Here is a 122,054-nt window from a genome sequence, read left to right on the forward strand (position 1 = left end):
TCCTGTTGCGGACTCTCCCGCGCAGCTCTCACCACCACTGCTTTGTCCTGTTGCGGACTCTCCTGAACAGCTCTCACCACCGCTGCTTTGTCCTGTTGTGGACTCTCCTGTGCAGTTCATACCATCACTGCTTTGTCCTGTTGTGGACTCTCCTGAACAGATCTCACCACCACTGCTTTGTCCTGTTGCGGACTCTCCTGCGCAGCTCTCACCACCACTGCTTTGTCCTGTTGCGGACTCTCCTGAACAGCTCTCACCACCACTGCTTTGTCCTGTTGCGGACTCTCCTGAACAGCTCTCACCACCACTGCTTTGTCCTGTTGTGGACTCTCCTGGCCACTCTCTCCAGCAGGTTGAGTTCTGAGATCCTGGCCTGTTTGTGTCTCTGGACCTCTCTTCCTTATTACAAAACAATCCACTAAAAACATTTCAGTCCTGTTGCTTGTTTGGTGCTAACAAAATGGAGGATTCACCATCGCGCCCAGAGCACGTGACGTCAGTGTTCGAGGCGCGTGACCTGCTCTCTGCCTTGCTTCAGGCAAGAAGACTGATTGAATTGCGTGCTGACGTCAGGAGGAGATGGGCCCTGGGCATATGCACTGATGAGCGGGCATGCATGCGCAGCGCGCCCACATTCTGAAAGCCTGTTGTGGCCGTCATTTTTAAAACCGCTCGCAGCCCACATTTAAAAAAAATAAATTTAGAGTACCCAATTCATATTTTTTTTCAGTTAAGGGCCAATCTATCTGCCCTGCACATCTTTTGGGTTTGTGGGGGTGAAACCCACGCAAACACGGGGAGAATGTGCAAACTCCACACGGGCCGGGATCGAACCTGGGACCCCGGCGCCGTGAGGCAGCAGTGCTAACCACTGCGCCACCTTGCTGCCCTTGCCGACATTTTTCAAAGCCGGCTGCTGGGGCCGTTGCGCGTTAATTCCTGTGATCAGGAACGAAGCGACGGATGGCTCCCCGACACCCAACCGCGAACCACCCACTGTTCAAGACCCCGACTTTGAAAATGACTGGTCTAGGTCCTGCTTTCATGGGCTGTTTCTTTGCGGAAGGAGTCGAGAATGGATATAAACAAGAATAATTAAAGAATAATCCTACCTCCTGACTCCTGGCAGAGGAATGATGAAGTGGTTTAAGACGGTTATCCAAAAAGGAATCTCTGAATTCCTGCAGTGTTGAGCTACAATGAGTGGTATTCACAAACCACAAACAATATTGCTAGTGTCAAGGGGTTTCCCCCTGACTATTAATGACCCCAGGTTTTGCTGCAACTGCTATTATACTTTTGGAAAATAAGTTGGGGTACCCAATTTCCCCCCCCCCCCCCCCCCCCCAATTAATGGGCAATTTAGCGTTGGCCAATCCACCTACCCTGCACATATTTGAGTTGTGGGGGTGAGACTCATGCAGACACGGGGAGAATGTGCAAACTCCACACAGACAGTGACCCCCGGGGCCTGATGGAACCTGGGACCTTGGTGCGTTCGGCACAAGTACTAATCACTGCGCCACCCTAACTGCTATTATACTTGTCCAAATGCTGCCTTGATTGAATTAACTGAATAAATCGATAGATCTAATTAGTTGCCTTGATACCATAAATGTATTTTTTCTTCAATAATAAATAGCATTATTAAATCAATACGCGTCTCCACGTGCTCACCCACACAAGATGTCTGTCTGACATCATCCAATTTTCATGGATATTTTACATTTTTGTAATGAGAGTTTTGAGATGTACATTGGCTCATATTGACTCTGCACCATTCCACCAATTCTTGAACGGCACGGTAGCACAGTGGTTAGCACTGTTGCTTCACAGCGCCAGGGTCCAGGGTTCGATTCCCGGCTTGGGTCACTGTCTGTGCGACGTCTGCACGTTCTCCCCGTGTCTGCGTGGGTTTCCTCCGGGTGCTCCGGTTTCCTCCCAGAAGCCCTGAAAGACGTGCTAGTTAGGTGGATTGGACATTCTGAATTCTCCCTCAGTGTACCCGAACAGGTGCCGGAATGTAGCGACTAGGGGATTTTCACAGTAAGTTCATTGCAGTGTTAATGTAAGCCTACTTGTGACACTAATAAAGATTATTATTAATGTTATGGGTAGCAGGATTGAGGGGACCAAAATGGAATTCATAGCTACTTCTAAACAAAAGACCTTTTTTACTGTTGCAAGTTTCAATCCCTGTACTCTGGAATAGGGCAGGCAGTGCAGACTTAGTTTCCATTGCTTTAATTAATTGGTTCACTCAAACATTGAAATGCCAGGTTTTGAAAAAGCAAAAAAAAAAGCCCATCGATTTAGCAAATGTTGTCCTTTTGAGCGGAGCTTTGATGGAAGGAGGAGGTAGTTACTTATTCAGCATTGCGAATAAAATGGTTGAATACTGCAGCAAGCTCAGGTCAGTCTGTTCTCGACTGCAGACCTGGTATTTTGACATTTTTGACAGCTCAATTTGAATGGAGTATATTGGTTGAGCGAGACGAGGGAAATAGGACCAGGACTATTAATTTTTATTTTTGCAGGGATTGGTGTTTTTGTTTTGTGCCTTGAATTTGATTTGAGCAGAAACTACACTTCTGCACCACAGGAGTTTTCAGAGTTGAGTCTTTGCTCTCTGGCAACATTCCAAGACAAATGAACTGCTTTTACAGGAAAAGCAAACCTTGGCTACGAAGTCTGCACAGTGGGTGCAACTTAGAAGTACTGCGATGTAGTCTCATTTTGGAGCTAACTTCACTAAATTAAACACTCTCTTTAGCACTGGAGCACTGAAGTTATTAGTTGGGTAGGTTGAGGGGGAAAAAACTACCTTCCAAAGAGCATGTTTTGTGCATGATCTATGTGGGAGGTGCAAAGGTTTATGTAAAATAACTCCCATCACCGTTCGAAGATTTTTAAGCATGGTTTTTCTGAAAACTTGTGTATTGTCCGGTCAGGCCGAGTGCAGTTAGGTTTCGAGTGAAAATTATTGAACCTCGTTAATGATGTTCTTCAACCCTGACTGGTGTGGAGCTCTATATATTGTACCGGTGTGATGTTTTTCCGTTTGTAACACCCCTGACTGCAGTTAATTTTGCCCACGCCTGCTAGGAACGGGATTAAGTCTGAATTGAGTGCCAAAGTTATTTCCATGATGTGGAGATGCCGGCGTTGGACAAGTTATTTCCATACAGGACCTGACAAGACAACAAGAGGAAACTTTAAAAAAAATAAATTTAGAGTACCCAATTATTTGTTTGCAATTAAGGAGCAATTTAGCGTGGTTAATCCACCTAACCAGCACATCTTTGGGTTGCGGGGGTGAAACCCACGCAGACACGGGGAGAATGTGCAAACTCCACACTGACAGTGAGCCAGGAGAGGAAACTTTTACCCCCTCATCTGTCAGCTCAGTTGGTAGCACTCTTGCCTTTCAGTCACGAAGATTCTCGGTTCAAGTCCCATTCCAGGGTCATTATCACCCTTGCGGGATCTTGCTGTGCACACATTAGCTATTGCATTTCCTACATTACAGCAGTGACTGCACTTCAAAAAGTGCTTCATTGACTTTGAGTGCTTCAAAATGTCTGGTAATCATGGAATGCACTCGACAAACACGGGTCTTTCTTTATGAGTATGAAAGGTATGTAGATTCCAGTTCCAGCGGTGAAAGATGTCTTCTAGCCCACTGCGCCATCCTGTCCCCGACTGATCTTTTTAAGGCTCGCTCAGATATTCTTGAGGTACCACTAAAGCAGCTTTGTACTAGTGCAATGTGCAGAGGTATGAAGGTGGGGGGTGTTTTAAAACAGGCAGTAATGGTGAAACGGGTTACGGTCGCACCAAAAGGTAGACTTTCCTCGGCTCGAGAATGAAAAACATTAAGAAATCACTATCGGGGGGGGGGGGGGAGGGATTATGCTGCATGGGAAACGGGTCCTTAACTTTGCAAACTTCAGCGCAGAAAAACAAAGTTTGTCTACTGTGACCCGCGCCCCCTCAAACTTGCCAAAATGTTTAATTTTTTAGGAATTCTAGTTAGTAGTGTATAAAATCATGGAATGGTTGTAACACTGAAGGAGGGCATTCAGCCAGTCATGCCCATGCTACCTCTTTGGAAGAGCAGTTGAGCTAGCCCTGTTTCCCTCCTCTCTCCTCCCAGCCCTGCTCTCCCCTCCCCCAGCCAATCCCCTTTTTTTCCCCAGATGCTTATCTAATTCCCTTTTGAAAGCCACGATTTAATGCACCTTTCCCCATCCCAGTTTCATACACTGCATTCCAGCTCGTAACCGCTCCCCGCGTAAAACAGGTTTTCATCCATAGAGTCCCTACAATGCAGAGGGAGGCCATTTGGCTCATTGAGTCTGGGCCTCCCTCTGAAAGAGAACCCTACTTCGGCCCACTCCCCCGCCCTATCCCTGTATCCACCCCCCCACCTAACCTGCACATCTTTGGACTGTGGGAAGAAACGGGAGCACCCGGAGGAAACCCACGCAGACACAGGGAGAACGTGCAAACCCCACACAGGACAGTGACCCAAGGTTGGAATTGAACCCGGGTCCCAGGCACTGAGGCAGCAGTGCTAACCACTGTGCTGCCCCACATCTATTTCATTTGGTACGGGGGGGTGACAAAATCGATAAGAAAGACAGAAATACGTATAAGGAGAAGAAGCCTATTTCCTTATTTAAACCAAATGCAGGATAATTTTTCCCAGCCAGTTGATTCCCCCGTGGCCCTTGCTGTTTCCTGTCTAGCACCTTTGCAACCGTCTCACATTTTCCCATTGAATTGAGAACTTTGAACCAAAGACATCTCTCGGCCCTCAGTCCTCCAAACGCTGGGTGCATTAGAGGTTGTGTTTTATGGTTACAAATATAGCTACAAAATCTGGCCGCTTTGAGGAGGAAGAAAAGGGAATGTAATCAAGGGGGTTGGGGGTGGAGAGCAGGAAATGAAGCTCACACCACAGTCATGTCCTATGTTAAGTGTGAAATTTTAATAGCTGTGCTGGCTGTACTGTTTGGACCTTTGGTAAAAATAGATACGTGTGAAATGTACCCATATTTTCAGGCAAGCATATCAAACCGACAATTATGAGCGGAACAAAACTAATCCGTATGCAAGATATCTTGGTGCATTTTAAAGGCTTGCGAAGGATACGCTATGAGGTGATAACAGACTGTCCAGATGGTAATTTTGAAAGCTGAAAACACCATTCTCCTCCTCCTCTTCACTGCTGATGGCGTTAGATTCTCAAAACTTTGATTTTTGGCTGATCTCTCTGGCTTGCCTGAAACTTTGAAGCGTTGTAAAATATGAAGATAAACTGTGTGGCACGATATAATTCAAAGGATGTGTCACTGGCAAAGTGGTTTCTTGCGATAAAGCGATTCTTTAACTTGCTGTAACACTGTCCAACAGAATAATTCACCTGATGTTACTCCTCCCGCCGCCCCCCCCCCCACCCCGACGCGAGAATTTGTGAGCTCCTTGCCTGTTTCCCGATCAAATTAACACACTTGCGATACTTCAGTTTGCTGGTGTATTCAACAAAACAGTCGAGACCTGTCGAAGCACGACCCGTACTCCAAAACTGACGATAAGAGTTCTGATGCGTCAGGCAGCTCTCCCTGCTGCCGGGTTGGTGGTGCAGGTCTACCATTTTGACTCGTCGATCAGCCCCTAATGTCGGTGGCAGGGGAACCCGGAGATAATAATTGGCGGCACAGTAGCACAGTGGTAAGCACAGTTGCTTCACAGCTCCAGGGTCCCAAGTTCGATTCCCGGCTTGGGACACTGTCTGTACGGAGTCTGCACATTCTCCCCATGTCTGCGTGGGTTTCCTCCGGGCGCTCCCACAAGTCCAAAGATGTGCGGGTTAGGTGGATTGGCCATGCTAAATTGCCCCTTAGAGTCTAAAAGTTAGATGAGGTTGCTGGGTTACGGGGATAGGGTGGAGGTGTGGGCTTGGGTGCGGTGCTCTTTCAGGGGCCGGAGGTAGACTCGATGGGCTGAATAGCCTCCTTCAGCACTGTAAATTCTTGATTCTATGAGCAAATAAATGAAAGACAGCTCAGATTTGTTTTCAGAGAAACAAGTGTTTGTCTAATGATTGAGTTCTTTGAAGTAACGGAAAGGATTGGTGGTAGTACCGTTGATGTGTGTGCCTGTGGGATTTTTTTTGTGCGGGGCAAGACGGTGGCGAGGTTGAGAAGGCTTGTCTTGCTTGCTCAGATGGGATCTTTAGTTTTATGAATGGAGGAATGGCGAACAAGTACAAAGAAACTGCAGCAAAACCTTTTGAAGCCTTGGGGGATAGTGTTCAGTTCTGAGCTTCGCACTTTAGGAAGGATGTCCAGTCCTTGGAGAGGGTGCCGAGGAGATTGACTGGAATGGCACCGGGGACAAGGGAACGTGGAGAACTGCAGAGAAGCTGACAGAAGATTTAATACAGGTGGTTAGAACCTTGAAAAGTATAAATGAGAAGCCATTTTCAGCAACCAGAGGTCACAGATTTCAGGAAACTTGACAGAAATACCAGGGGTTGCATGGGCAAACTTTAGATTCCCAGCTTGGGTCACTGTCTGTGTGGAGTTTGCACTTTCTCCCCGTGTCTGTGTGGGTTTCCTCCGGGCGCTCCAGTCTCCTCCTGCAGTCCAAAGATGTGCAGATTAGGTGGATTGGCCATGATAAATTGCCACTTAGTGTCCAGGGTTATGGGGATAGGGGCGGAGTGGATGGGGGAGTGGACATGTGCCTGGACCCTTTCGAAGGGTCAGTACAGACTCGATGGGTGGAATGGCCTCCTTCACTGTAGGGATTCTGCGATTCTGTCCATTTTTACTTCTGTATCTATGCTTTCGCCTCCATCACTGCCTTTGATAGTGAGTTCCACGCTCTCCAGTGAAGAGGTTTTCCTGAATTCCCTATTAGATTTGAGTATTGTATTTATGACCTCTGGCTTTTGTCTTTCCCCCATAAATGGAAACCTCTTTCTGCTTGTGCTTAGCATTCTAAAGTTACGATGAAATTCCATTAATTCACGTCTTAGCATTCTATTTTCTGACGATTTTTTCATGTGTCTGTCTTTTTTTTTACTCTGCACATTTGTTTTCTGTATACAAATCTGTTCTGGAAGTTATCTACCAGCCTCTGTCCTGTACCATTTTGCTTCTTCGCTTTCACACATTCTGACCCATCCCTAATTGCCCTTGAGAAAATGGCGGCGAGCCGCTTACAGGGGCCACTCCAGCCCGTGGTACATAGGCATCCCCATGGTGCTGTTAGATAGAGAGTCATTATAGAGATTCACAGCGGTTTGATACAACTGAGTGGATCGCTAGACCATTTCAAAGTGCAGTTAAAGAGTGGGCCTGGAGTCATCAGGTGGGATGTGGATGGCCGATTCCCTTCCCTAAAGGACATTAGTCAACCAGATGGGTGTTTGCAACAATTTGCTAGTTTTGTGGTCACCATTACTGATACCAGCTTTTTACCCAAGTTTATTCAATGAATTGAATCTAAAACCTCCAGCTGCCGTATTGGGATTCAAACTAAGTTCTCCAGATCACTAGTGCGGGTCTCTGGACTAACAAAGCAACAGAATGACCATTATACCATTGTACCCCATGTTTAAGAAAATGGAGAAGAAATGTCTCATTTATGGAAATTCTTTTTACACACGCTTATTATCGATGCCAGTGTTCATCGGTGTTCCTCATTTGTTAGTCTTCAGTTTGTACAGTTGATTCGTTGAAGACTTTGAATTTAGTCGGTTCCCCCTCCGCACGAGGGTAGATTTCCTAAGGCGGCCGCATTTGTTGTCTGAACTGCGCTACGTGGGAAAAGGTCAAACAAACACATTGTCAAGCGAAGCATTGTGCTGGGCAGCCTTAGCGAAATGTGGAATCCCAACCACAGTGCCGGAGTTCAAATTCCAGCCTTGACTGACATCCCCCCCACAAAGAAAGCGAGCCTTCTGCCAGTTTCCCGGCCGGGTGATTTAAATGGCACTTATTATTGCAGAAAGCCGTTCAGCTCCCTCCGTTTGGGAGTAGGGAGGCTGGAGGAGGGATAAAGCTGGCATGACCAGGCACATCTCTGCCATTTTCGATCGTACACAGCAGCATGGGTGTTTGCGAAAGCTCCACCACGCGCTCTCCACTTGTGAAACTAGAGGAACAGTGGCAGAAGGCAGCAGTCAAATTTAAACCAGTGATACAGGAGAAAATACATTTTAAAACTCATTCTCTCCTATTGCAGGACAAAAACATTCGCGTTTATTATTTTGGGCCACTGCCCACATTTGGTACCGATGAATAAATTATGATTTCAACACTGTTGCCTAAGTACCAAAATCAAATGACTGTTACTTCAGGCTAATTAGTATTGTAGATTGCAAACTTTTATTTTTATTTACATGCAGATGGGTCTATTCCAATGCTTATCCAATAGAATCTAGATAATCTGATGCTAGCTTGGAATTCTAACAATACATTCCTGTTTTACTGTCACTCCTTCCAAGCGTAACATTTCTTTAGCAAATTGATTATGCAGTTGTAAGATGCAGCTTAATTGACAAGATTATAAAACTTTTCATACTAAAATCATTTTGTGCAATTTGCAATCGGGACATTGACTGGGGATATTAAAAATTGTAATCGGTGTGCAAAATGAGCCTTTCTTTGCTAAATTGTGCTATTATTGTTAATAGTTTCTAACCATGCATAACCTCCACAGACTATTATATGTGTTGGGGTTTTAAAGGATGAATGAATAGAGCTGTATTGGAAGATTGAGTGCTTTGAAGTTCCATTTGTTCAACTTGGCTTCAGCGATCATATGTCAACTACAAAGCTTTAACTCTGGCCCTATTTCCTGCTGCCTTTGAATGCTTGCACAAGAGTATGTCTAAAGCCTCAAGCAAGGCTAAAATTAAAACAGAAATACCTTCTTGAACCTGTTGCCAGATTAACATTTGATGAACATTATACATCAATATAATCAAATTAATGGTAGTTACTTTTAACAGGAGAGGACTCCATTATTGTGCCTGTTTACAACTCCATAATATTGCCTGGCTTTGTCCCTGTCTTAGTTCATCTGCCGCTGAGGCACTCATCATTGTCTTTGATACCTCTAGATTTGATTATTCCGATGCACTCCTGGCTGCTCTGCCACCATGTAAACTCGACCTCCGCCTAAACTTTATTGCCCATGTCCAAGCCTCGCACTTAGGGGCGGCACGGTCACACAGTGGTAGCACTGTTGCTTCACAGCTCCAGGGTCCCAGGTTCGATTCCCGGCTTGGGTCACTGTCTGTGCAGAGTCTGTACGTTCTCCCTGTGTCTGCGTGGGTTTCCTCCGGGTGCTCCGGTTTCCTCCCACAAGTCTCGAAAGACGTGCTTGTTAGGTAATTTGGACATTCTGAATTCTCCCTCTGTGTACCCGAACTTTAACGAAAAAAACTGACACGACTGGTTGTTTAAACGAACCTGTGTTTTCTTAAAGATGATCTAATCTTGACATGCAGGGATATGGTTCTCGTGGTTTGATCTCTCTCCAAGCCCCCAATTCCTTCAGTGTGAGGGTTACTGAAAGCCATTGCACCTGACATTTGAAATTTGGCTTGGGTGAGTGGGGTGAGACAACGCGCACAAGAACAAAATACTTTTGGAAGTGAGCAATCCTTTGTAATCCCCAAGGAGCAACGTGGCCGTATGCACCAGCCTCACTGGCAGAACAAATCCCTTTTGTGCCCCAAGTGTTTAATTACATGGTCGTTAAGAGTGCATTGTTCCCCCCCCCCCCCCTTCTCAGAAAGAGATATTGGGTTGTCATCTGAAAACCAAAACAAAGCTTCCCCTGTTGAAGAAAGGGCAGAGGAGAATAAAGAACTCTATCACGATACGAAAGTAATGTTATAAAAATTACACTTTATGACGTTATTCTATTTATTATCAATGATACATTCCGGCTCTGGTGGTGGCAGTGACCTGCGGTGTTTTACCTTGAGGTGGTTTGATCTTGCTTTTGCGCAAATGTAATCTTTTTTTAAAAATCTGTCACCATTTAAACAACCACCTTTTATATGAAAAGAAATCATGTATGGTTTGAAATGTCTAGACAGGCTTGCATGGGTAGTCACTATTCACAAAGCTCTCTGCATATTTGCTATGATTCTTGTGGTGAATCACTACGGTGACTACGGTGAAAATCATTCCCTGTAGTTAGCCACAACATTGTGTTCCTGTTTTGTCACAATTCTGCTTTTTTGGAAATCTCCATGTACAAGTATTATTTTGATTGATTGAGAAAACATTTCATGCAAGATTCAACGTTTTCTTTACCCACCATTGGAGGTGTGCTGTAACGCCTTGGAATTCGATCAGGCCCTAATCTTCTTTTGGCGCTGGACAAGGTCAACACTGCTCAAAATCAATACCAGCAGAATGTCAAAAGTGTTAAATTGGCCGAGATTTCATGGTTGCGATCAAGATTTAGCAATCTCCGTGGCGTGGATTTCCCCTTGTCCAACATCAGCTGAAACCCGGTGCCAAGTCGAGGGCATCTGTTATCAAGCAGGTTAGGCAGCCAATTGCATTGAAGCATTCTCATAGACATTAAACCAGGAAGTAAGGTGCACTTCAAATTGAAAATTTTCAGGGAGCGAAATAAATGATTGGGGCATACATGTGGGATTATAGTTGAAGCTGAATGTCGTGGACCTTTAACAAAAGAAAGGTTATATTCAAAATAGTCATTGTTTTATCATTATTGAGAAAGCTGACATTTAGTTTTTTTGTACAGTCAGTTGAGGCTGTTGAGTAATTATGAAGTTAGAACAGTTACACTATTCACTCCATAAGGTGTAACGGTTCACATTTTGGTTCAGCAAGGCTAGCAAATAAAAGGTCACGTTTTGTTTGATTTACGGGATGTGAGCGTCGCTGGCTAGGTCAGCATTTATTTTCCTAGTTGCCCATGAGAAGGTGGTGAGCTACCTTGTACCACTGCAGTCCCTGGGGCTTGGGTATATACGTTCTTGCCAGTTCTGTGATTTTGTTTTTTTACTCGATTGCAGTTCGGGAGCAATACCAAAGTCCCCCTAGTTGAGAAGCCTCGAATCACTGGCAGCATATGGGCGGCACAGTAGCACAGTGGTTAGCACTGTTGCTTCACAGCGCCGGGGACCCGGGTTCGATTCCCGGCTTGGGTCACTGTCTGTACGGAGTCTGCATGCTCTCCCCGTGTCTGCGTGGATTTCCTCCGGGTGCTCCGGTTTCCTCCCACAAGTCCCGAAAGACGTGCTTGTTAGGTGAATTGGACATCCTGAATTCTGTGTACCCGAACAGGCGCCGGAATGTGGCGACTGGGGGATTTTCACAGTAACTTCGTTGCAGAGTTAATGTAAACCTACTTGTGACACTAATGAAGATTATTATAGATTATTATTATATTCTGGATTTCTGCATTTTTAACTGTATATGTGGATTCCAGTTGTTAGTTTCACAGGAATAATAGTGCTGAGAGTTTCATTGTCACTATTACTACAGAATCTTGGGTCAAAGTCGGTTCATGTTTGCTAAACGTCTTATGGACTGCACGAGCTATAAACCGCGCGGCTTGGGGCTGAACGTTTATAAACGTTTTTGTAGATGAATATTTGAGGCAGAAAGAACAAGAATGTTTACATGACGAGGCAAGTTTCTCTGAATCGACGGCCACAGTATAAGCATGCGAATGTGTTGCATTTGGTTGAATATCAATATATGGATACGCATAGGATTTTCATTCACATCTCTGCCAAGGCCAGCATTTATTGCCCTCAAGAAGATGGTGGTGAAACGCATTGATTTGTTGCCATCTGTGTGGTGTAGATACATCCACAGTGCTGTTAGAGAGGGAGCTCCAGAATTTTGAGCTAGCGACAGTAAAGAAATAGCGATGTAGTTCTAAGTTAGGAACTTGAAATTGATCAGGTAAACACTATAAATTAAACACTATTAACTTTCTGTGAGCAATTTATACTTTAAACTGCCAAACAGAATTTGCCCGTTCCTGCTTTCAATGATAGCCAAAAGCCCTAATACTGTTACATTAATAGGTTCTTTAAGTAGCAGTTCCCAAGGGTTTACTTCTCTTCTTTTCCTTTCCCAATACTGTCTCCCACATTGCGAGTTTTCCCTGAGAATTCTCACTCAAACTACATGTAGCTTAACCCTCCAACCTTGCTTTTAACTCCTCACAAATGTGGTCTTCAAACTGCATGCGAGCTCCCACCCACCCACCTTCCAAATGGTGAACGATAGAGCCAGCATTTTCTCTGGCCTGGGGGGGGGGGGGGCACACACATTCACGTTCATCCTTTTACTCCCCGACCACCAGCCGGCTGCAGTGTGCAAAGACCAAAAACTGCAACTTGCCCGTCTGTGATATCCCTGGGTTTACAGTAAAGCGTGCAACCTGATCTCCGGATGGTTCCCTCTGCCCTCCTCTCCATGGCAACGGGAAACACACTAGCCTTGTATCCAAGTAGAAATGTTAATCAACTATCTCTGAACGCCACAGCTCTCCAGACCAGAAACAAAAGGTTCCAGTCCAGTTGTTTACACCCTGAGCCCGGTGACACCTTGCGTGTGTTTTTTGTGTGTGGAGACTTTGGGTCTTCTCATGGTGGATTTAGAAGCAGCTGTCATTGTCCCCAGGTGTTAACATTTGGCACCTCCCTTTCAATAACACAATGTGACTCTCCTTTTGATCTAACCATCAGCTCGCCCAGGTTTACTGTCAGACAGATTTCTAGCTCGAGTCGCACGACTCCTTTCGTCAACCTACATTTAAAGATACAGCCTCCGATTATAACACTTACAAACCGAAAGTGACAGTCCTAAAACATCGTAACCCTACAAACCTCACACTTGTAACAGGACACAATCCGAAAAGCAACCCCTTTTTGAACTCAAGACTGAAAAGTAGCAGAATAGGTTAGTCTTTTGAGCAATGTTCATCTGTAAGCTATCTTTTTTGATTTGCAACTGGACTGTGTCTCTACGGAGTTAGAATTTTGTTTTAAAAATGGTTGGTTTTGTACACGTCTTGGCAGGGAACCAACCTTAAGGCTTTTTGTTGTCAATCAGTGTCAGTATTTGTCACTTAATAGTCATCTTTGCAAGCCTTGACCTGACTAGTGGATTTTTTTCGTGGTTCATTTAATTTTGGCTGCAAGTCTCACTGTATAGTGTATCTAATCCTGCCATTCTAGTCCAAAGTATTCCATTCAAGTAGGTAAAGATGGTTTTTGTCATGTTAGATTTAGGCTTCCTTCCACTCCTAAGGTTAGGAATTAATGGTCCTTGACAAACTAAATAATGTATAAATAAAGGATAAAGTTGTACTCTAAATCCAGCGTTGGGCAGAAGTTTAAAGGCACCGAATCTGAGCTAGTTGTGAGTAAACCTATTTGCAATTTTAGTGGCCAATATTTGAAATTTTTGCACTTTGGCAATATTTCAGAATATGGATTTCCTTAAGTCTAAGAACCGTAACTTCTGGTTATTGCTGTGCACGTTGAAACCTAAATGTGCTTGTTCAATGATTGCTTTTTGACATTTGTGTTTTTCCGAATTGAATGTTTCTCGCCCAAGTTCAGGTTGCTGATCTTTTGTTTTTAAATGGTGCAAATGAAATTTTCATTGTAAAACTGTGTGAGTTAGATGCCTCGGCGAAATTTCTTTTAAAAATTATTTTTCGTATCTTTTTGATTCTGTCTCAAAATGGGGATGTATAGAATTGATTTACATGATTTTGCAGTAGGTGATTCTCGAGTACGTAGGTGATTCTCGAGTACGTTGCATGTTTTGGCATCTGCGAAACAGCTATGTACTGTAGTTGCTTTATTCTTTGACAATTTGGGCGGCACGATGGCACAGTGGTTAGCACTGCTGCCTCACAGCGCCAGGGACTCGGCCTTGGGTCACTGTCTGTGTGGAGTCTGCACATTCTCCCCGTGTCTGCGTGGGTTTCCTCCAGGTGCTCCGGTTTCCTCCCACAGTCCAAAGATGTGCAGGTTAGGTGGACTGGCCATGATAAATTGTCCCTTAGTATCCAAAAGGATGTGTAGGTTAGATTAAGGAGTTGATGGGATAGGGTGGGGGAGTGAGCTTGGGTGAAGTGCTCTTTCAAGAGGACCGGTGCTGACTCTATGGGCCGAATGGCCTCCTGCACTGTAGGGATTTTATGATTCTACCAATATCTGCCCTACTTACCAGTTACCAAGAACACCCACTGCAGCAGCCTGTATTGGTGTAGCTTCTTTCAGGTAATGAAATGCCTCCAGACGCTTTGAAGGCCTTTTTTTTAAAGTTGACTCCGGGCTCAAAGCATTATAGGAAAAGTGGGACAAAGGACTTGGGAGCAGGAGTAGGCCATTCGGCCCTTTGAACCTGGTGGCAGGGGAGATCATGGAGGAATTTGGAAGCCAGGGTAACAACTTTAACATGGAGGCCTTGCTTAACCAAGAGCCCGTGTAGGTTAGCAAGAACAGAGTTGAGCTGGAAGTGATATGGGTTGGGGCAATGGGCAGCAGAAGTTTGGATAACATCCAGTTTGCACAAGGTAGAACATTCACGGTCAATCGGAGGTGGAAGTGTGCAAGGGTGTCACTAAGATTTCAGTTAAACATAACAGTGAGCAATGTTGCCATTTGAGATACTTCCTTTGTTTCCTTATCCTCACATCTATATGTAAAACAACTGTTTTATTATAAAGGTTGTTTTTGTTTAATCAGTGTCACCCGTGGTTTACTGGCTACCACTCTCTTGCCTATGAGTCAGAAAGTTGTGAGTTTGTTTCGGGGCTTGAAGATATGTCAACACTGAAACTCTTAAATGTGCTGCACTGAGGGAGATGCCTCCTTTCCGATGAGACTTTGGAGTGTCCTCTTGGGTGGATGCAAAAGATGGTGATGTAGTGGTAATGTCGCTGGGCGGCACGTTAGCACAAGTGGCTAGCACTGTGGCTTCACAGCACCAGGATCCCAGGTTCGATTCCCCGCTGGGTCACTCTCTGTGCGGAGTCTGCACATTCTTCCCTTGGCTGCGTGGGTTTCCTCCGGGTGCTCCGGTTTCCTCCCACAGTCCAAAGCCGTGCAGGTTAGGTGAATTGGCCACGCTAAATTGCCCTTAGTGACCATAAAAGGTTAGGTGGGGTTATTGGATAACTGGGATAGGGTGGAAGTGAGGGCTTAACTGGTTCGGTGCAGACTCGATGGGCCGAATCGCCGCCTCCTGCATGTTCTATGTAATCCAGAGGCCCAGGCTAATGCTCGAGACATGGCTTCAAATCCCACCACGGGAGCTGGTGGGCTTTAAATTCAGTTAATAAAACCTGAAATAATAAAGATAATCTCAATAATGGCGACCATGAAACTATCATCGACAGTTGTGGAAAAAAAAAAGCCACCTGCTTCACGAACCTGCTGTCCTTACCTGGTCTGGGCCTACCTGTGATTCCAGACCAACGGCAATGCTGAGATGGTCGAACAAGCCACTCCATTCAAGGACAATTCGTGATGGGCAGCAGATGCTTGCTCTGCCGCCACATCCCATGAAAGAATTAATTTGGATAAAAAAGGATCCAATGGCACTATTTTGAAGAAGGGCCGGGGAGTTCTCTCCGGTGTCACCAAAATCACATTGCTGTTTGTGGGATCTTGCTGCGCAGAAATTGGCTGTCAAGGATCCTGCATTATAACACTTCAAAAGTGCTTGAAGGTTATTTGGGACGCGCGGAGTTCATGAAAGCTGCTACAGAGCATAGGTACATGCAAACAAGGAGCAGGAGTAAACCATTCATCTCCTCGAGTCTGCCCCACCATTCAATAAGATCACGACTAATCCGATAGTAACCTCAAATCTGCAACCTGCCCCCTCCTGATAACCTTTCACACCCCCTTACCAGGAACCTATCTATCTCCGCCTTAGAAAATGGTCAAAGACTCAAACTCAGTTCCTGGAAAGGTGGTGGAAGCAAAGACCCTTGACCTCTTGACCCTCTGACGGAAAAGATTTTGCCTCGTCTCCATTGCAAGTGTTCCTTTTTTTTTAAACAAACAATTTTATTGAGGTATTTTTTGGCATTGTAAACAGTTACAGATTACAGAAATATGCAAACATCAACGGAAAACCAACACTTCAACCAAACCATAATGCACATACCCGCTCCTCTCCCATGGATACTACCCGCCTATTTATCCCTCCTACTCTACTTGAATCTCCCCCTCCCCCCTTGCTGACGTTCACTCTCCCGCGAAGAAGTCGATGAATGGTGCCACCTTCGGGTGAACCCCAGTACAGATCCCCTCAAGGCGAACTTGATTTTTTTCCATACCCAGAAAACTTGACATGTCCGAAAGCCATAGTTCGGTCTTCGGGGGTTTTGAGTCCCTCCAGGCCAGCAGTATTCGCTGCCAGGCTATTAGGGAAGCAAAGGCCAGAACATCTGCCTCTTTCTCCCCCTGGACTCCCGGGTCTTCCAAAACCCCGAAAATTCCCACCTCTGGACTCATCACCACCCCTCTTGTTTTCAGCACCCGGGACATGATCCCCGCAAATTCCTCCCAGTACCCCCATGCTTAGGACATGCCCAAAACATGTGAACGTGGTTCGCTGGGCCTCCCGCGCATCTCGCGCACTTGTCCTCTACCCCAAAGAATTTGCTCATCCGAGCCACCCTCATGTGGGCCCGGTGAACGACCTTAAACTGAATCAGGCTGAGCCTGGCACATGTTGCGGTTGAGTTTACCCTACTCAGAGCTTCCGCCCACAGCCCGTCCTCCATCTCCCCGCCGAGCTCCTCCTCCCATTTGAGTTTCAGTTCCTCCTCTGGGACTCTTCCCCCTTCATGAGCACCTTGTAGATATCCGAGTCTCTACCCTCTCCTCCTTCTCCTCTAGAGACTATTCTGTCCTGGATCCCTATTGGCGGGAGGGGTGGGAAGGATGGGATCTGTCTGCATACAAAGCCCCGCACCTGTAAGTACCTAAAGTCATTTCCCCTTTCCAGCCCAGCTTTCTCCTCCAACTCCCTCAAACTCGCAAAGCTCCCCTCCAGGAACATATCGCCCACCCTCCTCACCCCCGCCAACGCCATGTTCGAAACCCTCCATCCATGTTCCCGGGGCGAATCGATGGTTATCACAAATTGGAGCCCAGACCAACGCACCCACCTCCACTGGCCCCAAATCCGCAGGGCCGCCCCCACTACCGGGTTGGTGGAGTACCTGGCCGGCGACAGCGGTAGGGGAGCCGTGACCAGGGCTGCCAAACTGGTGCCCCTGCAGGAAGCCGCCTCCACCCGCTCCCAGAGAGACCCCGTACCCACCATCCACTTCCTTATCATGGGAGATTGGCCTCTATGACCCTCAGGATTCCGGGTCCTTGTCCCGCTTTAATATCAGCGAGATGGTGGCTTGCGATGTCGTCGGAGGCAGGGTCCCTCTGTCCCTCGCCTCATTAAAAATCCTAGTCAGGACCGGTCCCATTATCTCCGAGAACTTCTTGTAAAACTCTACTGGGTATCCATCCGGTCCCGGGACTTTCCCCGACTGCATGGCCTTTAGATCCCCCAGTACCTACTCCGCTCTAATCGGGGCCCCCAGCCCGTCAACTAGTCCCCCGCCTACTTTTGGGAAGGTTAGTCTATCCAGGAACCATTTCATCTCCTCTGGCTCTTCCGGGGGTTCTGAAGTGTACAGCTCACTATCGAAGTCCCGAAATACCTTATTCAGTCCTGCCGGGTCCTCCACTCTGCTCTCCTCCCCATCAACCACTCTACTTATTTCCCTGGCCGCCTCCCTCTTCCTGAGTTGCTGCGCTAGCAATCTGCTGGCCTTCTCCCCATGCTCATACACCACTTCCCTCGCCTTCCTAAGTTGTTCCACGGCCCTACTCGTGGATAGCACCCCCAGTTCCGCCTGCAATCTCCGTCTCTCCCTGAGTAGGTCCTCCCCCGGGGACCCCGCATGCTCCTCGTCTATCCGGTGAATCTCCTTAACCAACCTATCCATTTCTGCTCTGTCCGCCCTGACCCTGTGAACCCGAATTGAGATCAGCTCCCCCCTCACTACTGCCTTCAGCGCCTCCCACAGGGTCGCTGCTGAAACCTCCCCCGTATCGTTCACCTGCAAGTAATTTTGCGTACACCTCCGAAGTCTCTCACATATCCCCTCCTCCGACAACAGTCTTACGTCTAACCTCCGTTGCGGGCGTTGGTAATTCGCCCCCCCCCCCCCCCGACCTGCAGGTCCACCCAGTGCGGGGCATGGTCCGAGATAGTGATTGCCGACTATTCCGTATCTTTTCCTTCCCTACACAGTCCCTGCTCAAGATAAAGAAATCAATCCTAGAGTATACTTTATGAACATACTAGTAGCCCCTTCCCGTTGGCTGTCTGGCTCTCCATGGGGCCACTGCCCCCATTTGCTCCATGAACCCTGTCAGCTCCCTTGCTATTGCTGGGAGCCTACCCGTTCTGGGACATGACCGGTCTAGCCCCTGGTCGAGGACCGTATTAATGTGCCCCCCCCCCGGTCCCCCCATCATCAACTTGCGTGAGTCTAGGTCTGGGATCTTCTCCAGCACTCTTCTAATAAAGTCAGCGTTGTCCCAGTTCGGCGCATATATGTTCACCAGCACCACTCTCCTCCCCTTCGGCTTGCCCCTTACCATAAGGAATTTGCCCCCGCCGTCTGCGATTACGCCCTCCGCCTCAAATTTATCCCGCTTATTGATCATAATTGCTACCCCCCTGGACGTCCAAGCCCGTGGGGAAGACCTGGCTGATCCAGCCCTTCCTTAGCCTAGTCTGGTCAGACACTTTCAGATGTGTCGCCTGCAACATAATTACGTCCGCCTTCAGAGCCCGTAAGTGCGCAAACACGCGTGCCCTTTTGACTGGCCCATTTAGTCCTCTGACATTCCAGGTGATCAGCCTGGTTGGGCCCCCCCCCCCCCAAACACCGGTCAGCCATAACCTCTCTTGGGCCCGCCCCCGGCCCATGCACCGCTCTTGGCCGCCTCCACCACCGACCTCCTCTCCATTACCTACTTCAGACCCCTCCCATTCAGCAGAATAACTCACTCTCCCCTCCCCCCCCCCCCCCCCCCCCTCCCCAGCAACATCCCCCGATAGCCCCACCCCTGCCATCTACTGGCTGTATCCCCCCCCCCCCCCACCTGACTCCCTTGACTAGCCAATCTGCTAGCCCGGTGACCCCTCCGACCCCCACTTGTCTCACTCCCATTGTTTCCCCGACCTCATGTCCCCACTCCCCAGAACACCATCCCCCACTCCGACCCACTGGAGCAGTCTCATTAAAATGGGAAAGATCAAACAAGATGGGAACATCAAACAGCAACGCGAGGCTGCTCCAGGTACAAGACAGTCCCAGCTGTGATTGCAAGTGTTTCTTTTTGATAGCTTTTTCTCGCCCCCCCCCCCTCTTAATTCCTTTCCTCTCTTCAGCTCACATTCACGATTATTTTTATTAATCATAATCTTTATTATTGTCACAAGTAGGTTTACGTTAACACTGCAATGAAGTTACTGTGAAAAGCCCCTAGTCGCCACATTCCGGCGCCTGTTCGGGTACACTGAGGGCGAATTCAGAATGTCCAATTCACCTAACAGCACGTCATTCGGGACTTGTGGGAGGAAACCGGAGCACCCGGAGGAAACCCACGCAGACACGAGGAGAACGTGCAGACTCCGCACAGACAGTGACCCAAGCTGGGAATCGAACCTGGGACCCTGGCACTGTGAAGCAACAGCGCTAACCACTGTGCTACCGTGCCACCTTTTCCATGCTGATCATATTCATGCACCCATTATCGATCTTCCTGTTACTGCTAGGTGACGCTTTAATTAACCTGGAGTGCAGGCTGTTGAGTGTACGGGACTCTTAAGATTCAACTGTTTCCAGTACTGTGTTGGCTGGTGTGGAGACGGGACGTTTTTAGAAACCTGATATTCGCAAATGAAGATGTTTCACAGTTTATTTAATCCCACCAGCCTTTCCTTTGAACTTTTCAACAGGTCTTCTCTCTCCTCTTCCTGACCCAACGTTATTTACCCCTTGCTGGGGCATCATTGAATCATAGAGTGGTTACAGCATTAAAGGAGGCCATTTCCCATTGTGTCTGTGCTAACTGCCTGCAAGAGCAAGTTGACGAGTCCCTCTTCCCCCCTGCACTTTTTCCATAATTCTTCAAATGTTTGCGCTTCAGATAATCATCCAATTTCCCGTTGAAAGTAACAATTGAGTCGGCCTCGATTGCGCCCTTGGGCAGTGCCTTCCGGATCGAAACCACTCACTGCGTTTTTAAAAAGATGATTTCCCTCATTTCGCCCGTGGCACCTTTAAATCAGCGCTTTCTGTTTCCATTGACGAAAGAGTCGGGACCCCCCCCCCCCCTCCTGCCAGGCTATCTGCAGTGCTTCTGCCACACATTTTCATTTAGTTTGTCCTGGGGCCAGAGGAAACCCAGGGCCTACTTTGGGCCGAGCCTTTATGGCCCACCATTACCTATTGAAGCCATCGAGGAAGCTCACCAATTTTATTTTCCCCCTTCACCTCCAGTCCTAACGACGTGGGGCTGGGTTTCACAGTCGGTGACGAAGGATTGCAACTCGCCGCTGACTTCGAACAAAGGTTCCCGCGAGGATCTTGCAATCTCTGTGGCCTGAGTTTCTCAACTTCATGGTTTGGATTTGAATCTGGCGCCCAGGCCGAGGGGATCTCCAGGCATGTATCAGCAGTGACGTCATCAAACAGGGTAAGCAGCTAATCACATTGAAGTATTCTCACAGACTGCAAACCTGAAATTTAAAACCACTGATTATCCTGTCACATTTTCAGAGAACGAAATAAATAATTGTGATTGGATTAAGATAGAAGCTAAAATATCATAAACAAAATCTCAGCACGGTGGCGCAGTGGTTAGCACTGCTGCCTCACGGCGCCGAGGTTCCTGGTTAAATCCCGACCCTGGGTCACTGTACATGTGGAGTTTGCACATTCTCCCCGTGTTTGCGTGGGTTTCGCCCCCACAACCCAAAGGTGTGCAGGGTAGGTGGATTGGCCACGCTAAATTGCCCCTTAGTTGGCAAAAATGAATTGGGTACTCTAAATTGATTTTTAAGAAAATATCATAAACTATAATATATACTTTAAAACTGGTATTTTAAGGGCGGCACGGTGGCACAATAGCTAGCACTGCTGCCTCACGGCACTGGGGACCTGGGTTTGATCCTGGCCCCGTGTCACTGTCCACGTGCAGTTTGCACATTCTCCCCGTGTCTGTGTAGGTCTTACCCCTGCAACACAAATATGTGCAGGGTAGGTGGATTGGCCACATTAAATTGCCCCTTAATTGGAAATTTGTAAAAAATTATATATATTTTTATTTCTAATCCAGAAATTTCCCATTGCATAAATATAATTTAGGGCCAGTTTCGCTGCAATTATTAACAACAATTTATATTACGGGGGAAAAAAGGTGCTGATTGTTGGCAAGTTGACTCTCTGGCATTGCCATGAAGAAAGCAACAGGGAACTATAGGCTGCTCAAGCTCCTGGGTAATTCACAAAAAAGGCACAAGGCTTGGAAATTTTTTGTTGTTGCATAGAATGGATCTCTGCCTATCAATGTATTACACTTCTAGCAACTGTAAATTAGCCATGTCATGAGTTGTAGAAATTTGTTGTTCGTGTAGCGATTCGCTCACTCAGGATCGTTCAGCAAGTGCTGCCCATCAAATTCTGTTTCCATTACATGGAATTTTCTGAATGATTTCAAGCGTTTTGGATATTGTATTCAATGATTCCATCCATTGTCCTGGTTAATATGTCACCGTGGTCATAATGGGATCGGTGTATAATGTTCAATTATAAATTAGTTGATTATGTGGAAGAGCCTTGTAGGTTATTGAAATTTGTATTACGAGCCTTGCAAAAATTATTTGGGAGCGTGCTTGATTTATTTTCATTTCATGCATTTCATAAGAAATAGGAGCAAGAGTAGACCATTCGGCCCATCAAGCCTACTCTTTCATTCAATATGATCATGGCTTATCTGGCTGTGGCCTTAGCACCAGTTTCTGGCCTGTTCCCCATAGCCCTCGACTCCCTTGTCAATCGAAAACCTGTCTAACTCAGCCTGGAATAAATTTAATAAACCAGCCTCCACTGTCCTGAGGAAGAGAATTGCAAAGAAAAAAATCCACCTCGCCTTTATCGTAAATGGGAGGCCTCTTTATCTTTAAACTATGGCTTGTGTGTGAGTTTGAGAATCATTTCCCTCCGATCTTGGAGTCGGTTTGCTTAGCTTAAGAGCTGATGAGGGTATTGAGGTATATGCTTCGGTCCATATTCTGAAGGTTACAGGGTGAAACCAACTGGCTAAGAGCTGTTTGTCAACACATTTTCTCTTTCTTAAATCCATCCTGTGGAAGGGGATCCCCAGTAACTGCATCGTTGTCCCCGGTTGGGAGAGTAAGAGCAATAAAGCTCATTCATATGAGCGTTGAGAATTTTATATATTGTACAATGGATATTGCCATCCACCATCGTTTTCACTTGGAATGGATAACAATTTACTCACTGGAGATAAAAACACTTCTGAAATAAGAGACCAGGACAGCAATCTAGGAAGGCAAATTGAATGTTGTCATTTTCTGCAATGGGAAAGGAATATAAAGCAGGGATGTTTTGCTACAGCTGTACAGGGTATTATTGCTGAGACTGCATCTGGAGTTGAGTTATGGTTTCCTTATTTAAGAGGTATAATAATAATGTTTATTATGGGTGACACGGTAACACTGTGGCTGTTAGCACTGTGGCTTCACAGCACCAGGGTCCCAGGTTCGATTCCCGGCTTGGGTCACTCTCTGTGCGGAGTCTGCACGTTCTCCCCGTGTCTGCGTGCGTTTCCTCCGGGTGCTCCGGTTTCCTCCAACAAGTCCCGAAAGACGTGCTTGTTAGGTGAATTGGACATTCTGAATTCCCCCTCAGACCCGAACCGGCGCCAGAGTGTGGCGACTAGGGGCTTTTCACAGTAACTTCATTGCAGTGTTGATGTGAGCCTACTTGTCACACCAATAATAATGATTATTATTATTATTAGTTTAATAGTATTAGAAAATCAAACCTGGGCCTCTGGCATTGTGAAGCAATGGTGCTAGCCACTATGCAACGTACCGCCCATTTAAGAGGGTATAATTGCATTAGAAGCAGTTCGGAGGGTCGCTGTCTGTGTGGAGTTTACACATTCTCCCCGTGTCTGTGTGAGTCTCGCCCCCACAACCCAAAGTTGTGCAGGTTATGTGGATTGGCCAACGCTAAATTGCCCCTTAATTGGAAAAAAAAGTAATTGGGTACTTTAAACTTTTATTTTTAAAAGAAGCAATCCGGCGAAGGTTCACTTGACTGATGCCAGGGTTTGGGGAGGGGGTGCTATTGTATGAGGAAAGATTGGACAGGTTGAGCCTGTATCCATTGGAGTTCAGAAGATTGAGAGGCGATCTTATTGAAACACAAGATTCTGAGGGGACTTGACGGAGTGGAAACAGACAGGATGTTTCCCCTTTAGGTCACAGTGTAAAAATAAACGGTCTCCCATTCAAGACGGAAATGAGGAGAACTTTCTTCTGAGGATCTCAAAGTCTGTGGAACTCTCTCTTTGTCAGAGAGCAGTGCAGACTTGTTCAAGGCTGAGATAGGTTCTTGATTGAGAATGGAGTCTTGGGGGTAGGAAGGATGAGAATTGAGCCCACATTCCGATCAGCCATGATCTTATTGAGTAGGCCCGACGAACCAAACGGTGTACACCTGCCTTTGACTCATGTGTTCGTAAGTAGGAGCTCATCACCGAGTAGGAATCTGACAAAAATAACCATCAAAAATTCTAATGCTGGAGGGCAAACATTCGTACTCTTCCAAACTCTAGATTGGCTGTGCTTTTCAACTTCGCAAATCTACAAATAAATTATTGCCTGCTGTTAGTTGAGTGGAATCAGCCAGCCTTGTTGAGAATATCGCAATGTGTAACGTCTATAACAGGCGACACATTTCCGTGTTCATAGAATTTCATAGGATTTACAGTGCAGCAGGAGACCATTCGGCCCATCGAGTCGGCACCAGCCCCTGGAAAGAGCACCCCACTTAGGCCCACGCCCTCCACCCTATCCCCGTAACCCAACCCAACCTTTTTTTATCACTAAGGGTAATTTATCATGGCCAATCCACCTAACCTGCACATCTTTGGACTGTGGGAGAAAACCGGAGGAAACCCACGCAGACAGTGGGAGAACGTTCTAGAATCATAGAATTTAGTGCTGAAGGAGGCCATTCAGCTCATCGAGTCTGCATCTTCCTTGGAAAGAGCACCCCACTTAAGCCCACTCCATCCCCGTCACCCCACCTAACCTTTTTGGACACTTAGGGCAATTTATCATGGCCAATCCACCTAGCCTGCACATGAAAATGAAAAATGAAATGAAAATCGCTTATTGTCACAAGTAGGCTTCAAATGAAGTTACTGTGAAAAGCCCCTAGTCGCCACATTCCGGCGCCTGTTCGGGGAGGCTGGTATGGGAATTGCTGGCCTGCCTTGGTCTGCTTTCAAAGCCAGCGATTTAGCCCTGTGCTAAACAGACCATCTTGGTCCCCACTGTTTGTTTCTATGCATGCAACAGCTGAGCTGCCCATAGCAAGGTCCAGTACGGTGCTGAGGAAGCAGAGTCTGTAGTTCAGCACTCTGGAGTGGAAATCAACCTCATAGCAGATACATCGCTGTGCCAAAGCCTGTGGACCTTGAATGAATGAATAAACCTGGTAAGAGGCATTACACTTGAAAGTCTGGGTTGGCACATTGCAAGTGTTAAGTTATTTTCTGTAATGAGGCAGCAACAGCTTGCATTTACGTAGCACCTTTAACATCGTAAAAGGTCCCAGGATCATCGTCAAATGTAATTTTACGCCGCAACATGCAAGGAGATACTTGCACAAATGACACAACGTTTGGTCAAAGAGGAAGTTTTAAGGAGACGCAGGTGGAGTGAGTTTCGGGAGGGAGACTCGGAGCCTTGGGCCCAGGCAGCTGAAGGCATGGCAAACAATGGTGTAGAGGTTTAAAGCAAATTACTGCGGATGCTGGCATCTGAAACAAAAGCGCAGAATGCTGGACAATCTCAGCTGGTCTCGCAGCATCTGTGGGGGGCGAAGGGAGCTAATGTTTCGAGTCTTGATGGCTCTTTGTCAAAGCTGGGGAGAACTGGAAATAAGGTCAGCTTTGTATTGTTGTGGGGGGAGGGAGTGTGGGGGGGGGGGAGAAAGGGGTGCGGGGGAGGGGGGAAAAGAGGTGAGGGGGTGGGGGGGGGGGGGAAAGGGGTGCTCGATAGAGGGCCAGCGATAGGTGGAGACTGACAAAGATGTTGTGGACAGAAAGACCGGAATGTAAGTGCGGGTGATTAAGGATTTGGATTTTGTTTGTTGTCATGTGTACCAAGGTACAGTGAACAGTATTTTTCTGAGAGTTGCTCAACGGATCATTAAGTGCATGAAAAGACAAGGAAATAAAAGAAATCTGGGTGCTGATAGTAGCACATAAGAAATTAGAATGTGTTGAAGGCGGAACAAAGGTAAGCAGTGTGTCAAACGGCAACTAGGACCAGGGCACAGATGGCCCACGTAAGGGGAAGGGGGGACAATGGTGAGGGGGAAAGCAGATCAGTGGAAGAAATGAAAATAAATTGACAGAAATATAAAATGGGGTGAAGCTGGAGGAGAGAGTTCACAGTCGGAAGTTGGTGAACTCAATGTTAAGTCCGGAAGGCTGTAACGGGCCTAATCGGAAGGTGAGGTGCTGTTTGCGCTGGGCTTCACTGGAACATTGCAGCAGGCCACCTGTTCAACAACTTCAATGATCAGGGGCAGCGCGGTAGTATTGTGGATAGCACAATTGCTTCACAGCTCCAGGGTCCCAGGTTCGATTCCCGGCTTGGGTCACTGTCTGTGCGGAGTCTGCATATCCTCCCCGTGTGTGCGTGGGTTTCCTCCGGGTGCTCCGGTTTCCTCCCACAGTCCAAAGATGTACAGGTTAGGTGGATTGGCCATGCTAAATTGCCCATAGTGTCCAAAATTGCCCTTAGTGTTGGGTTGGGTTACTGGGTTATGGGGATAGGGTGGAAGTGTGGGGTTGGGTAGGGTGCTCTTTCCAAGAGCCGGTGCAGGCTTGATGGGCCGAATGGCCTCCTTCTGCACTGTAAATTCTATGAAATATTCTGTGAAACTTCAGACTGTGAATTCTCTCCTCCATCTACACCAATTTTATATTTCTATCAGTTTATCTCCGTAACTGCTTAAAACTGTCCCAACTGAGGCCCAACATGTTTTGATTCTTTTATGGGATGTGGACACCCCACGTTCTAGACCAGCACTTATTTATTGCTCTAGAGAAGGTGGTAGTGAGCTTGGAACCATGAGGTTTAGGCACAACCCACAGTGCTGTTCGGAAGGGTGTTCCAGGATTTGAACCCAATGACAGTGAAGGAACGCCGATATAATTCCCAAGTCTGGATGATATGTGGCTTGGCGGGGAACTTCCAAGTGGTGGTGGTCCTGTGTATCTGCTGCCCTTGTCCCTTCTAGTTAGTAGAGGGTCTGGATTTAGAAAGTGCTGCTGAAGGACCCTCTTGGGAAGTTGCTGCAGCGCATCTTGTAGATAAATTAATAAATAATCTTTATTGTCACAAGTAGGCTTACATTAACACTGCAATGCAGTTACTGTGAAAATCCCCTAGTCGCCACATTCCGGCGCCTGCTCGGGTACACCGAGGGAGAATTCAGAATTCTCAGCTGGTACAGGAATTGAACCCGCGCTGCTGGCCTTGTTCTGCTTCGTAAACCAGCTGTCTAGCCCACTGGTGCACACTGCTGTCATCGTGCTTCAGTGGTGGAGGGAGCGGATGTAGAAGGTGGCAGATGGGGTGCCAATCAAGCAGGGCTGCTTTGTCCCAGGTGAGCTTCTTGAGTGTTGTTGGAGCTGCGCTCATCCAGGCAAGTGAAGAGTTCCATCACACTCCAGACTTGTGCCTTGTACATGGCGTACAGGCTTTGGGGAGTCAGGGATTGAGTTACTCGCTGCAGCAGTCCCAGCCTCCTGACCTGCTCTTCTTGCCGCAGTATTTACCTGACTCGTCCAGTTCTGGTCATTGATAACCCCCAGGATGTTGATGATGGGGGAATTCAACAATATCATTCGTATTGAAATTGGGAAGAAAATGCCAAACGCTGTTACAGAAGTGGGCAATTTTTATGGTGGACGCGAACATGCCGAATGTTAAATGCAGTTTCTAATTCCCAATTGTTCTCGATGCAGTGTGGAATTACCCCATCACTTTCCACATTTGAGCATCAGTGACAATCAATGTGCCCCGATATGTGTATGTCACAGAACTGATTTGCACAGTGTGAGTAGTTAAGATTTGAAGATGTTTAAGAAAACAATTAGCTTTACAAAATATAATAATCTTTATTGTCACAAGTAGGCTTACATTAACACTGCAAATTACGTTACTGTGAAATTCCCCTGGTCGCCATGTTCCGGTGCCTGTTCGGGTACACACTGAAGCACGATGACAGCCGTGTGCACCAGTGGGCTAGACAGCTGGTTTGTGATGCAGAACAAGGCCAGCAGCGCGGGTTCAATTCCCGTACCAGCTGGGAATTCTGAATTCTCCCTCTGTGTACCCAGACAGGCGCCGGAGGGAGAATTCAGAATGTCCAAATTACCTGACCAGCATGACTTTCGGGAAACCCATGCAGACGCGCGAAGAACCTGCAGACTCCACACTGAACCAAGCCAGGAACCGAACCCGGGCCCCTGGCGATGTGATGCAACGGTGCTAACCACTGTGCTACCATGTGTTGGCATTCTTTCACAGAAGTCCGATCCTGCATGTCTTGCAATCAGGAGGTATCAGGAACATTTGATTATGATTTAAGGTCACCTTTACAAGAACATGTACAGTTAACGATACAGCAATTGGTATTGTAAGTGACTTTATATTTATTTTTTAAAAAAGTAATTTATGCTAGGTCATCTTATTTTGGTTATTTGAAGTAATTTGTTTTCTTCACAACACATTACACTGCCTAATGTCTACTGGCTGCAGTCTCTTATTAACTGGCCTGTATTTACAATATTACTGCAAAGGCTGATGTATATAAAACAAGATGGGAAGCTTAAATTCTTGTAGTTTATTGGATCTTCAATCTGCCGAAGGATTCATGCTGTTGGTTCAGGTTCAAGTTATTAAAGCACAGTCACCAAAGGCATTACAAGCATGCGTACATGTTTAAACCCTGAGCAGCAGTAATTCGTAGTGTAATTCCACAGAGCCCTGCAAGCCACAGAGTATAGTATATTCAGTCGGTGTTACTAGCCATTCATTACTCTTGCATGTTCTATGGGTATTTGCAGTGCACCTTGATTACTAGAAACCCTATGCAGTGTTGCACCCCCGACGGGACGTGGGGCCTGTCTGAGCAAGGCAAGCAACTGTTTGCCTCCTTAACTGATCGGACTGAAGAATGCTCACCGAGCCACACTTGAGTCTAAACTAGGATGTGTAAATTGTAATAGTTAAATTGCACATGGAAATCAAAATAAAGAGTGGGAAAGAAAGATGGGATTAAGGGAGGAACAGAAATAAAGTTATTTTTATTCTTAGAATCTCCAACAATTAAAACATGAAGAAGGCATGAGATTCCACACTTGTCAGTTTATTTTCATTCCCAGAGTAATTGAAGCTTGTCACCCGTCAATTGTTCACTTGAATAGATCAGCCGTATCTTTTTCTGTTGTGTTTGGTGGGTAAATAATACAGTTTCCTACTCTTTTCCGTGTATTTCAATGCCGGGTCTGTCGGTGAGATACCAGTGGAGATCAGTTTCTAGCGAAACCGGACAACTCGGAATGCAGTCTTGATGACCAATGCTGGTCCCACTATGTCGTTATTTTGGAAATTCCAGAATTGAATAATCTTTTATTAGTGTCACAAGTAGGCTTACATTAACACTGCAATGAGGTTACTGTGAAAATCCCCTAGTCGCCACACTCCGGGAATCGAACCTGGAACCCTAACTCTGTGACGCAACAGTGCTACCGTACCGCCCATTTCATCCATCAACGGCGAGGGAATGGGGCCTACGCCCAAGTCAGGATGCTGTGCGACTTGGGGGGGGGGGGGGGGGGGGGGGGGGGGGGTTCAAGTTGATGGTGGTCGCATGATCCTATCGTCCTTTGTAGGTGATAGAGTTAGCTTGGCTGGGAGGTGATTTCGAAGTGAGCTTGATGACTTGCTGGAGTCCATCCTGTAGTTGCTGCACACTGCAACCATGGCGCACTGGTGGTGGAGCAGTCCACATGGAGAGTCGAGTGGGCTGGGTAGACATTAAGTGCAATGTTCTGTTCTTGGAGTGTTACATCTGCACCCCAACCAAGTGAATGATGAGTCTTTAACTGAGAATTGTTAAATGTGCTTATATTGCTGGACTAATCTGGAGACGTCGACTAATGTGTGCTTAACACCAGCATCGACTGCTATGGTGTGCTAAAGCAATCCACAGGAAATTTAGGCATGTGTTTCCCATGACAAGATCCCGTACTATAATCAACATAATATCTGTAGAAGGGTGCAGCAGGTAACTGAAGGACAGGCTAGCTTCGACACAGAACTCGTCCTGTATTATAAGATTAAAAAGGTTTTCCACAATGTTTTTTTATAAACTCCCTCCCGAAGAATTTTTTGTCCAGCGTTTTGGTGATCAACAGAAATAAATCATAGAATGATGCAACACTAAAGGTAGTCATTCGGCCCATCCTGTCCGTGCTAGCTCTTTGGAAGAGTTATCCAATTCATCCCACTCCCCTGCTCCTTCCCATGGTCCTGCAAATGTTTCCTCCTTCAGGATTTGTCCAGTTCCCTATTCAAAGTTCCTATTGAATCTCCTCCGATCACCCTTTCAGACAACGCCTTCCACATACTCGCTCCCTTCCTGAAAATTGGCTTCTGTATCTATGTGTGGATTGTAAGTGATAAATGATTCCCCAGTGTGTGGTTTGTGTCGAGGCAGTTCTTTTGGTTGACTTTGAGTTTAGGGTTCTGTGCTATAGATTCTATTTTGTTAAGTGAACAAACTTTGCTACGTTTGTGACCTATATCCTTCCAGCCACCCACATCTTGGAAAGGGTCTAGAGGAGGTTCACAAGAATGATCCCTGGAATGAAGAGCTTGTTGTTTGAGGAACTGTTGAGGACTCTGGGTCTGTACTCGTTGCAGTTTAGAAGGATGAGGGGGGATCTTATTAAAACTTACAGGATACTGCGAGGCCTGGGTAGAGTGGATGTGGAGAGGATGTTTCCACTTGTAGGGAAAAACTAGAACCAGAGGACACCATCTCAGACTAAAGGGACGATCCTTTAAAACCGAGACGAGGAGGAATTTCTTCAGCCAGAGGGTAGTGAATCTGTGGAACTCTTTGCTGCAGAAGGCTTTGGAGGCCAAATCATTGAGTGTCATTAAGACGGAGATAGATAGGTTCTTGATTAATAAGATCAGAGGGCAGCACGGTGGCGCAGTGGTTAGCACTGCGGCCTCACAGCGCCGAGGTCCCAGGTTGATCCGGCTCTGAGTCACTGTCCGTGTGGAGTTTGCACATTCTCCCCATGTTTGCGTGGGTTTCGCCCCCACAACCAAAGATGTGCAGGGTAGGTGGGTCGGCCACGCTAAAATTGCCCCTTAATCGGGAAAAAAATGAATTGGGCACTCTAAATTTGTTTATTTTTTTTAAATAAGGGGAATCAGGGGTTATGGGGAGAAGGCAGGAGAATGGGCATGAGAAAATTATCAGCCATGATGGAATGGCGGAGCAGACTCGATGGGCCGAGTGGCCTAATTGTGCTCCTACAGCTTTAAGGTCTTCTAACACATGCATCCTCATGAAACCCAAATGATTCTCTAGCTCCACGTTTTTCGATCAACACCCACCCCACCCCCAACCCCGAGGAGGCTGCTGGACATAACTTGGCAGCTCCACACAATACGATTTGAGGGGGGGGGGGGGGGGGGGGGGGGGGGGGGGGGGTTGGCGAAAGGGCAAAGAAAACTGTGTCGCGTGACAGCACCTGTCCTGACCAATTGTGGTTGTTCTAAAGTGCTCCATAACCTGCATCTTTCCTGCGGGGCCTGTTAACTGGTAATGAATTGTCGTGGGGAGCGAAACCTGACTTGACATAAGATGGCGTGACATTGAGGGGTGGAAAAGGTCATTCTGCCTGTTGTTGCTCTGAAGGCCTCGAGCTTTCATTTTCCCAGCGCAAACGGCTGCACATGTCCCGATAATAATTTGCTATGTTAGGATGGCATAACATGCCCTTAACAAGCTTGACCTGACAGGTAGTTGATGGATGTTTAAAATCCAGTACCCATAATAGTAGCATTTTATTGTCTTTCTGGAGTTTTCTTACAGTCAGCCAGTTCTGATTTGGAACAAACTAGTTACCTGCATTAAAAACTCGTTTACCAAATTGATCCAAAAAATGTACAATCTACTCAAATCAAATGGACTCCTAGCAGTTTCTAGCCACAGCCTGTAAGTATGATTCTTTAGAGCCTAAAAGGAGAGAGAGGGTGACCGAATACAAACAAACGCACATGCAAACTATTGGACGGGGTTTGTTATCAAACCATGTGTTGGATGTATCCGTAAAAGCAAATATGTGGGTCTAATTTCAAAAGGTTGACTGCCCAGGACACCATTTACAGAAATTTTAAAATCATTACCTTCAGGTGCTTTGGGAATTTTTTTTTTTTTCTTCTTGATTGTTTAAGGATTGGGATTTAATTGATGGGTTAGTAGAGGGGAAAATCATTTTTAATTGCAGGTGACATAGTGCCAATGTAGGATAAGTGGAGGTCACCTCATCGATCCGCAAATGTAGATTGATGTGAAACGTTATGTCTTGGTCGCAGGAATACAGATCCACCTGAAAATAAGTGTCTAAATGGGGTGAAGGAGCAGGAAGATTTGGATACAGATACACATATCATTGAAAGTTGTACAGAGATGGAATTGAAAAAGTTGCGGAAACTAGCACATAGCTGTGGTTAGACCACGCTAAGAGTATTGTGGACTGTTCTGGTCTCCCATGTTATTTAAAAAAGGATATCGTGAATTAATTTACTAGGGTGATACAAAACTGAGGTGTTATACTTGCCAGGAAAGATTAAACAGGTTGAGCCTTTCTTCTCTAGCAAAGAGCCTGGGCTTGCGAAATCCTGCCAACTGTCCTGACACCTCTTTAACCTGTGATTATCCCTCTATCCAGTTGCACCGCCTGGACCTGTAAATACTTAATTACCTACTAAGACTCTCATTCAAAGTATCATCTTGCATCATTGGCTTTGTCCTACATATGCTGTGTTTGTGTAACCTACCTCTTCACTCACCTGATGAAGGAGCTACGTTCCAAAAGCTAGTGATTCCAATAAGGATTCATGTCTCACTACATTTAACGACATTTTAACCCCCCCCCCCCCCCCCCCCAAATCTGGCCTGGGCGTGCAAAATCCTACCAACTATCCTGGCTTGAGACAATTCACATCTCTTTAACCTGTGATTATCCCCCTCTCCAGATGCACCGTCTGGACCTGTAAAGACTTAATTACCCGCAAAGACTCTCATTCAAAGTATCACGTTGCATCATTGGCTCTGTCTTTCTATGCTGTGTTTGTGTAACCTGCCTCTTCACTCGCCTGATGAAGGAGCTACGTTCCAAAAGCTAGTGATTCCACATAAACGTGTTGGACTTTAGCCTGGTGCTGTAAGAGTCCTTCTGTGCCCACCCCAGTCCAACGCTGGCATCTCCAAATCTCAAGCAAGGAGAAGGTGCAGGGATGACCTGACCGAGGTCTTTAAATTACATAAGTGTTTGTAAGCGGATAGGCAAGAGCGAAAATGTTTATTACAGTGGTGGAGACCAGAACATTATGGCCACAAACATAAGATGATCATCCATAAATCCAGTAGGCAATTCTGAGAAGCTTCCTTCCCCACAGGATGATGGGAATGTGATCGCGCTACCATAGGGAGTATTTGAGGTGAGGTGAGTAGCATTGGTCCACTTAAGGGGAACGTGGAAAAACACACGCGGGGGAAAGGAATGGAAGGAAGGGATAGATGGAAGAGGGGAGGCAGGCGGTTGAATGGCCTCTTTCTGTGCTGTGGGCAGTGGTGATGTCGCTGTTAGTTTTAATCGCACGTTAAGACTTAGATTGGAATTCATTTTGGAAAAGCTGCCTGAAATGTAGCCCACTGCTGCTGGCAATATTACTGACCGCGGATGGTGAACAAAACTTGACTTTTACAAAACCCAAAGAGAAATTTGTCAGCTAACGTTGCCGTCAGAGGTAGGTTCTTTACTCAGAGTAGTACGGGCGTGGAATACCCTGCCTGCAACAATAGTGGACTCGCCAACACTAAGGGCAATTCAAATGGTCATTGGATAGACATATGGACGATAAGGGAATAGTGTAGATGGGCTTTAGAGTGGTTTCACAGGTCGGCGCAACATCGAGGCCGAAGGGCCTGTACTGCGCTGTAATGTTCTGTGTGTCTGCATGGGTTTCCTCCGGGTGCTCCGGTGTCCTCCCACAAGTCCCGAAAGATGTGCTTGTTAGGTAATTTGACATTCTAAAATCTCCTCAGTGTACCCGAACAGGCGCCGGAGTGTGGCGAGTAGGGGATTTTCCACGGTGGCTTCATTGCAGTGTTATGTAAGCCTACTTGTGATAATGAAGATTATTAATAAAGATTATTATTGGATAATGCAGGTTAGGTGGATTGGTCATGATAAATTGCCCTTGGTGTCAAACAAAGGGTTAGGTGGTGTTACTGGGATAGGGTGGAGAACTGGGCTTGGGTGGGGTGCTCTTTCCAAGGGCTGGTGCAGACTCGATGGGCTGAGTGGCCTCCTGGCACTGTGAATTTCTATGATCCTATACAAGCAATAATAAAAATGAATCTCATTCATAAAACTGCAAGAGTTCCAAAGGAAGTAGATGGCCCAATTGGGGGAGGGGGGCCGGGGGGGGTTAAATCCATTTGGAGAGTCAGGAGTTAGTTTCTTGTGTAAGTAGAAATTCTGTACAAAATTTCTGACTTTGCTCAGTCTACGGGAATAGTCAACAAAGGAAAAGAATACGTATGATTAGTGTAGGAGGTGATTGACCTTCGCACTGAACTGGGGCATTTGAAGATACATTGGAGCCTCAATATTTACTGTGGCCAGGAAAAGACCGTCATGGGAGGGTGGGACTGTTGGATATGAAACCTGGCAGTAAAGGTTTTCCTGAAAAGCATGTTTTTCAAACACTTTTCAACATGTTTCCTACTTAAACGGATGGCTGTCAAGCAGAAACCAGCATAATATCATCATCTTTTATTGTCACAAGTAGGCTTACATTAACATTACAATGAAGTTACTGTGAAAAGCCCCTAGTTGCCACATTCCGGCGCCTGTTCGGGTACACTGAGGGAGAATTCAGAATTCTCAGCTGGTACGGAATTGAACCCGCGCTGCTGGCCTTGTCCTGCATCACAACCAGCTGTCTAGCCCCACTGAGCTAAAGCAGACTTATCAGCATGGAGCAGGTGTCAGGTAAGTCCGAAATCTTGGGGGCAAGGAGTGGAGGGCCCGGCATTGCAAACGGAAAGGTGATGTTGGGAAGGGGCTTCTGATAATGCAGGAGTGAATGAGGGGTACAATCGGCCAAGCATGGGGGGTGGGGGGGGGGGGGGTTTACTTGTCGGACCTGGGAGGAGGAAACACACCTCCAGGCCCACAAGCAGTACTGTAAAGGTTCTTGCCTCGTGCATCCTTCTCCTTTTATCTGACCGGACTCCAGGTAAACTGGCTTTTGGAGTTTAAAATGTTGTTCGTGGAAGACACACAGCTGCGTAAAAGCTCTTAATGACTGGTCGCCTCTAAGGGTCAAGGTGGTTACCCCTGCCTCAACCCATCTCTGTAAAGCTAGAAGTGGGCGGGATGGGAATGTTGGAGAATTTAAACAATCTGGCATTTCCAACTGCCCTGTAACTGCGCCTATCTTTGGGAATTTAAGCCCCCCCCTCTCTCTCTCTCTCTCTAACCAGCAGGTATCTTTACATCTGTCTGTACATTTCTTTGAAAAAAATAGAAGGATCTAGACCCGCAACATTAGCGCCTCCTTTGTCTTTGCAGATAAAGGAAGACTTGCATTTCTATAGCGTCTTGATGACTTTGCGCTGTCCCAACACAATGTAGTTGTGTGGGTGGTTATCACCATGTAGTAAAAACAGCAGGTCACAGTGTACAGTGAATTCCTACAAACATCAGTGTGATTAAGACCAGATAATGTGTTTTAGTGATGCTGATTGAATGCCGGGGCTCTGGGAAGGAACTCCCCTGTTGTTTTCACAGTAGTGCTTTGGGACCTTGTACATCCTACCCGTGAGATCTGAAGGAGGCTCGATTTAATGTTTCATTTGATGTGCTGTGTGCCTCCAGTGGTTGCTGTTTTTCACCTGGTGTTTGTATCTTTTGTACTTGATTGATCCCCCATCCCGAATGGTCTCACCCAATTTTTATTTTAAAGGGGTGCTATTGACAACCCAGAGAGCTGCGGATGCACAGTCATTGAGTCGATTCACGACGGAAGTCGAGAGAGTTTTGGGTGTTCAGGGAATTAAGGGGGATGAAGTAGATGTAGAATGTGATGTGATCTTATTGAAATGGGGAACAGCATATTGGTTTCACTGTGAAATGATTGTTTTCTTCTGGCTTTTAGGGATTCTTGCTGAGCATTTGCCCTGCTGTTTTTACACGCTACATCTTCCATTTGTGATAAAGTACAAAAAGAATACAAATGCTTCTGCCGTTAACAAAAGTTGAAGCGGTGAGTTCTTTTTAATTATAGACGTCCAGTATTAAGCCAACTCTTGTTTTTATTAATACATGCAGTGACCACTCTTGCAACAGTCATATGAAAAAATGAAATTCGCTTATTGTCACAAGTAGGCTTCAAATGAAGTTACTATGAAAAGCCCCTAGTCACCACATTCCGGCACCTGTTTGTGGAGGCTGGTACGGGAATTGAACCGTGCTGCTGGCCTGCCTTGGTCTGCTTTAAAAGCCAGCGATTTAGCCCAGTGTGCTAAACCAGCCCCTGGTTTACCATATATCATATCATTCACAAATGGAAACAGACCCGTGCAGTTTTGCAGTGCAGTTGGAGGTCATTCGGCCCACTATTGTTGTGCTAGCCCTTCACTCGTGCAATTTTAAGTTTAAATGCACCAAACTCCCTGCCCTTGGCCCTTATCTTCCTTCCTTTTATTTTGTGGTTAATTTGTTCAAGGGATCTGGGCTTCCCTGGCTAGGCTAGCACGTACTGCCCATCCCTAAATGCCTTTGAAAAAGTGGTGGTGTGCTGCTGCCTTGAGCCGCTGCAGTCCATGTGATGTAGATATACCTACAGTGCTCCTCGGAAGTTCCAGAATTTGACACCAGCGACAGTGAAGGAACACCGATATGTTTCCAAGTCTTGGATGTTGTGAGTCTTTTGGGGAACATGCGGAGGTGCTGGTGTTCCCATGCACCTGCTGCCCTTGTTCCTCTAGATGGTAGAGGTCAAGGGTTTGCAAGGTGCTGTCGAAGGAGCCTTGGTGAGTTGCTGCAGTACATCTTGTAGATGGTGCACACGGCTGCCACAGTGTGTCGGTGGTGGAGGAGGAAGTGGATGTTGAAGGTGGTGGATGGGGTACGGGCCAAATAAACTGTTTTGACCTAGATGGTGTCAAGTGTTGTTGGGGCTTCACTCATCCAGGCAAGGGGAGGGTGTTCCATTACACTCCTGACTTGTGCCTTTATGGTGGACAAGCATTGGGGAGTCGGGAATTGAGTTACCCTCTGCGAATTTCCCAGCCTCTGATCACCTCTTTTGGCTACAGTATTTACTGGCCCGGATTAGATATTTATTGTGAAAAGGAGTGCAAAGCTCTTTGATTCAGCCATGCTCTGGACCAAGACGGTCTCATAGCGAATTTAGGTGTAACCTCTCTACCTGACACTGCCTCAGTGAGTTATTGAGGCAAATAGTATAAATGCATTTCAGGGGAATGAAGGAGAAGGGAATAGAATGATATACTAATAATTATATAAGACAAGAGAGAAGAGGATTCGAGTGGGGTATAAGCAGCAGCATGGATTGGTTGGCCCAAATTGCCTGTTTTTGTGCTGTAAGAGATTTGTATTTTAAAAAGTTTCCATTTTCCAAAAAAATGTGAAACTTTTCCTAACCTCTCCACATTTGGGACCATTTAAAACCAATGCCTCCCGCCATTGGATCCCCAACCAGAGAAAATAAATGGTCCCTCTTCAATCCATATCAAAAATCTTTGTAATTTAAAAAAGTTGTATTAAATCTTCTTGCCTTCTGTATCCCAGCGGTAATAGCCCCTTGTCTCCGGTTTCTCCTTTATGATTCCAGTTACAAGTTGACATTGCAAGTGAAAATATTGTGTGCCTAGGCTGTAATCCGAGACCTGACAGTAATTTGCATGGGACTGATTTCCACCGTTGTTGAGGTGAATCAAGTGATCACTCATCATGCAGACACTATCAGAGAGGGCAACATTAATTCACAGCCATTTCAATTTCTCACAAAGTTTTTCTTTGTGTGAACATCTTGCCTCTCCTGACTCTTGCTGGAACTTCGTTTCGCAGATACCTCTGATGTCTTGCCCCATTGACCCCAGGTGGGTTTTCCATCCACAGAAAGCTGAGGTGATCCAATTCTCCCCTGGCCTCCACACGCTTTCACAGTGGAAGTCCGTGTTAAGCAATCGGGATTAAGAACCTCGCTGTGCACCGTTCTGGTTCCCTTATCCAAGGAACGAGGAACTTGCCTTGAAGGGTTGCAACAAACGTTGACTAGGCTGGTTCCTGTGATGGTTCTGAGGAGAAATTGAGTAGACCGGGTCTATGTTCCCTCGAGTTTAGGAGAATGAGAAGTGGTCTCAATGGAACATATATGCTTGGCGGGGTAGATCCTGGGAAACTTTCCCTTGACCGAGGGACCGAGAACACTGGGTCACAATCGCAGGATGAAGGAGGTTGAACATCAAGACTCCGATGAAGAGCCATTTCTTCACTCGCGGGGGTAGTGAAGATCAGCCAGTTCTTGAATGGTGGAGAAAACTCAAAGGGCTGAATGGCCTTAAACCCCCCCCCCCTCTTTCTTAACGCTGGCGAATTCTTCCTCTTTCCCGGTGTCTTTTCGCTCGGGAATTTGAAGCTAATCATAGACATCTGCTCACGTGGTTAAATTCAACGCAGACCCTGAATGGAATTTCCACTAGTTGGGGATCCAATGGCTGGAGATCATGGGTTTTAAATGGTCACTAATGTGGATCGAGGTTAGGAAAAGTTTCAACGTTTTTGGAAAGCTTGGCTTTTGTACTACGCTGGACCTAGAATAATTCTTAAAATACTTACGGAACGTTCCCTATTTTAGAGACACGACCACTAATGCAAAATGCTACCCCTTTTTTTTTTTTTTAAAAAGCCTTCCGTTATGGAGATCTCGATTTTCAACAGAATTAGTTGAGAGAAATTCAACTCTGCTTTCTGTGATTATATATTTAAAGAAACCAGATTGCTGGTGCAACTGGTCCTGATGGTTTTAAATGCTTTTTTTTTGTTGGATGGGAGGGGGGGGTGAAATTGAACTATCCGATAATTTAAATTATGCGATATAAATTACACAGCAAAGCAGGGATTTACTGCTCCATCGTGGTGTTTAAGTATAATTTGAGTAATTTTTAATAAAGAAGCAAGACTTTTGTGCATCCAGTCTGAAGCTGCTTATTTTGCTTATCTTGTGGTCTGAAAATGTGAGCAGTGCACTTTAATCTAGTCGATACCGTTACCAACTCCCTTCCCTGAGATACTAAATTCAGGGCTGTAAGATTGAGAGGAAAAGCAGCTCCAGATATGTTTCCGCCTTTAAACGCTGCCACTCTAATCCACTATCCGGTAAACACGTCTAAGGGCAAAAGCACGTGGCTTCTTCAATTTATCTCCTTCTCGATTGTCACCACCAATATTGGCATCTTGCAGCTTCCTTCTATTTCGTTTGGCAGTAGCATGAATAATGGTAGTCACTGTGAAACAAAAGCAGAATTGTGCTTGGAGGGACCGTGCTCAGGTTTTTAAAAACAGAGTATTGGGAACATTTTATAAGGTCTGTTGCGAGATGCAGTGGAGCCAATTTTGAGGAGGACACTAAAGAGTGTGCTGTGTATTATTTATGGACGGCGATACAAAATGCAAGCGGAATGATGTTGCTAAATTGATCCAGCTCAGAAAACATTTCAGCAGAAACGCTGATTTACTTGTGGTCATTGGATTGTTGGTACGGCCCGCGTTCATTAACCATTCCTACTTGCCCTTAACTGACTGGCTTGCTAGGCCATTTTAGAGTGCATTTGCGTGTCTGGAGTCCCATATTGGACAGACCGGATTAAGACAGCAAATTTTCTTCCCTAAAGGGCATTAGTGATATTGCGATCTCTATAGAGACCAATATCCTTTAAAAAGTGACTGACTAAAAGAACCATGCAACAAGATTTGGGGTTTTAAGACTTTTACTGCAACAAACAAACTATAAGCAACTGTGACTAAATGCTATTTTGTCAGCAATTTACTCTAAACAAAAGAAAATAATTTCCTCTTTAACTTACAACGTGACTGAAAATCTCCTGCTACGGTTATATGTTAGTGTCCCTTAAGTTGACACTTGATTCTCCAGGAAACTGCCTAAAATTATTCTCGGTTCCCACTGGCTTGCTTCATTTTTCCTTTCCCAGGCAGGTAACCTCTAATCCCAGAACTGACTTTCACTGAGGGTTATTGTGGCAATTGCTTTCCTCTAGCCCAAGCTGGGCAAGTCTTCTAGCCCTTAAATCCCCAAGAAAGTGATCTCGTCATTTTAAACTTGATCCCTCATTTGCACTCTGTGCAGTGACCAAAAGAATCAACATTTTCTCTGCTTAATGTGCAGGACTGGCTGCTTCTATCTCATTATCTGTCTCTCAGCTGCACAGTATCTGTCTCTCAGCTGCAGACAGTTTCTAAGATACCCCTGAAACACTCAAATCCCTGTGATCCAATAACAATATTGGCTGGCTATGGACTCTTCCCTTCCCTTATCTCCATGATAACGTGAATCAAATGAGCCATGTGTGCAGGTGGAAGTGCGATCCCCTAGACCCCCTCCAACTCCATTCTATCTTGGGATTACACAGGCAGTTCAAAGTATAACCATTTATAAAACCTGACCGCTCCCTGCCAGAATTGGAAACTAAGTCTATCCACAGCCAGCACAACTAAGTCTATCCACAGTCAACTGCTACCATTGTCTACGGCGGTAAACATCTTGACCTTCTTCCCAGTAAGATGACATGGGCCCCCTTTAATTGACCTTCATCAACAAAACTGCGGAGGCTTATTGTCGGGTGGAATTTGAAGCAAACTACTTCATTCCTCCATTTTACCGTAAGCTAACAATCTTATAAACTTTATTGCTATGAAAACCAATAGGTATATTTGACAATCTGGTAGTTTTGTGGTCGCCTTTACTGATAGATTTTCATTCATGATTTAGTTCATTAATTGAATTTAAATTTCCCAGCTGCCAAGATGGGGTTTGAGCCCCGTGCTCTCCAGATCATTGGTCCAAACATCTGGGTTACTAGTCCACGAACATAATCAATATCCTAGTGTTTCCCGTCAAGAACAGACGACTGAAGGAGCATTACTCGCTGATTCTGCTAAGCTCACTGATCAAAGTGCTGGCTATAATCCTTTCAATGTTATAGGTTATTGGAAGCTATGATAGCCCCTGTGCTAGTCCATAAAACCCAAATATCTAAATAACCGATTACAATAACACCACTTTTCAAAAGTAGGTTCAATGGCAACCTGATTGGCTCTAAACTTAAATGAAACATGTACAGGACAGTGGAGGAGCGATAACTGTCACAAGCACGATAGCACATATGGGCTTGAATGGTGGCTCCTGTATTTGTATGCATGTTTGAATGGTTCTATGGCGATGAGAGCTCACTAGATCTTGGATGTACCGCATTGCAGTATGGCACTGTCTTGACCAATAGGCTCGGCAATAGGCTTTCAGCTCCAAAGCACCGCAGCCATACTGCAGGAACTTCCATCGAGGAGTCTCCTCTGATGCGACAGTAGCTGTTCAGAGTAGAATTTTCCCTTGAACAAAGTTCTGCTCCAGTGACAGCAGCAGTGTGAAGTAATGCAACCGTCCCATTGTTCCCATTCATGAGATCACAGAAAGCTGACGTTGCAACAAGCAAAGTTCTCTACAAAATGTCTGCCTCTAACCAGCAGCTGTAAGGCTGGAAACGGGGGGAGAAAGATGTAATCTTGGAACATGCTAGTATGTGAACCTATAATCTTTCATGGCTTTCAGAAGTATACTGTGACAGAAGAATAGAAATGGGTTTTGGAAATTAATTTCAATTCATGTATATAAAGTTGCATCTTGTAAGTAAGTTCTCCCTCCAATTAATTGGGATTCTTTCTCTTAGTAATTATGAGTCCTGTCATCTCTTGCTGATAACACGGAACTGGTTCCATCACAGACTTGAGGAGAAGAGCAGATTAAGAGTATGAACAGGTAGGATTTTTTTCTTAGTGTCTAATTGGCCCAATATGGATTACTTTCTTTGTTTAAAGCACTGTTTCTGTTGTAAACATAAAATGGCCACATTCTCCCCGTGTCTGCGTGCGCCTCAACCCACAACCCAAAGATGTGCAGGGTAGGTGGATTGGACCACGCTAAATTGCCCCTTGATTGGGGAAAGAATCATTGAGTACTCTCAATTTTTTTTAAAACCCATAAAATGGCAGACAGCGAGGTGCATGTACACTTTATCTAGCACAGGGAACTTTTTAAATTGTATGTCTTAGAATGACCCCACTATGAGCAAGTGGAGGTCTTGGGGCACAGTGGGTGGTGTCCTTACCTCTTGGGCCAGGAGCTCCAGGTTCAGGTCCCACTTCAGGGCCTGGCGGCGGCAGGAGGCGTGTTAATAACGTGGCCAAACGGGTTCATCGTCGTCCTGTAAATCCTTTAAATCTGCCTGGTGGCAAACGAGAAGAACGACAATTTCCCGGCCAGCCGCACAGCAGGAGGCCGCTGCAGCACTTTGGCAAAGATGATCATGGACCAATCCAGTGTAAAGTCCGGGTTTGTCAACTTACGGGTACGGTAGCTGAAGGAGGCGGGCAATGAGAAAACTGAAGCAATTTTCTTTTTTAAAAAAAAACGTATTTGTATCCTGCTGGGAGCTCAGGTTTTAGTCAACGTCACCAGAGCCGTGACAAGCAGATGCTTTCACAGAAAACCCAAACCCGCCTAAATCGATACAAACATTGTTGATTTCCCCTTGATCACTGGTCCAAATGGTTTTGTGGTTTGACATTGAGCAGGGCAGGCAAAGCCCCCACCCAATAGGAGTGGAGTGGCCACTACTATTTCCCCCATCGCACCTGGCTGGTTCTTCGATTGGGTTCGGGGGGGTGGGGATTGTTTTTTTTTTTTAATAAATATTTTATTGAAAATTTTTGGTCAACCAACACAGTACATTGTGCATCCTTTACACAACATTATAACAATACAGATAATAATGACCTTTTTTATATAAACAAAAAACAACAAATAAATAAATATTAAATAACAAAAATGAAAACTAGCCCTAATTGGCAACTGCCTTGTCACAGGCTATACCCCCCCCACCCACCCCCCACCCACCCCCCCCCCCCCCCATCCCTCCCCCCCCCCCCCCCCCCCCCCCCAAGTCCTGGGCTGCTGCTGCTGCCTTCTTTTTTCCCCCATCTATCTTTCCGCAAGATATTCGACGAACGGTTGCCACCGCCTGGAGAACCCTTGAGCCGACTCCCTTAGGACGAACTTAATCCGCTCTAGCTTTATGAACCCCGCCATATCATTTATCCAGGTCTCCACCCCCGGGGGCTTGGCTTCTTTCCTCATTAGCAATATCCTGCGCCGGGCTACTAGGGACGCAAAGGCCAAAACATCGGCCTCTCTCGCCTCCTGCACTCCCGGCTCTTGTGCAACCCCAAATATAGCCAACCCCCAGCTTGGTTCGACCCGGACTCCTACTACTTTTGAAAGCGCCTTTGTCACCCCCACCCAAAACCCCTGTAGTGCCGGGCATGACCAAAACATATGGGTATGATTCGCTGGGCTTCTCGAGCACCTCGCACACCTATCCTCCACCCCAAAAAATTTACTGAGCCGTGTTCAGTCATATGTGCCCTGTGTAATACCTTAAACTGAATCAGGCTTAGCCTGGCGCACGAGGACGACGAGTTTACCCTGTTTAGGGCATCTGCCCACAGCCCCTCCTCGATCTCCTCCCCTAGCTCTTCTTCCCATTTCCCTTTTAGTTCGTCCACCATAGTCTCCCCTTCGTCCCTCATTTCCCTATATATATCCGACACCTTACCATCCCCCACCCATTTCTTTGAGATGACTCTGTCCTGCACCTCTTGTGTCGGGAGCTGCGGGAATTCCCTTACCTGTTGCCTCGCAAAAGCCCTCAATTGCATGTACCTGAATGCATTCCCTTGGGGCAACCCATATTTCTCGGTCAGCGCTCCCAGACTTGCGAACTTCCCGTCCACAAATAGATCTTTCAGTTGCGTTATTCCTGCTCTTTGCCACATTCCATATCCCCCATCCATTCCCCCCGGGGCAAACCTATGGTTGTTTCTTATCGGGGACCCCCCCAATGCTCCGGTCTTTCCCCTATGTCGTCTCCACTGTCCCCAAATCTTCAGTGTAGCTACCACCACCGGGCTCGTGGTGTAGTTCCTCGGTGAGAACGGCAATGGGGCTGTCACCATAGCCTGCAGGCTGGTCCCCCTACAGGACGCCCTCTCTAATCTCTTCCACGCCGCTCCCTCCTCCTCTCCCATCCACTTACTCACCATTGAAATATTAGCGGCCCAATAATACTCACTTAGGCTCGGTAATGCCAGCCCCCCCCTATCCCTACTACGCTGTAAGAATCCCTTCCTCACTCTCGGAGTCTTCCCGGCCCAAACAAAACCCATGATGCTCTTTTCTATCCTTTTAAAAAAAAAAAAGCCTTCGTGATCACCACCGGGAGGCACTGAAACACAAAGAGGAATCTCGGGAGGACCACCATCTTAACCGCCTGCACCCTCCCTGCCATTGACAGTGCTACCATATCCCATCTCTTGAAATCTTCCTCCATCTGTTCCACCAACCGCGTTAAATTTAGCCTGTGCAATGTGCCCCAATTCTTAGCTATCTGGATCCCCAGGTAACGAAAGTCTCTTGTTACCTTCCTCAACGGTAGGTCTTCTATTTCTCTACTCTGCTCCCCTGGATGCACCACAAACAGCTCACACTTCCCCATGTTCAATTTATACCCTGAAAAATCCCCAAACTCCCCAAGTATCCGCATTATTTCTGGCATCCCCTCCGCCGGATCCGCCACATATAGTAGCAGATCATCCGCATATAAAGATACCCGGTGTTCTTCTCCTCCCCTAAGTGTTCCCCTCCATCTCTTGGAACCTCTCAGCGCTATCGCCAGGGGCTCAATCGCCAGTGCAAACAGTAATGGGGACAGAGGACATCCCTGCCTTGTCCCTCTATGGAGCCGAAAATATGCCGATCCCCGTCCATTCGTGACCACACTCGCCACTGGGGCCCTATACAACAGCTGCACCCATCTAACATACCCCTCTCCAAAACCAAATCTCCTCAACACCTCCCACAGATAATCCCATTCCACTCTATCAAATGCTTTCTCGGCATCCATCGCCACTACTATCTCCGTTTCACCCTCTGGTGGGGCCATCATCATTACCCCTAACAGCCTCCGTATATTCGTGTTCAGCTGTCTCCCCTTCACAAACCCAGTTTGGTCCTCGTGAACCACCCCCGGGACACATTCCTCTATTCTCATTGCCATTACCTTGGCCAGGACCTTGGCATCCACATTTAGGAGGGAAATTGGTCTGTAGGACCCGCATTGTAGCGGATCCTTTTCCTTCTTTAAGAGAAGCGATATCGTTGCTTCAGACATAGTCGGGGGCAGTTGTCCCCTTTCCTTTGCCTCGTTAAAGGTCCTCGTCAGTACCGGGGCGAGCAAGTCCAAATACTTTCTGTAAAATTCAACTGGGAATCCGTCCGGTCCCGGGGCCTTTCCCGTCTGCATGTTCCTAATTCCTTTCACCACTTCTTCTACTGTAATCTGTGCTCCCAGTCCCACCCTTTCCTGCTCTTCCACCTTGGGAATTTCCAGCTGATCCAAAAAATCCATCATTCTCTCCCTCCCATCCGGGGGTTGAGCTTCATACAATTTTTTATAAAATGTCTTGAACACTTCATTCACTCTCTCCGCCCCCCGCTCCATCTCTCCTTCCTCATCCCTCACTCCCCCTATTTCCCTCGCTGCTCCCCTTTTCCTCAATTGGTGTGCCAGCAATCTGCTCGCCTTCTCCCCATATTCATACTGTACACCCTGCGCCTTCCTCCATTGTGCCTCTGCAGTGCCTGTAGTCAGCAAGTCAAATTCCACATGCAACCTTTGCCTTTCCCTGTACAGTCCCTCCTCCGGTGCTTCCGCATATTGTCTGTCCACCCTCAAAAGTTCTTGCAGCAACCGCTCCCGTTCCTTACTCTCCTGCTTCCCTTTATGTGCCCTTATTGATATCAGCTCCCCCCTAACCACCGCCTTCAACGCCTCCCAGACCACTCCCACCTGAACCTCCCCATTGTCATTGAGTTCCAAGTACTTTTCAATACATCCCCTCACCCTTAGGCACACCCCCTCATCCGCCATTAGTCCCCATGTCCATTCTCCAGGGTGGGCGCCCTCCTGTTTCCTCCCCTATCTCCAAGTCTACCCAGTGTGGGGCATGATCCGAAATGGCTATAGCCGTATATTCCGTTCCCCTCACCTTCGGGATCAATGCCCTACCCAACACAAAAAAGTCTATGCGCGAATAGACTTTATGGACATAGGAGAAAAATGAGAACTCCTTACTCCTAGGTCTACTGAATCTCCACGGGTCCACACCTCCCATCTGCTCCATAAAATCCTTAAGCACCTTGGCTGCTGCCGGCCTCCTACCAGTCCTGGACTTCGACCTATCCAGCCTTGGTTCCAACACCGTGTTAAAGTCTCCCCCCATTATCAGCTTTCCCATCTCTAGGTCCGGGATGCGTCCTAGCATTCGCCTCATAAAGTTGGCATCATCCCAGTTCAGGGCATACACGTTTACCAAAACCACCATCTCTCCCTGTAATTTGCCCTCACCATCACGTATCTGCCCCCGTTATCCACCACTATAGTCTTTGCCTCGAACATTACCCGCTTCCCCACTAATATAGCCACCCCCCTGTTTTTCGCATCCAGCCCCGAATGGAACACCTGGCCCACCCATCCTTTACACAGCCTAACCTGGTCTATCAGTTTCAGGTGCGTTTCCTGTAACATAACCCATCTGCTTTAAGTTTCTTAAGGTGTGCGAGTACTCGTGCCCTCTTTATCGGCCCGTTGAGCCCTCTCACGTTCCACGTGATCAGCCGAGTTGGGGGGCTTCCACCCCCCCCCCCCCCCTTGCCGGGTTAGCCATCATCTTTTTCCAGCTTCTCACCCAGTTCCCACGCAGCTGTATCACCCCAGGCGGTGCCCCCCCGCCCATCCTCTCCCGTACCCACTCCCCCCTTTCCCCAGCAGCAGCAACCCAGTAATTCCCCCCCCCCCCCCCCCCCCCCGCTAGACCCCCCGCTAGCGTAATTACTCCCCCCATGTTGCTCCCAGAAGTCAGCAAACTCTGGCTGACCTCGGCTTCCCCCCGTGACCACGGCTCGCACCGTGCGACGCCCCCTCCTTCCTGCTTCTCTATTCCCGCCATAATTATCATAGCGCGGGAACCAAGCCCGCGCCTCTCCTCGGCCCCCGCCTCCCATGGCCAACGCCCCATCTCCTCTCCCTCCCCACCTCCCCCCATCACCACCTGTGGGAGAAAGAAAAGTTACCATACCGCAGGATTAGAACATAAAACCCCTCTTCGCCCCCCCCCCCATTCGCCCCACCACTTTGTCCAAACGTTCTTTTTCATACTCCACTCATTCCAGTTTTTCTTCTACAATAAAAGTCCACGCTTCATCCGCCGTCTCAAAGTAGTGGTGCCTCCCTTGATATGTGACCCACAGTCTTGCCGGTTGCAGCATTCCAATTTTATCTTCCTTTTGTGAAGTACCGCCTTGGCCCGATTAAAGCTCGCCCTCCTTCTCGCCACCTCCGCACTCCAGTCTTGATAAACGCGGATCACCGCGTTCTCCCATTTACTGCACCGAGTTTTCTTCGCCCATCTAAGGACCATTTCTCTATCCTTAAAACGAGGAATCTCACCACTATGGCTCTGGGAGTTTCTCCTGCTCTCGATCCTCGCACCATAACTCGGTACGCTCCTCCACCTCCAACGGACCCGTCGGGGCCTCCGCTCCCATTAACGAATGCAGCATCGTGCTCACATATGCCCCGACGTCCGCCCCCTCCACACCTTCAGGAAGGCCAAGAATCCTCAGGTTGTTCCTCCTTGCGTTGTTTTCCAGTGCCTCCAACCTCTCCACACATCGTTTCTGGTGTGCCTCCTGTATCTCCGACTTCACCACCAGGCCCTGTATATCGTTCTCATTCTCGGCTGCTTTCGCCTTCACGACCCGAAGCTCCTGCTCCTGGGTCTTTTGTTCCTCCTTTAGCCCTTCGATCGCCTGTAGTATCGGGCCAACAACTCTTTCTTCATTTCCTTTTTTATCTCCTCCACGCAGCATTTCAAGAACTCTTGTTGTTCAGGGCCCCATATGAAACTGCCACCTTCCGACGCCATCTTGGTTTTTGCCTGCCTTCCTTGCCGTTGTTCCAAAGGATCCGCTGCAATCCGGCCACTTTCCTCTCCTTTTTCCATCCGTGTCCAGGGGGAACACCCTCCTGGTTTACCGCACAGTGTTTTTAGCCGTTAAAATTGCCGTTGGGGCTCCTATCAAGAGCCCAAAGGTCCGTTTCACAGGGAGCTGCCGAAACGTGCGACTCAGCTGGTCATCGCCGCACCCGGAAGTCGGGGTGGGATTGTTAAGAGTCAGGGCAATAGCCCAACCGTCAAAGGACTTCATTAACAAAATAACTAGGAGTGCAACTGGCTGGGTTTAAAAGCAGAAATGTAGTTGCCGTATCCTGCCAGGAGAGCGAATTTCTTTGAGGGATCATCTCAACCACATAATCCAGACATAAACAAGGCTACATGACTGGTTCAGAAATGTGCCTAATTAGCAAAGGGTTCTGAATCAAAGCAACGGCAATTTTAATTCCCGAAAGCCCGCAGTAACTGTTTTGGGGATGCTTATTAGCTTTGAGGTGTTGAACAATCTCTTTGAGTTGGAACTGGAATCTCTGAAGAGAACCTTCTGGTGAGGATTAGTTAACCATAAGTTAGCGAGACTATTAAAATAACAACTTCATTTGTCTGAACAACGTTTTTTTACAGAGTCATCTTAATTCCGCTACAGCGGACCATTTGTTCCTTGCTTAAGGAGGTCAATATAACGACTGTAGAGATGTAGTACGAATGAGGTTCACTTGGTTTGCTTTCTGTTTTTAGTAAATTTTGTTTTCGGTCTCCTCCTGGTGTCTCTGCCACTCACAACAATTTGGAGGATTTTGTGAAGACCTGGGATAAATCTAGGAGCTGCACTAGTCAGCAGAATAGATTTATTTTTTTTGTTGGGAATACATGCTGGAACCCCAAACCGAGAAGAGGGACAGTACAAATCCCTCATTACAAGGAGCTGTGAGCATAATATGAAATATCAAACTGGAAACTCTGGAACTGGAAAGTTATTAAGTTCAAGAAAAGGATTTGCACAGGGTAAAGCATTAAATATGGCCAAATGCTGAGCCAGCACCAGCTAAGCTAATTTTATTGGACTAGGTCAAAACTTAGTTCCAATCAGCCACATTTCTGATTTTATTTTTTACGAGGGCACAATTTCAATTTTGTGAAGAAATCTAAAGCTGATGGTGATGTTAGAGCAGGGTCCAACTATTGTCTTGCTTTTGGCACAGAGGTTTCCATTGTTCACATCTGGTCTGAGTTCTATCTGGTGAAGTCAACTTCGGCTGAATTGAACAAAGAATAAATGAAAACTGACACTGATTCGCTCCTCGCCAGAAAGCTGAGTTGAGCTATTTGCAACAATAGCTTGCATTAATACTGGCACCTCTAACACCGCAAAGCATCCCCAGGAGGGTTATCAACGTAAAAACGTGGAATATAGGAGCAGGAGTAGGCCATTCAGCCCTTCGAGCTTGCTCTGCCATTCATTACGACCATGGCTGATCATCCAACTCGATCGCCTCATCCCACCTTTTCCCCCATATCGCTGCGCCCCAGGTGCTATATCTGATTGCTTCTTGAAAACATGGTATTTTGGCCTCAACTGCTTTCTATGGTAACGAATTCTACTGGCCGACCACTCTCTGGGTGAAGAAAGTTCTCTTCATCTCAGTCCTAATCATGCAAGGTGTGACATCGAATCAACTTGGGAGGAGTGACCAAAACCTTGGTCAAAGAAAGAGATTTAAAAAAAGTAAATGCAAAGAAAGACTTTTTTTAAAAAGGTATAAGTTGCTGTAGTCCGAGATTGCTGCTTTCCCCTTTTGAGGAGGAGAGCTGTCTGGTGGTGATTTAATCTGAGGGTCACCACACCTCAGACGAGGGGCAAGGTTGAAGAATAACCTCAGCTGTCACAGAAATTGAACCCACGCTGCTGGCCTCGCTCTGCATCGCAAACCAGTTGTCCAGCCCACTGCCCTAAACTGGCTCCCAGTCTATTTCAAAGCAATAGATTTTAAGGGGGTCTCATAAAGAGGGAAAAATGGCATGGAGTAGTTTAAGGATGAAATTCCCAGGTTTACGGGCCAGGCAGTTGAAGGCAGTGCCAGAGGTGGAGTGACTAAAAGCAAGAGGCCTGGATTGGCGAAGCAAAGAGATCTTGGAGGATCATGGGGTTGGAGGAGAATACAGAACTAGACAAGAGGCAAGGAGGCCATGGGCGTTGGTGGGGGGGGGGGGGGGGGGGGGGGGGGGGGGGGGGGGGAGATTGGAAACCAAGGTATTGAGAATTAAAAATTGAGATGTTGCTGGGCCAGATGTCAATACTGGTCAGCAGGCACAATGGGTAGCTGGTTTATTCGTGGTAACACCTCAATACAGATGTCGAAAGAAAAAATGGTTTGATGGGTTTCAATTTTGGGTCATTTAAAAGAAGTATTGATTTGGCTGGTGTCGAATATAAACTACTTAATGCACGGTATGGGAGGGAAGCAGCAACCCTGGCTCCCAGTAACCACAATCCACCGTCTTAATAATTCTCAACCCCCTCTAACCGTTACCCCAAGACCTATATTACCATTACCGATTGAGAGGGGAGGGGGCAGACCATTCAGCCCATTTAAGATCATAAATCTAGAAAAGATCCCAAGTCTCCCACCCACCACCAATTAAATGATTTTCAAGATATTACATGAACTACCTCGATACTGTATGAAGACACTCCTGACGTGACATGCCCAAAATTTGTCCTTCGCCTTCTTGAGCCTGCGTCTCCCATCGCATTATCAGCCTCTGAGTCAGTAGACCCTGGGCTTGAGTCCCGCGTCAGGGACAAAACCCAGGCTGACACTCCCAGTGCAGTACTGAGGGAGTGCTGCGTTGTCAGTGCTGCCGTCTTTGGGACAAGACGTCTGTAACTGGATGTAAAAGATCTCGCGCCGCTGTTTGAAGAAATCTCCCTGATGTGATGGCTGATGTTTATCCCTCACCCAACATTATGTAGGTTATCTGGTCACTCTCACATTGCTGTTTGTGGGAGCTTGCTGTGTGCAAATGGGTTTCCCTGTTTCCTGCGTTGCAACGGTGATTGCATCTCAAATATTTAATTGGCTGTGAAGAACACCATTTATATGATGTCTTTAATGTAGTAAAAGGTCCATGGCACTTCATTGCTCTAAGACAATCCTGCGGTTATGAAAGGCTCAATGTAAATGCAAGTCCTTGCTTTATATTCTTAACCTGAGGAAGTGTTCTGGATTTACCCTCTCTGTTACATTGTTGCATTAGAACATCATCCTGAAACAGGTTATTTTGCCTTCTGACAGATGCAAATGACATGCTCTTATTTCTTTGTCACTCTTCAATAAAAGCACAAAGAAAGACACTTATTGAGACTGGCAGGTTATGCTAAGTAACTCTCCTAGTGTGATTGTTGAAATTCACTTGCCATCAAGCAGTGCTTTGCACAAAATTGAACTACCTGTGGCTTGGCCACTTTAACATTGATACCTGTCAGCCAGCCAATGACTTATTTTGTCATTCTTGGTCCCCCGAGTAAGCAATCCACAATTCATAACTTGCAAACTCTTCCCCTCTTAGTGGGAGCTTATTTCTTTATTCCTGTGACTCCGCAGTATGTTTCTGTTGAACACCCACTTAACTGTGTGTTCTGATGTATCCAGGCAGTTTGGAAAAACCTTTGTCTTATTTTGCTCGAGCTGTGCTTGGCGGGGTTAAGATTATTTTCTGTGACGTGCTCAGTGAAAATGGAAATGTAAAGTGGCAGACCCGCCACAAAGTGAGTGTGGCGATTCTTTACAATTTGGCTCAAGCTGGCTGCATCTGCTACAGGACTTGACTGTTGGCTTCAGGGCAATGCTACTTCGCAGTTGGTTCACTGCAAACGCAAGACCCGTAAAAATATATTCACTTCCCTTCCCCCCCCCCCCTCCCCCATCCCCTTTTAATTAGCAAATAACAAATCTATTTAAAAGTGAAAGTTAGCAGTAATAAAATATTCAGTTGATCTGCCTTTAATCCAAAATATGACGTTAAAGAACATTTCTCCGTCATCTCGTTTTCTAGTTGCTACTAGAAAATTTAAAGATTAATTGACCACTTGCAGAATTAAGGGCGGGCGGTGGCGCAGTGGTTAGCACTGCTGCCTCACGGCGCAGAGGTCGCAGGTTCGATCCCAGCCCCGGGTCGCTGTCCGTGTGGAGTTTACACATTCTCCCCGTGTTTGTGTGGGTCTCGCCCTCACAACCCAAAGATGTGCAGGGTAGGTGGAATGGACACGCTAAATTGTCCCTTAATTGGATATTATTAAAAAAGAATAAAGATTATTTGCAACGCATTCAAAGATAAAAGATCTAATGAGGCCTAATACTTTATTATTGGTTTCCTGCCATTCCAAAATAATTGGCTTCGAATTAGGATACTCGTAGAACACTTTACAATTGAACTTGGCCTTTTGGATCTTTGTTTTAACTTTTAATCTTAAATTCAGGGTGTTAATTAGTCTCTGTTAAACTTGCTCAAAGCTGTGTTTCCAGAGTTTGTTGAATTACTTTTTTTTTAATAAAAAGCATTTTTATTCCAATTTTCAACATTTTACAAAAAGAATGCACACAACATGTATAACGCCCCCCCCCCCCCCCCCCCCCCCCACTTATAAATAAAAGCAAATTACTGTGGATCCTGGAATCTGAAATCATTTTCATTTTGGGTTCAAGAAACCCCCCCCCCCCGCTTAACAGTCAAAATCAATTACTTTTGATGTTTCGAGATTTCAGACTTGTCAGTGACCCCCCACAAACAAAGCACGTTGAGGTGCGCTGTGGATGAATTTACCTTTTGTCTTTTGACAGATACTGAACATTCGGGGGAATTAATTGAGTGAATCATACTATCATTAGAATCAATGTATTACCAATAGGGTATAATCAGATATTGTAGAACCTGTATAGACTCTTTGGGATCAATGCAAAGAATTGGCCCAGATTTTATGGAATAGTTAACAAGTGACACTGACAGCGCTCGCCATTATCTTTTTTTTTTTTTAAATTTTATTCTCCTCCATTTTCACATTTTCTCTCACATTTACATCCATCAACGATAAACAATAATCAGCGAGATATGTCAGTCCCCATAATAACAACAACGATCCCATCTACCCACCAACCCCCAAACCTCAACCCGCATGTTTACATAAACCAATGACAAAAATAAATCAGGGATTACCCGTAGTCGCCCTTAATCTTACACAGCCCCCCCCCCCCCCACCACCCCAGGTCTCCAGCTCCTCCCGTCCACTGCCTCTTGTAAAACTCCTCCCCCTACCCTCGGTTCCTTCCCCCCCAACTTTCCACCCCGGCTAGACCACTCGGACCCTGTTCTGCCAGGCTCCGATGGCCGCAGCCCCTCCCCCCACCTGGAGGCCCCCGCCCGGGTCCCTTTCCCACTTGCCCGGCCCCAGGAAAGCCCAAAGATCCCCTTTTAGCACACACACCCCGCCTATCCACCTACACGCCAAAGAACTCTCATTTCGAGTGAAAGTCCCGTCCCTTCCCTCGTCCAAATATATACCACCTTGGCTCCTTTAATCTCTAAACGCGCGCGCAGTGATACAAAAAAGAAGAAAATACAGTCATGAGGTTACATCGGCACAACATGGCCATTCCTCAGTTTGTCAGTTCTGCCATAGTCCTTCTGCTTTCGCAAACTCCTCCGCTGCTTCCGCCGTTCCAAAATAAAAGTCCCTGAGCTCAGCTTCGCTGGATATACAATGCCGCACCGCACCTTGCTAATGTACAGTGCCCTCTTCACGCGGTTGAAGGCAGCCCGCCTCCTTGCCAGCTCCACCGTAAAGTCCTGGTATACACGTATACCAGCTCCAGCCCACTGCACCACCCGCTTCTGCTTGGCCCAGCTCAGGACCTTCTCCTTCACCCTGTACCTACGGAAGCACAGAGTCACTGCCCTTGGCGGCTCACTTGCCTTTGGTACAGGCCTCCACGACCGATGAGCCCGATCCAATTCATATCGGGAGGGGTCCTCCCCCTCCTCCAGTAGTTTTGCCAGCATCGCGGCAAAATACTCAGTCGGCTTCGGTCCTTCAACTCCTTCGGGCAGCCCCACAATCCTCAAGTTCTGTCGCCTGGATCTATTTTCCAGGTCTTCCATTTTTCCTCGCAGATCCTTGTTAGTATCCATCACCTTCCGCATCTCCTTCCCCATCGAGGCAAGTTGATCACCGTGCTGCAATAACGTCTCCTTCACTTCCTTCAGCGCCTCCCCTTGCTCTCGCACCTCCGCCACTGCGCTCGCCACCTCTGTCCTCACCGGGGAAACCGCCTTCTCCACCAGCACACTCAAAGCCTCCCTCATCTCCTTCCTCACCGTCTCCATGCATTTCGCAATCTGCGCCAACTGCTTTTCAAATTCCGCAGCCATCACCTTGGTTATTTCTTCAGCCGTAAGCAGTGCGGCCTTCCCTGGTGCTCCAGCCTCCATTTTTCCTGGTGACCCCGCGGTGACCTTTCCATTCCCCGACGGACCTCCAGCTGTTTTTTTTTTCGGCCATTTTTCTGCTCACCCTCGACATTTTTCTTTGGGGTTTTTTTTTCCCTCCTGTGTCTTCTCAGTGCCTCCTCCGTGCCTTCTCCCTTCTTCTGCCGCCTCCGCGGACCCTGGGACCGGACTTAAAGCCCCAAAATTGCCGTTCCCGAGTGGGGGCTCTCCATTGTGCGGCCGCCTCCCACCCGCCGTCACCGGAAGTCCCCAGCGCTCGCCATTATCAAACAGAAGTTGTTCATCAATAATTTATATGACTTCTCGTTCCAAAGAAAATTCCCTTATAGTTGAGCGGATCAAAGAGTGAATCAACCACCAGCTTCTGACGTCTGGACATGCACTTAAACTTGGATATTGAAAGTTACTGACTTAGTTGTTCTACTCCTTCAGAGGCTTCACCAATGTGGTGTCTCTCTGAAGAACTCTGCATTCAAAGTTGCTGCACTTGCCCAATAAACACAGAGAAAAAGTTTGGGATTGTCTGCTCAACTATAAGTGAATTTTCTTTGGAATGAGAAGTCATATAAATTATTGGTGAACAACCTCTCTGGCACTGAAATTTAAACTCTACAGATTGTGGTCAGATTGTGTGGCTCAGTAAGGACTCTTCAGTCTGACTGTGTAAGGAAATAGACTGTTGTTTGCCGGTTCAAACAGGTCCCATATCCTTTTTAGAGGGCGCCTCACTATTTTGACCCTTGGATTACTGCAAATCTCGGTGCGAAAGTCGACAAAGTCTGTGGGCCATTGGAACGGAAATGGACAGTGGGCATCAATCATTCACTGCTGACTACAAATGCCAGGCCACATAATGACTAATGACACCTTTGTTTTGTAGACTAACCATAAACTATAGAAGCTGCATAATCTTGTGTTATGATGATCTGATATCCAGTAAGAAGCCATTTCATAGGTTCTACCCATCCATTTGGTTTGGGCTGAACCTAAAACCCGGTTGCAAAAAGTGACTTGCACTTAACTCGGTCACACAGAAGCAACCAGGTTTAAAGCAGAGAGAGAAGGAGGCCATTCAGCCCATTTTTTTTCCACCAACTCTTCACTATGGCAGCTCACGGTTAACAACATGTTGCTATCTCCCAGTGTCTTCCTCTGCCTCAAATATTGATCCAATTTTCTATTAAAAGATGGAATGTTTTTTTTTCCTTGACCACATTCAGGGGCAAAGAATTCCTTGCTCCATCAGCTCTCTGCATATGGAAAGTTCACCTAATATCTCTTTCGCTCTCATTAATAATGACACCTGATCACTGATTTCCCAACAATGGGGGGAAATGCTCATTTCTCATTCACTGCAACAAAGCTTAAACTATTTTTTAAAAAAGGAATGAACTTGCATTTGTATCACATCCTCAGGGCATCTCAAAGTGCTTTGCAGCCTATTACTTACCTTTGAAATGTAATCACTGTGGTAAGATTGGCAGCCAGTTTGTGTATTGCAAGGTCTCAAATAATAATAATTTACTATCACAAGTAGACTTCAATGAAGTTGCTGTGAAAAGCCCTTAGTCGCCACATTCCGGCGCCTGTTCGGGGAGGTCGGTACGGGAATTGAACCCGCGCTGCTGGCATTATTCTGCATTACAAGCCAGCTGTTCAGCTGAGATGAATGACCGTTTTTCTTTTTTTAGAAAAATGTAGTGTACCCAATTCATTTTTTCCAATTAAGGGGCAATTTAGCGTGGCCAATCCACCTACCCTGCACATCTTTGGGTTGTGGGGGCGAAACCCACACAAACACGGGGAGAATGTGCAAACTCCACACGGACAGTGACCCAGAGCCGGGATCGAACCTGGGACCTCGGCGCCGTGAGGCAGCAGTGCTAACCACTGCGCCACCTTGCTGCCCATGCATGACCATTTTTCTTTAGTGATGTTCATTGAGGGTTAAATACGGACAATGGCGGTAACCTCTTGGCTCGCATCACTTTCTCTACTCGAGTGACAATATTCCATACCTCTTGTGTCCCTTCATAATCCCTAGTGTCCCTTCCCTGGCAGCATGCTAGTGAATCTACTCTGCACACTGTTGTTTCTCTAATAGATCTGCCAGGCCTGAATATGTTGGTGTAATTCCAGTGCCCGTGGCTCACAATTGTATCAATAATTGCACTTTAATTTCTTTGTCTTGCCTAATTTCCCATCCTCACTTTTTCCATCTGCAAGAATTGGCTCATTGCTGTGTAAACAATCCATTCTGCTTCACCAAACCTTGAACCACATTCGGAGAGAGATATCAGGAGATGCCAATGGTTTTAAGACCAGTCTTTTAAAAAAATGTATTCATTTACAGGATGTCGGCATCGCTGGTTAGGCCAAGACTTGATGCCCATCCCTAGTTGCCCTTCAGAAGGTGGTGAACTGCCTTTATAGCGGTTAATACAACTGAGTGTCTCACTCGGCCATTTCAGAGGGCATTTAAAAGTCAACCACATTGCTATGGGTCTGAAGTCACATGTAGGCCAGACCAGGTAAGGACGGCAGATTTCCTTCCCTAAAGGACGTTAGTGAGCCAGATGGGTTTTTACGACAATCGGCAGTGGTTTCATGATCATTATTAGACTTTTAATTTCAGATATTTTATTGAGTTCAAATTCCACCAGCTGCCGTGGTGAGCTTCGAACCCGGGTCCCCAGATCATTATCCCGGATCTCTGGATTACTAGACAATACCACTACGGCATCGCATCCCCACATCCTTAAGGAGGGGAGAGAGGCAGAGAAATTCAGGAAGGGAATTGCAGAGTTTAATACTTAAGTAGCTGAAAACATGGTTACAGTGATGCTGGGTCCTGCTGCCTCACGGCGCCGAGGTCCCAGGTTCGATCCTGGCTCTGGGTCACTGTCCCGTGTGGAGTTTGCACATTCTCCCCGTGTCTGCGTGGGTTTCGCACCCACAACCCAAAGATGTGCAGGGTAGGTGGATTGGCCACGCTAAATTGCCCCTTAATTGGAAAAAATTTATTGGGTACTCTAAATTTTTTTTTTTTTAATGATCCTGGGTCAATAATGATACATCCAACCGGGCATGAATTGACTCCTAATGTTTTCAAATGCAGCAAAGCAGCTGGTACAAGTGGACTTGCCACATTGCAAGTGGATTCAAATTCAACTCTGACAACTGGTTATATCGCCCAACTAATATCCACATCTAATTCTCCCTCCTCATGTGTTTATCCAGCTTTCCAGTAAATGTAGCTCTACTATTCACCTCAGCCAGGTAGCGAGCTCCACATTCTCATCACTCTGTGGGTTCAGAGGCCTCTCCTGAATTCCCGAATGAATTTATGACCCTGTTTTTATGAGTCCAACCTTTGGCCTCCACTCACCAGTGGAGGCATTTCTTCTACGTTTTATCCTGTTTGATTCCCTTCCTGAGGGATGCAGTTGGTGTCCCTGCTGATTTTACCTGCAGGAAGTGCTGCCATCTCCAGCTCCTCCAAGACCGAGTTAGGGAACTGGAGCTGGAGTTGGAAGAACTTCGGATCATTCTGGAGGCAGAAGGGGTCATAGATAGCAGCTTCAGGGAATTAGTTACACCAAAGATTGGAGATAGGTGGGTAACTGTAAGAGGGACTGGGAAAAAACAGTCAGTGCAGGGATCCCCTGCGGTCGTTCCCCTGAGAAACAAGTATACCGCTTTGGATACTTGTGGGGGGGGGGGGGACTTACCAGGGGTAAGCCATGGGGTACGGGCCTCTGGCACGGAGTCTGTCCCTGTTGCTCAGAAGGGAAGGGGGGAGAGGAGCAGAGCATTAGTAATTGGGGACTCTATAGTCAGGGGCACAGATAGGAGATTTTGTGGGAGCGTGAGAGACTCACGTTTGGTATGTTGCCTCCCAGGTGCAAGGGTACATGATGTCTCGGATCGTGTTTTCCGGGTCCTTAGGGGGGAGGGGGAGCAGCCCCAAATCGTGGTCCACATTGGCACTAACGACATAGGTAGGAAAGGGGACAAGGATGTCAGGCAGGCTTTCAGGGAGCTAGGATGGAAGCTTAGAACTAGAACAAACAGAGTTGTTATCTCTGGGTTGTTGCCCGTGCCACGTGATAGTGAGATGAGGAATAGGGAGAGAGAGCATTTAAACACGTGGCTACAGGGATGGTGCAGGCGGGAGGGATTCAGATTTCTGGATAACTGGGGCTCTTTCTGGGGAAGGTGGGACCTCTACAGACAGGATGGTCTACATCTGAACCTGAGGGGCACAAATATCCTGGGGGGAAGATTTGTTAGTGCTCTTTGGGGGGGTTTAAACTAATGCAGCAGGGGCATGGGAACCTGGATTGTAGTTTTAGGGTAAGGGAGAATGAGAGTATAGAGGTCAGGAGCACAGATTTGACGTCGCAGGAGGGGGCCAGTGTTCAGGTAGGTGGTTTGAAGTGTGTCTACTTCAATGCCAGGAGTATACGAAACAAGGTAGGGGAACTGGCAGCATGGGTTGGTACCTGGGACTTCGATGTTGTGGCCATTTCGGAGACATGGATAGAGCAGGGACAGGAATGGATGTTGCAGGTTCCGGGGTTTAGGTGTTTTAGTAAGCTCAGAGAAGGAGGCAAAAGAGGGGGAGGTGTGGCGCTGCTAGTCAAGAGCAGTATTACGGTGGCGGAGAGGATGCTAGATGGGGACTCTTCTTCCGAGGTAGTATGGGCTGAAGTTAGAAACAGGAAAGGAGAGGTCACCCTGTTGGGAGTTTTTTATAGGCCTCCTAATAGTTCTAGGGATGTAGAGGAAAGGATGGCGAAGATGATTCTGGATATGAGCGAAAGTAACAGGGTAGTTATTATGGGAGATTTTAACTTTCCAAATATTGACTGGAAAAGATATAGTTCGAGTACAATAGATGGGTCGTTTTTTGTACAGTGTGTGCAGGAGGGTTTCCTGAAACAATATGTTGACAGGCCAACAAGAGGCGAGGCCACGTTGGATTTGGTTTTGGGTAATGAACCAGGCCAGGTGTTGGATTTGGAGGTAGGAGAGCACTTTGGGGACAGTGACCACAATTCGGTGACGTTTACGTTAATGATGGAAAGGGATAAGTATACACCGCAGGGCAAGAGTTATAACTGGGGGAAGGGCAATTATGATGCCATTAGACGTGACTTGGGGGGGATAAGGTGGAGAAGTAGGCTGCAAGTGTTGGGCACACTGGATAAGTGGGGCTTGTTCAAGGATCAGCTACTGCGTGTTCTTGATAAGTATGTACCGGTCAGGCAGGGAGGAAGGCGTCGAGCGAGGGAACCGTGGTTTACCAAGGAAGTGGAATCTCTTGTTGAGAGAAAGAAGGAGGCCTATGTGAAGATGAAGTGTGAAGTTTCGGTTGGGGCGATGGATAGTTACAAGGTAGCGAGGAAGGATCTAAAGAGAGAGCTAAGACGAGCAAGGAGGGGACATGAGAAGTGTTTGGCAGGCAGGATCAAGGAAAACCCAAAAGCTTTCTATAGGTATGTCAGGAATAAGCGAATGACTAGGGAAAGAGTAGGACCAGTCAAGGACAGGGATGGGAAATTGTGTGTGGAGTCTGAAGAGATAGGCGAGATACTAAATGAATATTTTTCGTCAGTATTCACTCAGGAAAAAGATAATGTTGTGGAGGAGAATGCTGAGCCCCAGGCTAATAGAATAGATGGCATTGAGGTACGTAGGGAAGAGGTGTTGGCAATTCTGGACAGGCTGAAAATAGATAAGTCCCCGGGACCTGATGGGATTTATCCTAGGATTCTCTGGGAGGCCAGGGAAGAGATTGCTGGACCTTTGGCTTTGATTTTTATGTCATCATTGGCTACAGGAATAGTGCCAGAGGACTGGAGGACAGCAAATGTGGTCCCTTTGTTCAAAAAGGGGAGCAGAGACAACCCCGGCAACTATAGACCGGTGAGCCTCACGTCTGTAGTGGGTAAAGTCTTGGAGGGAATTATAAGAGACAAGATTTATAATCATCTAGATAGGAATAATATGATCAGGGATAGTCAGCATGGCTTTGTGAAGGGTAGTTCATGCCTCACAAACCTTATTGAGTTCTTTGAGAAGGTGACTGAACAGGTAGACGAGGGTAGCGCAGTTGATGTGGTGTATATGGATTTCAGCAAAGCGTTTGATAAGGTTCCCCACGGTAGGCTATTGCAAAAAATACGGAGGCTGGGGATTGAGGGTGATTTAGAGATGTGGATCAGAAATTGGCTAGCTGAAAGAAGACAGAGGGTGGTGGTTGATGGGAAATGTTCAGAATGGAGTACAGTCACAAGTGGAGTACCACAAGAATCTGTTCTGGGGCCGTTGCTGTTTGTCATTTTTATCAATGACCTAGAGGAAGGTGCAGAAGGGTGGGTGAGTAAATTTGCAGACGATACTAAAGTCGGTGGTGTTGTCGATAGTGTGGAAGGATGTAGCAGGTTACAGAGGGATATAGATAAGCTGCAGAGCTGGGCTGAGAGGTGGCAAATGGAGTTTAATGTAAAGAAGTGTGAGGTGATTCACTTTGGAAGGAATAACAGGAATGTGGAATATTTGGCTAATGGTAAAGTTCTTGAAAGTGTGGATGAGCAGAGGGATCTAGGTGTCCATGTACATAGATCCCTGAAAGTTGCCACCCAGGTTGATAGGGTTGTGAAGAAGGCCTATGGAGTGTTGGCCTTTATTGGTAGAGGGATTGAGTTCCGGAGTCGGGAGGTCATGTTGCAGCTGTACAGAACTCTGGTCCGGCCGCATTTGGAGTATTGCGTACAGTTCTGGTCACCGCATTATAGGAAGGACGTGGAGGCTTTGGAGCGGGTGCAGAGGAGATTTACCAGGATGTTGCCTGGTATGGAGGGAAAATCTTATGAGGAAAGACTGATTGACTTGAGGTTGTTTTCGTTGGAGAGAAGAAGGTTAAGAGGAGACTTAATAGAGGCACACAAAATGATCAGGGGGTTGGATAGGGTGGACAGTGAGAGCCTTCTCCCGCGGATGGATATGGCTGGCACGAGGGGACATAACTTTAAACTGAGGGGTAATAGATATAGGACAGAGGTCAGAGGTAGGTTCTTTACGCAAAGAGTAGTGAGGCCGTGGAATGCCCTACCTGCTACAGTAGTGAACTCGCCAACATTGAGGGCATTTAAAAGTTTATTGGATAAACATATGGATGATAATGGCATAGTATAGGTTAGATGGCTTTTGTTTTGGTGCAACATCGTGGGCCGAAGGGCCTGTACTGCGCTGTATTGTTCTATGTTCTATGTTCTAACTTTAGAAGCTGTTATGTCAAATTTATTTGGAACATTTCAATCAGTATATTGGGTCTGATTGATTTCAAATCACAAAATTAGCCGGGATTTCTCCTAAGGTAACAAATCCAATCGCTGATGAATCTGAAATCGCAACGGTGAAGATTGTTCTTTTGAAATCAAGGTTAGGGGAGTTTAAGTGTGGAGGATGCAAAACTCTACACCTAGGTCTGCCCCACTTGTGTCCCCCATACGACAGGTGGCCGGCCGTATGTGTCCATTCCTCAGTGCTGGCTTCTACTTAAAGTAGAAGAAAGCCAATCAAAGTTGGCACCTTTGTAACTTTAAATAGTCCTGAGGAAGTTCAGTTGGCGTTGATAAAGAAGTTGCTTTTTCAAACTTTCACTGCCTTCGGCTGCTGGGGCTGGACCTATTTCTGATCCGTCTTGCAATGCTGTACGTGTATTTTTTTTTTTAAAGCTCCTAATCAACTTTTCTGTATTGCAGGTAAAATTCTCCAGTGATGTGGGCCAATGAAGCTGCTGGCTGGAGCTGATGGTAATCGGTGAAATCGGAGTTGCTGCAATCTGGAGTAAATCTGGCTACGCTTCCCTGAGGGAGGGCACTGGTCCACTGAGGTTTCACGAAGGCCATTAGCCAACTGCTGCTCCCGCCATCGGACTGCTCATGGCTAGCAAACGGAAGTCAACAACCCCTTGCATGGTTCGCGCCACCGATGTCTTGGAGCAGGACCCAGATTTGGAGATGGATGGAAACGCGGGCGACCAGTCTCCCCATCCGTTGTCGGAGGAAAGCTGGCCGGCGGACAACGGAGTAAGCGACGGGGATCAGACTGTAGAGAAAACTGCCTTAGACAATCAACAGGCCAAGAAACTAGAGGGAGGCTATGAATGTAAATACTGCACCTTTGAATCACAGGACTTGAATGAGTTTACAGAACATGTTGATACAATACATCCAAATGTTATTCTCAATCCGTTTTATGTCTGCGCGGTTTGTAACTTTACCACCAAAAGGTACGACACCTTTACTGATCATAATGGCAAGCATCATCAAGGTGAAAGTAACTTCAAGTTGAAGTTGATAAAACGCAATAATCAGACTATCCTTGAACAAACAATTGAAGATCCCACTAATATTGGGAATGCAGATAGAGAGGCAATAACTCCTGCTGGAATCTCGATAAGTAAAACGCCAATCATGAAAATGATCAAAAGCAAAGCAGACGGCAAAAGAATCAATGTATTGGCACGAGTGAAAGATGAGTTTAATGCTAAACAAGAAAGCAAGATGGAAGGGAATAACACTGACATCGTCCACCATGCCAATGGTGGGTTACTTATTCCAGAAACTGTGCTTAAGGATGGAGTGCCTCACGTGATGCCATCTATACAGCCACCGCCAAACATCAACCTAATACCCAAGGTCATGATCCCCATGCACGGCTCTAAATATAACGCTGCTATGGATGTCAACAAAAGGCTCATCGGTTCCTTTAATAAATTCCCTTACCCTACGCAGGCAGAACTCTCTTGGCTAACAGCTGTCTCAAAGCACCCGGAAGAACAGATTAAAATGTGGTTCTCGACCCAGCGTCTTAAACATGGCATCAGCTGGGCTCCCGAAGAGGTGGAGGAGGCCAGAAAAATGATGTTTAACGGCACCATTCAGACGCCAACAATCACCGTTGTGCCGGCACCGATGCCATCGGCCACCCAAGGCACAACGAACCAGGTTATCCAGGCAGGTGTGCCGTGCCAGCTGGTTGGTCAGACTGGTATCGTCTGGACACAAGTCACAAACGGATCGACAGTGTCCTGCTCTCCCATCACCTTGACGGTAGCTGCCAGCGCAGGCCAAGCCCAGTCTCCGAAGCGGGGTTTGCCACCCTCGCAAGTAGCCGGAGACCCGAAGCGCGCCAACGTTGTCCAGGTTTGTCAGCTCGCCTCGCAGGGGAGTTCCGTTGTGTTTTCCCCGGGTGTCACCGATGCCAACATGAGCCGGAAGAAGACCAAGGAGCAAATGGGGGAACTGAAGGCCAGCTTTGCCATCAGCCAGTTCCCCGACGACGAGGAGGTTTTCCGGCTCGTGCAGGTGACCAAACTCTCCAGGTCCGAGATCAAGAAGTGGTTCAGCGACAATCGCTACCGCACACAGAAGGGCCATTCCAGCCACGCTGCCAATGAAATCGTGGTCACCATCCCCCAGGACCCACCCGCGGCAGGCCACCCGAATCGGAAATCTGGATGGAATAACTTCTCTGATTTTGGGCCGCAGAAGTTCAAAGAGAAAAGTACCGATCAGCTGAAGGTGCTTGAGGAGAGCTTTCAATCTAGCTCCTTCCCCACGGACGAGGAGAAAGAAAGATTGCGGTCAGAGTCCAAACTAACCAGGAGGGAGATCGACGCCTGGTTCTCTGAACGCAGGAGGCTTCGAGACTCGCTGGAAGGAGCCATCGTAGAAACGAGCAAACCGTTCTTCAATCACGATGTGAAACCAGAGACCATAAAATCAGAAGCACAAGACGCAGCTGACACCAGCCACACCCAATCTTCCCTTTTGGTTGCAAATTGTCCAGTCAAGTCTAGGACCCCTCCGCCAAACGCAGGACTGCAGCATATTAAAACGACAAGTCCAATTGACAAATCTCATAAGAAAAGTCAGGAGCAGCTGCACATCCTAAAGAGTGCGTTTGCGCGCACGCAGTGGCCATCAGTAGAGCAATATGACAGTTTAGCGGTGCAGAGCGGGCTGCCAAGAAATGACATTGTCCGTTGGTTTGGCGACAACAGATATGCAATTAAAAACGGCAACTTGAAATGGCTTGACCAGTACCAAAGAGCAAACCGAGAAAGTCACAATGGCCAGAATAATCTCAATGGCAATGAGCGACGGGGGTATAGCAAAGGTCATAAAACAGCTGGAGTTTGGGGTGGAATAGGGCACTCCACGCACAGCCGGGCCGGTAAAACCGTCCTATTCCAATATTACTTGCGGCACAGGCAGCTCCGGGAGGAAGACCTCGATGAGTTGGTTTCAAAGTCCAACATGAGCTACGAACAGGTCAGGGACTGGTTTGCAGAAAAACAAACAGAAGATGCCATGGACACGTCCGAGAGCAATAGCAGAGACGGCCAATATAGTGACGAGGAGGAGGAGTGGGGTGAGGTAGAGGACATCAGTGAGAGAGATGAAAATGTTGTCTCTGAGTACACAGGCAGCTGGGCACACACATCACAATGTGGCTCAACTGAGTTTAATGAACTGGATTCTGAAAGAATGTCTGCTGAAAATTCCACAATATAGCTAAGGTAAAGGACTTGATTATTTAATTTCCCATCCACCAGCACTGGGTAGAATTGTGTGTGGAGACTCTTGGTGGCATGAATGAGAACGTTAAGAGATGGGAACAGGAGTAGACGTTAGCCCTTCACACCTGCTCCGCCATTCGGTTAAGTCGTTGTCAATCTTCTACCTTAACTCCACTTTCCTGCATTATTCCCCATACCCCTTGATCCCCTTAGCGTCTGGAGAATTAATTGATCTTAGTCTGGAATATACTCAGCATCCACAGCTCCCTGCTGCAGGCCAGATACAGGTTGGCCCCTTTAAGTTGATGTTTAAAGGGCCCTCGTGCCTAAATCAGCCCCACACCCACCAGAAACAAAATTAGCAGGGTTGTTGATTGTGACCCCTATTTTCCTGTCTGGGGAATGGAACCATTATCCCAGCATCTACCCTGTCAAGCCCCTTAGGAATTCTATGTTTTACTGAGATCGCCTCTCATTCTGCTAAACTCTTAAGGAATATGTAGCCCATTCTATCGACCTCTTCCTGTAGGATAATCTCCACATTGAGCCTTTGTTGCACTCCCTCTCAGGCAAGGAGATCTGACCATAGATACAAATATTGGATAGAGGTACACCGTATTGGACAAAGGTAGTTTCACCAAAGCCCTCCAGAATTGTAGGAAGACTTCGCTCCTGTACTCTAACCTCTCTATAATAAAGGTTACATACCATTTTCTTTTACAAAATGGCATTTTGTGGTGACATCAGTGAGTCCAGTTCAGTTTTTTGGTATTACCCCTTGTTGATTTGGCAGACTGTATCGGTTAAAACTGAAAATGGAATTCTTTTGACAGTGACGGAAGGGCAGCAGATTACAATTTGTTTTTGTTTGTGTGAATCCCCACTCTGTTAAAATCTGAAAATTTCTTGAAGCAAGTTGTTGAACCAAATGGCATAAGAGTTAAGGATTTAAAAATGACATAGCCGGTTGGATTTGAATCCATGGAAGACAGAGCGGACAAACAACTCCTTGCTTTGCAGGCTGGAATACACCTCAAAAACAAATGCATTTTGGCACTCTTGTATTGATACTGAATTTGGTATAGGTCACCCCAAGCCCAAAACTAAAATCATTTATTATTTTGGAGAAGTGCAATCCCATATTCATCAATTGTGTTGACATTTTTTCTTTATTCTCTCTTGAGGGATGGGTGTCTACATTTGTTACCCATCCCTATTGCCATTGGGAAGGTGGTGGTGGTGAGTGGCCGCCTTGAGCCCACATGACATTGGTACATACACATTGCTGTTGGCAAAGACATTCCAGGATCTTGATCCGGCAGTGACCGATTTCTGGCAATTCCTCAGAACAAGATAGCTGCATTTATACAGTTAATATATGTCCCATTGCGCTTCACAGGAACATTATCGGGCAGTGGATGGGGGGGGGGGGGGCTGCGATTACCATCAAGGTACGTTTGGGAAAAAAAATTGAATGCTCATGTTGAATGAATTGTCCGATTGGGGACCTGGGTGTGGACAATGTAATGTTTCTTTCTTTTAAGGACAAAAGTTAAATTATTTTTCTGTTTCCCTGGAACCATGGTGATGTATTCAACATGGTCAAGTATTTTATCTGAGTGAAGAGTTTGTTTCTGTCATGAACGTGGAATAGGCTTGCAAGAGTAGACTGTGGGACACCATCCCGACTGCACCCCCCCGCACGCAGTTACCCCGAGGCCTGATTGTCTTCCATAATCTCAGTTTGCTCCGATTCTGTGCTAACTGGGCCAATGATACTTCAGTTTGCTGAGTCTTGTGCCTTGTTTTGTACCCGTGACCTTTCTGTTCTGCATGACACCTTCCAAAGATTGCACCACGGTATTGTTACACCATCAAAAAACATTTAAACCCTTGGGTTATCCTGCATAAATACATGTTGCAATTTCCAACTTCCAATATGATCCGTCTGTGCATTCTGTTAAAAATGTTCAGTGTTGTTCTGCAATTTGAATACTTTGACCATGACATTCATTATATGGTGGGAGAAAGGTGCGACGGTGGCTCAGCAAGCAACACTCTCTCACCTCTTGAGTCGGAAGGTTGTGGGTTCTGGACTCACTCCAGAGACTTGAGTACAACGGTTCTGGTTGAGGGAGTGCTGCACTGTCAAGAGATGCCGTCTTTCAAATGAGATGTTAATCCGAGGCCTCGTATGTTCTCGCAATTGGCACTACTTGGGAAGGAGAGAATGGAGTGGAGGTTATGCTCTCTACCCTGGCTAATATTTAGCCTTTTAACAACCCCATAGGAACAGATTACCTGTTCCTCGTCACATTGCTGTTTATGGGATCTTGCTGTGTGTAAATTGGCTGCTGTGTTTCCTCCACTACAGCAGTGACTACACTTCGGAAAGTTTGGCATTGGGCGTAAAGCACTTTGATGCATCCTGTCGTCAACGAAGGCGCTATAGAAATGCAAGTCCAGCATAGTTTGGGTACCCGCTCCCCCCCTCCACCCGAACGCCTCGGGTAGGACTTCACAAAAAAAACCAGACAAATGGAACCCAGAACAGAAAACATCAGCAGCAGCAACTCCTCTTGAGATTTCCCTTCAATGTATAGGTTGAATCGCAATCTTTGTTTCTTGGCTGTCATGGAGGAACAGGAGACATCTTTAACAATCGAAACCTTAAAGTTTCTCTTCAGATTCAGTACAACCCAGCGATGATCCCTTTTCATTCTGTCTTCCAGGTCTATGAATAGCAGTTTCAAATGTCTTTTGTTGGTGTTCCAGGAAGATACACTAGAAGAAGCCTGCCCCTTTCTCTCAGAAACATTGGGTCATTATTACTAGTGGGAAGGTAGAATCCTGTTGCAGAAATAAATTTCTCCTATGAAGAATGATTCTGGCATCCAGCAATTGTATCGAAATTGAAGCACAAATGGGCCATTTAGCCCAGGTACTCCGTGCTGGGGTTGACACAAACCTCCTTCCACCCTGCTTCATCTCACTCCCATAAAAATATCGCACTATTTCTCTATTCACTCATGGACCTACCCACTTCTCCTTGCATGCATTTGACCCTGGTGGTTTGAAGGGGGGGGGGGGGGTTGGGGCATTGGTCCCTATTCGTGAATGCTTGCAGGTAACTACCCGGCAAGGAGGTATAAGGATGCAGGTTGGGGACAGGAATGTGCATCGTTGTGATGTTGCCATCCTAGATGGTCCAAGTGTCTCCTAGCACTCCAGGTTCAGAAATGGCCAATTGTGCGAGACAATGAAAGGCTGTTATTGCCTATGGAACCATGCCCACTACAGAAATAAACATCTTCAATAGAGGGAGGAAGAAACTAGTCTAATCCTAAACAACGAGAGATTAAACAGATTCTACTTACCTCCACATTCCAGTTCCCTCATTGTACTGACCTCCACATAGCAGTTCCCTCTGTATTGTACTGACCTTCACATACCAGTTGCCTCCGTATTGTACTGATTTTGTTAAGATCCCGGATCAGACCCCAACAGTGGCTTAGGATACTGGACTACAATATTTTAATTTATTTTGTAAGATTGCAGGAAGAATGATTGCATGAGTAAATAGGGCTCAGTTATTTTTAAAAACAGATCTTTATTATGGAGACAATACTTAATTTTTAACTTCACACCCAAAAATAACAGCTTACAATTACCCCTTAACACTCCTACTCAATTTCCCATGAAGCAATAAGAAAAGAAACATACAGCCCTCAATCTTATCTTACCGTGGGAGAACTGTGGACTCGGCATCAGGCAGATCAGAATTCACCTCCTCCCTCCAGAAAACTGTCTCTCTAAAGCTTTTGAAAATGTCTCTCGGCATTCCTTGGCTCCATCCAGCAATGATATCATCTCCCCAAGCTAAAAAAACTAATTATCTCTGCAAGCTTAAAAAAAACAAATTATATCTCCTAGGAATGTGAAGTTGAAAGCTATTGGAGAATTTCCAATACCATCAACTAGGAGATTTCTGGGCAGGAGTGATTTCTACTGGAAATTCATGTCAACTCCCCAGGGACTTTCCCAGTCAACCCACAGTCCGATAGTCCAGATTGAAAAACACATTCCGTTGTCAATTTCACCTCTGTCTGCTGAAAGCTGCAAACAGATTTTTTTTTAAAACATGACCACTGCAGTCAAACACGCTCTAATCCCAGGCTTTTAACTCTTAAATTGCCCAATCCAATGTTCCGAGAGTCTTCCAGTCGTCACACCTCTTTCCCCCCCCCTTTAAAATCCCAGCAACGTAGCCAGATGTCTTCATTTTTCTAAAAACCTTTTAACGTTAAAACATTTCTTAAGATTACATACAACTTGTATTCTATACGATATATCACTTTACATTTTTAAATAGGCCAACATCAACATAAATAAAGTCCATTTTAGTCTTCTCACAATGTTGCAGTCGTGTTAAAATAGCAGCAATCACATTTTCTCTTCCTGCCACATGTAGAATTCGTAAATTAAATGATTGTAACAATAAACTCCATCTGAATAGTCTTACATTTTGACTTTTAAATTTGTCTAGGAATTTTAATGGATTATGGTCCATATATACAATTGTGTCAGATTAATTGTTGCTAACATAAATGTTAAAATGCTGTAACGCCAATACCAAACTCGATGTTTCCTTCTCGATAGTTAAATATTTCCTTTGGTGAATATTGAGTTCCCTAGAAAAATAACCGATTGGTCTCCCGATTCCTTCGTCATCTTCCTACAGCAGTACAGCACTGACACCCACATCACTTGCATTAATCGCCATCGTAAATGGTTTAGCACAATTAGGTGTCATCAACACTGGTGCCGTGGTTAACACAGTCTTCAGATTATCGAATGTCTCCTGACACTCCAACATCCACTGAAAGTTTTTGTGTGTTTTTTAGAAGTTCAGGGGAGCAATCACGCTGCTGAAAATTGGCACAAATTTCCGGTAGAAATCACTCCTGCCCAGAAATCTCAGTACTTCTCTGAGTACCTGGTTGATGGTATTGGTAATTGGAAATCCATCTACCCTGCACATCTTTGGGTTGTGGAGGTGAGACCCACGCAGACATGGGGAAAATGTGCAAACTCCACACGGACAGTGACCCCGGGGCCGGGATCAAATCTGGGGCCTCGGCGCCGTGAGGCAACAGTGCTAACGCTTGCACCACCACGCGGCCCTGTCTGGTGTTCTTTTCAAATAATTCACCTCACTCTATTTCCTTTCAATTTAATAAGGCCCACTAAATCTTGCTTTTAATGGTTCACCTACCATATAACAATACTAGTATTAATAATCTTTATTGTTGTCACACATAAGCTTACATTAACATTGCAATGAAGTTACTGTAAAAAGCCCCGAGTCGCCACATTCCAGCGCCTGTTCGGGTACACAGAGGGAGAATTCAGAATGCCCAATTCACCTAACAGCATGTCTTTCGGGACCTGTGAGAGGAAACCAGAGCAACCGGAGGAAACCCACGCAGACACTGGGAGAACGTGCAGACTCCATACAGACAGTGACCCAAGCGGGAATTGAACCTGGGACTCTGGCGCTGTGAAGCAACAGCGCTAACCACAGTGCTACCGTGCTGCACACGGATGTATATACTAGATTTCCGGAGGCACTTCCATTAAGAAACATTACAGCTAAGAGGTTCTATCCCTCACCAATATAAACTGACTTTCTCCTGTCTCTGTTAAGATCTTAATTTCCTCACGGCACAGTGATGCAGTGGTTAGCACTGCTGCCTCACTGCGCCAAGGACCCGGGTTCGATCCCGGCCCTGGATCACTGTCCGTATGGAGTTTGCACATTCTCCCCGTGTCTGTGTCGTCTCACCGCCACAACCCAAAAATGTGCAGGGCAGGTGGATTGGCCACGCTATTTTGCCCCTTAATTGGAAAAAAAATAATTGGTACTCTAAATTTTTTTTTTTTTTTAAGATCTTAATCTCCTTACCCACTCCACCTGCTCTACACAAGGTAAACCTTACCCTCACAAATACTCTCAAATAAAATCCTTAAACAGTCCTGGTATCTACTTATCCACCAACCTCTGAACAGGCTGTACACTCTGTTACCGCACTGGCTTATCCTGTTTTACCGAGTCTGTTTTCCCAGTACTTTTCTTAAGTAACCAACAATGCAACTTCATGTATCCAATTTTATTGCAATGAAAACACTTAAGTGTTCTTTCCTCTCTACCACTATCATAGGTTTCTTTCTTACTCTGAGGCACACTCTCCTTAACATCACCAACCTTTGCATTGACCACTTGTGAATTTCTCATTTCCCCAGTTTCTACCCTTCACAGATTGACATTCATGTCAAAAACTAAACTTTGCTTTGGGAATCAATTCAAAATCATCTGCCAGTTCTGCTGCCTGTCTAGCAGTTTTAATTCTTTGCTCTGTTCTTCCGCACATTGCGGGAATTAAATCTTTAAATTCATTCAAAATAATTTTGTCCCTCATAGCTTTATACTTTTGGTTGATGTTTAATGCTCTTATACACCTATCAAAATTATTTTGTTTGATTCTTTTGAATTCTAGATAGGTCTGACCTGGTTAATTCCTTAGTTTACTAAACTTCAGTCTGTAGGCTGCTAGCACTAGTTCATATGTCCTCAATATGATTTTCCTCACATCATAATCCCTAAATACTATTTCTAATAGTGAGGCAAACAATTCACCAGCTCTACCTACCAACTTTGTTTGAACCAACAGTACCTACGTGTTCTTTGGCCAATTCAATTGTTTAGCCACTTTCTCATCAAATCGTGGCAATGCTTGAATATATTTAAACATCTCCCAACTAGGCCTTTGACTCGCAAGTATTGCTTCTTCCTCTGGCCTTCCTCAGCTTCTGCCTTCAACTCCAACCTTTTTAAAGTTGAGGTTCTCCTCGCAGTGCCAGTTTCCGAAGTTCAAATTCTCTCTCTCCTTATCTTTTTCTTCCTTTGCTAATCTTTCCATTTCCCTTTGCAAAGCACTCTTTTTCCTTTCCTGCCCTCTCTTCTCTTCCTCTCTCTTGATTTGATTTGATTTATTATTGTCACATGTATTCGTATACAGTGAAAAGTGTTGTTTCTTGCATGCTGTGCAGACAATGCATACAAGGGAAGGAAGGAGAGACTACAGAATGTAATGTTACAGTCATGGCTAGGGTGTAGGGAAATGATGAACTTAATATGAGGTGGGTCCATTCAACATTCTGATGGCAGCAGGGAAGAAGCTGTTTTTCTTTTTTAAAATAAATTTTAGAGTACCCAATTATTTTTTTTTCCAATTAAGGGGCAATTTAGCATGGCCAATCCACCTAACCTGCACATCTTTGGGCTGTGGGGGTGAAACCCACGCAGACATGGGGAGAATGTGCCAACTCCACACGGACAGTGACACAGGGCCGGGATTCGAACCCAGGTCCTCAGCGCCGCAGTCCAAGTGCTAACCACTGCGTCACATGCCGCCCTGGGAAGAAGCTGTTCTTGGGTCGGTTGGTACGTGACCTCAAACTTTTGTATGTTTCCTGACGGAAGAAGGTGGAAGAGAGTATGTCCGGGGTGCGTGGGGCCCTTAATTATGCTGGCTACCTTTCCGAGACAGTGGGAATTATAGACAGAGTCAATGGATGGGAGGCTGGTTTGCGTGATGGACTGGGCTACATTCACAACATTTTGTAGTTTCCTGCGGTCTTGGGCAGAGCAAGAACCATACCAAGCTGTGATACAACCAGAAAGAATGCTTTCTATGGTGCATATGTAAATGTTGGTGCGAGTCGTAGCTGACATGCCAAATTTCCTTAAGTCATCTGAGAAAGTAGAGTCATTGGTGGGCTTTCTTAACTATAGTGTCAGCATGGGGGGACCAGGACAGGTTGTTGGTAATCTGGACACCTAAAAACTTGAAGCTCTCGACCCTTTGTACTTCGTTCCCATTGATGTAGACAGGGACATGTTCTCCACTACGCCTCCTGAAGTCGATAACAATCTCCTTCGTTTTGTTGACATTGAGGGAGAGATTATTGTCGTCGCACCAGTTCACCAGATTCTCTATCTCATTCCTGTACTCTGTCTCGTCATTGTTTGAAATCCAACCGACTACAGTGGGGTCATCAGCAAATTTGAAAATCGAGTTAGAGGGGAATTTAACCACAGTCATAGGTGTATAAGGAGTATCGTAGGGGACTGAGGACACAGCCTTGTGGGGCACCGGTGTTGAGGATGATCGTGGAGGAGGTGTTGTTGCCTGTCCTTACTGATTGTGGCCTGTGGGTTAGGAAGTTCAGGATCCAGTCGCAGAGGGAGGAGCCGAGGCCAAGGCCACGGAGTTTGGAGATGAGTTTCGTAGGAATAATTGTGTTGAAGGCTGAGCTGTAGTCAATAAATAGGAGTCTGACATAGGTGTCGTTGTTATCTAGGTGTTCCAGGGTAGAGTGCAGGGCCATGGAGATGACGCCTGCTGTGGACCTGTTGCAGCGATAGGCAAACTGTAGTGGATCAAGGCAATCCGGGAGGCTGGAGTTGATTTGTGCCATGACTAACCTTTCGAAGCACTTCATAATGATGGATGATCTCTCTCTTTCTAATTCCAATTACTTCATATCTATTTCTTTCTGTTCATCTTTCTCCTGCATTTCCAATTGTTTCATTTGTAATTGAAACATTCTAATGATTTTAGGCTGTCTGACAAATGTAAATACTGATCTATGGCTTGTATTATCCCTACCTTTCTCACCCTCTTTAGATAAGGTTAACTGCAGCTTCTCTGCCAGACCTAACGTTTTTGCTTTAGTCTCTTGTAAACCATCCCAAGTGATCACTTCCACAGCCAGGAATCATTTTGCAACTGAGTGGAGTGATCGCATGAAGACATAGCGCTTGGGTATTTTTAAAACAAAACTTTATTATGGATGCAATGTTAACTTGTTTAACTTAACACCAAAAAAGAACATCTTAAACACTACTACTCAATTTTCCCTTAAACACTACTACTCAATTTCCCATCTCCAGTCACTGCCTATTTAAATTTCAAATCCTGAAAGAATGCAATCGTTCCACACACACACTCACTCACTGTCTTTAAGTTCAATAACATCAGGGCAAACAAGAAATTAAGATCCCGGTAACGAGCTCTCAATTTTATTACGACCCCCGATGGTGGCTAGGATACTGGACCGAAACCCCGATATTTTAGTTCATTTGAAAGCCCCACAGGCGACACGGAGACGCAGTAGTTAGCACTGCTGCCTCATAGCTCCCAGGACCCGGTTTCAGTCCCGGGTCATTGTACACAGGGGGTTTGCACGTTCTCCCCGTGTCTGCGTGGGTCTCATCCCGCAACCCAAAGGATGTGTGGGGTAGGTGGATTGGCCAAGCTAAATTGTCCCTTAATTGGAAAAAAAAAGAATTCAATATTCTAAATTAATTATTTTTTTTAAAGAATAATTCACCCCAGGAGTGATCGCATGAAGAAATAGAGCTTGGGTATTTTTAAAACAAAAATTATTATGGATACAATGTTTAACTTTTTTAACTTTACACCCAAAAAGAACATCTTACAATTACCCCTTAAACACTACTACTCAATTTCCCAGGCCTGCAAAACAAAAATATTTTCTTTTTAAAAAAAAAACATGACCACTGCAGTCAAACCCACTTCTAACCTTTGGCTTTTAACTCTTAAATTGTCCACTACTTGGAATCCAAAATTGTCCACTACTTGGAATCCAATGTTCCTAAAGTCTTCCAGTAGTCACAATCTGTACAACCAGTTCCCTCATCGTACTGACCGCCACACACCAGTTCCCTCGTCGTACTGACCGCCACATACCAGTTCCCTCGTCGTACTGGCCGCCACATACCAGTTCCCTCGTCGTACTGACCGCCACACACCAGTTCCCTCGTCGTACTGACCGCCACATACCAGTTCCCTCGTCGTACTGGCCGCCACATACCAGTTCCCTCGTCATACTGACCGCCACATACCAGTTCCCTCGTCGTACTGACCGCCACATACCAGTTTCTCATTTATTATTTGCCACTTTCACTGATATTTTCTTTCGCTCTGTGTAGATGATGGAAATATTCTCCACGCCTGTTTGCCAGGCATTGCGGGACCACTGTAGCCCTGTTTATAATGGAGCTTACTTTAACAACTTACTGCCATCACTGTATTCCATTGACATCTGTCCTGCTTTTAAGACTAAATGGTTTCCGGATTGCGGTTCTGTTTGCCTGGTTTACAAGTCTCAAACACCTTGCGACTTGTTTCCTTACTTCAAGAAACTCCAAATACACAAATGGCCATTGCTGAAGAATGATTTTTGATCACCCAAGTGCTGGAAAATGGGATTAGAATAGACCGGTGCTTGATGGCTGGCACCGACAGGATGGGCCGAAGGGCCTCTTTTTTGCTGCAGAACCCGTTGACTATAATTGAAGGGTGGGTGGTTGCGGTAGGAATGTGTGTGTGTGTGTGGAAGAGTGGGGTGGTGGTGGGGTGGGGTGGGGGGGGGGGGTGATGAAGACTGTACCTTAGCTGTTCACAACCTCCCAGATATATTGCCGGTTTTTAATTTCTACAAGCGGTGCCTTTGTCTCTTTCCCCACGACACACTCGGTACTGCCCTCAAGCTAAAGGCCAGAATGAGGATAATAAACTTTGGCTTTTTGATTTGTTTGCTCACCTCTTCCCTGCTTGCCTCCCCGACCCACGGGTCGGGGCAGGAGACCGTATGGGGAAAACCGGGAGGTGCGACTTGCAAATAGCTTGCCGAGGTTTGCCGTTGGGATTTGGCTTTTTTTCAAGCGCGTAACCTATTTTCCGTCTCGCCCTCGTAGGAAACCAAATGAGAAAAGTTCCGACACAAAAAGAAACATCTGTCTAAAAGGAAACTTACCATTTCTATTCTCTGCGACGCAAGGAAAGTGTAAATCGAGAACTCCGGCTCGGACTCTATAATTGTGTGAGGCTGCAAACATGGAGACGGAATGAAGAAGTGAATTCCTGTTCAAGCATCTTTCAGAGAGCGAGAGATTCGATTATATCCACAGTGCCAAAGTTTTACTACTGTAATCAAAAGGGTCTTTGTAAATATTTATTTCTGTTTTTGAACAGATTTGTACAATTTAGGAATTTTATTACATTTATAGTTGGTGAGAGTTAAACTTTGCCGATCAGGGTGTGCCCTTAGAGTCCCCATTGGTTTTAGAAATAGTAACCACTAACGGACTCTCTTCATTTGACATCTTTTACACTCAATACTTTTGCAAAAAAAAAAAAAATCTGAACTCCTAGCCAAAGAGGGCTGAGATACTGAATGACGAAAATTATGTTCCAAATCCTGTAACATCTTTTAAGTCTTTGATGTATAAAATGGCAGGAAAAGATATTTTCACAAGCACATTATTAGAAGCTTGATATTGTAAGAGGCTGCTTTTGTACTGTGATGCGAACTGCTCTAGCCAGCCTTCAGTCAGCTGGAGGTGTGCAATATTGACTTATTTATGTCAGTATACTAACATAATTGAAGTTGCAGTAACTTGTTTCCTCCTATCTTTCGCAACATTACATATTCAAAAGAATAAAAAAAAGTGTTGTCCCCAGTTTGATTTTTTTTTTGCTGTTTTATCCTTTTTTTACAAAACCCAGCAACCGACGGAGTCCAGATTGTAAGACCCGTTTCTGTGTCAAATTCTACAGGTGGGCTCAGATGACTGGTTCGCTGTGCGGGTGAAGCATTTGACTGGACCGGGTGCAAATTCCCATCTCCACCCAGGTTCTTATCCCGTTACCCAAGCGGCTGTGACGCACTGGCTGAGATTTGAACTCCTTCAAAACCCACCCACGAGTTAAAATTGGGCCCATTCAGAGAAGGAAATGATCACAGTTGGGATCTACCCTCACCCTGCAGGAAGTATGAGTTTCAGGGGGGAGGTTAGCACCAGGAGTGAAATTGGGGAAATAAAGGGTGGGGTGGTAGAACAAAGAATACAGCACAGGAACAGGCCCTTCGGCCCTCCAAGCTTGTGATAGATACTACTCTTGGCCAAAACCCTCAGCACTTCCTAGTGCCGTAACCCTCTGTAGCCATCCTATCCATGTATTTGTCGAGATGCCTTTTGAACGACGTTAATGTATCTGCTTCCACAACCTCTCCTGGCAACGCGTTCCAGGCACTCACCACCCTCTGCGTAAAAAACCTGCCTCGAAACTTTGACCCATGGACCTTAAATCTATGCTCCCTAGTGACTGACCCCTCCACTCTGCCCATCCACCCTATCCATGCCCCTCATAATCTTGTAGACCTCTATCACGTTGCCCCTCAACCTCCGTCATTCTAATGAAAACAGTCCGAGTCTATTCAGCCTCTCCGCATAGCTACCAACCTCCAGACCAGGCAACATCCTGGTAAACCTCCTCTGCACCCTCTCCAAAGCCTCCACATCCTTCTGGTAGTATGGTGACCAGAATTGTGCACAATATTCCAAGCACGGCCTTACCAAGGTTCGATACAACTGCAGCATGACTTGCCAGTTTTTATACTCGATGCCCCGTCCGATGAAGGCAAGCATTCCGTCTGCTTTCTTGATTACCTTGTCCACTTGTGTTGCCACTTTCAAAGATCTATGGACCTGTACGGCCAGAGGTTCGAAATACACTTCAGATGTTAATTTTAAATCTGAGATTAATGACTATTGAGGGATATGGGGCAAAAGCCGTGAATGAAGTTAAGTCACAGATCAATGGCTGAACAGGCTCAATGGGCTGAATGGCTTCACGTTTTTAGCTGGAAGAGGCTAGTTTCTGCTTTTTTGTTCAGCGACGGTGTCCAAATTGCATTTGCAAAAGGCACGCAGTGTGGTGCATTGTATCTAAAAACTGGGCTGATAACTGATGTGTAAATAAATGCAGATCATTGCAAAAACGGGGCAATGAAGTTGTAGATTTACGTTGCCGTTAAAGGCACGGAGAAGCATTCGGTGCAATCAAGATGTTCTGATGCACGACTTTTGAGTCAGATGCTGGGTAGATGGTCACACGTTCATTGCCGCTTAATAACAAAACGCCATTGATCCCAAATTATAATCATATTTATTATGATCTCTGTTTCTGGATCAATATTTATTGCACACATGCACGTGTTATGCTAGCAACACTGAAGACTGACTAAATGAATGAATGCATCACCTTATTAGATTCCACTGCTGTTATCGTGCATGTTATCGTATCACATGGATTTTAAAAATAGTGCTCATTAACTATTTTACATACTTCTGTTACATGTGGTCTTTCTAATTGAATGACCTTCATTTTTCTCTTTTTTACAAACATTTTATTGAGGTATTTATGGTTTTATAACAGCAACAGAAGAAACTGTACAGACAATTGTAAACATAGTGCAAAAGCCGTCTTCCTCCCGCACAGGTCCCACCTTTATTAACCCCCTACTCTAAACTAAAAAAAATTTTTTTTTAATGTTTTTATTAAGAATTTTTCAATCAATATTTTCCACCTTACAAACAAACCCCCCCCCCCCCCCCACCCCCCGGTAACAAAGAAAAGAAAAAGAACTTGCGTGGCAAGACATGAACATGGCAAGTCAATAAGATACAGAATTTTGTACACTGTATTCTTCCCGTACATGTCAGTTTCCGGATCATTCATGTGCTTTCTTGCTCAAATGCCCCCCCAGTGAAATCCCCTGCCCCCCCCCCCCCCCCCCCGGGTTGCTGTTGCTGCTGTCCGATCTTCATCTAACGCTCCGCGAGATGGTCTAGGAACGGTTGCCACCGCCTGTAGAACCCCTGCGCAGACCCTCTCAAGGCGAACTTTATCCTTCCCAACTTGATAAACCCAGCCATATCATTTATCCAGGCCTCCACGCTGGGGGATCTTCGCCTCCTTCCACAAGAGCAAGACCCTTCGCCGGGCTACTAAGGACGCAAAGGCCAGAATGCCGGCCTCTTTCGCCTCCTGCACTCCCGGCTCGTCCACTACTCCAAATAGTGCTAGCCCCCAGCTTGGCTTGACCCGGACTTTCACCACCTTAGATACTGTTCCCGCAACTCCCCTCCAGTGCCGGACATGACCAAAACATATGGACATGGTTTGCCGGACTTCCTGAGCACCTCCCACATCTGTCCTCCACCCCAAAGAACCTACTCAGCCTCGCCCCAGTCATATGCGCTCTATGAACCACCTTAAATTGTATCAGGCTGAGCCTGGCACACGAGGAAGAGGAATTAACCCTACTTAAGGCATCAGCCCATAATCTCCTCCCCCAACTCCTCCCATTTACCCTTCAGCTCCTCTACCAGAGCCTCCCTACTCTAAGCTAAACTACCCCACCCCCCCTTCTGCTGACGATTAATTTTCCCTAAAGAAGTCGGTGAACGGTTGCCACCTCCGGACGAACCCTAACATTAACCCTCTCAAGGCGAACTTGATTTTCTCCAGAGAGAGAAAGCTAGCCATGTCAGTGAGCCAGGTCTCCGACTTCGGGGGCTTTGAGTCCCTCCAAGCTAATAATATCGGTCTCCGGGCTACCAAAGAGACAAAGGCCAGAACGTCCGCCCGGGTCTTCCGACACTCCGAAAACCGCCACCTCTGGACTCAGTGCCACCCTTGTTTTCAACACCGTGGACATGAATCCGCAAACCCCTGCCAGAATCCCCTTAGCTTCGGGCATGCCCAGAACATATGAACATGGTTCGCTGGTCCTCCCGCACATCTTGCTCACCTAGCTTCTACCCCAAAGAACCTGCTCATCCGGGCCACTGTCATGTGGGCCCGGTGAACAACCTTAAACTGTATCAGGGTGAGCCTGGCACATGTTGTGGACGCGTTGACTCTACTCAACGCATCCGCCCAGAGACCATCCACTATCCTAACTCCTCTTCCCATTTGTGTTTCAGCTCCTCGGTCTGCGTTTCATCTGACCCCATAAGTTCCTTATAAATGTCCGAAACCCTCCCTTCTCCCACCCACACTCTGGAAACTACCCTGTCCTGTATCCCCCTTGGTGGTAGGAGCGGGAAGGTTGAGACCTGCCTGCGTAGGAAGTCCCCCGCCAGCAGGTACCTAAATTCATCCCCCCCAGTCAGTTGAAATTTCTCCTCCAGTTCCCTCAGGCTGGGAAAGCTCCCCTCTATAAACATATCTCCCATCCTCTCAATCCCTGCTCTCTGCCATCTCCAGAACCCTCCATCTAACCTCCCCGGGGCAAACCGGTGATTATTGCAGATTGGAGACCAGACCGATGCTCCCTCTGCTCCCACATGTCTCCTCCATTGTCCTCAGGGCCGCGACCACCACGGGGCTGGTGGAGTACCGTGCCGGCGGGAATGGCAGAGGCGCCGCTACCAACGCCCCCAAACTAGTGCCCTTACATGATGCCGCCTCTACTGGCTCCCACATCGACCCCCCCCCCCCACCCACTTCTTAATCATGGCTATATTTGCTAACCAATAATAATTACTAAAATTCGGGAGTGCCAGCCCGCCCTCCCCCCCCCCCCCCCCCCCCCCCGGCTGCGCTCCAGCATCCCCTTTTTAACTCGTCGGGTCTTACCCGCCCATACAAAGCCCAAGATCATCTTGTTGACCCGTTTAAAAAAGGACCGAGGAATAAAGATGGGGAGGCACTGAAACACAAACAGGAATCTCGGTAGAACCATCATTTTCACTGTCTGCACCCTCCCAGCCAGTGACAGCGGGAGCACGTCCCACCTTTGAAAACCCTCCTTCATTATGTCTACTAATCGAGCCAGATTTAGCTTGTGCAGCCGTTCCTATTCCCTCGCCACCTTGATGCCTAGGTACTGAAAGCTTCCTCCTACCACTCCAAACGGCCGCTCCCCCAATCGCCTCTCCTGCCCCCTTGCCTGGATTGCGAACATCTCACTTTTCCCTATGTTCAATTTATAACCCGAAAACCGGCCAAAATCCCCCAGGATCCTCATAATTTCTTCCATCCCTTCCAATGGGTCCGCCACATATACGAGCAGGTCATCCGCATACAGCGAGACTGTGTTCCACCCCACCCCGGACCAGCCCCTTGAGGCTCTCAACGCAATTGCCGGCGGTTCTATGGCCAGTGCGAACGACAGCGGGGAGAGGAGGCATCCCTGCCTCGTTCCCCGGTGCAGCCTAAAGTAGCCCGATGTCAGCCTGTTCGTCCAAACACTTGCCATGGGTGTCTGATACAGCAGCCTGACCCAGTCAATGAAGCCTCGCCCAAATCCAAACCGCCACAGTATCTCCCACAGATAGTCCCATTCCACCCGGTCAAATGCCTTCTCTGCTTCCATTGCGACCATTCTCTCTACGTCCCTACCCTCTGGGGGCATCATGATAACATTCAACAGCGTTCTTACATTGGCCGCCAGCTGCCTCCCCTTAACAAAACGTCTGGTCCTCCCCAATCATGTCCGGAACGCAGTCTTCAATCCTTGAGGACAAGACCTTAGCCAACAATTTGGCTTCTACATTTAGTAGGGAGATCGGTTTGTAGGACCTGCATAGCTCCGGGTCCTTATCCCGCTTCAGGATCAATGAGATAGTGGCCTGTGACATCATCGGGAGAAGCCCTCCTCTCTCCCTTGCCTCATTAAATGTCCTCATCAGCAGTGATCCCAGTATCCCAGAGAACTTGTTGTGAAACTCCACGGGGTACCCATCCGGTCCCGGGGCTTTACCGACTGCATGGCCTTCAGCCCTTCTGCTATCTCTTCCAGCCCGATCGGGGCCCTCAATCCTTCTACCAAGTCTTCATCCACCTTCGGGAACTTCAGCCTCCCTATGAATTGCCTCATCCCCTCCGGCCCAGCTGAGGGTTCCGACTCATACAGCCTGCTGCAGAATTCCTCGAACGACTTATTGACTCCAGCTGCATCTCCGACCAGGTCCCCATCCCTTTCCCAATCTCCCTGGCCGCCTCCCGCTTTCTAAGCTGTTGCGCAAGCATTCTACTGGCCTTCTCCCCATATTCATAGATCGCCCCCCTCGCCTTCCTCAGCTGCTCTACCACCTTCCCTGTAGTTAACAAGCCAAACTCCGCCTGTAGCCTCTGTCGTTCCCTTAGAAGCCCTGCCTCTGGGGTCTCTGCATACTTCCTATTGATCTGTAGTATTTCCTTTATCAGTCGGTCCGTCTCTGCCCTGTCCACCTTCTCCCTTTGGGCACATATCGAGATCAGCTCCCCTCTGACCACTGCCTTCAGTGCTTCCCAGACCACCGCTGCTGAAATTTCCCCCGTGTCATTGACCTGCAGATAGTTCTGAATACATTTCCTCAGCTGCTCGCACCCCTTCGTCAGCCAAAAGTCCCAAATCTAACCTCCATTGCGGGCGCTGGTTACTGTCTTTACTAACCTGCAGGTCAACCCAGTGCGGAGCATGGTCTGAGATTGTGATCGCCGAGTACCCCGTGCCCACCACCCCAGCCAGTACGGCCCTGCTCAAAATGAAGAAATCAATCCGGGAATACACTTTATGCACGTGTGAGTAGAAGGAGAACTCCTTCACCCTCGGCTGCCCAAATCTCCATGGATCCCCCCCCCCTCCCCCATCTGCTCCATGAACCCTTTTAGTTCCTTTGCCATTGCTGGCACCCTGCCCGTTTTCGAGCTTGACCGGTCCAAGCCAGGGTCCATAACTGTGTTGAAGTCCCCCCCCCCCATGACCAACCTGTGCGAGCCCAGGTCCGGTATCTTCCCCAGCATCCTCTTTATAAACTCCACATCATCCCAATTTGGCGCATACACATTTACTAATACCACCTGCACCCCCTCCAGTTTCCCACTGACCATAATGTACCGACCTCCCACATCCGAGACTATTCTACCCGCCTCAAACACCACCCGCTTATTGATCAAGATCGTGACCCCCTCTAGTCTTTGAATCCAGTCCCGAGTGAAAGAACTGACTGACCCAGCCTTTCCTCAATCTAATCTGGTCAGTTACTCTAAGGTGCATCTCCTGCAACATTACCACATCCGCCTTCAGTCCCCTAAGATGCGCGAACACACGTGCCCTCTTGACCGGCCCATTTAACCATCGAACATTCCAGGTGATCAGCTTAGTTGGGGGTTCCCCCTCTAGTGACAACACTCTGTAACCCAATCCCTTTAATAAACCTAACATATGCACCCCCCCCCCCCTTCACTGCGCTTCCGTGAGCTAGCCCGCCCAGCTAGCTTGGTGGCCCCCATCCCTGGCACCGGATAGTCTCCTACCTATTGTTCCGTCCCCACCCTCTCCCCCCATCCCCGCTCATACAAACATACTCCAACATCAAACAATCCCCACACAATTGCCCAACAGAAAAACACCAAGATCTAAACGAGCACACCTCCATCCCCCAACAGTGCAAATGAAAACCTTAACTCACTCAGCTCTACCGCTGGTCCCAAATCAATGCAAAAGACATTACAAACAGCTTCCACAAAACGAAAACGAGAAACTTTTTTTAAAAAGAACAGAAAAACACAAAACAAAACATGAACGTTGCAGCAAAGTTCAAAACTTCTCAGTCCACCACCAGTCCTTTCCTATTCGTGAAGTCCAGCGCGTGCTCAGGCGACTCGAAATAAAAGTGCTGTTCCTCATGCGTGACCCAGAGATGGGCCGGATACAACATTCCGAACTTCATCTTTTTCTTAAAAAGAATCAACCTAATCTGGTTGAAGCCTGCTCTTCTCCTGGCCACCTCCACACTCAGGTCTTAGTAAACCCGCAGGATACTGTTGCCCCACTTCCAACTCCGTGTCTGCTTGGTCCACTGTAGAATGCGCTCCTTATCCGAGTACCTGTGGAATCTTACCACCATTGCCCTCGGGTGGGTCTCCCATTTGCGGCTTCCTCGCGAGTGCTCTGTGAGCCCTGTTCACCTCCAAGGGCCGGGAGAATGCCCCATCCCCCAGCAGCTTCTCAAACATGTCCGCGATGTATGCCCCAGCGTCCGCTCCTTCGGACCCCTCCGGGAGCCTAACGATTCTCAAGTTCTGCTAGCGGGACCTATTCCATAGGCCCTCCACCTTCTCCAGGAGCTTCTTCTGCTGGTCTCTTAGCACCCCCACCTCCAACTCCACCGCAGTTTGATGTTCCTCCTGCTCAGCCAGCGCCTTCTCTACCTTCTGGATCGCCCGATCTTGGGTGTCCAATCTATGCTCCAACCGCTCAATTGACTCTTTTACCGGGTCCAAGCAGTCCCGTTTCTGCTTAGCAAAGCCTTCCTGAATAACTTGCATCAGCTGCTCCGTTGACCGCTGGGTCGACAAACCCGAGGTCCGGTCCTCCGCCATGCTGTCTCCTGCTGCAGCTTCAGCCCAAGCCTTCTCTGTCTTTCTGTTTCTGCCTTTACAAGTACTTCCAGTCCTTCTCTCCATGCACCGATGTGGGAATTCAGTACACAATTGCCTCTGTCATCAGTTTTACAATTTAAGTCCGGTAGAAAATCGGGGGAAAACGTCCGACCATTAGCGGGAGCCACCAAATGTGCAACTTACTCCTTCACAGCCGCCACCGGAAGTCAACAAGGCAATTTCTAACCAGAAGAATGATTTACAAATTAATTATTGGGTGGGTGGCAGGGCTGAAAGCTGGGACGGGGGTTACAGTTACAGAAATAATGTAAATTAACCCCAATGTTTGCAGGTAACAACAGAGTGTGCCTCTTGTTCAGTTTCTGAAATATCGCTCAGTGTTTGGAATGCTTTGATTTTACTCCTGTTCAGCTATTTTTCAACCAAATTCAGCATTAACTGATGGAATTTTCACTTGTACACACTTCTGCTAATTGTCACTATGCGGAGCACTTTGAACATTCTCACACCAGTTCCTTGCTGTTGGTGTCCAATGCACAAGGACGCTCTCAATTCCTCCCCAGTTTGACATTCAAAAGGCTTGTAACAAACTAGATGATTCTTGATGAGGCACTGATTTTTCTTATTGCTCGTTCATGAGATGAGGGCATCACTGGCAAGGATTTTTATTTTATTTCATAAATTTAGAGTACCCAATTCTTTTTTTTTTCCTAATTAAGGGGCAATTTAGCACGGCCAATCCACCTACCCTGCACATACCTTTGGGTTGTGGGGGTGAAACCCTCGCAGACACGAGGAGAATGTGCAAACTCCACACGGGTGGAAACCCGGGGCCGGGGTTGAACCCGGGTCCTCGGCGCCGTGAGGCAGCGGTGCTAACACAGCGCCACCGTGCCGCCCTCACTGGCAAGGGTGACTTTTACTTCCCACCCCTTCTTGCCTTGGAGAAGGTGGTGGTGAGCCAGATTGTCTGACCACTTCAATCCGCGCGGGGTCGGGACACCCACAGTGCTGTTCAGCAGGGAGTTTGACCCAGAGACGGTGAAGGAACAGCGATACAGATCCAAGTCAGAATGGCGTGTGATTTAGAGCTGGTGATGTTCTGAGGAGTCTACCGTGCTTCCAGGTGAAGAGAGGTCACGGGTTCAGGAGGAGCCTTTGTAAGTTGGTGTCTGGAGTATTGGTTTGTTTCTGTTTTGTACTGTGGCCTAAAAATGGCAAAACTTTTGGAATGTGTTTTCTGTCAATGGGGCCAGACATTCGCAGTACTCACCACTGTTGTGTTTTCATCTGTGTTTTTCGATGGAACATGTCACTTCTTTAAAAATATTTTTTATTAGGGATTTTCAGATTTCATTGCCAACTTTACAAGGGCAGATACGGCCAAAACCGGTATTTACACCAGTTCATTTCCATTGTGGTTCAGGCAGTAATTTGCCATCAACCTGTCTCTTGCGGTTGCCTTCTCTTCGGCCTGTCCAGGGCACAGTGGGCTAAACAGCTGGCTTGTAATGCACAACAATGCCAGCAGTCCGGGTTCAATTCCCGTACCAGCCTCCCCGAACAGGCACCGGAATGTGGCGACTAGGAGCTTTTCAAAGTAACTTCATTGAAGCCTACTTGTGACAATAAGCGATTATTATTATTAGTCATCCCCACCACTCCCCTCTTTGTTTCTTCTTCTTGTTCCGTGACTTGTCCCGTGTCATTCCCCCCCCCTCCCTCCCTACTTTATTGGTTGCTGGCTACAAACAGGCGTTAAAACAAGTTGATGAACGGTTTCCACTTTCTCCGATCCACAGATGGCCAACTTTATCTTCACCAGCCTGAGAAATTGCGCCTGGTTGGACAGCCAGTATGCAGCCTCGGGTGGTGCTGCCAATCTCCAGCCAAGCAGGAGTCTCCGACGGGCGATCAGGGAGGCGAAGGGTAGGGTGTCAGCTCCCCCCCCCACCCTCCCCACCCCCCCTCCCCTTGTGTAGAGCTCTGGCTGCTATGATATCCCGGAGACCGCCACAAGTGGACACAGCTCCATCCTCACTCCCACAACTCTGGAAATGACCTCAAAAAGAACGTCCAGTACCCGGCCAATCTGGGGCATGCCCAAATCATGTGAGTGTGATTGGCCGGGCAGCTAGTCTTGTGTTTGTGGTCATAAAAGGTCCCCCGTGTCTGGCAGATCTGATTCACTGCTTTCCCGGTGGAGAGCAGGTCAAAGCCCATTTGTAACTTTTTCTTCTCCGCCAGTAGTATCCGTGGCCGGGGCTGTGGAGTACTGTCAATCCACCTCCAGTATGGAGTCGACCAGCTGTGCCTTTCCTTCCTATCCTTGCATGCCTTATAGGCAATAATTCCCCCCCTTATCACTGCCTTCCAGAACGTGGAGGGTGAGACCTCTCCATTCTGGTTGTTGGTAACATACCCGTCTGTGGCCAGACTCCAATAGTGTTAGTATATTTGGAGAAAGCCAATCAAAACCCCAAGACACAGACATCCAACTCTTACAATCATTGATCATCGGGGATTCAATCTGTAAACGCAGTGTTCATTAGTTTTCGAACAATTTGCACTGGGCAGACATGGCTAGTCTGCAAATGCCACAATAGAAATAAAAACCGAATCGACATTTTGGAAGACGGTTTTGGAGACACAGAAATTGTTTCTTAGCCGGAAAATTAGATTTTCATCAAGAAAATGTGCCCCATAATTATGTGGACGTTGTGATTTTTGACTGGGCTTTTTCGTCGGGCAATTTGTTCTAAAAAGTAGAATCATAGAATCCCTACAGTGCAGAAGGCCCTCTGAAAGAGCACCCTCTGCACTGACCCTCTGAAAGAGCACCCAAGCCCAATCCCCTGCCCTAGCCCCATAGCCCCACCTAGATGCAATATTAGCGTAGCCAATCCACCTAACCTGCACATCTTTGTAGTGTGGGGGGAAATCGGAGCACCCGGAGGAAACCCACGCACACACGGGAAGAATTTGCGATCTCCACACAGTCACCTGGTGTGAGGCAGCAGGGCTAACCACTGTGCCACCGTGCCAACCAGATAAGGTCTGATGCACCAGTAGTAGCACTTTTTTACCTAAAATGTTTCTGCATCGGCAATATTTTATTATAACCTGCCAAATCGATGATTCTTGGGACATGTTGAAAGTATTATCCCGGCTGTTTTGGGGAAATTGTTACATCCCAAGCATTAGAGTGGATGCCTAGATTCAACGTCACTTCTATTTAGCAATTGAAGACCATTGAACCATATATTAAAAAAATTATCAAGTGCGCGTTGGTTGATTTCTGTTGTACATGCACAGTTAAAAATGTGAATGCTCCATTGTCCCCTCTCGTCTCAGAACCTGGGTTCTGAATGTGTAAAGGGCATGGAGCTGCTTAACAGCACCTCAGGGTGATCACACACAGTCAGACAGGTCCCTTGTTGCCCCACTTGATGTCACATTCGATTGTCTTACCCATTCTCTTCAGCAAATGTTTCAGCAGTTTGTGCTCCGATTAAGTTACATTAGCAAGTGTTAAATTTAAAATTCGAAAGTACTTTTTTTTAGATGCTGCACCAGCTGTGCAGAGGGAATTATACATTCAGCGCTGAATGGCCCAGTTGGAAAATTAAAGTAAAAGACTTAGGGGTTTATAGCAACAAAAAGGCTCGTCGACAACAACCACTAACCATTCTAATCCCATTTCCCAGCACTTGGTCCATAGCCGTGTCTGCCCTGGCATTGCAAATGCACATCTCAATACTTCTTGAATGTTATGAGGGTCTCTGCCTCCACCACCCTTTCAGGCAGCGAGTTCCAGACTCCCACCCCCCTCTGGGTGAAAAGGTTTTTCCTCACATCCCCTCTAAACCTCCTGCCCCTCACCTTAAATCTCTGCCCCCTGGTCATTGATCCCCCCCACCAAGGGGAAAGGTTTCTTTCAGTCTACTCTATCTATGCCCCTCATATTTTATACATCTCAATTATGTGGCTGGTTTAGCACAGTGGGCTAAATCGCTGGCTTGTAATGCAGAACAAGACTAGCAGCGCGGGTTCAATTCCTGTACCAGCCTCCCCGAACAGGCGCCGGAGTGTGGCGACTAGGGGCTTTTCACAGTAACTTCATTGAAGCCTACTTGTGACAATAAGTGATTATTGATTTTGTCCCCCCTCAGTCTCCTCTGCTCCAAGGAAAACAACTCCAGTTTATCCAACCTCTCATCAGAACTTGCATCACTATAGTGCCTTTCACAACCTCAAGAAAATGAGAGAAAAGTATTTTTCTTGTCATGTGGCCAATATGGTGACCCGATTGCCACAGATTTGGCCAGTCACAAAATCCTACCTTTAACACTGGTTCAGAGGGTGCAGGGACATTGTTACGGCATCCGGGGCAAGCAAGCGCATGGTCGATTCCAGCTCCCGGAGTCACAACACAAGTGAATTAACCAATAATTCTTATAAAAATCCCCCAAACCGTTGGCCCTTGGCTGCCCAATAATTACAGTCACCAGGTTTGTAAGTTGAAACACAATTACTGTTTTATTTGTAACTAGAACAAATATGAACTATACAGTAAACACAGCTGCTTAATGTCGAGCTAATGCTTTAACTGCCCCACTCTCTACCCGCACACACAAGACAGACAAACAGAGGGGGAGAAAAGGTGGAAAAATAATAAGGCTTAAAGTGAAAGGATAGGAGTCCTCGCTTCAGATAATGACTCCTTTACTGCACTTCCTTCACAGAATGAGTGTGGCTTCAAGTCTCTGTCTACAGCATGTAATGATCTTGAAAATGAAATGAAAATCGCTTATATTCACAAGTAGGCTTCAAATGAAGTTACTGTGAAAAGCCCCTAGTCGCCACATTCCGGTGCCTGTTCGGGGAGGCTGTTACGGGAATCGAACCGTGCTGCTGGCCTGCCTCGGTCTGCTTTCAAAGCCAGCGATTTAGCCCTGTGCAGTTGAGCAATATATCTTACTCACAACTGTCCAGGGGAGGTCTCTGACTCCACATCAACCTGCTCTTAGACAGAGTTATCACATTCCGGTCTCTGCTTCACACCAGAGTTCTCAGATTCTGGATTCTGCTTCCACAGCCAGATCTGCAGATAGAGGTGGTTCTCACAGTGGGCTTTCAGTGAGAATTAACTGGATGTTCCCGGCGTGTGTTGGTTAGATTCCTCCATCCAGCCGGCAGAATTGAAAGTGAAACTACAATGGAACCCCGTGGCTCTGAGAAACATTCCAGTGAGGTTAATAGCCAATCACCGCCTGTTACCGGGCAGGGCACAGCCTCCTGGGCCCATTCATTGACCACCAGCCACAATCAATCAATCCGAGTCAAGAAAGCATACGGCATGATTGCCTTCATTGGCAGAGGCATTGAGTATAAAAATTGGCAAGTCATGTTGCAGCTGTATAGTTCGGCCACACTTGGAGTATAGTGTTCAATTCTGGTCGCCACACTACCAGAAGGATGTGGAGGCTTTAGAGAGGGTGCAGAAGAGATTTACCAGGATGGTGCCTGGTATGGAGGGCATTAGCTATGAGGAGCGGTTGAATAAACTCGGTTTGTTCTCACTGGATCGAAGAAGGTTGAGGGGTGACCTGATAGAGGTCTACAAAATTGAGGGGCATAGACAGAGTGGATAGTCAGAGGCTTTTCCCCGGGGTAGAGGGGTCAATTACTAGGGGGCATAGGTTTAAGGTGCGAGGGGCAAGGCTTAGAGGGGATGTGCGAGGCAAGTTTTTTACACAGAGGGTAGTGGGTGCCTGGAACTCGCTGCCGGAGGAGGTGGTGGAAGCAGGGACGATAGTGACGTTTAAGGGGCATCTTGACAAATACATGAATAGGATGGGAATAGATGGATACGGACCCCGGAAGTGTAGAAGATTTTAGTTTAAACGGGCAGTATGGTCGGCGCAGGCTTGGAGGGCCGAAGGGCCTGTTCCTGTGCTGTACCTTTCTTTGTTCTTTGTTCATTGAGTTATCACTGATGTCTGTGCACAACCTTCGGCTCAAATTAAAGGCACAAGCCATCTTCCTTAAAGACACATGCCCATAAATGATCCATGGATCAAAAATGTAACAGCAAAAATGAAAGAATGGGGCAACAAGGGAGCAAACTGGAAAAACAGGGAGGACCCTGACGATATAGTGTCCTGTGAATCCTGACAATATGCTGTGTCCTGTGAATCCTGACAATATGCCGTGTCCTGTGAATCCTGACAATATGCTGTGTCCTGTGAATCCTGACAATATGCTGTGTCCTGTGAATCCTGACAATATGCTGTCCTGTGAATCCTGACAATATGCTGTCCTGTGAATCCTGACAATATGCTGTGTCCTGTGAATCCTGACAATATGCCGTGTCCTGTGAATCCTGACAATATGCTGTGTCCTGTGAATCCTGACAATATGCTGTGTCCTGTGAATCCTGACAATATACTGTGTCCTGTGAATCCTGACAATATGCTGTGTCCTGTGAATCCTGACAATATGCTGTGTGTTGTGAATCCTGACAATATGTTGTGTCCTGTGAATCCTGACAATATGCTGTGTGTTGTGAATCCTGACAATATGCTGTGTCCTGTGAATCCTGACAATATACTGTGTCCTGTGAATCCTGACAATATGCCGTGTCCTGTGAATCCTGACAATATGCTGTCCTGTGAATCCTGACAATATGCTGTGTCCTGTGAATCCTGACAATATACTGTGTCCTGTGAATCCTGACAATATGCTGTCCTGTGAATCCTGACAATATGCTGTGTCCTGTGAATCCTGACAATATACTGTGTCCTGTGAATCCTGACAATATGCCGTGTCCTGTGAATCCTGACAATATGCTGTCCTGTGAATCCTGACAATATGCTGTGTCCTGTGAATCCTGACAATATGCTGTGTCCTGTGAATCCTGACAATATGCTGTCCTGTGAATCCTGACAATATACTGTGTCCTGTGAATCCTGACAATATGCTGTGTCCTGTGAATCCTGACAATATGCTGTGTCCTGTGAATCCTGACAATATGCTGTGTCCTGTGAATCCTGACAATATGCTGTGTGTTGTGAATCCTGACAATATGCTGTGTCCTGTGAATCCTGACAATATACTGTGTCCTGTGAATCCTGACAATATGCCGTGTCCTGTGAATCCTGACAATATGCTGTCCTGTGAATCCTGACAATATGCTGTGTCCTGTGAATCCTGACAATATGCTGTGTCCTGTGAATCCTGACAATATGCTGTCCTGTGAATCCTGACAATATACTGTGTCCTGTGAATCCTGACAATATGCTGTGTCCTGTGAATCCTGACAATATGCTGTGTCCTGTGAATCCTGACAATATGCTCTGTCCTGTGAATCCTGACAATATACTGTGTCCTGTGAATCCTGACAATATGCTGTGTCCTGTGAATCCTGACAATATGCTGTGTCCTGTGAATCCTGACAATATGCTGTGTCCTGTGAATCCTGACAATATACTGTGTCCTGTGAATCCTGACAATATGCTGTGTCCTGTGAATCCTGACAATATGCTGTGTCCTGTGAATCCTGACAATATGTTGTGTCCTGTGAATCCTGACAATATGCTGTGTCCTGTGAATCCTGGCAATATACTGTGTCCTGTGAATCCTGACAATATACTGTGTCCTGTGAATCCTGACAATATGCTGTGTCCTGTGAATCCTGACAATATGCTGTGTCCTGTGAATCCTGACATTATGCTGTGTCCTGTGAATCCTGACAATATGCTGTGTCCTGTGAATCCTGATAATATGCTGTGTCCTGTGAATCCTGACAATATGCTGTGTCCTGTGAATCCTGACAATATGCTGTGTCCTGTGAATCCTGACAATATGCTGTGTCCTGTGAATCCTGACAATATACTGTGTCCTGTGAATCCTGACAATATGCTGTGTCCTGTGAATCCTGACAATATGCTGTGTCCTGTGAATCCTGACAATATGCTGTGTCCTGTGAATCCTGACAATATGCTGTCCTGTGAATCCTGACAATATGCTGTGTCCTGTGAATCCTGACAATATGCTGTGTCCTGTGAATCCTGATAATATACTGTGTCCTGTGAATCCTGACAATATGCTGTGTCCTGTGAATCCTGACAATATGTTGTGTCCTGTGAATCCTGACAATATGCTGTGTCCTGTGAATCCTGACAATATGCTGTCCTGTGAATCCTGACAATATGCTGTGTCCTGTGAATCCTGACAATATGCTGTGTGTTGTGAATCCTGACAATATGCTGTGTCCTGTGAATCCTGACAATATGCTGTGTCCTGTGAATCCTGACAATATGCTGTGTGTTGTGAATCCTGACAATATGCTGTGTCCTGTGAATCCTGACAATATGCTGTGTCCTGTGAATCCTGACAATATGCCGTGTCCTGTGAATCCTGACAATATGCTGTGTGTTGTGAATCCTGACAATATGCTGTGTCCTGTGAATCCTGACAATATGCTGTGTGTTGTGAATCTCTAGAATACGCTTGTATATTCACACAGATCTGATACTTCTCCCCAAAGATCTTTTGCCTTCAGCCTTCACATTATTGTTAGATTTGCACATTATTTGTCCTTTAAACTCACGGCAGAAAATTAGGACTGATAATAAAGTTAACCTACCCATTTAACAACTCGATCATTATTAATGCAGCGCTAAGCAACCTCTCAAACCCAAACAAGGAACAATTTGAACTGTTTCATTTTTCTTAAGATGTTTTTTTTTTAAATTTAGAATACCCAATTCATTTTTTCCAATTAAGGGGCAATTTAGCGTGGCCAATCCACCTAGCTTATTCTTTTGGGTTGTGGGGGCGAAACCCACGCAGACATGAGGAGAATGTGCAAACTCCACACGGACAGTGACCCAGAGCTGGGATCGAACCTGGGACCTCGGCGCCGTGAGGCCACACTGCTAACCCACTGTGCCACCGTGCTGCCACTCTTAAGATATTTTAACGTTTTTACAATACATTCTTACTTTTTGTCTCTTCATCCAATCGTTCCCGTTCTTTGTGTTTGATTCTCATTGGTCAGTTACCTCAGTTGACTGGACAACCTGTTTGTGATGCGGAGCGATGTCAACAGCACGGGTTCAATTCCTGTACCGGCTGAGGTTATTCATGAAGGCCGCGCCTTCTCAACTTTGCCCCTCACCCGAGGTATGGTGGCCCTCAGGCTAAATCATTAATCAGCTCTCCCCCTTAAAGGGGAAAGCAGCCTATGGGACTGTGGTGACAATCTCTCTTTCACAATCACTGAATCACATGGGTTAAGGAAACAGCCATTAATGCCATTGTCCACTCGGGTCTAAGAAACCCCTGTTGCTCTCGCTGCACCATTATCAGCTCACACGCCCAGTTAATGGGCAAAACTACATGTGAGCTGAAGTTGAGGTCAGAGGGCAACATTCCCTGAACTTCTAGGATTGGATAAAGCTACCAGTCGGGAAGCGAAGCAGAATTTATACTTGGATGGTGTCATGTGAGAGTACCTTTAAGAAATGGGTGTTTATAAATGGGTGTGCATATACATATCTGTAGTGAGAGTACCTTTAAGAAATGGGTGTTTATTACTGCAGTGATGTCAGAGAGGGATGGAGCTGGGCAGTCTGTCAGCTTTTTACTTTTGTTTTAGGCTGTTTGCTGCAGGGTGTGTTTTAGTTTCGTTTTCAGTGTTGGAGCTGAAGCCAAACAGAGCAGCTGTACTGTTGATCTCTCTGCCATGAATAGACTATCTCTTGATCATTTGGTGAATTCAGAATTATAAATGTTCTCAGTAGGGAATGTAAACCTAATGTGCTTCTGGTAAAAAGTGTTTCTTTTGTCTTCTGCATGTTGTTTGGGAAGTTATTAAGGATTACTTAGTGTTGTATTCTTTGGGTGTTGTATTTGAATTGATGGTTGCTAAGATGTTCACTGTATGTTTTAAAAAGGTTAACTTGAGTTCATAGACTAAACATTGTTTTGTTTAAAAAAAATACTTTTCCATTTCTGCTCTACCACACCTGTAGAGTGGGCCGTGTGCTCCCCATACCACAATCTATTAAAAGTTGTGGGTCAAGTGAACTCCATGATACACTTTGGGGTTCTCTAAACCCTGGCCCATAACAATGGGAAGAGGGGATTTTCATTTCCATTTAAAGTTCCCTATCACTGATCCATGGTCATTAAAATGGAAGCTCCTCTGGAAACCCAGATGGACTTTCCCCTATCATAGATATCATAGAATTCACAGTGCAGAAGGAGACCATTCGGCCCATCGAGTCTGCACCGGCTCTTGGAAAGAGCACCCTACCCAAGGCCAACACCTCCACCCTATCCCCATAACCCAGTAACCCCACCCAACACTGAGGGTAATTTTGGACATTAAGGGCAATTTATCATGGCCAATCCACCTAACCTGCACATCTTTGGACTGTGGGAGGAAACCGGAGTACCCGGAGGAAACCCACGCAGACATGGGGAGGATGTGCAGACTCCACACAGACAGTGACCCAAGCCGGAATCGAACCTGGGACCCTGGAGCTGTGGAGCAATTGTGCTAACCACTGTGCTACCGTGATTTGATTTGATGGATCCCTGGAGGCTTCATCATATGATTTGCACCCACACTTTGGCCATAACTCGTCCATCCTTACAATGTTAACTTCACTAAATGGAGAGAAACTTCAAAATGCTTCAGTGCAGAGGGATCTGGGTCCCCTCGTACACAAATGGCAGAAAGTTAGTATGCAGATGCAGCAGGTAACAAGGGAAGCAAATAGAATTTTGGCATTCATTGCTAATTGAATAGAGTATAAAAGTAGGGCAGTGCTGTTGCAACTGTATGGGGCATTTTCTGCACCTGGAGCACTGCGCACAGTTGTAGTCCCCTCACTTGAGGGAGGACGTAAATGCACTTGAGGCGGTTAAGAGAAAGATCACTGAGGGCAGCACGGTGGTGCAATGGTTAGCACGGTTGCCTCACGGCACCGAGGTCCCAGATTCGATCCCGGCTCTGGGTCACTGTCCGTGTGGAGTTTGCACATTCTCCCCGTGTTTGTGTGGGTTTCGCCCCCACAACCCAAAGATGTGCAGGGTAGGGGGATTGGCCACGCTAAATTGCCCCTTAATTGGAAAAAATGAATTGGGTACTCTAAATTTATTTTTTTAAAAGAGGAAGCTCGCTAGATTGATTCCAGGGTTGATGGACTTATGAAGGGAGATTGAGCAGTTAAGGCCTATGCTCACTGGAGCGTAGAAGAATGAGAGGAGATCGAATTGGGGTACATAAGATGCTAAAGGGGATTGACAGGGTGGATGCAGAGTGAAGGTTTCCTCTTGTTGGACATTCCAGGATGAGAGGAAACAATTTTAGACTAAAGGGTGGCAGATTTAAAACAGAAATGAGGAGGAATTATGTCACTCAAATGGTCGTGAATCTTTGAAATTCTCTATTAGAGTGTAGTGGATGCCGGAGCATTTAACACATTTGAGGAGGAGAGATGGGCTTTTAATTAGTAAGGGAAATGAAGGGTTATGGGGATGAGATCAGCCGTGATCATATTGAATGGTAGAGCGGGCCCGAGGGGCTGAATGGCCTACTCCTAACTCGATGTGTCGCACTTAACCATTTGGAAAGCCTAACCTGCACATCTGGTTTAGCTCAGTGGGCTAGACAGCTGGTTTGTGATGCAGAACAAGGCCAGCAGCACGGTTTCAATTCCCCGACCAGCTTACCCGAACAGGCGCCAGAATGTGGGCTTTTCACAGTAACTTCATACTTATGACAATAAAAGGGTATTGTCATTATCGTTGGACTGTGGGAGGAAACCGGAGAACCCAGAGGAAACCCTTGCAGACACAGGGAGAATGTGCAAATTCCAGGCACCCAAGGTCGGGATCGAACCAGGGTCCCTGGCGCGGAGGCAGCAGTTCTGACTACTGCACCCCCATCTCTCCTGCCTTCCCCTATAAGACCTGCCCTTTACTTATCTCCTCCCGATTACCCATCTCTGTAGTTACTTGAAATCTGTCACATCTTTCTTATCCCAGGTATGATGGTCATTGACCTGAAACATGAACTGTTTCTCTCGCCACAAAAGCTGCCCGAGTATTTCCAGCTTCTGTAGTATTTTCATTTTATCCATAACAAATTTTCCCTCCAGAGCATCAACCATTCCCACCCTTCTATCAGTTCATCCGCTGCGGAGTTGCTCGACATGCCTCTTACCGTGGGACTCGTTATTCCACCGCACTTGTTGGCCTGATACCCAATCCTCTGTAAACCTAGGACTGTCTAAAACTCTACTTTCCATGTCCTAACTCACATCGTCCCATTCGGCCATCACGCCTGTTGTCGCTTTCCAAATTGGCTCCCTAGATTCCCAAATTCCCATCCTTTTTTTATACATTGCTTCACACCCGCACCGTTTCCCCCATCTCTGTAATCTCCTCCAGCCTAACTCTGCACCCCTCCTTCAATTCTGGCCTCTTTTAGCCTTCCCGATTATAATTACTGCGTCGTTGGTGGCAGCGCCTTCAGCCAGGTCCCGTTATGGAATTCCCTCCCTAAACAGCTCTCCTCCTTTGAAGATGCTTCTTAAAACTTACCTCTTTTATATGGCTCATTGTTAAATTTCATTTCATGATGTTGTCCTCTGGTGCAAACAGACAGCCAATCTCATCCATTTGATTCCCGGGCAGGGTAGACTGTTTCAAAATACCATCCGGCCCCTCATTCAAAGTGCTTAGATTTTCATCGTCTATATAATCCGTTTCCAAAATTTAAACAACGGAAAAAGGTGACCCGTCAAGAGATTTCAAATCACAACTGGGATTAATTGGCGTTCTGCTTTATACAATATGGCCTTTCACTGCGCTACGCCCCAGATCACTCGACAGTTGACCGCAGCACTAATCAACCCAAACTACAACACAAGATTCATCCAGCAAGGTTGGCAGCGATAAGGATGAGGCACTGTCGCCCTTTGAGGTTTAGCAATAGGATTATACCAGGGGTCTTCGCTTTCCTACCACTTCAGGACAAAGGACGAACAAGATTACAGAGTATTTACAGCACAGGAACATGTTTGTGTAAAGTGGTCAATGCCAGTGTTAATGCTCCTTTATGGCATGTGGGCATCCCTGGTAACACCAGCATTTATTGCCCATCCCTAATTACCCCATGAGAAGGTGGTGGTGACCCATCATCTTGAACCACAGCAGTCCACGTGGTGTAGGTAGATCCACAGTGCCGTTAGGGCATTCCAGGATTTTGATCCAGTGACAATAAAGCCCCAATCTTACCCCACCCCTATCCAATCAAACCAACATAGCATTCTATTGCTTTCTTGCTCTTAAATGCATCTATGCTATTCACCTCAACTATTCCACGTGGTGTCAAATTCCACATTTTGAACGGAGGCGTTGTCCCGTAATTCCCTATACCACCGCTCACCCTGGTACTGGGAGCACAAGTGTGAGCTGCAACTGCAAACAAGGATTCAAACCTGGAACCTTGGGAGGTGATTACCCCAATTCCCTGTCACTAAACTGCAGGATGGAGATGAGTCAAAGAGATTAGAGCAATTTTGACAGCAGTTTAGCCTTTAAAAGAGTTCACCACTCCCTCAAGCGTTTATTTTGCTGGCTGCTAAAAGTTTGGTTGTGACTTCTTCACCGGCCATAAGGATTGCAATATTCCGCACGCCCTCTTAAGATTACCCAGCACAGAATGTGAGCAACATGTTTGTATTAATGCAGTAATATGCTGTATTAATGTTGCACACAGGAACAGAAGATAAGCCACTGAAATGCTTCTACTGATTTTAGAATTTCAGCAGTTTGTGATTTAATTACAAAAGCGTACATGTTTTATACAAAACAGCTCAAGAGACCAGTATACACCAAGTGTAAAACCTTTGAGGTTTCGCCAATAATCTTTTATTTATACATTCAACCTTCCTCCATGGAATAGACTAACTAGCACAAAAAAAAGACCTAATTCAATCTATCACATTGCAGAAAGAAATCATATTTCATGGGAGGCAGAAAACAAATCAAAACCATTCCTCATCCATCTGGGGCATCCTGTGATTTAAGAAAAGTTTAATACATTTTCTGGGTCCGTGCACAACACATTCCAATCCAAGTTGAAGAAGAAACCTTAGGTACCCTACTTAAATCAACCACAAAGTAAAGGGAGGTTCCAGGCTTTCAAATTCATTAATAATTAAACCCTGTAATCACAGGCAATCTAGCGAGACTGTGCTGTGTTAAACTGCAGTCCCCACATCTCCAGTGTCTAGACTGTAGTCACAGGTTAGGAGCGCAACACTTTAATTTGCTCCTTGCGTACCTGCCTGGGTTTGATGAACTGAACATCACCTTTGGGTTACAAGGACAAACGAGCTGTCCTTGGTCGCTCATTAACACTTGACTTTGAAGTGAATTAAACAGAAAACAGTCTAGCTCAACATGGAACAATGTGTTAATTCACCAATTCCTCACTCCCACCTGACTTAAAGGGAGTGAAGGTCAACAAATTGACACTGCACTTTTAACTTTGACCTCCATTCACTTGCAAAATTCACCCTTACAATTTGCTTAGTGACCATGTAAATGGATTATTCGAAACTGGACAGTGCAGTTACTGCTGTCCGAAAGCTATTTCTTAGGTGCTCAGTATAGTCGTTGATCTTCCAGAGCATGCAGGCAGTGGAGATGTAATTCTGCCCCCGCTAATTTTTTTTTCTTTTAAATAAATTTAGAGTACCCAATTCATTGTTTCCAATTAAGGGGCAATTTAGCCAATCCACCTACCCTACACATCTTTGGGTTGTGGGGGCAAAACCCATGCAAACACTGGGAGAATGTGCAAACTCCACACGGACAGTGACCCAGAGCCGGGATCGAACCTGGTACCTCGGCGCCGTGAGGCAGCAGTGCTAACCCACTACCCAACTGCCCCCACTAAAATAATTGCACGTTCTATCTTTTTTTGTACGTCCATTGTAAATACCAATAACCTTCTTCCCAATACAAATTCCTACAGCCACGGTTATAATGGAAAGTGTCCAGGAAAACTCTGCTCCAGTCGCTTCAGGTCCTCCTGTAGGGTGTGGCACTGTACTGCCTCCACTGGCAGGGAATGATAACTACAGGCAACATACTTCCATTATAAATAAGGACATAAGAATTTAGAGTAGAAAAAAAGTTGACAGGAGGAGGGGGTATAGGACATATTCCAGGTCACTTATCAGAGGTATGAAATTCAGAAGTGGTTTTCTTTTATTTTAAGGTGCATGTTGAATATGATCTCCCATGACGTTTTTATAAAACGATAAAGTATATTTCAGTGTGGAAGCATTGATTACGATCGTGGAGGGAACATCATCAAGTTCAAAGCAATGTGCATGTCTTTGGCACTGTTGGTCACCTAGCTGCTTTTGTTCGAGCTGCAGCAACCTTTGCAAATATATTCCAAAGTCTCTACCACTCCTAAGGCCCACAAATAAGGAGCTGGACAACAGGAACAACGTGAGGTTTCTCTCCATCAATGGCTCAAAACAATACCAATCCTGGTTCACAAGCCAGGCTAGGAGTTCGGGAAACAAATGGGGCTCCTCCTTTGGCACAGTTTTGTGCCCGACTTGAGCGTAACGCTGGCGAACAGTGCAGTTTGCCAGCCTCACCCTGGTGCCACTCAATCGACTCGGAAATGAGGTGGCAGCAAATAATCAAAAAGAGAGGAGCGGGCTGGAGGGGCTGATTGACCCACTCTTTCTCCTAATTTATTCCATGCTGGTATAATCAGTGTTTCCCTGAACAGTCTCATTGTCGCTGAAAACACCGCTTCTAGTCAGGATGATAGTTATTCCAATTCGGGAGAATCACCCCAAATTGTTTAAGACCTCAAATACAGGTAGAAATCCAACTTAGCAATAACTCTGATCACGATGATATAGCTAAAAAAGTAGCACAAAAAAAAAATGATTAAACATTATTCTCTATTTGCTGATGGACGTCCTATTTTTCACCCTTGCTGAATAGAAAAACAGAAAGCAGCCAATTAACCAAACCTTAGAAAGGTGTGAAAGAATCATACACAAGGCACAGCGTAACATCCACTATCCCCGTTGAGTGGCACCAGGGATGCTCAGCAGGAGTTGGTGCAGTGTTTCAGACTGTAATCCCTTGCTGACGGGTGTTGCGTTGCTGGGCAATCAGCTGATCTACTGACAGCTTTCCTTCCCACACCCTCTACCAACACCACTCACACACAGAACCCCCCCCCCCCCCCCCCAGCTTTCGGTTCTGCTGCAGACCCAGGAATTCTATTGTAAAACTGGGTCAAAGTGCCACACACAAGGGCAGCACGTGCGTGCACTCTGCAAGAGCAGCTTCCCGGCTAACCCGGTTTCAAACAGTGGAGAAATCAGTAAAGTAGCTTTACTGTAATGCTCTTCTAGATCATAGAATTTACAGTGCAGAAGGAGGCCATTCAGCCCATCCACCCTATACTAGATGATCTCTGGTATGCCCCAAGGAAGGTGAAAGAGGAACATGGCCCGTTGCAGTGGGTAACCAAGATTCAACTTTTGGAACTAGAAGAATATTTGCCTGTGCAGACTGATAAACTTAAAAAAAAAAAAAAAAATCAGTTGGGTTACAAACTTTCATTTACTCTACAAAAATCTTCACAAAATTAGATTCTGCCGTAAAGATCAAATTTATGGTACTTAGTCTACAGGAGATTTACATTTGTACAGTTCCAAATCAATATTTCTTGTCCTTTCTTTAGGAGCTAAGACATGACATCCTACTAGCATCCCACAATCATTATAACTTTCACCAGTGATCCCAGAACACACAATACTCGTTAGTCAACACAAATGCAGGTGTTTGGGCTCTTCTATAGAAAAAGTGTTCAGTTGTCTCCTAATCTTTGACCCTGACCCCAGAAATAGCCTCTCCCCCATCGGTTGCCCTGATCTTCAGCCGGGGGTCTCCTGCTGGGCGGCCGGACTCCAAACCCCGACACGCCACCCCTCCTCGGAGGAAACCATCGAGTCCTGCAGTGGGGCGACAGGAGATGAAAAAGGTAATAAGAGTTTCCCACAAATATAATCCCTCACAAAACGACAACCAAAATGGTTAAAGATTCAGTGGTACAAAATCCGGAGCAAAGTATCGGTTTACTTAAGCTGTTTACTTACAGGAACTGTGGTGTAGAAAGAAATGTTCTCCCGCCGTATTCTTGAGGGTATTTAAACATCAGGATGTAGTACATGTGGCCAACAAAGATACCAACAAGCTCATCCATTACCCTGCCATAGAGTTAAAATAATTAGCAAAAACCCCCAAAAACATTTAGCAAGTTTTCAAACAAGTGTGTTATAGGGATTCAAGAAAACTAGTGAACTTGACAGAGAAAGGCATTGACAATTTTAAACCCATCACCTGAACAAAGGATGAAACATAACTGTGACATTGCTAAAGAACAAACCACACTTTAGACAGTGACCAGAGTAAATCTCTGAAGCCTCTTATTTGGAGGCAATCCCCATGATAGTCTGCACTGACATCAGGGCAACTTAACATTGTCTGGTCACAGTGTTGAGTGGTTAAGCACCTAGGCTGGCAGGGGAAGCACGGTGGCGCAGTGGTTAGCACTGCTGCATCACCGCACCAAGGGCTCGGGTTCAATCCCGGCTCTGGGTCACTGTCCATGTGGAGTTTGCACATTCTCCCCGTGTCTGTGTGGGTCTCACCCCCACAACCCAAAGATGTGCAGGGTAGGTGAATTGGCCACGCTAAATTGCCCCTTAAATGAGAAAAAAAGAATTAGGTACTCTAAATTTGTGAAACAAAATCCAGGCTGGGCAGCTTCCCGCCCGATTGTGCTCTTTCTTTCACTGCAATTCCTCCAATATTGGCGCCTGGCATTAAATGTGACAGAATTTTAACTGTGAGTTGTGTTCAGTTGGGAGGATAGATTGGAGGGGTTGGGACTGTTCTCCTTGAAGAGAAGGAGACTGAGGAGATTTGCGAGATGTTCAAAATCATGAGTGGGCTGGTCAGAGTAGACAGGGAGAAACTGCTCCCGCTCGTAAAAGGATCAAGAACAAGGGGACACAGGTTTCAAGTCATTAGCAAAAGTAAGTGTGATGCGAGAAAAACTTCCACACGGCGAGTGTTTGGGGTCTGGAATGCGCATACCCGGATGTGTGGTGGGGGCAGGTTCAAATGAGACATTCAAGAGGACATTAGGTGAATACTTGAATAGAAACAATGTGCAGGGGTACGGGGAAAAGGCAGGGGAATGGCACTTGGCTACGATGCTGATTTGGAGAGTTGGTGCAGACACGATGGTCTACAAGGCTCATCAGCCGACCTCAATACTGTACACTCTGATCATGTGTACCAGAGAGATAAAAGAAATAGAGAACTTAATCTCTCGTGCACTTACGAATTTCTCAGAATGAAGTTGAATATGAGCAAAGCCCAAGGTAGATAACAAGCCTGTGGGGAAAAAAAGGTAAAATAAGGGTGAAGATCTTTGTATTGTATCACTATTAAAATATTTGTTTGCAGGATTTTTATAAACTCACGACTCTAGCAGAGTCTGAGGGCTACCAAGACAATGGCTACCTAGAATAGGGTCATTAATATGGATAACAACTCTTTCAGAGGCTAATGTCTGGGACATTGTAAGCCATAAAACAAAACTTTATTGAAGAGTGATTATAGGGTAGTTCATGGAGGAACTATGAATAATCCATTGTCACATGCTTCGCTGTGTACAGGTAGAGTGGCTTCTACTACTCACACCAATCTCCCAACTTGTACAGTACAAACTCACTGGGAAGATGGAGAATGTAGGTTAGACACGTTCTCTAATGATTGGAAACATCCGTAACCCTCTGTGCCAGCCCAGGTTTCGTGGTAAGATTCTTGCCCAGGTTAGGGAGACATGAGCTCCAGTCGCAATCCAGAGACTTGGACACATAATCCAGGCTGTCACTCCCAGTGTAGTACTGAGGGAGTCCTGCACGGTCAGGGTAGGTGCCTGTCTTTTGGGCGAGATGTTAAAACCAAGGCCCAGTTTGTTACCATTTACCACTCAACCAGTTCATTCATTAAAAGCACATTATTCAGTCATTTCTCCCGTTGCGGTTTGTGGATCTTGCTGCACGTCTTTCCCTACGTTACAATAGACTAAAGTATTTAATAGCTATGATCGTTCAAGGGTAAAAAATAATCAACAAAGACTAATTGGAACAGCCTGCTGCTGTCTTGGTTAAAGTAAGAAGTCTTACAACACCAGGTTAAAGTCCAACAGGTTTGTTTCGATATCACTAGCTTTCGGAGCGCTGCTCCTTCCTCAGGTGAATGAAGAGGTATTTCCAGAAACATATATATAGACAAATTCAAAGATGCCAGACAATGCTTGGAATGAGAGCAATAGCAGGTGATTAAATCTTTACAGATCCAGAGATGGGGTAACCCCAGGTTAAAGAGGTGTGAATTGTGTCAAGCCAGGACAGTTGGTAGGACCTCAACCGGGATCTGGGATTCATGTCGCATTACAATCATCCCCCACCATCTGGCCTGCGAAATCCTACCCCCGAAAGCTAGTGATATCGAAACAATCCTGTTGGACTTTAACCTGGTGTTGTAAGACTTCTTACTGTGCTCACCCCAGTACAACGCCGGCATCTCCACATCTTGGTTAACAGTAGTCAACTACTACTCTGGTTTACTCTCACAGCCCAAAGGTGTGCAAGTTAGGTGGAAGGGCCATGATCAACGTGCAGGGGTTCAGGGATAGAGTGCTCTTTCGGAGGGTCGGTGCATCCCAATGGGCCGAATGACCTCCTTCTGCACGGTAGGGATTCTATGGATGTTGGCAGGTTGGAGATAGAAGCAGGCCAGTCTGCTAATTTGAGTTCTCAACTGTATGAAGAGATTTCAAAATGGTCACTTGAGCCATGTTACTTATTGTGGGTTTCACTGACTAGGCCAGTATTCATTGACCATCCCTAATTGTCCTCGAGAAGGTGGTGGTGAGCAGCGTTCTTGAACTGCTGCAGCCCTTGTGATATAGGTACACGCGCTGTCAGGGAGAGTTCTGGGATTTTGACCCAGTGATAACAAAGGAATGTCAATATATTTCCATGTCAGGATGTGAATGGCTCGGAGGTCCTCCTTCAAAAGGAACAGGCCGTGGGCCATTCAGCCCCTCAATTCAATGCGATTGTGGCTGATCTGTGGCCTAACTCCATATACCTGCCTTTGGTCCATATCCCTTAATATCTTTGCTTAACTAAAATCTTTCTATTTCAGATTTAAAATTAACAACTGTTCCAGCTTCAACTGCTATTTGTGGGAATTTTAGGATTTCATAAAAGGATGTTTATCTGGTGTCTGGACCTGGCTTTTGTTTTATGGCTTACAATGTTCCAGTCATTAGCCTCTGAAAGAGTTGTTATCCATATTAATGACCCTGTTCTGGGTAGCCATTGCCATGGTAGACCTTCAGACTCTGCTAGAGTGGTGAGCTTATAAAGATTCTGCAATAATGTCCTTTCCGGTCAATAGTTCTTACAATCTCAGTTGTGAGATTTCATGAATAACACATCACGGTATAGGGTATGTCTCCAGTGCAATCCTTATAATATCTTAATGGTCACTGTACATTGGGCAGCATGGGTTGTATTTATTTATTCCCAATGAAGGGGCAATTTAGCGTGGCCAATCCAGCTAACCTGGACATCTTTGGGTTGTGGGGGTGAAACCCACGCAAACACGGGGAGAATGTGCAAACCCCACACAGACAGTGACCCAGGGCCGGGGTGGAACCTGCGGTCCTCAGCGCCTTGAGGCACCAGTGCTAACCATTGTACCACCGTGCCGCCTGGACAGCACAGTGGTTAACACTGCTACCTCACAGTGCCAGAGGCCTGGGTTCAAGTCTGGCCTTGGGTGACTATGTGGAGTTTGTACATTGTCCCAGTGTCTGTGTGGATTTCCTATGGGTGCTCTGGCTTCCTCCCATCGTCCAAAGACGAGCAGGTTAGGTGGATTGGCCACGCTAAATTGCCCCTTATTGGAACGGTTAGGTGGGGTTACGGAGATATGGTGGGAAGTGGGCCTAGGTAGGGTGCTCTTTCAGAGGGTCATGCAGACTCGATGGGCCGAATGGCCCCCTGCTGCACTGTAAGGATTCTATGACTAGGCACAGTCCATGGATCAAATTGGGGATATTTTTATTTGTTCATTGATTATGGACATTGTTGGCAAGGTTAATATTTATTGCCTATCCCTCACTGCCCTCATCATGAGGTGAGTTGCATGGTGTTGGTAAACACAGAGGTCAACAGGGAGCTCCAGGCTGACCTAGCAACCAGGAAGGAATAGCGATATAGTTCCAAGTCACAACGTGTGTGAATTTGAGAGAAATGAGCAGGCGGTGTTGTTTCTCTGTGCCTGAAGCCCTTGGTCTTCTAGGTAGAAGAGGTCAAGGGTTGGCAGGGTTCTGTCAAAGGGGCATTAACAAATCAGATGGGGTGCATACTGACTCAGTGACCAAGCTACCTGGAACTGCAAATATTACTCCCAACACTTCAAATCAACAACAATGCCTTTGATTCTCTTACCTTAAACGTCATCCCAAACCAAAATGTTACAATTTGGTCTTTGTTGAGTTGTGCCCACACATACACGACCGTCAAAACAAGGGGGACAAACAGTATCTGTCAACGGGGAAAGTTTAAATCTGTGTTAGTTATCGGTCGTGGCAAAAGAGGAAACAGCTGGCAGATACCATCTTTCTCGGTTTGTGCGTTCCCTCAAACACCCAGGATCTATACTGCTGCAGTTTCAGGTGTGTGGGTGTGATCTCACAGCAGCAGGTATGTTTCCAGCACCGCATCACCAAGCCCAGTGTCAATACTCAGCAAAACAAGTTAGCTTTACTTTGTTTGGAATGTGCTACGAAAGGTATCGGAGTGCAAAGGGTGTGAATAAAATACTCCAATTTCGCACTTATGGTTTGATATCCCACACGGACCGTATGCTTGCCCAGGAGCTAGGCTATATGGACCATGTTCTTCTTTCATAAATTTAGAGTACCCAATTATTATTTATTTTTTCCAATTAAGGGGCAATTTGGCCTGGCCAATCCACCTAACCTGCACATCTTTGGGTTGTGGGGGTGAAACATATGCAGGCACTGGGAGAATGTGCAAACTCCACACGGACAGTGAACCAGGGCCAGGATTCGTACCCGGGTCCTCAATGCCGTAGTCCCAGTGCTAACCACTGCGCCACATGCCGCCCATGTTCTTCTTTCATGTAAATTTGTACACCTATCACTGCATTTCACCTGGCTGCGTGCTGAGGAAACATGCCTGCATAACACGTGCTTGGTAAGCAACAGTGAAAGGTTTAGGTTGGAATGCACCGAAAAAAAAGGGAATCATCACCCCCATTCCTGATAAATGGATCATGAGCCAAATGGTAAAGCTGAGCGCCAATCCTGGTCTTGACGTTTAATTTGTTTCCGGAATGAATCATTACTTCCCGTGTACTAACTCACCATGTTCCAGAAGCTCCTCTATATACTCTTTTCGATAAACAAGCAAACAACCCCTTAAATGGGAAGGGAACTCTTTTGATAAATGATAAACAAATGAATTAATAACCCATTCAATTGGTGGTGACAAAAGTTATTCTTGGGGCTGATGATGCACTCCAGCCCCTACAGGCATGAACATAAACCTGAGAAATTATTAAACACACCTTTCATTTAAAAAAAAACTTATTTTAAAAAATCATCATGGCAGCATGTGCCAAATTGTGATGATTTAAAAAAATTCAAATTATGGGACAACGTAGCGTGGCCAATCCACCTACCCTGCACATCTTTGGGTTGTGGGGGTGAAACCCACGCAGACACGGGGAGAATGTGCAAACTCCACATGGACAGTGATCTGGGGCCAGATCGAACCCGGGTCCTCGGCACCGTGAGGCAGCAGTGCTAACCACTGCACCACCTTGCCTCTCCTCACCTTTCATTTGTGAAGAAGCCACTCATTTTCTCTCATTAAGAATTCTCAGATTGCAGCAGGATCTTTTTCCCTTTGTCTCTCAGTGACCACCATATTGATGGAAAAGGTACAAGGCTGGAGCTATGGTTTTGCTATTGCAAACCTGGGGCAGACCACACGCGAGCTGATATGCTGATAGAATTATCTTGCCCCCGGGTATTAAAGTCCCAGGTGTTCCCTCGAATTAATGAACACTCTTTAAGGGGTAGGACATGGGAAGAAAAATTATGTAGACAATATTTCACACGGTCAGGCTAATAAATAAACTGCACAGTAGGAAAAAAATGTTTAAACCCAAGAATTTATGGCACTACAGTATAAACCATACACCAAAACGCAGATTTTTTAAATGCAAGGGTTTTTTAACCACTTACTCAAGGCTAAAAAATGGACATTAACTACAGGAAAGTACAATGCACTTTACAAAATGCTTCAAGGTGTTTCACACGATAGAGAGCAGGAGTGGGGAGGAAAAGACTTGTATTTATATTGTGCTTTTTAACAAAAGCTGCAGCTACAAGAGCCAAAGGCTCGGCCCTCGATGGTAGAATACTGGAAAGAATCACAATGAAACATCAACGGTGGTAATTGACAAACTAAAATGGCAATTCTCACATCATTTTAAAAATCAGACATTAACTAGATTTTCATGAAGTGTAGCCACCTCCTGCCAAAATACTTACAAGCATTCCCATGGTTAACCCAACTATCTGTTACAGTGCTGTTGAGGAAAACATGAATGGCACATTCATTCCCATTAAGTGGAGATGTCAGAAAGTTAAGAGTTCAAGTCCCATTCCATTGACTTGGACGCAAGGAAAACAAACCCAGGCTGACACTCCAGTGCAGTGCTGCGCCTCTGGAGATGCGGTGAGGTGTTAAAATCGAGGGGCCTCCCACTCTGGAAGATTCCCTGCCTCTATTTCAAAAAAGCAGGGATATCTCTCCCAATGTCCTCACCAATAATTATCCCTCAATGAACATCACCAAAAGCAGATTCTCTGGTCATTATCACATTGTTGTTTGAGGGAGCTTGCTGGGTATAAATTGGTTGCCGTGTTCGCTACAGCAGCGAATCAGTAACAGAAAGTGCTTCATTGGCCGTTAGCCACTTTGGGGTGTCTCAAGGTCGTGAAAGCGCTATAGAAATGCAAGTTCTTTAACATCTGTTCACAAAAAGGATACCACCGTGCAAATCCAGTTGAAAAACAACATGAAAATGTAATCTGCCGTCCTGCCATCAAAGAAGCCTATTAAAAAGAAACACAAGAAGAATTACAGTACAGACCGTTCCTTCAGGCATTAAGAATGACAGTAAAATGCATCGATATTTCCCAATGGCAGAACTGTCAGTGTGACCTCCAGCGTAAGGCCGTCACACTGATCAGGATTGTCCATGGTTCGATCCCACTCTTGAACGGGATGACACCTCGCCGTGAGCTGAGGCGTTACAACAGGTTTCGAGTGACATTGGCAAAGGAACTTGGTTTTCTTTGGGGGGAGGGGTGATTCAAGGCTCTGCTTCCTGATAATAATAATCTTTATTAGTGTCACAAGTAGGCTTACATTAACACAGCAATGAAGTTTCTGTGAAAAGCCCTTCGTTGCCATATTCCGGCGCCTGCTCGGGTCAGTAGAGGGAGAATTCAGAATGCCCACATTACCTATCAGCACGTCTTTCGGGACTTGCAGGAGGAAACTGGAACACCCGGTAGAAACCCACACAGACACGGGGAGAATGTGCAGACTCCGCACAGACAGTGACCCAAGCCGGGAATCAGACCTGGGACCCCGGAGCTGTGAAGGACAGTGCTAACCACTGTGCTACCCTGTCGCCCATTCTGTCATTGCCACCACCTATCATCCACGCACCAAGGATGGGATATCGTGACCAATTGTAAACCCCTGGCTATGATCTAGCTAACTCAACACAGACCAGAAATCCAACTGGTCTGTACACTTGCACCTTCCAGAGAGATGGAGGGGGGGGGGGGGGTTTCCTGAAAAAGAGAGAATAATTTATCGCTTTAAACTAAGGATAGGAAGGGGCTACGAGACATTCCTTCAACATTTTCATTCTTTAATATATCCCCCAATAATGTGAAAACAAAGCGCTATATTTCTGTGAACCTACTTGTATCAAAGGTAAGAGTTGAAAGATATATATTTATGTAAATTGTGGTAAATGTAGAATGAAGTTAAACTCAATTTCCTGCCATTATAACCGTACCAGAACCAGGATTGAATTTGTGGGTTTCCATCCATACCAGTGCGTTCCTCTGAGCAACCGCCTCCTGTCAATGTAGAATCTAAAGCCATCTGTGCATGCCCACAAACACATGAAGCGCAGAATTTTGGCACAGCTACAAGAGCTATTTGATGCTGCCTTCCTGCAGGATTGTTACAGCGCACATTAACGGTTATGGGAAATCTCAAGAGAAATTTTGACAAACTCATTCTGAGAGTCCAGCTCCACTGGCCACTGTGTTGATTTGGTCAGATTGTTATCCCTGTTAAATTTACCCTCACCTTTTTTGTGTAAAAAAAAAAGTCCATTAATTCCAGATTTAAAGCTAAGAAAAACTGGGAAGAGGAAGAGCTGTGGCCATGTCTGCTTGAACTTCCCTGGTCCACCAGATTACCTCAATATAAAACCAGCTGACTTCACAAATTCAAAGCACAGGCGTGAATTTTGGATCTAGTGTCGGCCCCCAGGTCAGGTACCCACTGCTCACAGTTTCAAACTCCCCAGACAATTCCAATGGTGAAGCACAAATCCCACTCTATTTCCACTACACCAGCTGAGTGAGATGTTTCCACCTTCCGTCATTATCCCATAATTTGGCAATAGTTTCAAACAAGAAAGCTTTTTTGGCTTTGTCGCGAAGGTCAGAGATTTTCAATCTTCAGCAAAAACCTAATTTCCTGTCCTGGTTTTACGGAGATTGTGAAAACGAGGCTCGAGAGTTTTGAAAAGATGCAACAGGGTAAATAAATTATGACAAATATAAGAGACGATTGAACACGGTGCCTTGTCACATATATTGTGTAGACCATTCCCAGGCTCGCGTAACAAACAATGCTTCAGAAATGGAAGTTCTATGGTAACAATGCCTCTTTACGATAATGAAAGCTTGGGAACAAAATGCTTAACTGCCCAAAGACTTTTTTTTTAAAAAGTATGTTTTTTAAAATAACAGCAATTTTAGCAAAAGATCACGCTTTTAGTCTGGACAAACTCCTGCGGTAGTATTTTGATTCACAAGAGTTTTTCGGAGTAAGGATAAACGGTGCTCACTGGACCCAGTGTAAACACAGTAGAAACCAACCTCTTTCCAAGCTCGAGGAATACGAATACAGGAAGTACAGCTGAATCAAGTAATGGAATCCCATTGGGTAAAACAGACTCGCAGTAAGTGGCCTCCATATCTGTGTATATAAAAGAACAAGTTTGGTTGCTCATTAGCTTCACAGTACAGCACAAAACAAACAAAATATGCAAGCTATTTGCAACAAAAATTATAGAATTTACAGTGCAGGAGGCCACTTGGCTCCCAGTCTGCACCAGCCCCTGGAAAACAGCTCCCTACTTAAGCCCACATATCCACCCTCTCCCCGCAGCCCAGTAACCCCACCTAACCTTTTTGGACACCAAGGGCAATTTATCATTTCCAATCCACCCAACCTGCACATCTTTGGGTTGTGGGAGGAAACCGGAGCATCCGGAGGAAATCTACGCAGAACGTGCAGACTCCGCAGCCGGGAATCAAACCTGGGACCCTGGCGCTGTGAAGTAACTGTGTCAACCACTGTGCCGCCCTCATGTTTCTAGCATACACTATCTGCCATGGCGAGAAAAAAAATTCAACGGTGCAAAAACTGTTTTGCTCACAAATACTGTTAAATGAACAGAGCAGCGATAAATCTATACAGATGCAAAGCTCCAAGGTCTCCAGTTGTTAGACAACTCTCTGACATTTGATGGCTTGCCACACTTCACGCCTTTCTTTGCAATCCTTATTCTGCTCTTCTAGTAGCTCCATGTTCTACCTTTCGAAAAAGAGGTGGCTGGCTGGCATTTACAAAGTGCCTCTCTCAATGCCAGGTTGCCCCAAAGCACCTTACAGCCAATTCAGTTTTGAAGCACAGTCAGTTACAAAACAGGAAATGTGGCAGCCGACTGGCACATCAAAGAACGATGTAATGAGGGATAAATACTGGTAGAACATATTACTTCTACAATACTTTTCACAGGGATTTTTACATCCACCCGAGGGTGCTAGACAGTATCCTAGTTGGATGTCTCACCTAAAATGCAGCATCCTCCCAGTGCAGCATTCCCGCAGTTATGGATTTAAAGATCGACTGGTGCATTAAATTGAGAATGGCGAGTTTCCCCCTCATGTCTCGACCAATATTTATCCTTCGATTAACATCCCCAAAGCAAAAGCAGATTAACTGGCCGTTGACAAATTGTTGTTTGTGGAGCTTTCTGTGTTCACATTGCCATGCATTTGCTACATTACAACAGTGAATAAGCTTCCAAAAGTACATAATTCCCTGGAGAGCCCTTTGGGACATTCCGAGGTCCTGGCAGGCACCAAGAAAGGCAAGTTTATAAAAAATAAAAATTATTTTTTTCCCCAATTAAGGGGCACTTTAGAGTGGCCAATCCACCTACCGTGCACATCTTTTTGAGTTGTGGGGGTGAAACCTACGCAGACACGGGGAGAATGTGCAAACTCCACACGGACAGTGACCCGGGGCGGGGATCGAACCCGGGTCCTCAGCGCCATGTGGAGTGCCAACCACTGCGCCACCATGCCACCCGAAGAAAAGCAAGTTTATCCTTAAAAAAAGGAAAGGACTAAATAGCTGTAAGCAGAAAGACCACTTTGCTAAAATATGCCGAAATAAAGTCATTAAGATTATATGAAATAAGACATCAGGTGGGCTGTCCAGGGACCAACATCCAGTATATGTTGCAGGAAGACCTGGTTAGAAGTGGTTAGCGCTGCTGTCTCAGCACCGGGGTTCAATTCCAATCTTGGGCGACTGTCTGTGGAGTTTGCACTTCCTCCGGTGGGTTTCCTCCCACAGTCCAAAGATGTGCAGGATAGGTGGATCGGCCGTGATAAATTGCCCCTTAGATGTGGTTAGGTGGGGTTACAGGGGTAGTGTGGGGGAGTGGGCCTAGATAGGGTGCTCTTTCAGAAGGTAGGCGCAGATGGGCCAAATGGCCTCCTTCTGCACTGTAGGAATTCTATGGACTGCCCCAAACTGATGAGCATGGTTGTGCAGATTTGTAGAAAGACGATACAAGTTTTTTTTAAAATAAGTTAATGGGATGTGGGTCTCGCTGGCAAGGCCAGTTTTTGTTGCTTGTCCCTTGAACTGAGTGGCTGGTTTGGCCATTTGAGAGAGTAGTTAAGAGTCAAAGGCATTGCTCCTGAGGAAGGATTGTTGAGGAAGAGGCGCAGCCTCCAGGCCAAATTCGACCTGGTGACCACCAGGAAGGCGGAGGTGCAGTGGAGGAAGGCCCAGGGGGCGGTCTAAGAGTATGGGGAAAAGGCAAGCCAGATGCTGGCCCATCAGCTTCGGAAGCGGGACGCAGCTAGGGAGATCTGGAGAGTTAAGGACAGGGGAGGGAGCGTGGTGCGGAGTGGGGTTGGCATCAATGGGGTCTTCAGGGACTTCTACGAGGAATTGTACCGATCCGAGCCCCCACGGGAGGAGGGAGGGATGGGCCGTTTCCTGGACCAATTGAGGTTTCCAAAGGTGGAAGAGGGACTGGTGGCGGGACTGGGGGCCCCGATTGGGCTGGAGGAGCTGATCAAAGGGATAGGAAGCATGCAGGCGGGGAAGGCACCGGGGCCGGACGGTTTCCCGGTCGAGTTCTATAAAAAATATATGGCCCTGTTGGGCCCGCTGTTAAAAGTTAGGACCTTCAATGAGGCCCGGTGGTGGTGGCGGCCCTCAAAATTTGGGGGCAGTGGAGGCGGTATAGGGGGGAAGTTAGGGCCTCGGCGTGGACCCCATTACAGGGGAACCACTGGTTCACCCCAAGAAGAACAGGTGGAGGGTTTTCGGGGTGGCACAGGGCAGGCATACGAAGGTTGGGGGACCTGTTTGTGGGTAGGAAGTTAGCGAGCTTGGGTGAGCTGGAGGAGAAGTACGGACTCCCCCCGGGGAACACCTTCAGGTCCTTACAGATAAGGGCGTTTGCCAGACGGCAGGTGGTGGAATTCCCACGGCTACTGCCACACAGTACAGGACAGGGTGCTCTCGGGGGGGTGGGGGGGGAGTGGGGAAGATTTTGGAAACTTACCAGGTGATGCAGGAGGTGGAGGCCTCGGTGGTGGAGTTGAAAGGTAAGTGGGAGGAGGAGTTGGGAGAGGAGATCGAAGAGGGGACGTGGGCAGATGCCCTAGGGAGGGTGAACTCTTCCTCTTCATGCGCGAGGCTCAGCCTCATACAGTTTAAGGTGCTGCACAGGGCACACATGACCGGGACAAGGATGAGCAGGTTCTTTGGGGGTGAGGACAGGTGTGTTAGGTGCTCAGGGAGCCCAGCAAATCACACCCACACACTGGCATGCCCAGCGCTGGAGGAATTTTGGAAGGGTGTAGCGAGGACGGTGTCGAGGTTTGTAGGATCCAGGGTCAAACCGGGCTGGGGGCTCGCAATATTTGGGGTGGCAGAGGAGCCGGGAGTGCAGGAGGTGAAAGAGGCCGGAATTCTGGCCTCTGCATCCCTGGTAGCCCGGCGAAGGATTCTCCTTCAGTGGAAAGATACGAGGCCCCCAAGCGTGGAATCCTGGATCAGCGATATGGCAGGGTTCATTAAATTGGAGAGGGTGAAATTCGCCTTGAGAGGGTCGGTACAAGGGTTCTTTAGGCGGTGGCAACCGTTCTTAGACTTTCTGGCAGAACGATAGACATTGGTCAATGGCAGCAGCAGCTCGGGGGGGGTGGGGGGTTTACTTTATTTTTGTTTATGTTATTTACACTGGAAGGGTCTGAGAGGGTGTATACACCTGTTGTCTTAAGTCGGGGTGTTAATGTTAATTTATTATTTAGGTACAGGGGGGGGGGGGGGGGGGGGGGGGTTGCTTTTTTAGATTGTGTTTTGTACTTAACCCTGTTGGGTTCTTTTTTCTTTCTCATTTTGTTATTGATATTTTATGAAAACCTTTAATAAAAATTTTTTTTTTTTTTTTTTTTTAAAGAGTCAAAGGCATTGCTGTGGGTTTGCAGTCATAGGCAAGAATGGCAAATCTCCTTCCCCAAGTGCTATCGGTGAACCAGGTGGGCTTTTACAACATTTAACAGGTTCATGGTCACCATTACTGTGGCTAATTTTCAATTTCAGAGTTTAAAAAATTTTTTTTTAAGTGAATGTAAATTCTAACGCCTGCTATGATGGGATTTGAACCTATGTTCCTGCCTGGGCCTCTTGACAACTAGACCAGTGACATTACAACTGCGCCACAATCTCCCCAAGTGATGATAACAAATTTAAAAAATGAGTCCCAAAGTTTCACCTATCAACCAATATGCAAACTCCAACCACTGGCAAATCATTTACATATACATGAATATATTCATAAAAATGCAAATGTGTTTACACATTGTTCGGTGGATTCAAAATGATGCAACATTCCATAACAACTTGGTTGATATATACACCAAATATTTTAAATTGCTTTTTTTAGATTCAGATTAGAAACAAATGACATGTTCCTCCTCCAACAGTACACTAACTGCACTTTACAAACTAAACGTTGCCTGCCCTTTTAGGCCTTGTCAACCTAAAATTCAGATTTTTGTCAAGGCGGAATGGAATTAAGACAGAAGTGACAAATAACTTCATTTGTATATCACCTTCACCCAAAGTCAAATGTCCCAAGGTGGTTCACAGGGCCAATATCAGGCAAAACCTGACACTGAAGCACACAGGAAGATATTATGGTTGGCATCATGACCGGTACAGGCTTGGAGAGCCAAAGGGTCTGTTCCTGTGCTGTTCTTTGTTCCATTAGGGCAATTGACAAGAGGCTTGGTCAAAGCAGCCGGTTTCCAGGGTCGATTGAAAGGTTAATTTCATTTAATGTCATAACTTAAATTGTCCGAAGTGGGGGGTGGGTGGGATGATCAAACTTGCTGTGTCATAGGGTTCAGATCTGACCTTGGCCCTTGAAGCCAAAGGCAGCAGTTTTCAAACTGGTGGTTTTCCTGTCTTTATTCGGGGTGAATCACCCCAGAACAACAGAGGCTGGAGAAGGGTGCAGGCACTGTGTGTAGGGTGGGTTGGCTGTCCCACCTCGGAGGAACGTTAACAGCATCACTGGGAGACCCGCAGGCATTCAGGTGGGCTGAGCCCCATTCAAGGACGGGGGGAACTTTTGTAAAGAGGCAGTCCCTCAGGATGGAGTACGACTTGCTCCCACTCGGGTCCCGAGGTGGTTGACAGGGGTTTTGGGGGGGGTAAATTAGTGGGTGTTGGGAGAGGGGTAAATTAGTGGGTGCTGGGAGAGGGGTAAATTAGTGGGTGTTGGGAGAGGGGTAAATTAGTGGGTGTTGGGAGAGGGGTAAATTAGTGAGTGTTGGGGGGGGGCAAATTAGTGGGTGTTGGGGGGGGCAAATTAGTGGGTGTTGGGGGGGGGGTAAATTAGTGACTGAACCTGTTGAACATCACACCCCAAGGGAAAGCTTCTGCGGGCGAGAAGCTGGCAAAATCCATCTCCCTGACATCAGCAAACAGATACCTGCGGGGAGCACCGACAGGCAGAGGATAACAGTGAGAATGTGTCTGGCAACAACAATCCAGGTGAGGACAGGAGCTCTTCACCCCCTCAGGACGGTTGGAGAGAGCGAGAGAGAGGCCCTCTGGCCCAGGGAGCAGTGGCCCTACCTGGAAGTTGTTGAAGAGCTGCTCGGCCCACAGCACCAGGCTCCTGGCGCTCACCATGCCGAGCCTCTCCATCACAGGGAGGATCACACTGCCCGTGAACCAGTAGCGCGTCACCACCGGGATGTTGCGGTACCACTCGCCCAGGCCGCTGTCCGCCATGCTGCGCCCGGGGAAAGGGGAGGCGAGGCCCGGTCGGCCCTCTCCTCGCACAAAATACGCCCCCGCCTCACCGTCCGCCACCAGCCCGCCGACTGAGGCGCAGCGCGGAGAGCCCGCCGGGAAAAGTGGCTCCCCGCTTCCGGTGACGTGGCCGCACCATGCGCCTCCACCTCACACTGCTTCCGGGTCGCCGGGGCAAACAGCTGACCTGCATTGCTCCACTGAATCCACACTGCAGCAGGCCATTTCACCCATCTGGCCCATGCTAGCCCACATTATACTCCACAAAAGCATTTCTTCCCTTTGTTGAAGTTTCACAATATGTCACTCTATATTAATATGCATACCTAATTATGCTACACATACATTAGATGAATGATATTCCATCATCTGGCCTGGGTTTGCGAAATCCTACCAACTGTTCTGGCTTGAGACAATTCACACCTCTTTAACCAGTGATTATCCCTCGCTCCAGTCGCACCATCTGGACCTGTAAAGATTTAATTACCTGCAAAGACTCACATTCAAAGTATCATCTTGCATCATTGGCTCTGTCTTTCTATGCTGAGTTTGTGTAACCTATCTCTTCACTCACCTGATAAAGGAGCAACGTTCCAAAAGCTAGTGATTCCAAATAAACCTGTTGCACTTTAACCTGATGTTGTAAGACTTCTTACTATGAATTATATTGGCTATCCCTTGCTGACCAGCAAGATTGTCTTCCATGGGGCTGGTGCCACTCATTTGGGGCCCACAGACCTTTGTCCTAAGGTGGGACGAAAGAGAAAATGCTGGAAAATCTCAGCAGGTGTGGCAGCATGTGTAGGGGGAGAAAAGAGCCAATGTTTCGAGTCCAATGACTGTCAAAGCTGAAGGAGCTTTGGCGTACTAAGGTGGGACTTCTGGTCATGTGTTAGCAGTTTGGGTCATGGCATGTCCCTTTCACTGCTCTCGCTTTCCCTCTTCATTTTGCAGTCTCAAGATGCTGGGATCCTTCCCACTGACTCTGCCGCCAGCCGGTTCGGTCCAAGGTGACGGTCTCCCAGGAGTTGATGCCAATGCTGCATTTCTTTGTGTTGGCTTTCAGCACATCCTTGAAGCGCTTCTTCTGTCCTCTGGTGCGTCCTCTGAGTTGAGAGAAGAAGACCTGATTTGGGAGCCTGGTATCTGACATCAAACTATATGACCGATATATTTCATATACATACAGACTGTATAATTGTGTGAACCTTTAAACCTCAATTACTTTGAATGGTTGCATGAGAGAAGCAAAGTTTGAACTGTATATAGGGACAGAGGAAGTAAGAACAGGAGTAGGTCATTCAGCCCTATGAGCCTTCTCCGCCATTCGTTAGGACCATGGCTGATCTGTTTGTGGACTCAATTACACTTTCCTGTCTGGCTCCCATAATCCTTGAATCCTTTGCCTATCAAGAATCTTTCTGACATATCATAGAATCTCCATAGTGCAGAACGAGGCCATTTGGCCCATCGGGTCTGCACCAGCCTGTTGAAAGACCCCCGTACTTAGGCCCAATCCCCCACCCTATCCCTGTAACCCCACCTAGGGGCAATTTATCATGGCCAATCTGCAAATCTTTGGACTGTGGGAGGAAACCGGAGCACCCGGAGGAAACTCATGCAGACACTGGGAGAATGTGCAGACTCCACACAGACAGTGACCCGAGGTTCGGAATCAAACCTGGGTCACTGGTGCTGTGAGGCAGCAGTGGCCAGTCTCCATTGCTTTCCGGGGAAGAAGAGTAATCCCAGAGAGAGTGAGTGAGAGAGAAAAATATTCTCCTAATTTCCACCCGAAAAGAGAGGCCTCTTATTTTTAAACTCACTTAGTTGTAGAGGAAACACCTTCCCTATCAAGTCCCCTCAGAATCTAACAGGTTTCGACAAGATCACCTCTCATTCTTCTAAACTCCAATGAGTAAAGGCCCACACTGTTCAACCTTCCTCCATGAGATATGAAAGTATTATCCCAGAAAGTTTTGTTTTTGAAATCAAAGATGAATGAACTGAAATGAAAATCGCTTATTGGCACAAGCAGGCTTCAAATGAAGTTACTGTGAAAAGCCCCTAGTCGCCACATTCCGGCACCTGTTCGGGGAGGCTGGTACGGGAATTGAACCGTGCTGCTGGCCTGCCTTGGCCTGCTTTCAAAGCCAGCAATTTAGCCCTGTGCTAAACCAGGATTTGCATTTCTATAGCACCTTTCACAAGCTCAGGATTATCAGAAGCACTTCACAGCCACTTTGGAGGTGTAATCACTGTTGTATTACAGGAAACTCAAAACTGACTCCAGACTCTAAGCAACTGCTTTGTTTGGAATTTGGACACAGAGGAGACAGAGATGTTTGGGGGATGTTCTCAAAGCATCCCTGAAGAGGGAAAACATTCCCACCAACTCCTGGGAATCCCTGGCTTGTCACCAACCAAAATGGAGAAGGCCTTGAACACAATGAGAGATTTCATCAGAAAAGAGCAGAGGCAAAATTGAGATGTTGACAAAAGCACAGAAAGACTACATAGGACAAATTGAATTTATCGGCCTCAAAACCCACCGGAGTGGAAACCAGTCATCATTAATCCCGAGGGACTGTCTAAGAAGGGAAGAATTGGAATGCAGCAACCAGTGTGTGCACCACATGTTCCTACAATCAGCAATGTCCTTCTTGAAGCCATGTCCACAGGTATTCAGGCAAAACTGCAAAATAAACTTCAATGGCCAAAATGTGTCTCCGCTGCAAGGTTCTATATGGCCAAAGTGGTTCCAGGGGAGGACAAAGAAAAAGCTTCAAAAACATTGTGAAACTCCTTGAAGCGCGGGAGCATTGACATTAATGGCTGGGAGGAGATTGCTCTTAATCGTTCAGAATGGCAACAACTTGTCCAGCAGGCTGCTCACCTAGAGTCACATGTCAAGGCAGAGCAGCAGGGCAGGAAAGAAAAGGAAGAAAATTCCAGTACCCTGGATCCTGTCCCAAAACAATTGGCCTCTTCAGTCGCATGAATGAAAGACCCAGGGCGGAACCACATCCGTGAATCGAGGGACAACCAACACATGACCAACTGTTTGTTATGATGTTGGCAGATGGATAAATATTGACACAGGAACTTCCGGTGACAGCGGGCGGGAGGCAGCCGCACATTGGAGGGCTCCCGCTCGGGAATAGGAATTTTTGGGGTTTAACGCCCGGTCCCAGGGGCAATGGAGGCTGAAAAAGCTGTAAGAAGGCACAGGGAGGAGAAATATCCAAGCTTGGGAAAAAGACGGCCATGAAAAAGGGGGTTAATGAAAGTCTGTCGGTGAGTGGAAAAGTCAGCGCAAGAACTGTAAGGAAAGCAGAGGCTGGATCACCAAGGGAGGCCGCATCGCTCACAGCAGAAGAAATGACCAAAGTGATGGTTGTGGAACTTGAAAAACAGTTCACAAAACACATGGAAGCGATGAAGAAGGAGATGGGGGTGGTATTGAGAGTGCTGGTGGAGGAGGCAATTGTCCTGGTGAGGGCAGCGGTATCAAGCGCAGCGGCGGAGGTGGGAGCAAGGTGAGACACTGAAGGAGGTGGGAGAGGTATTATCACAGCACAGTGATCAACTCACCTCGATGGGGAAGGAGTTGCGGAAGGTAACAGAGACCAACAAGGTTCTGAGAGCCAAAATGGAAGACCTGGAAAACAGATCCAGGCGGTAGAATCTGAGGATCGTGGGTCTGCCTGAAGGGGTGGAAGGCCCGAGGCTGACTGAGTATTTTGCCACGATGTTGGCGAAGCTGTTGGGGGAGGGGGACGATCCCTCTCGATATGAACTGGATCATGCTCATCGGGCGTGGAGGCCTGTACCAAAGGCGAGTGAGCCGCCAAGAGTAGTAACTGTGTGTTTCCGTAGGTACAGCGTGAAGGAGAAGGTCCTGTGCTGGGCAAAGCAGAAGCGGGTGATGCAGTGGGCTGAAGCTGGTATATGCATATACCAGGACTTTACGGTGGAGCTGGCAAGGAGGCAGGCTGCCTTCAGCCAGGTGAAGAAGGCACTGTACATCAGCAAGGTGCAGTGCGGCATAGTACATCCAGCTAAGTTGAGGGTGATCTACAAATCCAAGGAGTTTTATTTTGGGACGGCAGAAGTGGCGGAGGAGTTTGCGAAGGCAGAAGGACTGTGGCAGAATTGAAAAATGGGACTGAGAGCGGGTCGTGTACCGCTGTAGCCTCATGTAACTTTCTTTTTTCACTGCGTGTTGGTGTATGTACTCAATGAGTCGACGCTGTATATTTGGACAAGGGAAGAGTTGGGACTTTCATTTGCAATGATGGTTCTTTGGGACTTGGGTGTGTATGCTGGGGTTGTGTGCTAAAGGGGATTTCTTGGTTTTCCTGGGACTGGTCAAGGGGGAACGAGACCCGGGCGGGGACCTCCACGCTGGCTGGTTTAAGCCGGCCAGTGAACGGGAGTGAGGTGGGGGGAAGGACTGCGGCCATCGGAGCCTGGTAGAACAGGTTTTGGTGAGTCTAGACGGGTGAAAAGTTGGGGGAAGGAACCGAGGTTGGGGGGAGGAGCTTACAAGAGGAAGTGGAGGGGAGGAGTCTGGGAGGGGGCTGGGTCTACAATTCATGGGTGCCATTCACGGTACTCTTTCGGGGATTGAATGGCATTGAATATTAGGGAGGGGCCTGGACTATATATGTCAACGGTGACCAGGGGCGATTCCTGATTCCTTTTTCTTTATTCCTCCTTGGGAGGTTTAGTTTTATTTGATGCTTATATTGTCATGCAGGAGTAGCACGGTGGCGCAGTAGTTAGCATTGCTGCCTCATGGTGCCGAGGTCCCAGGTTCGATCCCGGCTCTGGGTCACTGTCCGTGTGGAGTTTGCACATTCTCCCCGTGTTTGTGTGGGTTTCACCCCCACAACCCAAAGATGTGCAGGGTAGGTGGATTGGCCACGCTAAATTGCCCCTTAATTGGAAAAAATGAATTGGACACTCTAAATTTTTTTTAAAAAAAATATTGTCATGTAGGCTGTTGTTTGGTGGGTGGTGGGAGGATGGGATCGTTGCTGTTGGTAGGGGGATTGACATTGTATTTGTTAACGTTTACTGTTTGTTGGTGGGGTGTAAAGTCTGAAGAAAATGTGAAAATGGAGAATAAAAATATTTTTTAAAAATATATATATTGACACAGGAACACTAACACCATGAAAACTGATTATCCAGTTATTATCTCATCACTATTTGTGGGA

The 122,054-nt window shown here is 46.6% G+C and overlaps 2 protein-coding genes across 4 annotated transcripts; one reads left to right on the forward strand and one right to left on the reverse strand.

Annotated features, from left to right (window-relative positions):
* The first annotated feature begins 20,637 nt into the window (after nucleotides 1-20,637).
* On the forward strand, nucleotides 20,638-76,893 carry LOC140385100 (zinc fingers and homeoboxes protein 2-like). Of its 3 annotated transcripts, XM_072466920.1 has the most exons (6): nucleotides 20,638-20,830; nucleotides 27,999-28,107; nucleotides 35,946-36,053; nucleotides 41,779-41,867; nucleotides 62,458-65,282; nucleotides 76,129-76,893. In XM_072466920.1, exon 5 carries the CDS (start codon nucleotides 62,638-62,640, stop codon nucleotides 65,275-65,277), a length of 2,640 nt encoding a protein of 879 aa, XP_072323021.1. In that variant the 5' UTR covers nucleotides 20,638-20,830; nucleotides 27,999-28,107; nucleotides 35,946-36,053; nucleotides 41,779-41,867; nucleotides 62,458-62,637; the 3' UTR covers nucleotides 65,278-65,282; nucleotides 76,129-76,893. The 3 variants fall into 3 exon arrangements, with proteins under 3 accessions (XP_072323021.1, XP_072323020.1, XP_072323022.1); XM_072466919.1 differs by lacking the exon at nucleotides 27,999-28,107; XM_072466921.1 differs by lacking the exons at nucleotides 27,999-28,107; nucleotides 41,779-41,867.
* A 21,553-nt stretch (nucleotides 76,894-98,446) lies between these two features.
* On the reverse strand, nucleotides 98,447-116,910 carry derl1 (derlin 1). The gene is made up of 8 exons (XM_072466922.1): nucleotides 116,650-116,910; nucleotides 111,066-111,165; nucleotides 108,922-108,986; nucleotides 108,420-108,446; nucleotides 106,285-106,380; nucleotides 103,095-103,147; nucleotides 101,842-101,952; nucleotides 98,447-101,697 (listed from the first exon to the last, which is right to left on the reverse strand). The coding sequence occupies exons 1-8, from the start codon at nucleotides 116,806-116,808 to the stop codon at nucleotides 101,553-101,555; spliced, it is 756 nt and encodes a 251-aa protein (XP_072323023.1). The 5' UTR covers nucleotides 116,809-116,910; the 3' UTR covers nucleotides 98,447-101,552.
* Nucleotides 116,911-122,054: the final 5,144 nt, after the last annotated feature.

Source organism: Scyliorhinus torazame, chromosome 11 (genome assembly GCF_047496885.1).
Source record: "Scyliorhinus torazame isolate Kashiwa2021f chromosome 11, sScyTor2.1, whole genome shotgun sequence".
NCBI lineage: Eukaryota > Metazoa > Chordata > Chondrichthyes > Carcharhiniformes > Scyliorhinidae > Scyliorhinus > Scyliorhinus torazame.

Coding starts and splice junctions, on each gene's coding strand:
- LOC140385100 (XM_072466920.1), top strand. CDS start 62,638: ATGGCTAGCAAACGGAAGTCAACAACCCCTTGCATGGTTCGCGCCACC.
- derl1 (XM_072466922.1), bottom strand. CDS start 116,808: ATGGCGGACAGCGGCCTGGGCGAGTGGTACCGCAACATCCCGGTGGTG. Junction 108,987..111,065: donor TTCCTCGAGCTTGGAAAGAG/GTTGGTTTCTAC, acceptor TCTTTTTAATAG/GCTTCTTTGATGGCAGGACG. Junction 108,447..108,921: donor TCAACTGGATTTGCACGGTG/GTATCCTTTTTG, acceptor GCACTGTAACAG/ATAGTTGGGTTAACCATGGG.